The sequence below is a fragment of the Dipteris shenzhenensis genome, chromosome 25 (assembly GCF_047967505.1).
Source record: "Dipteris shenzhenensis isolate YYH24624 ecotype China chromosome 25, Dip_SZ_1.0, whole genome shotgun sequence".
Lineage (NCBI taxonomy): Eukaryota > Viridiplantae > Streptophyta > Polypodiopsida > Gleicheniales > Dipteridaceae > Dipteris > Dipteris shenzhenensis.
In genome coordinates, this window is record NC_141620.1 from 8436296 (window position 1) to 8580474 (window position 144179).

General features: G+C 42.7%; 3 protein-coding genes across 13 annotated transcripts in view; 1 reads left to right on the plus strand and 2 right to left on the minus strand.

Moving 5' to 3' along the window:
* Window positions 1–765: 765 nt before the first annotated feature.
* On the plus strand, window positions 766–3972 carry LOC147885404 (uncharacterized). Its single transcript, XM_087396688.1, has 5 exons — window positions 766–2293; window positions 2412–2518; window positions 2626–2758; window positions 2874–3068; window positions 3273–3972. The coding sequence occupies exons 1-5, from the start codon at window positions 2006–2008 to the stop codon at window positions 3540–3542; spliced, it is 993 nt and encodes a 330-aa protein (XP_087252814.1). The 5' UTR covers window positions 766–2005; the 3' UTR covers window positions 3543–3972.
* Window positions 3973–16350: 12378 nt separating this feature from the next.
* DDL (SMAD/FHA domain-containing protein) lies at window positions 16351–106469 on the minus strand. 9 transcript variants are annotated; one of them, XM_087396379.1, is made up of 12 exons: window positions 106111–106468; window positions 105270–105885; window positions 70881–70909; window positions 44225–44300; window positions 43825–43882; window positions 43652–43744; window positions 18665–18779; window positions 18504–18551; window positions 18351–18397; window positions 17673–17773; window positions 17205–17264; window positions 16351–16667 (listed from the first exon to the last, which is right to left on the minus strand). In XM_087396379.1, exons 1-11 carry the CDS (start codon window positions 106170–106172, stop codon window positions 17226–17228), a joined length of 1284 nt encoding a protein of 427 aa, XP_087252505.1. In that variant the 5' UTR covers window positions 106173–106468; the 3' UTR covers window positions 16351–16667; window positions 17205–17225. The 9 variants fall into 9 exon arrangements, 6 of the variants coding, with proteins under 6 accessions (XP_087252505.1, XP_087252503.1, XP_087252504.1 ...); XM_087396377.1 differs by having other exon boundaries at window positions 17205–17275; window positions 106111–106467; XR_015543422.1 differs by lacking the exon at window positions 16351–16667 and adding an exon at window positions 17976–18046 and having other exon boundaries at window positions 16831–17275; window positions 18352–18397; window positions 106111–106451.
* A 28336-nt stretch (window positions 106470–134805) lies between these two features.
* LOC147885406 (tyrosine sulfotransferase-like protein) overlaps window positions 134806–144179 on the minus strand; it is a 131557-nt gene continuing 122183 nt past the window's right edge. The window contains exons 1-4 of one of the 3 annotated variants that reach the window (XM_087396842.1): window positions 140939–141301; window positions 140607–140701; window positions 140448–140505; window positions 134806–135213 (exon numbers count right to left, since the gene is read on the minus strand). In XM_087396842.1, coding sequence (XP_087252968.1) covers window positions 135166–135213; window positions 140448–140505; window positions 140607–140701; window positions 140939–141043 — 306 coding nt within the window. In that variant the 5' untranslated portion in view covers window positions 141044–141301 and the 3' untranslated portion in view covers window positions 134806–135165. Of the gene's footprint in view, window positions 135214–140447; window positions 140506–140606; window positions 140702–140873; window positions 141302–144179 lie in introns of those variants that run through there. The other 2 variants (XM_087396841.1, XM_087396840.1) reach the window with 2 other exon arrangements.

Genomic DNA, 144179 nt, shown 5'->3' on the forward strand with positions numbered 1-144179 from the left:
ACCTGTTTTGGGAGTGCCCACTAGTGAGGCCAGTTTGGAGAAAGATGGAGCATGCTTTCATTGCTGTAGGGTTGATGGGTGCTGCTGAAAAGGTAGTGAGTTGGCGGTTGGTGTTGCTTGGGGACACTATGTGGAGCCGTTGGTTTTGGCAGATTGTTGGATTTTTTCCCGTGCTACCCTGCTATATGGCGATTTGGTCTACCAGGAACTCCCTTGGCTACTGAATGAGCTAAAAGAGACCCTGAGGGATCTGGGGATGTTGGTTGCCATAAAAGTTCCATCGGCTAGTAAGTGCATCTTGAATGTCTATAAGTGTCTCTAGTTTGGTTACTGCTTCTTCACTGGAGGCCATGGGCGTTTTGCCCAAGAGTGATGGCCTTCATTTTGTATTAGGTGGGGTTGACGTCCCTATGTAATAAAGTAAGAACTTTAATTAATAAAAAGAGAGTAAACATGATACCCAAAATTTTGAATTGTTGGTAGTAAGGAGATTAAAAATTTGATGTGGGAACCGTAAGTGTTTCTTAAACGAATTTAAAGAGCGATGTTACACCAAAAAAAAGGGGGACAAGGCGAAACTGTAGGGTCCATTCAGATTGGTCACGGGTGAATCGCCTTCGTTTTGAGAAGGTAGTTGTTTGTTACCCACATCTACTAAAAATGCTGGTGTTTGGTTGGACGTACGAAGAGGAGTCGAGTGGACAGCCCTCCTGAGTCCTCCGTCAGTCAGTTCTCTCTCTCCTCCCCTCCTGCCTCCTCTGCTTCTTCTTCACTTCATCTTTCTCCTCTCTCTTCTCGTGCGGCTAGCCGCCCTCTCAACATTGTGGTGCCAGCACCACGTTGTTGCTCCATTCCACCGCAGCTTTCCCTTCCCCTATCCTGAGTCCTGCCTACCTGGCGCCAAACCTAGGTTTTTCCATAGATCCTCTTCGTCTATCTATCGTGCAAACGCTTCAAATGAAATCTCCCACGCTTGTCGAGGTCCCAACTTCTCAGCGAGCTCCATCAACGCTTCAGATCAGACTACCGACCGTGTAGTCTTTCGACGCTTCACAGGAAGCTGCATTACGCATCATATTCTACTTCACAAGTTTGAAGTTCAAGGAAATCCTGAACCGCAGCGGCACAGAGAGCTTCAAGCTGTGCTCCTTTTCTTGGAATCGCCGTCGCCCTCCACGCTTCAGAGCAAGCCTGCTTCAACGCTCTCACGCCCTTTGACAGGAAGCAGCTCCGACTTCAACAAAATTCAGGGCGAGCTTCAACTTTCAACGCTCAACCCTGGCTGATTGAAGAGCAGCGGCAGAAGGGAGGTGGAATTCAGGTTTTTGTCCGAGCACGCGATCTCCCCTTCTTTCACCATTGTCGTCTTTTTCGTTTCGTCCTTCACAGCCAGAAGCTGCAGGCTTCCACAAGAAGCTCGACGGACCAAAAATCGCAGGTTCCTCTCTCCTTTCCTTCTGTAGTCCTTCCGGTTTCGTGCGTCCCTCTCTTTCCCTTCGTCTTTGCTCTTTCACCTCCAAGCTCGCGCCGGTCGACCTCGCACGGTCCCTGATCGATCTGCATGTCTTAGCCGCAGTGCAGCGGCTATTGCCTCATCCTCCTCCGCGGCGGGGACTGGTGTGTTCTTCAGATCTCTGTCGCCCTCCTATCGCTGTGTACCGTCTTCGTAGCTCTGTGCATCTCTTCTTCTTTTCTCCTGCATTGCAGCATTTGCGTCCGATCGTCTCCCTACTGTTTGGCAGTGGAAGCTCTCCTCCTCCCTCTTTAGCTTCAGGCGACCCCAGATCTGAAGTAGCGTTCCAAGCCTCTTGATCCCTTCATGGCTTGCCTTTATTATCTCCATCTTGCACCTCATCTCTTATTTCTGAATGCCTTCTCACATCCGCACACATTGTGACTTTGCAACCTGCATCACCCTTGGCATTGGGAATCTCGCTGCTTTGTCTTTTGCTCCGTTGCCTTGAGTCGGATCACATTATCTCTTCAATCTTCATTGCGAGTCTTCATGGCGGAGACTGTTCTGCACAACATTAGCTCTTCCCAGTTTAGAGAGCGGAAAGCCTCGAGGGAAGCGCAGATGAAGGTCCTTCTCGCACCTGCGAGTGATGAGAATTTGGACGCCGGTACAAAGCTCAATCGACAGCAGCAGAAGCAGTTTCCCTTGGCGGCACGGTTTTTAGTCAATGACATGGATGCTGTTGTTAAGCCGGCCGAGCCGGCTTCTCCAGAAACGGAGTACACTCTTTCGGAGGACCTCAAGCCTCTTGAGGACGATGCGAGTCTACTTGTAGATGTGAGTGTTGACTTTCTTTCATTGTCAAATTTCTGGACGCTACCCTTGCTTGGCAAAGACAAGCAATTTGGCTGGCTAGTGTTTCTTATTATATCTCTCACACAGTTGTTGCGTGCAGACATTGTTGGAACGTCTCGATTCCAAGGACTGGATTTCAGTATGTGAAGCTTTGAATCATTCTCGCCAAATTGCCATTTTTCACGCATCTTCCATGCTTCACATTCTGTAAGTGTTGTCATTCGTTTCCTGCAGATGCAAGCGAATGGCTTTGAAAAAGTTCAAAATCCCACATTTTTGGATTAGACAACTGAATCAAGGATCTCTTTACGCAGAGATTCGGTCATTCTTTTGACCATTAAAGCTATGAAAAATCCAAGGAGCGCTCTGTGCAAGACTGCTATCATGGCCTCTGCAGATCTTTTCAAGGCTTACCAAGATCAGATGCTAGATTCTTTGGATCCTCTGGTAGGACAGTTTGTAAATCTTTCCCGGTATTTTGGAAATGTCTACTCGATACGATGTCGTACGGGTTTATGAAATGTCTTGTGAGTACATTCAATTCGTTGCGTACTTTTCGCAGTTGTTGCAGCTGCTGTTGAAGGCATCTCAAGACAAAAGGTTTGTTTGTGAGGAGGCAGAAAAGGCTTTGGTAGGAATGACCACCTCTATTTCTCCCAATCCTCTGCTGCAAAAGTTACAGCCATACATTGGGCACCGCAATCCTCGAGTGAGAGCCAAAGCTTCCATGTGTGTCTGCAGAAGCGTATCAAGGCTGGTAAGTATCCAAATCTCTTTGCTACTGGCCTAGAATAGGTGTGATAAATCACATCGACCTGTGGCACTGATTGTGTTGAAGAAGTTCGATATTTGTAACAATGGGAATTGAAGAAGTTTGGTATCTGTGACTACGGGAATCGATAAGTTCTACGTTATTATGAGGCTTCTGGTTCTATATTGGTTCTGCGCCTGCTCATTACAGGGTGTCAAAGGCATCAAAGATTTCGGTTTGGAGACATTGATTCGAATAGGAGCTTCCCAGCTAAATGATCAGCTTCCAGAGGCGCGAGAAGCTGCCCGTCAGCTAGTCATGGATATTCGAGAGGCCTATCAACAGTGTGCATGTTACGAGAGCTCGATCGACATACCTAATCTTGAATCTGAGCAAGAGAAGTGGGAACAGTTCTGCCAAAGACAACTTCCGCCACGTACTGCCTCAGCTGTTTTGCGTGTTACATGTGTTGCAACTTGAGGCGTGATGTAATTTATGCTTCGAACAAGACATTCTAGCAGCTTATGTTTCGAGAATGTTAAGTATGCCATACACTCCTGTAGGGACATCATGCAGCAGCAAGGTGTTCTATGCCTGGGTTCACCGTTCTTGCAGCTCTTCGTAATTGATCTTAAGCCTCGTCAATAGGGAAGGTTCCTTTGTAGCTCTTAGTCTCTAGGGATTGCTCAATTTATACTAGGCGGTAGTTTGTATGAAATTGCCTTTCAACTTTATGACTCGATTTTCATTACAATTCTTGGTCTATTGGACGTACGCGTGTTCTCCTGTCAAGATGAACGCGTTTTATGTTTCTTGAATAATGTTGTTGCTCCTGTTTGATGATTGCCTCTATGGAAGACACAGAAACAAATTCAAACTTTTGTTGTATTGTTCATATATTTTGGAGGCCCTTAAAATTTATGTTTCTCTCCCTTTCTCTCTCTCTGTGTCTAAAATTTATGTTTCTCTCTCCTTTGCTCACTCGGGGGGTTCTACAATTGATCCGTCTATCTCACAAATCGCCTTTCCCCTTTGAGCTTTGCCTTCGTCCAACCAAAAAACGTCCCGCCTGCTTAAAAACGGTGTCAAATTATCTTTGCGAGTCTTACAGTATCTGCAAATTAATATTTTCACTTCAGCCTATGGCAGGGGGACCGTATGACATTCCATCGTTTTCCTTCAAATATGTGCTTCACATTTCTATAGCATGCACAGAGAGAGAACAGAGATATGGGAAATCGGAAACAGTTTCTTTTGATTAAATTCATTATGGGACGAAAAACTGTTTTAGTTACCTACGCTAGAGACGAGAAGCGTGGATCTCCTACTCTCTGCACGATTATTACTCCATTACTCCAGATGGTGCCAATGACATCCTTCTCTTTTCTATCTCTATATAATAGAGAAGGGGCGAGCAATGGCATCGCTCTTCCTTGCAAGCTGAGGCCCTCCACGTGGCATAAGCACGGGGACAGAACTAGTCCTAAGAATTTGAAGGTGCTTACGTTGTTTATGGGAAGGAACCCCTCAACAAATTGAACTTAAGAGTTTGAAGCCTGGATGTGTGAAGTATGGTCCTATGCGCTGCTGAGTCGTTACACTAGATAGTTGGCAATGTTTCAATCACTATCCGTTCCTCTGCCAATTGTGCTCCAACAATGTTGCTGTCTTCGCTGTTCCGATCAAGAACACTCGGCGAAAGTAACTTCGTGTTACTCAATAAACTTCATTTTCCTGAGGAACTGGAGTGCTTTGGGCATTGTATAAGGAAAAGGAAGGATTTGGGCGTAGGCTGTCCAGGTCTGAAGGAGTAGGAAAAGTGGGGGAGAAGGCATTTCTGGCTCAGAAAATGGTGAGGGGGTGGAGCTCGCTAGCCATTTTGTGAGTGGGAAATGCTTCGTTCCCCACATTTCCTGGTCGTCAATGGAAGAAACGCGATCCCAGTTGTTCTTAAAAATGTTAGCATGTGTACCAAATGTATTCTGGTGTGCCGTGTCTCTTGAAGACAGGATTGTTGAAGCGAGCATGCTCTCGCAGCGAAAAATGTAAGTTAATGACCTTGTGTTCAAATATTGCAAGGTTTGTTTTTTTGGGCATCTTGGTAGTGAAGTTGGTGTGGTCAAATCCCCGCTTGCAATCTGCTCGTAGTCGTTCGACCTCTTGTTGCACCATGGGGTCGACCAACTTTGACGTGTTTGTGTTCTAACTTGGACAAGAGGAAGAGGTTGAAGGGTCACCCACACAAGAAAGAGCAGCGTAAACAAGGTTGGGCGTTTTGATGTTTGACGGATTGAATACCATGGATTCCATTGTTAGGCCTTGGGAATGGTGTACACTACGTCCAGTTGAGGGTTGAATGGGGAATTGCTTGCGCGCAACAGTGTTTAGTTGATTTCTTCCATCTTGGAACTCATGGCGGATGACTAGTAGAATGGGCATTCATTGTAGTGGTGTTTCATCTTTGTACAAGAACCTGTTATTAAAGTGTGCCGTTGCTTTCATGCGAGGGTCATCTCCATTCAAATGATTAGTGAATTCGATTCGTTGTTGGTGCTTTTGAAGATGCCGTTTGCACCGTTCACTATGCCATCACTAATATCAAGGTTTCCAGAACAAACTTCGACAATCATCCTTGGCTTGAGCCGGAGTTCTTTATGTAGTCCAATTGTCATTCTTGGGTTTGTAGGGATGTTTATGGCTTTACTGCATGTTTTGTGTCTAATATCTATGGCTTTCAAAATATGCAGTTATGTGTCGAACATGTCGAAGACGTAGTCATTGTGCTTGTCTTTTGAAGCGTTTGTATAGAAAAGGTGTGGCATAGTATGCTTAATGGGTGGTTCTCATAGGTGGGCTTTGTTTGGAAGTTTGAGTCCAGAATCAGTTTGCGTCCCAACCCTAATTTTATTTAGTAAGGCAAAGAAATCCTTGCTTTACCGCATGGGAGTGTCTAGTTGGTAATACAACACGTTTGATCTCCAGAAGGACTTGAGCAGTGTGGACGCAGTGCATCTCTCAAGGATTATCCAGAAGTCTTTCATAGGGTTGGCTTGGTACAGGTCACCACATAAAAGTACGTCAATGCCGCTAAAGGGTTTGTCATGGTTGTGCTTGATCCCTCACAAGCGCATGTTTGCAGCAATGAACATATTAACTCCCACGAGTGGATCTTGTCAATGACCATGAGCTCCATGTCTTTATGTAAGGTAGAGAGTGTTTGGAGCTTCTCAGTGTGTCCGGATGTCAAGAGTAGAAGATACAATGCCGAGTGTATGGTCATGCCATGGATTGCGTGTGTCGCTCTTTCGGTGTAGGCTAGAAGCAGTACTCTCGGGAGGTCCACATTGGATGTTTCGTTGTGTGAGTAGAATTGAAGTAGCGCTTGTGCAAATAGCATTAGCATGAATGTCTTTCCTATTCCTACATCCCCTGAGTGAAATAGATGGAACCTCCTTTGTGGTTGTAACCTTTTCTTAAGGAGGATATCCTCCAGGATGGCTCTTTGTTGGTTGTCCAAGTCACGGAGCACGGCGTAGAACTTACAGTTGAGAAGGAAACCTACCTTGTATTGTTATCCTTGTGATGTGTCACTGCCGTTTCATTTTGAGGTTCATTTTTATTGCAAGATCGAATTGTTCATTGGGCATAGCACTTACGGTGGAGTTAGATGTGGAGCTCATAGTGGAAACATTGCTCTGGCAAAGAACAATGGGCACGATGATATCTTGTCAAACATTGTGCGGTTTGATTCGATTGTTGTTGCATGTGAGTTGTACATATCATGCCAAGTCAGGATTATCATCAGAGGCTGTGCTTTTCTTACTGGAAAGGCAAGTAGAGCATGTAGAGTTCTGTAGTGGTTTTCGGGGTCTTTGCTTTTGCTATTATTATTGAAGCGTATAATTTTGCCTCGCTTTCTTGGATGTTTTTTAGCATTGGGAATCGTGTGCTCATTGGCATATATGACCAAGGTCGCCCTTGCTTTGGAGATACTTTGTCACAAGGTTGTCAAAGAAAATGTTGGTACTGTGAGGGTCTATTTGCTTTAGTTGTGCTCATCTTTTTAGTAATAGTGTGCATTCACCAAAGGCACTCGTGTTTATGTAGTAGAACTGCCTTGTTGCACTTGTGAGCAGTAGTGATAGGCACGGGTAAGCAGCCTGTTGTGCACTGATGTGTTGCATGTTTAGTATGGTGCTGCCAACCTTTTTGATGCGCTCATTTGTCGGCTCATTGGTTTGCATGCTTGATATGGGAGCGTCTCAGATGGCACTGCTTGTTTCTTTATCGTTCTTGGTGATCTATGATGTGCAAAAATGATGCTGCCCCATGAGGGTTCAAGACAAATTGGATGTCTGTATTTGCTTACCATAGCTTGGAGACTGTAGGGTTGAAGTTGCTGGTGTATAGATCCTTGGGTTCCCTCCTCAAGAACATTACTGGTTGGGTGATCCCACTTTGCAATGCAAGTATGTACTCATCATTTGACATCCCAATTTCTCGCCACAATGCATCAAAGTCGAGTGTCAACGTAGAAGGCTACATGAGAAACCATGATATTTGTTTTAATTTCACCTTGTACGAGGTTAGGTCCTCACTGCTTCGGGGCAGCTCTAGAATTCATGTCCTCATCATGGATGGTCGTGGGAAACCGAATATGCAAGCCGTGCTTCGTTTCTTGCACATCTTTCGATGCCTATGGCTTTGAATGGCTTTCTCTAGAAGATCTAGGAGCAATGAGTTTGTCGTGATGTACTTGTCAATAAACCCATGATCATGTTGGCTCCCTTTATTCTGGAATTCCATAATGAAGAAGAAGTCAATGATCAATTCTAGGATTGTCATCTTTTTTCAACAGAGATTTCGTAGCCTAGAATCTGTGGACATAATATTGTTGTTATGTATCATTTTGTGTCCCTTTGAATGAGTGTTGTCGTTGGGGGTCTCGTAGTTTCGATAGACATTGTAGCAAAGGTTGCCATAATCTCTCGATAGTCAAAAAAAGGACAAAAAAGTGTGGGTGGGCCGATCTGCCGAACCATTGCTAACAACTCCCTCTTTAGACGGTGCTTATAATCCACAAATTTACACAAGCATGTGAAGTCACCAGTAACCAATCCTTGACTACAACAGCCATTCAGTGTTTGTATCAACCAATGCATCTTTTGCTTACAGTGTTGCCCCCCTCAGTTGTCCTTTGCGCATGCGTACCAATGATGATGAAAGCACTTATCGGACAAGAACCTCTATTGTCTTGAAGAACAAGGTCTCTATGGAAGTAGCAAACCACCTATTCTCATTCATTAGCTCCCACTTTGCAAAGAATGTTGTACTAATGTGGCTGGCCAAAGAACAACATTGGGAATGCTAGTTCTTCGTAGTGCTTGTCTTTGAACATGCTCAGTGGTGGCAAGAATCCTTCTGAGGTTCTACAACTATTGGTTTGTGTTGGAAATCGACAACCCATTGGCTTGTGTATAAACCATGCAACAGAGTGTTTGTTTCTATGTCGTCTTCTAGAGAAGGAAGTGTATGTTGCTTCATGGCCGTTTTTGGTCAATTCATGTTTTTCTTGCAATGCAGATATGAATACCAACCAAAGTGGGTTGATTCGAACATTCTTTTGCTGATAAAGTGGTGTTTATAGAAGCTCATGCATTGCGCGCATTGTTGTGGTGGGGTGAAAAAGCCCACTCATGTAGTTGTGGGAGTATTATAGCCTCCATTTGATTGCAACCAGAATTGTTACGTTGTCAAAAAGAAATCGTGGCAACACACACTGTGCTTTATCAGCATCTGCGAAGACATTAACCACACTCCCATGTAGTCCATATTGACCTTCGTATGTCAGTTCTCTAAGTTGTGCGAACGGTATCCTTATTGCCACCAGCCTTTCTTCGATTCGATTCAAAGTGTTTGTGTCAGGCATTTTTGATGCAATAGCTATGTTTTTTGACCAACACTTGTGCATTCTTTGCTTCCGTACTTGGTTTAAGCAATTGGAGCAAATGCAGCACTCGTTTCGCAATGCCTCACTAAATTGGACTCCTACATTTTCAAAAAGAGATTCGGTCAGTGGGCTTATTCTGTGGAGCTTTGCAGAGACTGTTAAAGTGCCGCAACATGCCAGGAGAAGCTTGGAGTGTCCTCCACTTTCTTCTTGTATGAGGCATGAGTAATTGTATTGGTTCTCTTCCTTTTTCGAGCCCGCTTGAGCATCACACATCATCAGGACTTGCTTGTCCCGCTTGTTTTGTCGCATCACCAACCGATATGCCTGCTTCCATCGGTTGTGGTTGAGTGGCTTCATTGTTGCCCACAATCTCTTAAATTGTGTCGCGAATGGCGTGTAAAGAGTACCCGCCCATGAGGATGCTCCTTGTTATAGTGTGAGGCCACCTCCGTTGTAGCAAGGTCAGGAGAGCTACACAGTAGCTCAATGAGCTTTGCTTCGTGTTCCTTTGTCCATGTGTTGTACCTCCTCTTTCTCAGGAGTGGAAAAAATGGTGTGATAGTAGGAGGACATCAACGGTTGTTCACAAATAGCCCATAGCGAGCCTTTGTGTTACGTGGGCCGATCTCCACTGTTTCAACTGGACCTACTTCATTCCAATAAGTAAGTGTAAACGTTGTAGCAAGCTTTTTCGAAAATGCGCATCAGACAGTCGTGCATTAAGGCTCTCGAATTGGAGGATTTCTGAAGTGCCAAAGATACTTCAATCTTCTCCAAAGGCAAGGCCTGTGCGGTTGAACCTGCCCCGAGGAGGTCATGTCGCGGTGTTTTCTAACCTTGTCTTCTTCTACAAGGTGTTCATGGACACTGTCTACAAGTGCTTCTTGTGACTGCCCCAGTAACAAGCGTGCTACATAAAGTAGCACGTCTGTGCAGTTTTTATTCCCTTAATGAACTCGGTGTCCCAAGCGAGGTTGTACGTGGCAACAATAAACTATCTGCCCATTGCATGGAGTTCGATGGGGGTGAGAACTAAGTAACAATGTTGTTGGATCTGTTGTGTACCAATGCCTTGGAACTCAGGGGTGTTTGCTGAGGGGAACTCTCCATTGCTTTGATGTCTTTCTCAAAAACCTCTTCCTTGTTTGGCAACAGGGTTGCACTTTCTAAATATCCCTGCCCAACTTGACAGGTCGGGTAAGCCCAAAGTAGGCCCTAACTCAACCCTGACCATGGATCACATTACCCTCCATGGACCAGCGAGCCTAAAACAGGCAAGGAACAAGTCTGAATTCAACCCTTTACCCTGGCCAATATGCTCAAGTAACTGGCCCCTCTTAGAATGTGTGTTTACTCCTCACTTTGAGTGGGCGCACCTACAAAGATGCCCTCTCTCATTACACATGTGATGCCTCAATCTCTAACACCTCTTTGCAACTCATGATGTACAAATGATGTGAAGAAGAATGTCAATGAAGATATAACCATAGACCCTCTAGCACCACAAATGCTGGATTCACCTTAGAGAGAGCACCTGCTAGCCCGGATCCTCGAAACATAATGCCATCTCAACACAAAAAGACATCTCGACTTTGATTTCCCATACTTGTATGCACTGAATTTCCAAAAGGGAATGATGATCTCAATATCATCCGCTGAACACACCACGTCTAGGAACCTCAAATTATGAATTGTGGAAGACACCGTGTCCATAGTTTGTACGACGTCAAGCACTAAACTTTGAACATGTCTAGTCCACATCTCCACACTCTTGCCTCACCTGCCAGACTTCCAAATGATAGTATCGAAAATCAGCCCTCTCTCTTTTCAACACAATTTCTCTGACTGTGACAAGTGGGGGAAGACCTTCCTTATTGTCGGAAAGCTGGTATAGCCCATAAGAAAGCTGGTAGCAGGCAAGAGACATCCAAGTTGGAAAGGCCCATAGATAGGGGCAATTTAGAGACCCTGGGCAACAATTGCATCAAAAGTCCTAGACTGGTTTATACATGACTCTGACTTTGTGTCCTGGTCCTTAGTTTTGTTCTTGGATTGATAATCCTTGCCCAAATGCCCTCTCTTCTCACATGCATAGCACCTCTGCCTTCCTTTCATTGAAACTACTGTGTATGCCTCAGTTATCTAAGGACTTCTTCAACTTGCCATCTCAAGAATGGATTCCATCTCAAGAAGAAGGGAGCATAGGTCATCAAATCCAAGGGACTTGTCACAACCTGGCATCGCAATGACCATCTCATATTCTGGTGGGAGTTTGGTGAGAATCAAGGTAGCCAACTAAGACGAGGTTAATGAAGCCAAAAACTGGTCAGGGATGACCTTCACTTGCATTAAGACTACCTTTAGGGAATTCTAGACCGTAGAGTTGTCCCTACAGATTGACAACCCTTGTGGATGAAACCCTTGCATAGAGATCCCCAGGTTGGACCACACCTCCGAGATGTCTGTTAAGGTCTGCACCACTAGAGAGACCTCTTTTAAAATGGTACATACCATAGCATAATGCACCTTGGAATCGCTCTCCTCCCGATCTTGTAATTCTTCCAAAAATGCATCCTTGTGGTTTGCATTCCAATGGATGGAGCTCTATGCATGCTCAAGATCTCTCGTGAATCCCTCCGCACTTTCCCAGAGCCCTTTGTGAATGAATCACAACTTCATGTCCAACTTCCAGTGGGCTTAGTTTGTTACTCATACACGGAGTCCCATGGAACTACTTCAATCCTCACACACCTTTGTTAAACCTAGGTGTGGGAAAGACGAAGAGGCTACCTTGCTACCTTCCCCAACAGATGTTGACTCCTATGCTTGTCCACGCCTTGGAACATTACTTTGAACATCCTTGGTCAAACTACTCCGAACAGCCTTCACACTATCTATTGTCCACACCTAGGGTAAACTACTCCGAATAGTCTCTTTATACCTTTTGCCTCACATCGCCTTGAACCAAGCCCTACAAATAAATATCAACATCTTGATTTTCCCATGTACAACCTCAACCTGAGGAGAACATGTGCTGAAAGAGGACTCAAGTGACCTCCAATGTGGGACGCATCTTAGTGGCATTTTTTCGTTCATCCTTGTGCACATGAACATAGGCGTTAGATGCTTGCCAACCCATTTAGTCTTAAACTAACTAACCCATCTAGTATGAAACTAACCATTTAGTGTTAGATTAACCAAAATGACTCTTAGGGTTTTATTTAGGCTTACTCCACTGAATTTCCCGGTACTAGCTTTTGTGCTTTGCATCTTTAGTATCGGTGGTGGAACAAATCTGATATTAGGTTTTTGTCAATACGAGTATTCCCACAAAACTTTCAAGAGTAACTCCAAATTGGGGATGGCTATTTGTTGGTACTGAAGTAGATCCAAAAGGTGATAATCTTTCTTTGGCTCCCAATCCAATGTCGAGGACTTGCAACTGCTTACAAGTTGCTTAGTGCTTTTTGAAAATGGTGACTCTACATTGCTTATGTGCGGTTTTTAAAACTCCTATTCTTCTTTCTAGATTTCTAGCTCTTGGTTAAGAACATGTAATTGATACTTCAAACGTTAGATCTCCTTTAGTTCTAAAGAATTCAAACGCACTGTATAGAGCAGATGAACACTCACACGAAAGAGTAATGGAAAATATTGTATGGAGAGACTAAACCCGTATTGTTGAACTATGTGTTGATAGGAGGGGATTGATGTATAACCCTAATTGTTCCTGTCCAATTACATGAATGAGGGCCAAAGGCTACCTTTTATGGGCGCCTTGGACCCTAGAATGGACCGACTAGGGTTGGTCTTGCATCGACCAGATCCCCGTCCTTGCTCAATTGGATTTGTTGATATTGGAATCTCAAACTTTCATGTGGTAGAGTGCCACATGGCACTACTAACGTGGCATTACTGACATTGCACTTGTTGACATTGGGTGATGTGGCAGATGTAGCTGCAGACGCTACTCTATGTCGATGTAGTTGCGTGCATGGCAATGTAGCTACTGATGTGGCTATCTATGTGGAAACTTGCGTGGAGCTGATGTGGCTGACTACATGGTAGCCTTTATGGACTACTGGCATGGCTGTCTGCTAGTGTAGTAGTTCAACATGCCACTGACTGAGGATGCCTGTAACATCCCCTTCTGTTGAAACGTGAACTAGCATATGGAAAGGACTTCGCAATATGCTAAAGGTGGATGACTGTTGTATACCTTGCTCATGAATCTTGATATGAAGAAACTGAATACCTAGCTCATGAATCCTAATTGGTGGAATTGAATCCCAAACTCCTCCGCTAACTGCTGGTAAGACTACCTAGGAAAATGACCTAGGAAGATGCTCAATGCGGTTCTCCTCTTGTGTATTGGAGATAGGGACGGATGAAGACACGTCATGAGGGAAGCATATGTTCATACTAGTACTATGTCCTGATGGGGGGGCTTGACTTGAATCCTCTCAACTCTTATCAAATCACTTCTAAGCCAAGAAATGAACTTGGATGGTTTTGATAATCAACTCGAATTTCAAACTTGTGCCACCATGATCTCCCTAAGAGGATATTCACTGCTTGAGTAGGTGCAATTCTGATTGGTTGATGGTCTACTCCCCTTAGATTTTCAAAGTGACTGAGGTGACTTCTTTAAACAAAAAATTCCATCATGCTTCTAGCCACGTCACCAATCACCCTATTCTTCCCTTCCACAACAGAGTTTTGTTGGGAAGTAGATCTACAAGAGACCATTCTCCATCATTGTCCATATGAAAGTGCTTTATATAACACCCAAGCTTCTCCTTTATCATTCTCTTAAATAGACATAACACTTGAAATGCATCATTTTTGGCATTTGAGATATAAACCCATGTCATTTAGTTGATAACTTGGGACTAACTTTACCGTTTGATCTTTTCATCAAGACGGTTGGAGTTGAATCTTTCAACAATGGTTAATCATGTGAAGGAAGCATATTCAATGCCTATATGCACATTCACAATATTACCATGTAGATACTAGGCTGGATTTAACGTGCATAAAAAACACTATTCAATTGATTGACAAAGATTTTAGTGATAACATGCATTAAAGTTATGGGGTTCTAATCAACAAGGGTTTCATACAGTTTCTTTTTTTGGACCAACTTTACCAGTCCCTCTTTCCATGAAGAGGGAAGGAATTGAATCTCCCAATAATGGTTAACCACGTAAAGAATCATATCCTTGAGTTGATCCCAATAAGCATAATATAATTTAATCGTGAGGCCATCGCATCTTAGGGATTCCATGGCCCCAAAAATTTTAACATTACTTTATCCAAAAACGCATTTCTAGCAACAATCCCCATGAAGCAGATGGCAACAATGGCACTACAAACAAATCGCAAAACCGCGCTAGCCAATCCCTTTTGAGTTAAAATGTTTCTCTAATCCCATATGACCTTTATGATGCGCAATATATTTTTTCTATCTGGAGGCATGCAAACCTTTGGATGAGCAACCAAAAGATTCTTGTAGTACATGGATTGGCCATTTTTAAAGCTTTTGTGATCGTTATCACTGGTCTTTGCCATGATAAATCAAGCATCTCAATATTTTGCGTACTGGTTTGAGTTAACATAATTGTGAGTAGTCATGCTTTTGTTTTGCAATTACTATAAGTTGTCTTTGTTTTCCCAAATAATGTTGGCCACCAAGATATGAAAGCCCAAATGAAGTAATATAATGTGCAACCATATTCCTTAGAGCTAAAGGAGATATCACGTCTTGAGTATCAACATTACGTACGCAACAAAGAGCTAGAAATGCAAAATGAAGAAAGGGAGCTTTGAAAAAAATGACACAAACACGGGTAGTCACCATTTTGAAAAAGCTCTAGGAATCCTGAAAGCAATCATGAGTCTCAAACATTAGATTGAGAGCTAAAGGAAGAACATCAACGCTTGGAATATGCCCCAAAACCAACAACCAGCCACCCCCTTCAAAGTTGCTCTTTGAACTTTTGAGGGAATTTCCTCTTCGCAAACCTTGCAACTTCATTATTCCTCTAGACATGAACTAAATGAGTTGTTCCACCAAAAGGATCGCTTCTATAAGCGATCCTTTTACATTGAACATCACACAACCATGTTTTAAAGATTGGTAGATGAACCAAGTGGGGTTGTTGGCTTCAAAGCTTCAAGTGCATTAGAAAATGTTTTATGAGGATGGTAATATACATCCAATGCTCTTACGAGCATACAATTTGACAATTTTTAGGTATACATGAGTGATCCAGACATACACATCCGTACCTACGCGTGTGCATCCATACATGTTTAGATCCATACATAGACACATCCATGCATGACATAAGTATTTGGTTTAAAAAGCACACTTACATTAACCAAAGCACACTAGGATAATTCTGCGGGTGTGGCAATAATAAAAAACATCCATGATTGGTAGTTTGATCCTATTTTGTAAGGTTGTGCAATGGTCTTTTGAGTCATGGTCAATAACCACGACTGGTCTTTTGAGTCATGGTCAATGACCATGTACTCAACCTTACATTGATTAATGTGGCTTACAAAGCCAATCAACTAAAGCATGACATGTTGATAACTTTAATATTGAGTTTATAAATTGTATGGGCTAGACAACTAGAGCCCTATAGACTCATGACATTCATAGGTTAATGACGTACAAATGGAGGGCGAATGCACATACAAAAAGCTCGTTTTTATTAAGAATCGCACTTGACCTAACTCTAAGCTCCAAATCCCTCAATTGTGGCACTAGCAACCATTGTAGAATCTAAACTTGCACTTTTTGCCGCTAAAGGAGTCATGAACTAGTAAGCTTTGCTCTAAAAAACAATAAATGCCGTTTAATTTAGGATTTATGCTTTCTTAATCTAGACCAAACTAGTAATATGCCTCTTGCATTTCAGTAAAGGAGGCTAACTAGGATTCATCCTTTACTCATACAAGGCGGTTAGAAAGCTTAGTTTGGGAGATTAGAAGGAAAGAGAGCAAGCTACGCAAACCTCACATATCAAGGCACTACAACTTGTTAAGCTGCAGTACATAGTTAGCTATACATTAGGAACCTTAGTTGGGGAGATGAAAAGGAAACTATGAGAAGCTCGCACATCAAGGCACTACAGCTTGTTAAACTATTGCTAGCACTCAGTCATTGACTCTCATCATAATCACCTTGCAAAAGTGCTACCTCGAGGAATTTTAATAATCTCAAGCCTATTTTGACTACTAAAAAAGCAAGATTCATAACTTCATACTAGTTCAAAATAATTACTAGTTTCCAATAGCTATACCAAATATGACTACATACTTGTTCAAAATAATTACTAGTTTCCAATAGCTAATGTCATGACCATATTGGGTCCTAAGATACCATATTGTGTGTTCCATGGTCTTCATGGTTCCATCCTTCTAACATAAGACCGACTTTTGTAACCACTTTTGTAACCACGATATGCCAAAGGACAATGATTCATACAATCAAATCCATAGTAATCACTGTAGGTCTGAAGATCATACAATGGTTGCATCCACTTCACACAACATTCGGTTGCATTTGCAGACCCCATGCTCATGATTTATAATTATTGTAGTCTAAAACCAATCAACTGAAAAGCCAAATGCCAATCTATCTGCAACATAACAAAACATCAGTCTAGTGAAGGCTCGAGGACAACATCTAAACACTACTGATGATCCACGATTTGATTTGTAACTCAGGACTGCATAAGGCATCTAAAACAAGTACACATTTCACAAAATGAAACCTCAGAATTCTTATATTGAAAGCATGACAAAACATCAGTCTAGTGAAGGCTCGAGGACAACATCTAAACACTACTGATGATCCACGATTTGATTTGTAACTCAGGACTGCATAAGGCATCTAAAACAAGTACACATTTCACAAAATGAAACCTCAGAATTCTTATATTGAAAGCCTCCCTAAGACACCTTTCATTCTAAGAACCTAAACTTATCAGGAGGTCATGGAAGCCTCTCGAAAAAAACCAAACGTGAGGCAAGACCAATTTTGATCTTGAATGTTGCATCCTGATTTTTTCGCAATTCCAACTTAGCACCTTTAACTGTTTTCTCCTGGGCATTCCAATACTCAGCACAAAAAGAAATACACCCAGATCATAATCCTTCATGAAAATTTTATTCACCTTCATCTGTTTGCTCCTGGATCACTTGCTTTGAGCGATGTATACAAGGGTTCCCAACAGCTACTTTGAAGCTAGCAAACACCATACAAAGTTGTCAAGAGTGGGATTAAAACCAAGCTTCTCTCAAAAAATTAACAAAAACATATTGATTTAGAGGCATAAACAGAATGAGTCAATCTACTTGTAGCAAAACGCTGTCACCAAAGCAGCATATCAAAAACCTAGAAGCCTTGCAGATCAACAATTAAACCAAATGTATAAGAGTTGCTTTCATGTAAAGACCACCAAAAGGAGCACGTTACTAGAAAGTATGTCAGGAAATTTGGAGCTGCTATGCAAACAAGCTAGCATGGCCATACAGCTGTCCTGATATTATGAGCCAACTCAAGATGCTGTACACAGCTTTCTATCAGGTACTGTAACCAGTAAATATGAGAGCCAACTTAATGCACAAGAGTGATATCCAACCTCCAAACTAGCATCAAGATCGAAACTTAAAGCTCTGTAGAAAGTTGATCGTATTTGTCCCTCAACCTGCTGAATGCTCATGGAGGAGCACATACTCCCGGCTGGAAAAGAAGACAAATTAGTAAATGAATACTACGGCAACAGCATATTTGAAAGCACCTAATGCATTGTTCAGCTCAAGAAGATTTAGTATGAGTTGACCATGCTTCCCACTTGCCAAAACCCAAGCTATGTGTGAAAGTACGGACTGTCACACGTGGGCACAGGCCTGCATTGTTTGGAATACTTGTCTAATACACATACCTACTGTTGCCAAACTTGATAGTGTCCTGTTCAAACAATTCATAATAACGTTCAAGTTCAATGCGTTCACCCTGCATTCATATGAAGACAATAAAGTCAATTTCACCTGCTTAAACATCATAAGAGTATACAGATCTATGATTATAAATGTGTATGTAGCACCTAAATCAAAACACCTTCTAAAGTTGAAACTGCCAAAAAGCTATGTAGCAATTCTCTCTTGACAAAGAGCATGTTCGTATAATCTACTTCTCACAACCTGGTCCACACTTGCTGTAAAGGCATTATTACAGACTTAACATTTTGGTTAGGCTTGCACAGCCAACCTCTTAAAGATAAGCAATCCCTGATGCATGATGGAGGAAATAAATCTTACATTTATGAATGTGCCATTCGTGCTCCCAAGATCCATGAGATAAGGCCTGTCAGACAGATGTAACATTAAAAGGTTAGTACCTTATCTCCAGTATTGATCCTCTGCCAACCGTGTTTAGCCAAGCAAATCATAACAGCAAAGGATGAGATTACCTAACTTCACTTGAGGCAGTACCATCCAGTCCAGACTTTTCTATAAGTCTGCATTAACCAATGCGACCAGACACAAGAAATAAAAATCTTGGCATGTTCCAAGAAAAGCATTTCCACAATCCAGGCAATTTGAAAAGTTTTCTGCCGCAAATGCTTCATACCTGTATTGAATGACAGCATGTTGCTTGCTACATGAAGGATGATCAGTTGGAACATCAACAACCCTCCTTTCTCGACCAAATAAATAGCAACTTTGCCGATGAATGTACAAAGGTTCTGAAGGTACAGGCAGGCTAAAATCAGAATATGGACCTGTGTATTTTACGCACCATCGAGATTAAAAAATACAAAGCAAAGACCCCTGCTGACATGCAAAAATTATATTGTGCAACTAGGGCACCACGAGCTCATATACAGCAACACTAACATTGCATCCTTTTTTCTAATGGAGTTCCAGACAAAGCGTGCGCGCACATGCGTGTGTGTGTGTGTGCGCGCCCGCTCATTTATTTGCATTCCAGGGATACGCTTCTGGTTGCATTGAGATATACACATGAGATGGCCACCCTGCCAAGGGTTGGTATCTCAATCCAAATCACAAGAATATCTTTCCTCTTGGATAATTTCAACCTTGTTACTTTAAATTGTCATTTTTGTCTATACCTGACCGTTAACAGCCTTTTTCTGGTGGAGTTCCAGACAAAGCGTGCGTGGGTGCGTGTGTGTGTGCGTGCGGCGCGCTCTCTTACGGAAATTATATTTCTGATATATCTTGCTATGGCAAAGTACTCCATAGGAGCGCACCGGATGCGGCGGGGGTCCTAGTGGATACTTAGTGTGGTTAGTTGGGGACACCTGACTAGCTTGTGTTTTGCCATGCTAGATGATCGGTATTGCGGGTGATTCCATGCTAATACTGATGTCACTAGTGTTATTGGTGTTGTGCTTGATTATTGTGCTTTGAGCGCGGTTATGTTGGGATCGGTTGATTCGGTGATTCGTTCGATCGATTGTTAATAACTAATGTAATTGGTCGCTTGAGTACAGGTGATGGAACTCATAGCGACGATTGGAGTTAGTACGAGGGTACCGATCGAGGTGTCGCACAACGCATTACATATGGCCACGGGCCAATTTTGTATTTGTTTTATTATTGCAAGTTTGAGCAATATTTTGTTGAGGACATAATTCATTTTGGCACCTAAGATGGCTATGTAAAGCAAATCCCTCATTTTTGGATGAGAGGGATAATTTTGGCTCCTTGGTGCTTTTATGAAATATCATAAATACTCGGGGGAGATTGTACTCAATCTGCTGTCGTTTTTGTGGTGTGATTGTGTTCTTCTCCAATTGATTAAGTGGTGAATTTGTGTGAAAAGAATTATCAGGACAATGATTATCCGACGATGATTCTGACGATGATACTATTATCAGGACAATCAAAGCCACACTGAGAGCACAAAATTCGAGGAAGAAGAGTAAGATAGTAGAAAAGCTTTCTCATTTCAAAATTTTGATGGAAAGAAAGAAGCACGCACTGTCTTGTCTTGGATCAGTCAACTAGATGATTATTTTTTGGGGGAGAAATTCTCTGAAAAAGATAAGATTAAATGTGCTGCAAATCATTTAGTAGAGAGTGCAACACTTTGGTGGAACATCACTAAGCTGCAAATCATTTAATAGAGAGTGCCGCACTTTGGTGGAACATCACTAAGCACAATAAAAGGCGACCAAAATCTTCGAAGTCTTTTCAAAAGCTCATCAAGAGAGATTTCCTTCCCTCACATTTCAAAGCAAAAGCTAGACAACAATGGGATACTTTCAGGCAATTTTATAAGGAAACGATCTCCACATATACTGACATGTTTCATCCTCGCTCACTGAGCTCAGCAATTTCTCTTGCAATGAATTGTGAAAGAAAGAATGGGATCCCAAAAGAAGAAAAAGATATGGAATGGCATGTACCTTTCCATAAGAGAAAGAGATTTCATAAAAAGCACTTCTTTAAATCTACAAATGGTTTTCTTCCACAGAAGACAGATTCTTCTTCGAAGCCGAACGGTGGGACTTTTTCAAAGAAAGAAATAAGGTGTTTCAAATGCAACAAGCTGGGACACATAGCCACAGTGTGTCCTGAAAGAAAGAAGACCCAGACGGCGAAAGTGCGCATGATTGACGACAAAGCAGCCAATCAAGAGGGAGGTAAGTATAATTGTCATGCTCTTTTAAAGATGAAAGGTTTCATTAATGGCAAAGAGGTTGTTATTCTGCATGACGATGGTAGTACACATGATTTCATTTCGGAAAGAACCTTAGCAAAGCTAAACCTAGAGTCTTTCCCATCTAACTATAAGGTTAAAGCTGCTTTTACCAAAATAAAATACAATTGTAGTACACATGATTTCCTTTCGGAAAGAACCTTACCAAAGCTAAACCTAGAGTCTTTCCCATCTAACTATAAGGTTAAAGCTGCTTTTACCAAAACAAAATACAATTGCACTAGAGAAGTCAAGAATCTTGAAATCTCAATCAAACCCTACAAGGATACACGAGACTTTCTAGTGGCACTCCTACAGGGAGTGGACATCATCTTAGGAATGCCATGGAGACATCAATACAATCCTAAGATAGATTATGATTCACATCAAATGTGGATTGAGAAGGACAGACAAGAAATATGTCTGAAAAGCTCAATGAAACCTGAGATCAGTCCTTTACTCAACCACACACAAGCCAAAAGAGCAATTAGAAAACGTGAGATGACATATCTAATTTTGGTGAATACGGTAACAGCTACTCAGCCAAACACTAAGCCTACACACCAAAAGTTTCTTTCTCAATTTTCTGATTGTTTCTTAGAGGATTTACCGCCTGGACTACCATGTTCTCGACCTGAAGATGATAGGATAGAAATCTTACCGAGCAATACTCCACCTTGCAAAGCTCCTTATAGAGTCAATCAGTTAGAACAAAAGGAAATTCAAAAGCAAGTAGAGGAATTGATAGAGAGAGGATTGATAAGACCCAGCAGTTCTCCTTATGGAGCACCTGTCTTATTAGTCAAAAAGAAAAATGGAACCTATCGAATGTGCACTAAACAAAATCACAGTGAAGAACAAATATCCAATCCCTAGGACTTATAATCTTTTGGATAAATTGAAAGGGGCCAAGGTCTTCAATAAGATAGATCTCAAATCTGCCAAGGTCTTTAATAAGATAGATCTCAAACCTGCCTATCATCAAGTTCGTATGGTTGAAGAGGATATATACAAGACTGCCTTTAGAACTCAAACGGGACATTATGAGTTTCTAGTTATGCCTTTTGGGCTAACTAATGCTCCAGCTACTTTTAGTAGAATGATGAACCGAATCTTTCTTAAACGCCAAGATTGTGTGGTAGTATTTTTCGATGATATTTTGGTGTTTAGCAGAGATGTTGAGGAGCATAAGAAACATCTGAAGCTAGTCTTTTCACTCTTGAAAGAAAATCAATTGTACATAAATCCTGAAAAGAGCAGTTTCTTTCAAGATCAGATAGAGTATTTGGGTCACATTATATCCGTCGATGGGATTCGAGTAGATCCAAAGAAGATCGAGTGCATAGTCACATGGCCTAAACCCTGAGACATACATGAATTAAGATCGTTCTTGGGATTGCGTAGCTTTTATAGAAAGTTCGTCAAAAATTTTGCATACATTGCACACCCATTGACAGACCTTCTTAGAAAAGCTCAGCATTTCTTATGGACTGAGCGTCAAGATAAATCTTTTACAGCTTTGAAAGAAGCTCTCACACAAGCTCCTGTGTTGCAATTACCCGATTTTTCTAGACCATTCTTTATAGTTGTAACCGATGCTAGTGGATATGGAATTGGAGCTGTACTTAATGCAAGATGGACATCCAATAGCATATGAGAGCCGAAAATTAAAACCAACAGAATGCAATTATAGCACATATGATAAAGAATTGACCGCTGTTGTGCATGCTTTACAAATGTGGAAACATTATTTCATGGGAGCTGAGTTTCTTATGAAAACCGATCAGCAAAGTATCAAGCATTAGTTAACTCAGCCACTAATATCCGATAGGCACATTAAGTGAGCATCAGTTATACATATTTTTCAGCCCATGATTCAGTATCAACCTGGAAAGGAAAATGTAGTTGCTGATGCTCTTAGCAGAAAGCTAAGTATTAATCACATCACTGTTGTGGAGACCCAATCTTTTGAAGGTATGAAGAATTCTTATCAAGGGGATCTAGATTTCTCCGATATATGGAACAAATTAGAAAAATAACAATTGGAATCCTATGTTGGACTATTCATGCAATGATGGATACCTCTTTTATCAAAAGAAATTATGCATCACTCGACCCTTTAGACAAATTGTAATGGAGGAAATGCACCAACCACCATATATGGGACATAGGGGAGTGACTGCCACTTTACAAGTGAGCGCAAGAGAATTCCATTGGCCTACTATAAGAAAAGATGTGGCTAAGTTTGTAGCCGAATGCATCACTTGTCAGAAGATCAAGAGTTACAAAGGCAAGACCCAAGGATTTCTTATGCCTTTGCCTATTCCTACACAACCTTGGGAACAAATATCTATGGATTTCATAACACGTTTTCCTACTACAGCAAATCAAAATGATATGATTTGGACAATAATAGACCGCTTTAGTAAGCAAGCTTATTTCATCCCATGCAAGAAGACTTTAACAGCTCAGCAAGCTGCACATTCATTCATCAAGCATATCTTTGTTCATCATGGCTTGCCAAAGACTATAGTGTCTGATCGAGATTCGAAGTTTTGCAGTAATTTCTGAACTGCGTTATTCCATAATCTAGGAACTAAGTTAGATTTCTCATCAGCTTTTCATCCACAATTGAATGGACAAACTGAAGTTACCAACAGTACTATTCTGGATATGATAAGAGCTTATGCGGGAAGTCAACAAAGACTTGGCATTCATCTCTTACAATTTGCTTAAAATAATACTCCTCATTCTGCAACTGGAAGAGCACCCTTTGAGATTATGTATGGGAAAGTCTTACCTATTTCTATCACACGATTGACCCATAGAGTGAAAGCAACAGATGCATTTACCCATGACTATCAAAATATTCTGAAAGAGGTTTAAGAAGCCATTGCAATCGCTCAAGAGAAGTACACGAAACAAGCTAATAAGAAACAGAAACATATGCTTTTTAAAGAAGGCGATTATGTACTTCTTAGGATTGAGAAAAGAAGATTGAAAAGTGTTGAGAAATGGCCAGTAATCAAGATGTCACCACGTTTTTATGGACCATTTAAGGCGATTCAGAAAATCAATGTTCGAGCTTATAGGCTTGAATTACCTGATAATTGAAAAATACATAATGCTTTCCATATCAGCCTCTTAAAGTCCTTCAAAGGACCTTTACCTATTCATCCTATCTATGAAGAGGCCCCATTGATTGTTGATGAAGAAGAAATTCTAGAACCCAAATGCATTGTTAATCATCAACAGACCTCGACCCGAAAAGGCAATGTCTATATTAAATACTTGTTCAAATTTAAGAACCATCCAAGAGACAATGCTCAGTGGATGCCTGAGCGGTTCTTTCGAACTTTTCCAGACCTCCTTAGTTTGGGGACGCCTGACTAGCTTGTGTTTTGCCATGCTAGATGATCGGTATTGTGGGTAATTCCACGTTAATACTGATGTCGCTAGTGTTATTGGTGTTGTGCTTGATTATTGTGCTTTGAGCGCGGTTATGTTGGAATCAATTAATTCGATGATTCGTTCGATCGATTGTTAATAACTAATGTAATTGGCGGCTTAAGTACAGTGATAGAACTCATAGCAAGAATTGGAGTTAGTGCGAGGGTACCGATTGAGGTGTCGCACAACGCATTACATATGGTCATGGGCCAATTTTGTATTTGTTTTATTATTGCAAGTTTCAGCAATATATTTTGTTGAGGACATAATTCATTTTGGGACCTAACATGGCTATGTAAAGCAAATCCCTCATTTTTTGATGAGAGGGATAATTTTGGCTCCTTGGTGCTTTTATGAAATATCATAAATACTCTAGATGAGGAAGCGTGAGCCACTCATCTAGGGGGGGGAGATTATACCCAGTGTGCTGTCGTTTTTGTGGTGGGTTTCACGCTTGCTCGTTTATTTGCATTCAAGGGATACGCTCTTGGTTGCATTGAGATATACATCCTGCCAAGGGTTCGTATCTCAATCCAGATCACATGATAATTTCAACCTTGATACTTTAAATTGTCATTTTTGTCTATACCTGATCAAATACCTCCACCGTTCACAGCCATTGTGTCAAGCACTCTCTCTACTTGTTCTCTACTTCGATCACAGGAGCAGCACCATGAATCACGTCCCAGCCATATCTCGCTAAGGCTAACGAGCAGAGAGAGATCTTCGTTCTAAAATCAACATGAATAATTTCCTTCTCTTCTCTCTCTAGCCTCAACAAGCCCCAATTCCCTAGATAGATCTAGATGCCACATGTCATCCATATAGGGCCTTCCTAATGCAATATTTCACCCCTCTCTTGGGATGCATTAAATCCTTTGTCCCTAGGCACAATCTTTGCACTTGGCCCTTGGCCTTAGATCTACCTAGTCTGGTGCTATCAGCCCTCACCTAGGACCTTGACATTAAATCCCTCCTGATCATTTACATGAAGCGCAAACACATATATTACACAAATAGATCCTTTAAGAGAAATGTCGACTGATTCTTCCGAGGTCATGCTACCTCGGCTAGAGCGTAACATTCCTTCCCTCTTCAGACATCAGCGTCCTCGATGATAAAATCTGGGAACACTCTCCGCAACTGATATATGGATTCCTAGGTAGCTTCGGATAGAGGTTGACCATGCCATGGAACCAACACTGTGGATATCTTTCGATTTCGTATTTGCATTGTTCCTGGGTCCAGGATTCTTGTTGGTTTGCGCCTTGCAATATCCTCTATCTCCTGAAACAAAACCACACCTTCGATTAGTGAGTCACTTGTATGTAAAAATTGCTTTAAGCGCGAAACATGAAAAACCGGGAGCACCTTACACCCTTGTGGCAATTCTAATTTATAGGCTACACTGCCTATTCTCTTTAGAATTAACCACGGCCCACAATATCGAGGTGATAACTTAGCACACTCTCCTGAAGTCAACGACTTCGAGTGCGAAGGAACTCTGAGAAAAACTTTTTCTCCTTTCTTAAATACTCTTATAGACCGGTTTTCATTCGCATACACCTTGGCTCTATCCATAGCCTGGCGGATATTAGCTCTCGCAAATGCTAGCATCTCCCGCATCTGAACCACAAAGTTCGCGGCACTAGGCACTTTCTGAGGTACTCCGAATATAGTTGGATTTGCTGGTCTATAACCATAGTTCAGCTCAAACGGACTGAACCCAGTAGAGGAATGTTTTCTATCATTGTAGGCAAACTCCAACAATGGCAACCACTTGTCCCACGTATGTTGCCTCAATTTTACTGAATATCAAGATATCGTCAATAAAATGTACTACGAACTTTCCGATATACGGACATAGTAAATCGTTCATAAGCATGACAAAGGTCGCTGGAGCATTGGTAAGTCCGAAGGGCATTACCAAAAACTCATAATGACCAAACCTGCTTCTGAAAGCGGTTTTATGCACATCCTCGGCTCTAATCCACATTTGATGGTAGCCACACTTAAGATCAATCTTACTGAAAATCACGGCTTCATGTACTGCATCTAGCAAATCATCAATCCGAGCCATCAGATACCTGTGCTTAACAGTGATATTATTCAATGCTCTGTAATCTATACAGAGGCGAAACGTATCATCCTTTTTCTTCTTTACTATCACTGGCGAAGCAAAACGTGAGAAACTTGGTTGAATCTGCCCCAACTTGAGATATTCTTCCAGTTGTCTACGCACCTCCGCCTCTTTAGTAAAACTCATTCTATAGGGAGGTCTATTTACAGATTCTGCCCCCGAGATCAGCTCAATTTTATGTTGAACTTTTCGCTCTGGAGGTAACCCAAAAGGTAGTTCATCCCTAAAACAGTCAAAGAACTCATATGTTATAAGATTAGCCAGCTTGGCCCTCTCACCACTTTGCGTAACATCAGTGCTAGCCGAAGAATTGTCAACCGGCTCTACTGATGCTGTGCAAAGGAACAAAAACTCTGCTTCAGCTTTTCGGATTTCCATCATGGAAACCAACGGTCCCTGAGGTATATCTTTTTCACCTCGCAAAACATAAAGCACATCATTCATCTTGAATTGATATACGTGCTTTTTCCAATCAATGGCTGGATTCTTCTTAGAATGCCACGCCATACCCAGGGCTATATCTGCATGAGCAAGCTTGGTCATTTCAAAATCAAGCTTCTCAACATAGTCATGAATTCGAAGCTCCAACTGGGTAACCCTTGGTCCCATACTTCAGTTGAACTCCCATCTGCCATCTTGACTGTATACGCATAGTCAGATGGACTTGTCTTTAATTTCAGCCTCTTCACGAGCTTGGAGTTAATCACATTGTGAGTTGACGCCGAGTCAAACAACACAATGACATCATGATTGGCCACTTGCCCTTTCATTTTAATTAACTCCGTATCATTAAAGGCCGTATACCCCGTTGCTGCGAGGTTAGATAGGATGTTATCAGGTGCACTCGTCACTAGCTTAGCAACAGACACACACAACAAACAAGGTACTAACCTCTGAGAAGATCCCGCTAGCTGAATCTGCATCTCTTTCGCTCTGGGACTTCCCTGCATCTCCACGTCGCACTCTGAAATCACCATCTCAGCCATCCGACGATCTTTGTTACGTGGACAATCCTTCCACTGGTGAGACTGAAGGCAACCAAAACATAAGCCTTCTCTCCTCGCTTTTTCCCTTTGTTCTGGGTTCAAGGGAGACTTAGACCAAGCACGGGCTGCCATTGGGGTTACTTTCCTTTTCACTCCAATGGTGGTACTTGGTTTAGGAGTTTCAGCCGGTCTCGCCTACTTGGCTTAACCACTCGGCTGCGAACCACTCCCTCTACTAGCCCACTTCTTAAACCCAGATTTCTTCGGATACCCATACTGGGTTCTGACCTGTGCAAACCCACTTGGCTTGCTGCCCTTGGCATCCTCGTAGTTCAGGGCTATAGCTATTGCATCATCTAACGTGTTCGTGTACTTAGCCCAAACTTTCATTTTTATTCGATCATTCAATCCAAATATGAAATCTTTCAATTGGATTGATTGAGGCAGGGGTTCATCAACCTTCATTTCACTCTCTCGAAACTTATCAGTGTATTCCGCCACTAATAAATTTCTCTGACGAAGGTTCCTATATTAATCCCAAGCTCGGGATGCTTCGTCAGGAGGTAAGAAGTGTTTCCAGAACTCTCTTTTAAACCCCTCCCAGGTAGTGGATGCTATACCATCTTTTTGTTGTTTGATCCACCACCGATCCGCTGCCTCACTAAACATGTGGGTGGCCTCACGAATCTTCTTAATGTCATTTTTGATTTCACAAATGGCGAACGCCTCGTCCCATTTGTGTAACCAGGTCTCAATGACATCGGAGCTACGGTCGTTCATCCGGCCAGAATACTTTTCCGGTCTGTAATTAGCAATATTTGACACTTTAGCCTTCCTAGGCTCAACCGTATGGACACTAGACTCCGGTTCCATTGGAGCCTTTCCCTTCTCCTCCCGAGAAGATCTGGCAGACATACTATGTATCGCTCTCCTAAGTTCGGACTGCCCTGCATTGGCCTGTAACTGTTGCACTAACAACTGTTGCAAGGCATCCTCCAGCAATGCAATCCTGCCAGATAAAGTGTAAGCTACTGGGCGCGACACTTGCTGGGTCGGCCGGACTCCTAATTCACCAGGGTCCCTCCTGGAAGCTCCTTCTTCTGCTTCCATTCCGTTCAATGGGTGTTTTGTTTTGCTTTGATTTTGTTTTGATTTGGGGTTTTTTTAAAAAAAAATAACCACCACTAGCAAATTGTATTTACAAGCTGACACAATTTAATGTACTAACAGTCTGACACAATTCCCTATACTAGGGAATTCCTGCAATCCCACATTCACACTGATCAAGCATTTAATACAGGCATATATCACAGATGGCGCTTTTCCCTATACTACGAAAATTCCTGCAATCTGACTCCGACTGAAGCACACAGGCATATGCACAAACATAATCTGTCCCTGCTACAACATTGAAGCCTCATGCATGCTGATCATTCACATTATCTTGTCTATGGAAGTAGCGCATCACCCTACTAAATCGAGAAGGAAAAAAAAACAACACGAAACTAATGGAGATCAAAGAAAGCTCCCTGGTCAAGTCCTACGCTTCTGCGCCCAATCTGCGTCCCAGAGTGTCGCTGGACCGTAGCCCCAGTCACTGGTTACGAGCAGGGTGCTCGGAGCTGGAGAACTCAGAGCACACGTGTGCCAAATCAGCAAAACACATTTTTTCACACCCACACTTCTTGTGTCTCCCTCTCCTAACGTTCCACCTCCTCTCTTTCCCCACAAGTGGTATCAGAGCCACTCTCTCCCTCTCATTCCGGTCTACCCCTCCCTCTCCCCTTGGGCCTCGTGCCCTCAGCAACGAGCAGGGCAGCAGCACGCAGGAGCAGCCGCGCGCAGCATTTGCGCGGGCAGCCATAGCTGCAGCAGCAGCTAGCTGCTGCTAGCTGCTACCCGCTACCCGGCAGCCACGGCCTACCAGGCGCGCGCAGCCAGCGCGCGCAGCGCGCAGCACCGGCCGCGTGCAGCCAGTCGATCGGCTGCAAGGCAGCAGCCGCGACAGGTACGGCCAGCCGTACCGGCTGTACGGAAGCCGTACAGGCAGCCGTACCGTACCAGCTGTACGGACGCTGCGACAGGCAGGTACAGAAATTTCAAAAAAAATTTTGGGGATCCGTGCCCTCGCAGGTACAAGGTACAACAGGTACCCTGCGCAGGTACAGAAGGTACAGCAGACACACATTTATTTTTGGGGGAAGAAGGAAAAGAGAGAGCACTCTGCTCTGCATTCCCGGAATTTTTCAGTTCTAAAACTGTGTTTGAGGTACAGCAAGTACACTCGTGTCCCTCGTGCTTGAGGTGACTAGTGCCACAGTGTGTGGTGGTTGCACAGTTATTTTGTTTCGGGAAGGTCAGATGCCTTAATTTGCAGAGGGCTTTTATGCTTTTGCTGAGTGCAAATCTCAGTTTTCGGGTGACAATTTCAAAGGGCTTTTGCCTGGAAGTGTATGCAGTGTATGCCTTGAGGCAGTGTGGAGCCAGGGTGCCCACATTGGTCTTGTTTCCGCAGTGTACTCAGTGACATTTCTTGCAGGTCACATTCTGTGTACGACACTTTGAAAATCTCAGTTGAGCCACGCTTGGCCAGGGCGCATCGAGTTTACTCGGTCCCTAACTGTCCATCGTTGACAGTGCTCAAAAGATTTTCTTTTCGGTGTTTGTACGTTGGGATCTGTGTTGCCACTGTGCACACAGACAGTTTATGCATTACTTTGTCAAGTGAAAGTGCCAGGACAGCGCTGTTTTTTTGTATGCTACCTCAGTGTTGAGGTGTTTTTTCACTAGGTACACGTGTCAAATCAAGGGGCTTTTGCCCAGATTTTGCTTGTGAGCACTTGAGTAACTGTTTGAGAACTTCAGATGCCTTATATCCCCTTGGCAGAAGGGTGATTGCTTGGGATTTGTCCCATACTTTGTTGCAGGTTTGTGACAGGCTGAGGTGTTTGGAGCCTTTTCCAGTGGACAAAACAGTGTATGACAAGTGGTTTATGCATATAAAATCAGTGCAATACCTCATCTGAGGTGGGAGAAGTGTCCAGGACAGCAGTGTTTTGTGCTTCGTCAGCTGATGATGCACTGATAAAACACTTGTGGAACAGCTGCAGCATTCTGTAGTTACTGTTTTATGCCTATTTGAGCATGGTACAGTGTGTCAGAAGGTACAGTGACTGGAGGGAAAATTTTCTGTTTTGCTGCAGATTTTTTGACAGTTAAAAAAAAAAAAAAAAACAGCACTATTGTGAGTGCTCCTGGCTCTTGATAGAGCAGGTTTTTCTGAGAAATCAGAATTTTATTTAGTCCTTTTTTTTAACTTACAGGGAGTCAGGCACTTTCCTTGTCTGATATGGCATCAGGGGGAAGTGAATCCTCAATACTGAACATAAAGAAATTGGAAGGGGCACACAATTATGCATTATGGGCAGAACAGTGTTTGAATGTACTTCTGCTAAAGAAGATTTCTAAGCCCGTAAGGGTGAAGGGTGTCAAGCCATCTGGGATGGCAGATGATGAGTGGGAGGAGCTTGATTTGTCCGCAAGGGCTGCTATCATGCTTACTCTCACTGATTCTCTTGTGTTCAATGTTCAGGCTGAAAAGACCTCTTATGGCCTATGGCAAAGGCTAGAAGAGTTGTATGCCCAAAAGAGTTCATCCAGTAAGGTTTATTGGTTGAAGAAGCTTGTCGACCTTCGCATGAAGAAAGGTACAGCTATGACCGCACACTTGAGTGAGTTCAATGCCATCTTTACACAGATTATTGCACAGGGATTGAACCTTGATGAGGAGTTCAAGGCTACTTTCTTGTTGTGTACCCTCCCTGAGAGTTGGGACACTTTCAAGACCACTCTATCAAATTCAAATGTCAGTCTTATGTATGCTGATGTGGAGAGCTCTCTCCTTATGGAGGAGATGAGCAGGAAGAATAATATGGGCAGCAAGTCTTCCAATGCTTTGCAGGTACAGGAAAGAGGAAGGACTCAGCAGAAGGGGAGATCTGCTGGCAAGTCCAAATCCCGCAGCCAGTCCCGTGGCAAAAAGGATATCGAATGCTTTTACTGTGGCAAGAAGGGACATGTGAAGTCTAAGTGCTTCAAGTTTATACGGGATCAGAAAGCCAAGAAGGCTGAGACAAAGGATGCAGGCAGTGGAAGCAAAGGCAAAGGCAAGGCCAAGGCAGATGACTTGGATGCAGTGAATGTTGCAGCAGAGGACAGTGACAGTGACAGACATGATGTATTATGTTCTTCTGCTGTAATTGCACATACATTGGTTGTTGATGGCCATGACATGCACACCTGGCTCTTGGATTCAGGTGCTTCTTTTCATGTTACGCCTCATAGGGAGTGGTTTACTTCCTACACAGGTACTCATGGAGTTGTTCACCTTGGGAACAACTATGCATGTCAGATTGCAGGGATTGGCAGTATACAGATAGTATTCCCTGATGGACGCATATTTATGCTTGATGGTGTTCGCCATGTGCCGCAAATCAAGAAAAATCTGATTAGCACTGGCTTGTTGGATGACAGTGGTTACCACACCACATTTGGGGATTCCAAATGGGTGATTACTGATGGCCAGGTTGTAGTGGCTGAGGGTTATAAGAGTGATACCTTGTACCCTCTTTATGTTTCCAGTGTAGGTAATCATGTTGTTGCCATAACCGAGCTGCCGAAGGTTTCATTGTGGCATAGCCGGTTGGGACACATGTCCGTTAAAGGAATGCAAGAACTGTCACGTTTGGGTTATCTGCCATCTCTTTCATTTTCAGATTTGCCTACTTGTGATCATTGCATTTTTGGAAAGCATTCTATGACTCCTCATAAGAGGAGAACTCCCCAGAATAGAGCACCGCTTGATCTAGTGCACACTGATTTGTGTGAGATGACACAACTATCACTAGGGGGTGCAAAGTATTTCATTACTTTTATTGATGATGCCACACGCAAAGTGTGGGTCTATTTCTTGAAGCATAAGAGCGATGCCTTAGATGCTTTCAAGAAGTTTGTCGCTCAGGTTGAGAATCGGACAGGACGCAGGCTGAAATGCCTCAGATCCGATAATGGGGGTGAGTATGTGTCACATGCTTTTGTACAGTTATGCGAAGCTAAGGGCATTAAACAGGAACTCATAGCCCCTCATAATGCATCTCAAAATGGTGTGAGTGAGCGGATGAATCGAACTATTTAGGAGAAAGTTCGATGTATGTTGTCTTATGCTGCATTGCCCCATGGCTTTTGGGCAGAAGCCCTGCAACCAGCAGTTCACCTAATTAACAGGTCGCCGAACAAGGCTTTGGAGTTGAAAGTGCCAGAGGAGGTGTGGTCTGGCAAGCCACCTTCATATAAGCACTTACGTGTGTTTGGCTGCGAGTGCTTTGCTCATGTACGCAAAGAACTGCGCACCAAACTGGAGCCAAAGTCTTTCAGATGCATCTTCATGGGTTACGGTGACGAAGGTGAAATGGGGTACAGGTTATGGGATCCTATCAAACGGAAGATTATACGCAGCAATGACGTCATCTTTAAAGAGGATAGTGTACACAAAGAACCCATGCAACCTGTGGAATACAGGAGGGTTGTTTATGATGATATCGGACAGCAAAGAATGCCCATTAATATGCAGCAGCAGCCTACTGTAAATAACCCTGTTCAAGAGGGTATACAGGCTGAAAATCAGCCAGACAATTTTGCCAATGATGCACCACTGGATATGCCAGCAAATGGCGCTGTAGAACAGCCAAATATGGTGGTACAGCCACCCGTCATGCATGATGAACAGGCTAGACAGCAGCCTATTACGGAACACTTTGTTAGGAGGAGCACCCGTGTACAACGGCCTCCTGACAGGTTTGTTCCAGGAGCCAATAATGTGGCTGATTTTATCATGCTGATAGATTGTGGTGAGCCTTCCAGCTTCAAGGAAGCTATGGGAAGAACAGAGAAAAGGAAGTGGGAGAAAGCCATGCAGTCAGAAATGGACTCCCTACTTCAAAATGATACATGGGAGTTGGTGCAGCTACCTGCAGGCAGAAAGGTTTTGCCGTGCAAGTGGGTTTACAAAGTCAAAGTGGATTCAAATGCTTTACCGAGGTATAAGGCCAGATTGGTTGCCAAGGGATTTAAGCAGGAGAAGGGCATTGACTTTGATGAGATCTTTTCTCCTGTAGTCAAGATGACTACTTTGAGAGCAGTGTTAGCTCTTGTTGCTCATGAGGACATGGATTTATGTCAGATGGATGTGAAGACTGCTTTTCTTCACGGAGATCTCCATGATGAGATCTACATGAGTCAGCCAGAGGGATATGCTGTTACAGGGAAAGAGCAGCTTGTGTGTAAGCTCAAGAGGAGCTTGTATGGACTCAAGCAGGCGCCAAGAGAATGGTACAAGAAGTTTGATGCCTTCATGCAGTCCCAAGGGTATCATAGGTGTGAGACCGATCACTGCTTGTACACCAAACGGGCAAAGGATGGCAGTTTGATGCTACTCATTCTATATGTGGATGACATGCTGATTGCCAGCAAATCTCAGCAGGAGATTAGTGCTTTGAAGAAGCAACTGCATAAGTCTTTTGACATGAAAGACTTGGGTGATGCAAACCATATTCTTGGTATGCGGATTATTCATGACAGGTCCAAGGGACTTTTGTTTCTGTCACAGAAGGAGTACATTGACAAAGTACCCCTTTGCCTATTAGTACCCCTTTGCCTCCTCATTTAAAACTCAGCAGTAAGGACAGCCCCAGATCAGATGATGATAAGGCTGAGATGGCCAAGGTTCCATATGCATCTGCAGTTGGTTCTTTGATGTATGCCATGGTTGCCACTCGTCCGGATATTACTTTTGCGGTGGGAGTCATCAGCAGGTATATGGCAAATCCAGGTAAGCGGCACTGGGAAGCAGTGAAAGGCGTCTTGAGGTATCTCAAGGGTACCAAAGACTTGTGCATATGCTATGGTAGGCAGGATGCATTGGTGCATGGTTTTACAGATTCAGACTATGCAGGGAATGCAAATAACCGGAAGTCTACTACCGGTTATATTTTTACATTTGCAGGAGGTGCTATATCATGGCTGTCTCGGTTGCAGAAATGCATTGCACTATTAACCACTGAAGCTGAATATGTTGCAGCCACTGAGGCTTGCAAGGAAGCAATATGGCTTACTCGGCTAGTGGGAGATTTGGGCATTACAGGAGATGTGCTTGTTTTGCATTGTGATAGTCAGAGTGCTATCATGTTGGCAAAGAATCCGGTCTTTCATCAGAAGACCAAGCACATAGATGTGAAATACCATTTCATCAGAAAGGTACTGGAAGACAAGTGGCTTGAGCTTGTGAAGGTGCATACTGATGATAATCCTGCAGATTTGCTCACTAAGAGCTTGCCTACAAAGCGGTTTGCACATTGTCGCCACATCATGGGATTAGGATGAGACCATTCTTATTTTATGGTCTTGTATACAGTAACTGTATATTGCTGTAATTGTATACAGTAACTGTATATTGCTATAAAGAACAAATATACAGTAACTGTATATTTGTTCTTTTCTCCCCTTTAGGCACATTGGCCTTTAGGTGGGAGGTTGTTGGGGTAAAGGCACATTGCCACCCTTTAAAAAGTTATGACCCCTATGATTGTCTTAAGACAGTCATAGGGTGAATCCCTAATCCTAATAAAACCTTTGAGTTTGTGGTGTGGCTCAACACATTTTTTTACACACCCACACTTCTTGTGTCTCCCTCTCCTAACGTTCCACCTCCTCTCTTTCCCTCACAGGCCTAGCATTTGAGGTGGACCGAGCTTATGGGCATTAGTGACCCACAAGAGTCCTCTTCAGAGGGACAAGAGAAGGTCACACCTCACCTCAATACCCATTTCTGGAACCAATCAAATGCAGAAATTGCAGACCGACCTAGGAACCATTCAAGAGAATGTCTCAAGGCCTTGGGTGTGAGCCAAGATACATGCCAAGAGGCATGGAGATACAAGATAAGACGACAAACGAATAAGCCTCTTAGATGAGGTCAATCAAACTCAAAAACTACTTTACAATTGGTAAATGTCTAGGACTACCTCCCAGGAACCCATTGGTGAAGTGAGAATTCAATTCTGACCACTTTGGATTTTTAGGGCTTTAGGTGACAAGTGGCAAGCTGCAGACTGAGTTGGTAGGAGGGCCGGCTAGCCTAGCGAGCTAGGCCTATAAAAGAAGGCACTCACGAATTTTGCACCAGCCTCTACCTTTTGGTGTAGCACCCCTCCTCCATCTTGATGCAGCAAGCCTCTCAACCGAGACCTCTTGGTGGTGCAACAGACTTCATCTCTCCTTTGCCAATATTTCTCTATCCTTAGCAATTTGTCAAGTTATTCAAACTCTCACTCATGCAATCTCTATTCAATATGCATCCACGAGCACCTTGTAAAATTCTACATGAAAAGTCTGTAAATTTCTATCTCCAAGTTGTTAAAAACCACAGGGTAGTTTCACTGGTATCAAAGCACTCTATGTTTTCGCTTGTTGAGTGCTTTCTACAATTGAGTCAACTTGCCATCATGGCAACCAATGGTCCTGATCCTCCTCCTAACCTCCATGAGTTGAGTTTTCTCTTGTCCAATATAGCCCAACAAATTCAAGTTGTAAAAAGCAACCAGGTGGGAACTCACGACTCAGGGCCCTAATCCCATGGAAGAGGCCGTGCAGACATCCACAACTCCAACAGGGAGGATAACTCATTCTCCGTTTCCCCTCCTCGAGGTAGAAAGCGGCACCGAAGTGCATCTCCTTCAAGGTGCTCAAGAAGACGAACCTATGCAAAATATAAAGTACTTCTTGGAGACAAGCTCTTCAAATTCAACAAGTACAAGAGAGAGGATCAGCCCAACGTCTTGCTAACCTGGATCCAAGATCTCGAGTACTTCTTCAAACGCTCAACTATGAAGAGAAGGCTAAGCTTTGATTTACGGCCTTATACTTGTAAGACCATGCTTCACTTTGGTGGGCAGCCAAGGAAGTACGGGACAACAAACAACTACCTAGAGCGCTTCAAGAAGCTGCCGCAAGACCACTTCTTCCCCAAAGAATTCAAGAGGGACATGATGGTCCAATGGCACATACTCCGTCAATGACAAGAAGAGAAAGTTATATATACCTTTGTAAGACTAGAATAAGTCACATCATACAAATTTATATTTTTTTGTTGTTCTAAAGATCAAAAATCTACACAGAAAATAAAAGAGAAAGTATGTATGTTACTAGTTTTTGGGATACTTTGCTGAAAGTTCACACATTCAGTATGTAGGCCATTCTATGGGCCATGTGTAACCGGCCTTAGAACACTAAGGGCAGTGTATCTGTCTCTACTAACTCACAATGATGAAAATACAGCCAAATCAATTGATTGACCAAACTGAAAGCATAGAACTTCATTGCACAGCATCATGGAACCATTCAAGACAAGAGAGGCTAGAATGCCCCTACTCAGAAACATAGAGAGTGACACCTCTTGGCCCCAACACTTGGCGCCCCTTGCGGTATTTATTTAAACTGGTTAGCTCAAAGATACAAAGGGACTCCCTTCATGAGCTCGCCCGCAGGTGCAACCTAGTATAACGCCAACCCGTGGCTGTGCTAGTGACCAACTTCCGGTGCTATTACCTTGGTTCCTTTCAGTAAACATGCATAATCACAAGTAGACCAGTCTGACAGCATACCAAGCAATGCATTACCCATTTCCAAACCATTACCGAGCCCAAGGCCAACCACTGCACCCCTGGAAGAGACTATCGGAACCAGTGCCCCAATCCTCTCCCAGGCCAACAGCAAGGCATCCAACCTAGTAGGAACTTAGTAAAGATAGTTGTAGCAAGGAGTAGAAAGGGAAGATGAGCGTTCAGCCAACAGAAAGAGCCTGTTTCAGCCCGAAACAGCAGGTGAGAAGTAGACAGCAAACTCTGGTAAGAGAGAGCTGTCTAGGAGTGTATGCATATGGAGGTAAAAACACTTCCACATGCATGCAACATACAAACATGTGCACATGCACGTGTATATAGACACTTGAACATTGTGCATCTGATATTAGTGTATGCATGTGTGTTTATTTATGTACATGTATTTATGTATGTACATGTGTGCACTTGCACATCTATGTACATGTATTTATGTATATACATGTGTGCACTTGCACATCTATGCCTAACCCCTCCCCTGATTCCTCTCTGCACACAACCTCATCATCATGATCAATGGCATCACTAGGAGGCCTATTGCCTCCCCAATCCTCCTTTTCTCTCCATTGCTTGGCCTCCTTAGTTTTTGAAATTAGGATGGGTTTGAAGGCATTTTTCAATTAACAATAAGGATTCTTAAGCTAATTGGATATCCAAAATTCACTATCACCAATTTCGAACTATCCCTGAAGGCATTTATCAATGAACAATTAAGGATTCTTAAGCTAAGTGGAAAAATAATATTCTCTATCACCCAAACCCTTGATTTTGAACTATGCCTATTAGCAACACCAAGTATTAATGTTTCAAAGTACTAAAATAAAGGGAGCTTTCACACATTTCAAATAATAAGAACAACAATGTAACTCATTTATACTGATTTATTGATTGCTTCTAAGGCACGTTACTATAGCCTTGTCATTTTGGGCCAAATTATTTCAGAGTAGCCTAATTATTTCATTTTGGGCCAAATTATTGACAGCAAACTCTGCTATAAGAGAGCTGTCTAGGAGTGTCTTCCAACACCAGAAAAGATCAGAGAAAAATACATCCAGCAAGCTGTAGCAGATCAGCCAAGAATTCGTCCACCAGAACAGTGTTTTCAGCACACAAACAGCTCCGTTTTCAATGCACCTTGCACCAGGCAGGAGCAGGAAGAGAGGCGCCCATGAATACGACTTCAGATTCAGAAAAAGAGAACTTTTGTTGCGAAGAAAATCAAAAACAGCTTCAAAAGTGGCCCAGAATGAAGGCGTCCAGGTCCCGGAAGCATGCCAGCAAGAGAGGGCACCAAGGGGAGGAGAATTGTAAGTCCAACTATCCAACACCTCCCGTGTGATAGTGACTTCTCAGTGAGCTAGCGATCGGCAAGGGCAAACCATCACTCGGCAAGGGCAAACCCTAATGATAAAGCATCAAGATTACACCTCAAAATGACGCAGGACAGCTCCAAAGTGAAAAGCAGCTCCCTGGTTCCGAATGCTTCAGAGCTCTTGTAGATGTTCGCAGCAGATAGGCAGTGGCTGTAAATGCTCTAAAATACACACGGCAGGGCCCCAAGTCCAAAGGCAGTTGCTGTAGGTGCTCCAAAACGCACACCGCCTTTAGAAAATGCTCTGAAATGCAGAGGCTGATGAATTCACAGCACTTAGAGGGGCTGAAACTGCTCGCACATAACGGCTATGGTTCGAGAAGGTCTGGTATACAGCAGCAAATCAGGAGAACTTCAAAACAGCCCTCAAAAGTTCCACGTTCAAGCACAATGAGCTGACCAGCAAGTAATAGGCTGTCAAGGGCGCCTAAAGCTCCAAATACTCCCGAATGGAGGCAGCAATGAAGGCAGGCTGTGGAGAGGCTCTAGTCGGGTGCAAACATGTAAAACAGGGCGAAATGGAGCAGGGCTAAGGCGGCTGCAGGCTGCAGGAAGGACTGAAGCGAAATTAGGGTTAGGGGAAGGGTGAGGTGGTAGCTATGGAAGGTGGCTCTAATACCATGTTAGAAACATGGTGAAGGGGGAGAGAGAGAGAGAGAGAGAGAGAGAGAGAGAGAGAGAGTTAGGCTGCGAGGAGAGTGTATATGGGATAAGTCCCATGATGACACGTGGCACTCACACAAGACTCACACATAGACTAGTACTAGATCACCTAGTACTACACACCAACACACTCTTTGACTATGATATCTCCAACAAAGGGACCTCCAAAAAAATGCGCGAAAATGAGGGCAGCAAGAAGAAAACGTCACCTCTCCAACCAATGAAACATTGGTCTTCCTTGGGCCCAACTTTTAGACCCCTCTTAGCCTTGCCTTAACCGAGCACTTGGGCCTAGTGGGTGCTCTAGAAATCGAGCTAGGGGGTTTTGGGAAGTTGACGCTTCCTCTAGGCCAGTCCCTACGGCCAGTAGGGAATTCTAGGAAGTAAACACTTTCTCTAGGCCAATCCCTCCTAGCCAAAATATCCACGAGTGTAGCCACGGGTTTAGATGCACATGAAATTCATGTCCCCGTGATAGTGGCGAAAGCTTGCAAACCCAACCAAGGTTTTGAGAAGCAAAGAAAGGAAGTAGAAAGGAGTCTTATACACAAATAGGAAATGAACAATGATAGGATTAGAATCAAAGCAAGGCGAAATTACCCCCACATGAGAGAAAAGATCGTTGATTATCTGCCAACGATGGAAAGCTAGAGCGCATGCACGCGTGCTTACACCCACACACACATACACATGTCACACACAACACACACCGGCGTGCGTGTGTGTGTGTGCGCACACGCGTATCATTCGCCTGTATAAGCACTCTTCAGCGACTATCTTCCCATATTTTCAAGCGTCTGTGCTTCGATCTCTACAAGATACTCATTCCTTTTGAGACCTCCCCACTTGGAAGTTTTTTATCACTGCTTTTAGTTATGAGTAGTAGCTGTCCCACTCTAGGACAGCTATAATGTAAATGCTTTCTTGATGCAAAATTCCTTTCGCCCCAAAAAAATGTGTGTGTGTGTGTGGGGGAGGGTGTGAGGGAGAGAGGAGGAGAGTTCTGTCATACAGTCCCCCCCACCTTCCTGTTGGCCGCCGTACAGCCTTGCACTATCTCCGTACACCTTAACCGAAATCCGTACAAGGCTTGTTATCATGTCCGTGCACTGGCAGACTGTCTGTCTGTATGGATTCCTCGTCGGTACAATTTCCACGATGTTGTCTGTCCCCGTCCGTACAATTTTCACGGCGCTGGTTTCCCTACTGTCATCTTCTCATGTCCCTTTCATGCAGTTTCTCTATTCTATAGACTTTCCCGTACAACCCCGAGTTGTCAACTTTTCTGTCGTGTTCCTTTCCGTACAGCTTCTTTTTCTATTCCGTATTGCTAAGCTTTTCCTTCCCTTACTATCCCGTACAGCTTTTGTTCTTTTTTTAACGTACAGCTTCCGTTTTGTCAAACCTTCCCGTACAGTCTTCTTTCCCTCTGTCTCCTTCAGCTCCAGCTCTCTTTCCTGCTCCTTTCCTTCCTTCTTGCTCTGTAATCCACAGCCTTCCTTTTAGTTTTGGGTTCCTTCTTCTACAGCTCTCTTTCAAGCTGCTTCTTTTCTTGGGCCTTCTTTTCCTCACCTTCAGATGGCAGATTGCCCTTATGAAAAGACTTTTCAGAAAGAGAGATCAGTGCAACACAAAAAACAAAAGCAGGTTATAGGTCAGGATCACCCCCTTCATGACTCTGAAGAGGCTGAGCTTGTCTATGAGGTCATGCATGAGGGTTTCGAAGACACTCGAAAGAGTTACAAGGATCCAGTTCCCACCATGGGCATCATGGTCCATGTGAATTATTATTTTGATCCTATCAAGGAATATGCCAAGCATGCCATCATTTTTTTTTTCCAGGACGTATGCCTGCTCCTGCAGATGCTGGTAACTGGTTGACTAGAATCCTAGGTGGTTGCTATGTTAAAAAGGTTCATTATGCAGCAAGGGGATTTTTTGAAGTGATCATGGCAGATGAAGAGCATAGACAGATTTTATTGGAGCACTCTCCTCTCTTCTATGGGCAGCAGCTATGTCATGGGAAAAAGGACTTGTCAAGCTCCTTCCAAAAAAGCAGCTATGTGATTCGCTCACTGATTGGAGACCAATAATGCTCATGCCAGTCATTTATAAGATCATAGCCAAAATGGTTGTTGATCTTATTAAAGGTTATTTGCATGATGGGCTGCATCCTTCGCAATATGGCTTCGTTTCCCGTAGGCATATCACAGATAATATTGCCAATGCAACATTGGGATTGAATATGCCAAATACACACAACAGGATGTTCTGCTCTTACAGGTGGATATTGCAAAAGCTTTTGATACAGTTCATTGGGAATTCATGCCGCAAACAATGCGAGCTTTGGGGTTTGGAACAAGAATGCAGCAGATTATTTACTGGCTTTACAGGGACAGCAATGCAACTTGCATTCTTTTTGGAGATCTCTCTGATGAGTGGACTCTCCGTTGTTTAGTCCGTCAAGGATGTCCCTTAGTGCTACCCATCCCATACTACAATATATTGCCATTGCTACCCATCCCATACTACAATATATTGATCATCTCATGGCTACAGTCTCCCTTCATGGTTTGAAATTGGATGCAAATCGCAGCATGCCTATGCTGATGATTTTTTCTTTACCCTAAAGAATACATAGAATGATCTTTCTGCTTTGATGCACGCTCTCTTTGTCTCGCAGCTGGTCTTCATGTAAGTTTTCAAAAGTCTAAGCTGCTCCCATTGCATTCCAAAGACTGGCACAGTCTTTTGTGGCCAGGGGAAATCATTCCTCCCACTCAGATTGTTCGCCATCTTCGTTACCCTTTGGGGTAGGGTCTCACTCATTGTCAACAAAACTGATTTGGTAATGGTCAAGCTTCGGAAAAAGCTAGAGTATTAAAATTTGGCAACCTGGCCTTTGCATGTTCGGCTTCGGATAGTGCACTCCATCCTTGTGGCATAAATTCAATTTTATTTTCCTTTGATCATGTTCACCAAGGCACATCTTACTTTTTTCATGTATGCCATTATGGAAATCTTCTGGCGTTCCAAACATGGCAGAAAAAGTCTCAAGCTGCTTTCAGTGAATCAGCTTTGTTCTCCTGGTTTGAACATCACGAATATCCAGGTGCACATCCTTGCTCACAGGGGAAAAATGTTGCTGCAATTTTTGCAAGGAGATCAGCCTTGGGCTCTTATGATTAGATCTCCAGTCACACATATCAGTATTCCAGCCTTTGGTCACTGGCAAATCAATTACTGGGATTTCTTATTTGGTCGCATTGATGGCACTTTGCTTGGCTGCCGTTTGGTCTCCAGTTTGGTTCTTGATTGGAAGCATGTCCTGTCTCATCTGAAATGGCATAGTCGATACTCTTTGCTGGGTAGTTCTTTGCGAGCTAAAAGCATTCACTGATCGACAGTTTTTCAGTCTCCATTGGCTTTATAAGAACCCCGCCATTCCTACTTTGTTTCTTTTAAGGGCATCACTTCCGTTGCTGATGTTATTCATGATGATGGCTTTGTCCCATCTTTTTCTCTGATAGCTACATGGTATGGCTTGGGCTCTCATTATCGTGCTTTGTGGCAACAAATTGCTTATATGCTTTCGCCTTTTGTTCCGATTCTTCCTTTGGAACTTCAGGACAAGTTGGAGGATTCGACTTTGACATCCCCAAGATCCTCTTCTCGCCCTTTGAGGCTATCTCAGATTACGGTGTCTACATTGTACAAAATCCTTTTGCCTCAACCTTAGGTTTCAAAGAATGGCAATTCTATTTGGCGAATACATCACCCAGCCAAGTGGTGGAGAAAGAGATTACAGCAGCTTAGGGCCTACAAAACTCCTCTTTGGCAACAAGTTTTCTTCTGGCGAGTGCTTCTAGGCATTTTTTCATCTGGACAGATATTGGCTCGTAGACACATTGCTCCTGCTCATTGCCACATATGTTTGAGTTCTCAGGAGACTGTGCCTCATTTATTCCATGTTCTCATGAGTTCATTGATCTTCTTCGGCAGCGTCTGCGATCGAGATTCCAGACTGTTCCTTTTGGGAAATCTTTCTGGCTCTTTGGTTTTCATCCACCTATACCGGGGTTTCATCTTTTCTTTGTTTGGCTTCGCTATTGGGCACTTTAGACTTTATGGACACATAGGAACTGGAAAGTCTTTGGTGATCCTATATTTTCCTTGTTTGGCTTTTTTAAGTGTTCTCTTCAACAATCCTTCTTTGATTGCTTGCAGATGCGCTGCATAGATCATGATGTATATCTAGCATACACTGAAATTTTCAGCTGATGTAATCTCGGCTACCTCATTTTGAGGTCGCTACTCTTGTAATATAATCAATCAAAAGTTTCCACTAAAAAAACTGTGTGTGTGTGTGTGTGTGTGTGTGTGTGTACACACACACACATGTATATATCATTATTAAGAAAGAGAATTGAAAATCAACTGACTTTAAAAATGGCAATCCCTTGAATGTTGAGCTTAAGACAAGGCAATACGAGATCAGTACTACAGTGGTTGATGCCTCATATAATCTAACCATCCTTGTAAATTTACCATTCAATGGTTCCCCATCTTTAAAAATATACAGCCGCCACCGTATAGTAGGCTTTCTGGCTTCTGCTGGTTCAGTGAACTTTAAAACGACACCTGCATCATGAGTAGTTGGGTATTCTCAGGACAATAAAAGATAAAACCACAGCAAAGCGGTGAAATGTAACTAATCTCACCTTTCACTTTATTTGTTTCGGCTGCCAATTTCCCAGAGTATTCAAAAGAAGGTTTTTCCTGCCAAAAACCAGCAGAGAGAAGTTATGAGCAGTAGCAGAAACAAAAGATAAGAACAATATGCCCAACATGTCTATAAAAAGCTTTAAAATGGAAGTAGAAAGGCGCATCAATGCTCCTTCTTTCTACTTGTGCAATTTCCATTGTTCGGGAATCCATGCTGCATGGAACTTACAAATGCTGCTTGCTACATGAAGGATGATCAGTTGGAACATCAACAACCCTCCCTTCTCAACCAAATAAATAGCTTTAAAATGGAATTTACTCTTCAAAAGTGACCTAAAACTGATATGCACAATGCCAGTAAAATTCACACTCAAAATATACAGGAGAGCAAAGCACCTTTGACTTTTGCTTATCTTCACAGGCAGCCTCCGCTGCTCTCATCCTTGCCACAGAATCTTCTGGTCCATCTCGTCTGAAAAGACTCCACACATGATAAGAGTGTTCACAAACTCTGAATAATGTCTAGTTCAAGAAAAAAACAGATTGCCTTCTAGTTCAAGCTTAACATGGACAATACACATACAAAAGTACAGGAAAAGTAAAATTTCCTTCTGTTAAAAAAAGAATTCATGAAACAAACCCAGAAATGAGAAAAACTCTCTCCCGAATTTAGGGAAAGGGATGCTTCGTCAACTCCCCTGAGTGAGTCTGCATAGGGAATGTGCAGAGCTGCTCTCTTCACTCAAAAAGATTTCCTTTCTAAATATTTTCCTCTTCATTTTACTCCTCCTTGTGTATCTTAGTACTGAAACAGCAGGTGTATCTTAGTACTGAAACAGCAGGTGTATAATGAAGGCCAAAAGTTGCCAATTTAGTGGTGATTAGGATTATTAGTACTTGCTAGAGAGGTCCAAGGGGATAAGGAGTACTATATAAGTACCCTCCCCTCATCTGCAATGTACTTCTGGATGTGACCTTTATCTATCCACCCTCCTACCTTCCTCCTGCTACTTCCTGCCTATACTCTCTCTCTCTCTCTCTCTCTCGACTAGGGCATCGCCAGCAGCGTCGCCCTCTTTCCTACAACCCTAGGCTGGGCTGAACCCCTAGCCCAGCTTAGGGGTTAGCTTCAACAAGGGGGTTTCTCAGACTTATGCAGGCCAATATGGAGTTTCCAAAGACTAAGTTGTTTGCCTCTACCCCGACCAGTAAGCCTTCATACTCCTCCGTTGCAGCCACACCTAGCCCCTATGCATTGACATTCAAAAGAAAGATTGGATCAGATCCACAGGAAAAAATTTACTACCTACAGCAAGAAGTTAGAGAGCTCAAGCTTATGGTTGCAGCTCTTGGAAGAAAGGAAGGAGATGGAGAGTAAGGACAAGCAGGAGATCATTGTAGAGGTCATGGAAAAATGCAGCACCTCTCCGCCAACAAAAACACTTGTTTCTAAAGTCAAAGAGATGATCAATACTCAGGTTAGCTCAGCCAAGGAGGAAATGGCTATTGTGGCCAGCAATAAAATTAATAGAGCCTCTATGCAGAAGTTGAAGGCAGGAAGCAGTAGTAAATATCAAGAAAATACTATGCATTCGGGGGCTGCTCTAGTGAGGATATAGATTTCACAGAAGATGAGAAGATAATATGCCTCAAGAACAATATACAACAAATTGAATGGGATGAAACCCATATTAGCTACAACACTCGAAAGGGAACACAAGTGCAGGTTTACTTCAATGAAAGGACAGAGAGAGTCAATATCCTCCAAAAGACAAATTAGTTGAAGGGTACAAAGATATGGATATCTGAGGAGCTCACCCCAACTCAACTCAAACAAAGGAATAGTGAACTCACTAAAGTCAAGGATGCACGAAAAGCTGGAAAATGGGCAGTCTACCGAGACGGAATAGCATTAATTCGAGATTTCAAGTCTAAATCTAAAGACCCTCACTCTTAAACTGATGTAATGAAGGCCTTTTTGATATAGGACTACAACTTAGATGTGCGCTAAAATAAGCTCGAGCTGAGTTTCCATGTGCACTCCTCGACCCTCTCTGGTTTATCCAAATGATGTAAGAATTTTGTTTTGTACTTTGTCCCATAAGCCCGTGAGGCTTTCTGCGGACGTCTCTCTCTCTCTCTCTCTCTCTCTCTCTCTCTCTCTCTCTGTCTTGTCGCTCAGCATTCCCCGTTCGTCGTTCATCGCTCAGCCTCAACTTTCTCGTTCCCGTCTGTCGCTCAACCTCCCGCGTTCGTCGCTCAGTTCGTCGTCGTCGTCGTCGCTCAGCCCCTTCGTCGTCTACCGCAACCGCCACCTACCCCGCCTACCTACCTTTCTAACCTATCTACCTAGCTAACCAGCTAGCAAAGCCGCCGCCAGAAGCCAACAGCCGTTAGCTGCCAGCCCCCCCCCTAGCCTGTCATCACCAACAAACCCTCCAGTCCCATTGTCAACAACAAACCCCCCCAACCCTAACCCAAATCCTAACCCCGAGTTAGGATAAACCCTCACCCTAACCTTGAGTTGGGCTAAACCCCTAACCCAACCCGGGGTTTGGGTTCAGCTAGGGGGATCTACAGACAGCCAATTATGGACCGGCCTACCCTCTCCTCCAAGTCCCCCTCAACTCCTTCAATCTCCATTAGGACTCAGTACTCTACAGTTGCAACAATGACACCCTCTCCATATGCACGCAATTATCAACTAGAAGGCTCAAAACGACCGATCCTTGGGCAACAAGATCAGATTTTTTATCTACAGCAAGCAGAGAGAGATCGACGATTGGAACTAGTAGAAGTAAAAGCTCGACTTCACATTTTGGAAGGGCCTGGTAAGCAGGCAGTAATTGATGAGGCTGTAAAATCTTGTAAGGACTCCTCCCCTACCCCACAGCTAGTCTCTACAGTCAAAGATCTTGTTCAAATTGAAGTACAAACTGTTAAGTAGGAAGTGATTGTGGAAGAATACCAAAGCAAGTAAGTCAGATATTCAAGCATAGATTAAAGAACACGAAGCTAGATGTGATTATACGCTGAAGATTAGAATAGGGGGACCTCCAGAAGATTGGTACAAAGAGGAGGACACTTATAGTGAAATATTGACAAAGATCAAAGCAGACTTGCCCAACATTGAACGGACGGATGATGATGAGCACGATGATGACGACTCCAGGCCCGCTTCTATTATGGACTACAAAGGTCAAGCAGTCCTTACACTGAAGTCAAAAGATATGCGAATCAAGCTTCTTCGACAATCTTACAAGCTAAAGGGTACCAAAGTATGGATAACTGAGGAGCTTACACAAGCTCAACTCAAAAATAAGGCAACTGAATTAGCTAAAGTCAGGGCTGCCAGAAAGGATGAATAATGGGCAGTTTACCGTGAAGGCGTAGCCCTAATCAGAGAGTATGGCTGATTACTCTTTCAGACTATTATGTAGGTACTCTAAATAGATGGGGGTTGCTTTTGCGCTCCTTGGGAGCTACCATGCGCCCCCCCTAAAGCAGTTGTACTAGAGGGTCTCTTGCTGTCCCATAGACCTTTTGGTATCCAGTGGGCGTTAATAGACACTTCGCGAGAGGATACTTCGAGCACGGAGACAAAAGCAGACTTTTTCCTCCTCTCAGCGCTCTATCAGAGAGTTTTTTCAGCCAAATCACATGGACCCCACGAGACGAGGCCTCAACATGACAAAACCCAGAGCCAATGACCCGACACTTCAAAAAAAGGGTTGACACACACATTACACTTGGGGATAACACATCCCTGTTTAGAGTCGGAGCTCAACCGACAGGGGTCATGGTAGCCCTGGTTAGGTGTAGAGCTATGACCAAGAGACGTGCCAGGGCCGCACCCATGAGTGGCCGACAACACTCTATCGCCGATTTCATGCCTCCATTGCCTCATCCACCTTGATGCCCTGATGATGAAGTGAGGAGGAGGAGGAGGAGGAGGAGGAGGAGGAGGATAAGATAGATATATAGTCGACCACCGACATGACTATGTGGTACTTGGCACTTAGTACTACCATTCTGCATTTTTTGCGTTTTGCATTGGTGAGGATGGTCGTTTAGTAGCTCCACCACCACAGCTCGTTTGTACCAGGTTTTTCACAGTCTCATAGACCCATCGGTCTTCCGAAGACTTTAATAAACTCTCTCTCTCTCTCTCTCTCTCTCTCTCTCCCCCCTCCCCCCCCCTTCCTATCCGTTCTCTCTCCTTCTCTCCCTCATTCTTTCTCTCTTCCGCTCTTCTATCCTCTTTCTCTAATCTGCCCCTACCCTCTTTTCTACTTTGATCTCAGAGCAGGTGCAATAGTAGAATATTTCTCCATTGCATCATACGCCTTCTCTCGTTCACAATTTCGTACAATGCGATGAAGATGGCTTTGGTTGTTAGGTAGAGAGTTATCTGCGTGACTGCGATAGGCAGCTCTGCACTGCCTGTTTCTAGCATCTTGTCTTCCATTTTTGCTCATGGCTGTAAGTCCTCTTACTTGTGCTACCTCACAATTGCTACCTACTTGGCTATACATCCGGAGCTCCAGTCTTCAAGCCAGCGCATCGTCACATGTCAGCTCACTGGATTGACAATCTATTTCACAGGAGAAAAAGGACAAGTCGTTGGCTCAGTTGATTGATCGGGTAGCCTAACTTCGTTGTGGTCGCTTGGCAATCCAGCCACGTGAAGATCTGAGCATGTGAAGATCTAGCATTCAAGTTATGCCACTGAGTCATGACATACACTTCAAAAGCAGTGGTGAGCCATGCGGTTGAGAATGCCTTTTTGAATTCAACCCATGTAGCAGGTGTTTGGCCGTGAAGGAGAAGGTTAGACCACCAGTGCATGGCATTTCCCTTAAGGAATGTGGCTACCTTCCTGATTTTCGAAGACTCTTCCAAGTACCCTCCAACAAAAGCCAAATCAAATTGCTGCAAGAAAGTAAGAGCCTTCATTCTATTTGCATGACCATTAAAGGTCTTAAACTTCACTACTGCCCCCCCTTCCTTGTAATCCTTCATCTTGAGCCTGGGCTCCAGCTGATCATAGCCAAGGGGCTGCAAATATAGGGGCTGCTGTCCTTGGGGTCCTTCAGGAGCTTGAAGAACACCCCCCACAGCTGGGTTTGTAGGCACAGGTGGTACTGGCTCAGTGTGTGATATCATAGGGCTGCCTCCCTACAATCCAGGCTGTATCCCCACATTAGCATTCAAAGAATTTGGGGCTGGCTGTGACGTCATGGCCTGAAAAATGGATCCTCCTCCAAAGTGTGTAGGCTGAACCACATATTGTGGTTGGGTGTAGAGAAGGGAGTAGGGGACAGATTTGGAGAAAGGCGATAGCGGAGCAGAAGAGAGAGAGAGAGAGAGAGAGAGAGAGAGGGGAAGAGGGACAGGAAGGGTAGGAAATAGAGGGAGATATTGAGAGTGAGTAGGGAAGACATATAGAGAGTGAATGTGTGTAGGTAGGAAGGAGGAAGGGAGAGTAGATAAGATTAGATGTCACATCAAAAAGTACATAGTAGGGGGTGGATGGAGACTTATATATGTTGGAATATGGAAGCAAGAACTAGAAACTAGAAATGAAATAACAAGGTTAAAAGACAGAAATACCTTGAGAAGAGTGTAGACAAGACACAAGCTAGACAGATAGATTGCAATGATGTGACCCATGAATATATGGGCCAAAGTACAAGACATAAAGCAAGAATGCTTATGGGATAATTGTAGAGGTGCCACATGGCACACACTCAAGACACAAAGACTAGACTAGACTTAGACAAATGTAGACTAGGAAATAGTACACTTAGTGTGCACTTATCTCCAACACCCTCCTTAAGTGGACACTAGGAGTAAGACAGAAAGACAAGACTAGAAAACAGACATAAAGACTGATAGACTGAGAGACAAGATAGAAGACATGACAGAAAAAGATATAGAAGACATGACAGACAAAGATCCTGAGACACCCCTCCTCAAGTGATATCCTCATATGGGTCCACAAGGGTAGGGACAAGATGGATCTAAAATAAAACATAGTCAGATTGAAAGACATATAGATTGATAAGACTAGATAGATAGAAGACTGACTGTAGTCAAACAAAAAGACCAAGACACTAGAACCCCTTGACCTACATCATCGGTGGTCAAGGTGGTAGACAAGACATAGAAGTAATCAGAAAGCCCACTTCACATCATATGAGGAAGGAACAGCAGGATCTGTTGATGGAGATGCTGCAGCAACATGGGCTGAGGTAGATGCAAGGGCTGATGTAGAGGGTTTGGAGTAGCAGTCCCTCTCCCGGTGATTATCACGGCCACAAATGGTGCATGGATGAGCCTTGAAACAGTCCTTCTCCATATGATTAGTTTTGCCACAATGGGTGCAAGGCTTTCTTACCTTAGAACTTTCTTTCTTTGCTAAAAATGCAGTGTCAGTTACCTTTTGTTGTTGAGTTCTTTCTTCCTCTTGGAGAGCATTGATGATACCCTCAAGAGAAGGATTATTGTGATACTTGAAGGTAGTGACAAGAGTAGCATAGGTGTCAGGTAAGCTTTTGAGAAGCACAGCAATAGCAATATCTTCGGAGATGGGAGACTTGACTGACGCAAGCTGAACCATAAGACTGCGAAGATAATTGACATGAGAGGCTATAGTAGCTCCTTCCTGCATATGTAGATCAAAGAATGAGATCATAAGTGCAATCTTAGAGTTTTTAGATCGGGGTCCAAAAAGGGTATCCAAAGTGATCCATGCTTGAGGAGCAGACTGTATGTCGGAGATGTGATGAATGCAATCATCTCCAAGGCCGAGCAATATGACAGCATAGGCTTTGTCGTTCTTGGCAGTGACAACTTGCTCAGTGTCCGGACCTTCGGGAGCAGCACGGTGAACAATGTCCCAAAGACCTTCTTTCATAAGATGGCACTTGATTTTGATTTGCTTAGTTATGAAAGTTGGACCCATTGAATTTGTCGATAGATATGAGAGAATGAGAGGAGGATGCCATGTGGGAAGGTCTTACCTCTTGCTAGGATGCAAGGGCAGTGTCTATTCCCTTACAATATTGCAGAAATAAATGAAAGGAGAGATCCAAGAAGCCGGTTCTCTCACCACTTTGTCAAGGCCATAGCATATGAGAGCCCATCGAAGCAGGAGGAACCAGCAAAAAAGAGAGACTGCTCAGCAAACTGAAAGAGGCAAAGCACAGTACCTTAATCCCAGGCAGAGAAATAGGGGTTGTCCTGGACAATGCTCTATGGCTGCCATGAGTTCTCATCCTCAGGGAGTCCTTGCCACTTGATAAGATACTCGGTGTAGAATTTGTTTCAAAGTATGTGATCCCTGAAACCCATGATGCGCTCCGGAACATTGAGTTTGTGGCCCTCCCCATCCATAGATGGTAGCTCAGGAAGGACTTGGACACGCTGTCCGATATGTGGCTTCAGCAAGGACACATGGAAAACATTATGAATCCTGGAGGTCCTGGGTAGCTCCAACTCATACGCCACCTCGCCAACTTTGCGGATGATCCTGTAGGGACCGTAATACCTTTGAGCAAGCTTCGTGTTGGTGTTACCCTTCAGCGAGGCATAACGGTTCTTATGCAAGCGTAAGTGCACATAATCCACTTCTTCAAAAGAGAGATACCTCCTAAGTTCATACGCATACTTCTTCTGCTTGGCTTGGGCATCCTGCATATTCTTTTTAGCCAATTGCAGAAGGGCATCCATACTCTCCAAGTCATTTCTTGCTTGCTGATTTTTCACAGCCATGTCTGCAACTAAAGATGGCATACCCACTGTGCATCCATACACAACCTCGAACGGCGGGCTCATGCCAATAGAGATGTGCTTGGTACTGTTGTAACAAAATTCAGCAAGTGCCAACCACTTATCCCAAGACTTCTGTGTGTCATTAATGGTGCTGCTGCAGATTTCTTCTCAGTCCACTCAGCAAACTTAGGCTTCGACTCAGTGTCATACCCCGTTAGGACTGTTAGTTAGTCTAACCTAACTGTCACAGGGGCGTGAAATTCTAAGTACTTTAATGTACTACAAGACTGTGACAACTTTGGTTTTAAAAGTCCAAGCGTGGGCTTAATAATGTGTAATTAAACGCGGCATGGTGCCTAGCACATAAGCGTGATTAATCCCTAGGCCCAAAGGCATTCCAAGGAATTAAAAGAGTGGTTCTTGGAAAATGATGACGTGGCATTTTTAATGGGCCCCCTAGAGTGACATGTACTTTCAGTGGCCCCCTAGAGTTCCAGGTGGCTCTAGTGCCTTCTACATGCTCCTTTGCCATTCCTGGACCTTCCTGGGCCTTCTAAACTTCACATGTGTGGTTTTCTCTCTCATCTTCTCCCTTTGTTGAGATTTTGGACTGGTTTTTCAGCCTCCTTCAGCTGAATTCCGTTTTTCTTCATAACTCCTTACCTGTTTTGATCCTCGACTTCCGTTTGGCCCAATGGCTTCCCCTCTGCCTCCCCTTCGCAATGATATGCTTTTCCCTCCATGCCTTTGGTAGAACGGGCAGAGCTGAGCACCTCTTTTGCTGGTCGAATTTGCAAAAGTGGCTTTTTTTGGACCTTTTTGCTTTTACAATCTCCTGGGCCTCTCCTCTTGCAAAGCTACAGCTTTCTGTTGAATTTCGAGTGGTCTCACGCGCTGGTTGACTGGTTTTTCTCAGTTTTGGAGGACTTTCTGGCGATGAAACTTCTGCAAAACCTTCTCAATGCATTCCTCTCTAAAGCACGCTTCTTTTGAGCCCAAGAACTCCCACTTCTTCGCAACAGAAGTGCTTATTTTCGCATTTTTCAGTGGAATTCTTGCTAGTCGGCTCTTGTAAATGTTCTTTCTTCATACCTTTCCACTCCTCTTTGGCTAAGAATGCAATTGGGCATTGGCTACTATGTCCTCTTGGCGATTGAGGACTTGGTTCGAGTTTTCACGGCTTGGAGAGAATGCCTTTGGATTGAGCCTATGGGTTAAGTGCACTTATGTGATGGTGTTCTATACTTGAAAGCCTTGCGCAGGCTCAATTAATTAAGGCTGCGTGCTCAGTTGCAGGGAAGGTCTCCTAGATGCAACTTGTAATCATTTCACTGTGAAATATAAAGAAATACCAAAAGGGGCGCCACGGTGTTTCGGGCCAATCGGGTGCACTTGTCTATGTTTGTTGAGCAGGGGCATTCTAGCCTCCATCCCTTTTTCAGTGGTTTTGTTTGTGAAAAAATGGGTAAATGCCAAATGGTGATCATGCGATGGTTAATGGTTGTGATATATGCTTTGTGAGCTGTAAATCAATGCTAAAGTGATTAAAGGTTCAGTTCCACTGCCCTCTGAGTGATTAGAGGCCAGTTTCACTAACCAAACCTAAACTAACCTAATCAACCAACTAACCTAGCTAACTGAACCTTAGGAAACTAAGGTTTTTTTTTGTTGTAGGCGTTGCTTGGTGACAGAGTGGCGCAGCGCGACGGCAACGGAGCAGAACGTGGCGTGGATAGCGTGAGGCAAGCACGAACGACGGGGGTGGGGACTTGCTAGCTAAGGCACGGGATGGCTGCTGAGGCAAGCAAGAACGACGGGTGCGAGACATGGGTTGACTGGCTGAGGGACAGGATGGCTACAGTCACGGTGGTGCATGGCTTACGCGAGGACGACAGACGGTGGCTGGCTCACGGTGGCGCAAGGGCTACGCGGAACGGGAGTCTATCAATGCAAAGAGGATAGCGGTAGATGCAGAGCGTAGATGGCTTTTGGAAGATTTATTTATGTCCATGGCGCACAGCTTTTGAAGATAATTCGTTCATTTCCGTCCATGGCGCACAGCTTTTGTAGGTTGCTTCATTCGTTTATGTCTCGTTCTCTAGGCCAGTCTACTGTGCAGCACTGGTTTCTCCACTTAGGCAACCTGCTAGACCATAGTTGTTCTCTCTCAGACCAGATTCACCCTTCTGACGTTTGCGTAAGTGTTGAAGTGAACAGTGAGGGGAAGCAAGGGTGCCAGAGTCGGTGCTCTGATACCGGGTAGAAACAGATTTGGAGAAAGGCGATAGCGCAACAGAAGGGAGAGAGAGAGAGAGAGAGGGGAAGAGGGAGAGGAAGGGTAGGAGAGAGAGAATGAGGTAAGAAATTGAGGGAGAGATTGAGAGCGAGTAGGGAAGAGAGAGAGAGAAAGAGTGAGTGAGCGTAGGTAGGAAGGAGGAAGGGAGAGTAGATAAGATTAGATGTCACATCAAAAAGTACATAGTAGGGGGGGGATCGAGACTTATATAGTCCCTCCACATTTCCCTCCTAAAGGGCCTCTAACTTGGCCTCTTTTTCCCCTTCATTACATTGGGCTTGCTGCCCTTGCTGCACATTCTAAGCATTGCTACCATGCTCATTCCCATTTGGTACATGCCTCTGTGGCATTGCAAGTGGCTGTACCACTGGTGTAGGTGGCTCTGATAGTGGCTGTACCACTGGTGTCAGTGGCTCTGGTAGTGGCTGTCCCACATGCATCTGTGGACCCTGAATGGGTTGTGCCTCTGCCCTTGGCATCAAAGCTAGATTATGCACAATCTCATGCCCTTGGCATCAAAGCTAGTTTATGCACAATCTCAGCAAAGCTCTGAGTGAGCTGAGTCAAAACTTGCAACACAAAAGCCATCTGTGTTTGCATTACTGCCATAGCATTTGCCTGCACACTTGGGTCAACACCCAATGCAACTGTACCCACAGGATTTTGCATTTGTGGAGCTGGCTGCCCCAATGCATCAGCTTGAACATTCTGCCCTTCATGGGCTGCATTCTGCACTCTTATTCCGGAATGTGCTCCCCTTATCTGTGGCTCTTGGTCAGACTCTAAGTCTGCATCATAACCAAGCCTGATATTATCCATAGCCAAAAAAAAATGGATGGCTGTACCAAAATCAGCAAAGGCTTTCTCTATCCAAGCTGCCCAGGGACTCCTCTGGATGATTTGATAAGGGTCTTGGCAACGGAACCACTGTAACCGGCCTGAGAACACTAAGGGCAGTGTATCTGTCTCTACTAACTCACAATGATGAAAATACAGCCAACTTAATTGATTGCCTTTGTTCACAAACCAAACTCAAAGCATCGAACTTCATTGCACAGCATCATGGAACCATCCAAGACAAGGGAGGCTAGAATGCCCCTACTCAGAAACACACAGAGTGACACCTGTAGGCCCCAACACCCTTCATGACACCTGTATTTATTTAAACTGGTTAGCTCAAAGATACAAAGGGACTCCCTTCATGAGCTCACCCGCAGGTGCAACCCAATACAACGCCAAACCGTGCTGTGCTAGTGACCAACTCCTTGAGCTATCACCTTGGTTCCTTTCAATAAACATGCATAATCACAAGTAGACCAGTCTGACAGCATACCAAGCAATGCATTACCCATTTCCAAACCAGTGCCCCAATTCTCTCCCGGGCCAACAGCACCGCATCCAACCTAGGAGGAACTCAATAAAGATAGCTGTAGCAAAGAGTAGAAAGGGAAGATGAGAGTTCAGCCAACAAAAAGAGCCTGTTTCAGCCCGAAACAGCTCCAGAAGTAGGATGAGAAGCGGACAGCAAACTCTGGTAAGAAAGAGCTGCCTAGGAGTGTCTTCCAACACCAGAAAAGATCAGAGAAAAGTACATCCATCAAGCTGTAGCAGATCAGTCAAGAATTCGTCCACCAGAACAGTGTTTTCAGCCCACAAACAGCTCCGTTTTCAATGCACCTTGCACCAGGCAGGAGCAGGAAGAGAGGCGCCCATGAATATGGCTTCAGATTCAGAAAAAGAGAACTTTTGTTGCGAAGAAAGTCAAAAACAGCTTCAAAAGTGGCCCAGAATGAAGGCGTCCACGTCCCGGGCATGCCAGCAAGAGAGGGCACCAAGGGGAGGAGAATTGTCACGAAGAAAGCTCGAAAATCGACTTCAGCAAGCAGAGGGAGAGCTGCAGAAATCTGCCATGAAGAGAATGAGGCTGCTCTGGTAGGGGTGGAGTCTCAAAACAGAAAGGAGAGCCAAGGAAGGGATCCAGGGGCTTCCAGAGGTGACACAAGGCAAGCAGATAGGCCACCAGCAGACACCTAAGCAAATGAGGTGTGGGATTTTTAATGCCCCTAGGGGATAAGATGGCACACCATGACCCTAGTACAAGGAACCCATGACCCTATTTTGAGGGATCTTTAGGGGGTCAGTTTAAAGGATGACCCCGCTGAACCAAACCAATGACCTTAGAAAGTGAAAACCACTCTAATAGCACTGAGAGTTGCACTTGTTGCACATAAAATCATAGGTACCTTTTTGGGCATTAACTAAGGCCCCTAGCCTAGTACCCTAGGCCAAATTCAGTGATAGTTACTTTAGACACTTCACCATCACCACCACGTCCCCGTGACACCATCCATAGGTGCCACTCATTCCTTGGTATGTGCCTTGTAGGCCTAGTTACAATCCGTTAGGTCGGTTGGTCCAATTAGTACATGTATCACTTAGGACACTTAGTCCAGTTAGGGGACTTTGCCCTAGGGTTTCGTTATATTGGCTCTGTCTTCAGCCTATACTCAGTTTTGCAGCAATTGATTACAAGAGCTCGTTTTTGTCTTCTCTCCATCATGTCTTGAGCTTCCATTGCTTGCCCTAGCCTACACTGGTATCAATGCAGGCTCCCCCACTTGATTTTGAGAGGTTGCCCTCCTCTCATTTGCCTTGCCAGTTGGTGCTTTTGCCTTGGATTTCAGGGCACCGTGACTAGCAACAAGGATGATTTATTTGGGATGCTTGGGGCTGAGGACAAGCTTCATGGCACAAATTAACCCATGTGGGCATACATGATGGGCCATGTTTTGGTTGCCAAGAATTTGTGGACCATTGTTTCAAGCGCTGAGGTCAGGCCTACTGGTAATGCTGCTTTTGGTGCTACAACTACTGCCTCTGGTACTACATGTACTGCTTCAGGCTCATCTGGTGATGGGTCTAATGCTACTTCTGGAGCAGCGGCATCATCTACCACAGGTACTTTGCCTCCTACTCATGAGCAGATTTAGTGGGATGGTCGTGATGCAAAAACACATGCCTTGATTGCTCTTTCACTTAAGAGGTCATTATCCCTTATATCCGGTCTTGCAAGACAGCAAAACAAGCATGGGATCAGTTTGCATCCTTATATCAGGTGCGGAATGAGGCGAGGGTTGCCGATCTCCGCAAGCAATGAAGGACTTGAAGCTTGAAGAGGGTGGTAATATGGATGCCTATCGTAACAATGCGAAGGGTTTGAAAGAGTAGTTAGCTAATATTGATGAGGTGGTGCCCAATTCTCAATACCCTTGATGGGTTGCCTGACTCTTATCGGGGCTTTGCTACTACATTGAGGTTGGTTGCAAGTGGCAATGCCAACCATTATTCCTTTGACTAGCTGGTTTCCCTCTCACTTCGGGAGGAACAAAGCCGTGCAAATTGCAATGCTTCTATGGCTAGTGATCAAGCCTTTGCTACCTAGCATAAAAACAAAGACAAAGGCAGGGTTTCAACTGGTAAACCCCCTCATTCACATGGTGGCTCCCATGATGCTTCTTCAGGGGATAAGAAGCAGAAGAAGAGATGCAACTATTGCAGGAAACCTGGGCATGACATCACTGAGTGCAAGAAGAAAATTGCATCTGAGAAGAAGAAGAAGAAGAAAATCCTCCACATACTCATCTGCCATAAAAAATTTCTCCTTTGTATGCAAGATAGAAGGAACCTTCCTCGCTCCTTCCACTATTTCAAACGGTGCTTTACCCGTGGAAGAGTGTACTGTATTGTTGTATGCATACTCAATCTGCAATCGAAAGGCTCTCTCTTTCTCTACAGATCCTCACAATTTTCAATTTACTGCAGAAATACTCAGTAAATCTCTCTCTCTCTCTCTCTCTCTCTCTCTCTCTACACACTGCTAGGGCCCAGGACAACATGTCGGGCTGGACCCCCCCGAAGGTATTTTATTTCTTGAAGAGAATCTGTTACAAGAGTTCAGTATAGAGCTGTCTAATACATCCCCCAAAATCCAAAACATGAATCCTTCATTACAAGAGCTTCAAGCTCATTTCAAATTGGCAACATGCCACTTGTCTAAAATCTAGACTAAGTCCTATTACATGCCACTAAGGGCCACTCTGGAGTCTTCAAAACACTTGGTCACACGAACCGCCTCCTAGATGCTTATTAGGATCCTGTAGCGTTTAGGAAAAATAACTCTTCCTAGTACCTGCAACAATTAATTAAAGCGCACCACCATGGCACCCATTAATTGTTAGCACTTTGCATGCAAATAACATACTGTGGACTAATTCTAGTCAAAGTGGGCGTCCCCACTAAATACATGTGCACACCTAAACAAATATCAAAATATATATTTATTCTCTGGTTGACCGGAGTCAACACTCTTGATTATAATTACGGAGCTTTGACCAAGGGTCGAGGCGCCTTAATTATAGCCAAGTCTCTCCAACCGAAGTTGGCACATCTTGGTTAACCGGTGTTAACACTCTTGGCGCATGCCAAGTCTTGTTGACCGAAGTCAACACTCTCTGACCGTAGTCAGCTCTGTGGTTCTCTGGTTAACCGCAGTTAACCCTCTTGGTAATAAACCAAGTCTCCCCGACCGAAGTCACGTTTACTTGACTAGAGTCAAGTATCTTTGACCGTAGTCAATCCTTTGACCATTAAAAGAACTCTTTGACGATAATTAACACATATAAAACTCTTTAATTATGATCAAATAAATGGTCAGCTGTACTTTGACTTAGGATATTTACATTGTGGTGACATCTCCTCGGCTTCTATTCAGTTGACCTCAACTGAAAAGCTTCCTTGTAAACATCCAAAAGTTGGGGATGATCGGATAACATGTCTTCGTCCATCCACTTGGCATCTAATGCCGTATAGTTCTAGAATTTTACAAGATACCTGTAAAACTCCTTACCCTGAGTGCCTTTGCGTAAAGCATGGTACACAATTTGCTCTGGCTGAAGGACCTCCTCCAGCTCATCCACTTCTGGTGGATCCTCTGATACTGGTTCTGTAGGCTCTGGTCCCTGGAATTTCTTTAGAAGACTCACATGGAATGCATTGTGAATCCTCCAATGCTCTGGCAATGCTAACATGTATGCAACCTCATTTATTCTTTCTGTAACCCTGAAAGGGCCATAGTATCTAGGAGATAACTTTGCATACACTTTTTGTTTGCCTTTAAACTTGCATAGCCTAGCTTTTTCAAACTTCAAAAGTACCCAATCCCCTTCCTTGAGATCTAACTGTCTCCTATGCTTATCTGCAGCTCTTTTATGTTTCTCTTGAGACCTTTCAATTGCTGTCCGGACTTGGCTGTAAGCTGTCTGGAGATCTCTCACAAACTGATCAGCTAAAAATATTTCATCTTTGGTCCTCAATATAAGTGGCAAAATCACCTTCCCATAAATGACCTCAAAAGGGGCTTTCCCTGTAGAGCTATGTATTGTATTATTGTAAGCAAACTCTACCAATGGTAGGTACTTTTTCCATTCTGAACTTTGGTCACCCACGTAGCATTTCAGCATATCCAAAACTGTAGAATTTGCTACTTCACTTTGACCATCTGTCTAGGGATGGAAAGAAGAAGAAACATTCAGATTCGTCCCCATGTTATCAAATAAAGCTCTCCAAAATAGACTGGTCATTCTGGGATCTCGATCACTAACAACATCAAAAGATTGATAAAGATCCGGGACTACAAGAATAGGCTCTGTAGTCAACTTCTCCTTGAGTGTATTGAATGCTTTCTTCTATGATATTCCCCATGTGAAGGCTGCATTTTTCTTGGTAAGGTCATGTAATGGAGCTGCGATATCAGCAAAATGCCTGATAAACCTTCTGTAGTAAGAACACAGGCCTAAGAAACTTCGAACTTCATGCACAGTTTTCAGCTCTGGCCATTCCTGAATGACACGGATCTTTGCTGCATCCATTTGTATCCCATTCTTGGATATTATATGCCCCAGATAATGGATTTCTTCCAAGAAGAATTCACTTTTCTTGCTGTTTGCGTAGAGCTGATGATTTCTCAGCTCTTGAAACACTATAGCAAGATGTTCCATGTGCTCTTCTTCTGTCTTTGAAAAGACTAGGATATCATCAAAGAAAGTACCCGTGAAATGCCTGTACTTTCGGAAGATGCGAACTATTATTCTATTGAATGTGGCTGGAGCATTTGTCAACCCAAAAGACATCACTAAGTATTCATACAACCCGAATGTAGTGCGGAATGCTGTCTTGCGCACATCCTAAGGCTGTATCCTCACTTGGTGATAGCCACTCTTTAAGTCTATCCTGCTGAAAATTGAAGCTCCATTTAACTGATCAAGCACATCATCAATGCGCGGAATAGGGAATCTATTCTTGATGGTCATTTTGTTCAGTGCGCGGTAATCAACGCACATACGAAATGAACCATCTTTCTTCTGTACTAGCAGTACACGAGAACAAAAAAGGGACGAGCTGGGCTGAATCAACCCTTTGGACAGCAAGTCCTGTACCTGAGCCATAATCTCCTCTCTGAGACGCATTGACTCTATAAGGTGGTCTGTTTGGTGGCTCACTACCAGGCATTAACTCTATCTGATGATCTTCTGGTCTCTCTGGGGGTAACTCCCCAGGCAAAGCATCGGAAAAGCAATCTTTAAAGTTTACAAGAACCTGAAACTTATCTTTGTCTGCATCATTCATTTCAGCATGCATATCATTCTCTTTTTCTTTTACAAAAACCATGTACGCAGAAATTGCAGACTTTATTGCTTTACCACATGTAACATCGGATACAATGGGGATAGTGTCCCCTTTATTCCTGGCAACTAAACGCTGATTTTTCCCCCTATGCACAAACTCCAGCACTCTTTCAGGAAGAGTCAACTTCACTGCCTTGCGATGAAACTAAGGCATTCCCAAGACTACATCATGATGTTTCAGTGGAGAAATGAAGAAGTCTTCCTAATCCACATAACTGTGAACATGAAGACGGAGCTTCCCTATCCACGGAGTGACTGGTACAGGATTCCCTGCCCAACTCCTCCGTCTTTATTCCCAGCCTCAGGGCTAGGTCCTCTGATATGAAATTATCAGTAGCCCTTGGATCAAATAAAATTAGCGCTTGCTGGTCTCTGACTTTGCCCCCTGATAGCAGCAATTCTCGTTCTTCTGGGTTTGAAACATGACCCAGTATGTCAGGAATTCCTCCTGCCATTGGCATTTGCGGTCCTCGTGGCTTCTTTGCCTCTTTTCCCTTCGAAGTTGAAGGCTTTTCTGGGCACTGGGCAGCCACATGCCCCTCTTTACCGCACTTGAAGCATTTCCCATCTCTACGGAATTCAGCTATCTGTTCAGGGGTGAATGGAGATTTGCCTTTATAAGCCTTTGAAAACTGAGTACCCCTCGGCTTCTAAGGCTGAAACCCTTTCTTTTCAACCTTGGGATACTCTTTCTTTTCTGATTTAAAAAAATCAGTTTTTTTTTCTTTCGGCACGTCCTATATGCAAGGATAGTACCATGGATGGATCTTGTAACGGCACAAGACTAGCTACTGAAGCTGAATGCATAAGGTCTTGAATGTTCTTTGCCCCCAAAGCATTCACTACTGCCTAGATTCTTGGAGTGAGACCTGCTCTGTACTTTCTCATTTGGGTCCCTTTGGAGATCTTTTTGAAAGGTGCAACCTGCAAATAAGCATCCCAAAACTTTTGGTTGTACACATCCACTGTATCTCCTGCATCCATATGCAAACTGTCCCAATCTTGAAGAACATGGTCTCTAAACTGTTTAGGCATAAACTGCTGGTAGAAGGCTTTCTTGAAGTCCTTCCACTTCTTTGGGGTTGACCCATCTGTGATCTGTGCACTCCACCATGCACTAGCTGTCGCTGTCAAGTGCAAACTGACCATTCTTAACTTGGAGGATTCTGAAAACTTTTCTGTACCAAATGCAACATCAAATTGCCTGATGAACTGCAATGCTTTGTCTGTATGACCATACTTTCCATTGTAGGTCATAAACTTGATAGATTTACCTCCCTCTTTGCATTCCTTGGTCTCTCTGGAAGACTTTCTCTTCCTAGACTTCTTATGTTTCCTTCTTTTCCTGGATGGTTTATCTCATAAAGAAGAAGAAGATACAGAAGTCAAACTCGAGGTAGACGGTGATGGACTACGAGATCGGTGATGATGCCTCGATCTCTTTCTACTATGAGACCATCCCCTATGAGATCTCTCTTTCTCTGGTTGTACACGAGAGTGTGCCTCTGGCATTGGCACGTCATATACTGCATTAGGCATAGCTTCTACTTGAAACAAATGCTGAGCCCTTGGATCCTTTTTGAGATTTTCCATCTCTTGTATACGAGTGTGTACCATCTGCTCAAGTTCTTGCTAAGTTTGTTGCACACTTCTCTGATTTGGATGCGCATCCCTATCTTGTGAATCCCACTGGATAGGTGATTGAGCCATCTTCTTACAAGTTGTCTGAGATCTGCAGGTTTCTCACACACACTATGTATGCAATTGCTGTACACTGCCTTTGCTTTTCAAAGAGAAAATTTACCTCAACAAGAGGTGTCTTGCATTCACAATCTATGCCAGTACTGGCTGTCAATTCAAGGCATATACCCACACAGTTGCCAAAGCATCAACAACTATATTGCCCCTTTTCAAGTATCTTTGACCGTAGTCAATCCTTTGACCATTAAAAGAATTCTTTGACCATATTTAACACATATAAAAATCTTTAATTATGATCAAATAAATGGTCAACTGTACTTTGACTTAGGATACTTACATTGTGGTGACACAATCAGTGGCAAGTACTGTTCCCACTTTGTTTGGTGCTCAGACACACAGCATCGGAGCGAATCCAAAGCTGTAGGACTTGCCTGTTCTAACTGACCATCAGACTGTGGATGATAAGAAGATGAAAACAGCAGTGAGGTTCCCATGTCTTCAAACAAACCTCTCCAGAATGTGCTGGTCATCCGTGGATCTCTATCGCTCACGATAGACTTAGGCATCCCATCATACTTGAAAACAGATTTTAAGAACTCCTTTGCCATCTGCTCTGAAGTAATCTTCTTCCTTACTGGAATGAAATGAGCCATCTTGCTGAATCTGCAAATTATGGTCCAAATGCCATCATGACCAAAAGGAGTGCGAGGAAGATCAAAAACAAAATCCATGGCGATACTTTGCCATGGTCTATCCGTGGATCTCTATCGTTCACGATAGACTTAGGCATCCCATCATACTTGAAAACAGATTTTAAGAACTCCTTTGCCATCTGCTCTGAAGTAATCTTCTTCCTTACTGGAATGAAATGAGCGATCTTGCTGAATCTGCAAATTATGGTCCAAATGCCATCATGACCAAAAGGAGTGCGAGGAAGATCAAAAACAAAATCCATGGCGATACTTTGCCATGGTCTATCTGGTATAGGCAAAGGCTGAAGTAAACCAGGCTGTTTCTGCCTGTCATACTTCACCTTTTGACAAGTGATGCATGTCCTAACATAAGCCTCAACATCCTTCCATAGTGAAGGCCACTAAAAGTAGTGCTCCACTGCTTCAACTGTAGCCTCAATACCCCTATGCCCTGCATACGGTGGGGCATGACTTTCAATGAGCACCTTATGCCTCAATGGCTGCGTTAAACACAGCTTTCCATGCATCATCATAAATCCCTCCTTAAGTGTGTAATGATCATGCATGTTGCCCTCCATAAGCTGATCATAAATACGTGCAAAAGCATCATCTGTAGCATACTACTCTTTCATGGCATCTAGCTCATTGTGATAAGCAATGGTAACTGCAGATACCTGTGGTTTCTTTGACATAGCTTCCGTACGTGGCCTTCTCGAAAGTGCATCAGCCACTACATTTTTCTTTCCAGCCACATGTACAATATGAAAATGAAAAATGGAAAGGAAGTTTGCCCATCTCATGTGCTTTTCTGATAACTTTCTCTGAGTGGGAAAGTATTGCAGCGATTGATGATCAGTTTGCACATAAAAATCAGAACCTAAAAGATAGTGCTTCCACACAGTAAGAGCATGAATTACAGATACCAACTCTTGCTCATATACATTCATGTTGTGTTCAGCGTCTCGGAGCAGCCTGCTCTCATATGCAAACACTCTACCTTCCTGCATGAGTGCTCCTCCAACACTACTGCCGCTTGTATCACATTGAAGAACAGAAGGCTTTCGCAAGTCTGCCAAAATGATGACGGGATCTGAGCATAGCTTTTCTTTCAGCTCATTAAATGCTGCAATTTCTTTCTTTCCCCAACAGAAAGGCACTCTCTTCTTCTGCAAAGCATGTAAGGGTGAAGCTATCTCAGCAAAATAGCGAATGAAGTGCATGTAGTATGGACACAAGCCAAGAAAACTACGAACTTCACTCAAATGCAACATAGAGCCCTTGTACTTTGTGCTTCGATTGTTTGACCACGAGGGTCGTACTATGGGCCTGCTTAATGAGTTCATGTTGAAGCTTCGAAAAGCCAAGGAGGATTGTCCTATCCTCGAGCAAAGGAGGTAAATACTAAAAGTACAAGTCTTATAACTTACCCTTAATACTAACTTCGAAATCATATTTCTCTAATCTCTAGCTCTAAGTTCTAACTTGATTTCTTTTAGCAAACACCGATTTTTCAGAAAAGATGATACATTAGAGATTTGGCGGAAGAGATGATATTAGTTTCATAGGCCAATTCACACTGTCGCACATATGCTCCATCCCTTGTGGAAGGAGCCTGCTAAATGGAATGATCGTGTGCTTGTGAGCGAATGGACCCGTACTTGGACAAATTATGCGAGCCATCGGTCCAAAATAGGTAAGCGTTGAGATGATTTCAGAATCTAGATTCAAGATTGGCAGTTTAGCTACTAGCTACTAACATGCCACATGGCTTGCAAGTCTGTATGATGATTTATCTATTTTGTATTGCAAATTGCAATAGAATTGAAAGAGGATATAGTGGAGTTCAGCAATGGCATGGGTCATTTCTCCCGTGTAAAGAAAAGAGACAACACGCTTTTGGTTGTTGCTTGGTGGGAGAAATTTGGGATTCTAAATCCCTCATTGCAAACTCTAGCTATTCGCATCCTCTTACAAGATTGCACATCAGGTCCAGTTGAGAGGATATGGAGTATATGTGCAGACATACACACCAAGAAGAGAAACAAGTAAGTTCTTAAGTGTTTAGTAGATTCTAAGTTATAACTTATATTTTCAAAAATAGCTTCAACCTTCAATTAACTTCTCTGTCCTTTATAAATTATTTCAAGTTGAGCGTGGAGCAGCTCAACAGAGTGATGAATGTAAATGCCAATCTATGTGTGCTTGAGATGTACAGATCTGCAGATGATCTTGGTAGCCTTAAGTGGAAGCCGAAGCAAGTTCGTCCCAACAAGATAAAGCTGAAACTCGTCAATATGACTATCATCCAGCGAAGTCAAGAGAATGACGATGTCTACGACTTTCTCCAACAGGATACACTTCGATTCTGACGTCCGACACGCTCACAGGCTCGAGCTTGTGCACCACGAGTACTAGCTGCAGCCACTGGAGAGGATATAGAGACACATGCCACTGCCTCAAGATCACAGGCTCCTCAGATTCGCGGTTATCAACGTCCATCACGAGCCTCACGCAGGGGATCACATATACTTGTTAATGCATCCTCATCTCGAGGACGTCAAGGTAGAGATGAGGCACAGGAGAAGGAGGAGGCATTGGCAAACACCACAGACTCAAAGGACTCAAATGAATTGCGAGCCACAAGTTGGTTCAAAGTAATACTTCCCCTTTCTCTCCAGAGGATACAGATTCATCTTGAGAGGATAATGAGGCGGCAACACATCTTGGAATAGTAGAGTGTAGGATGTTACTTGGAGGCTGTATAGCTAGCTTGTAGCCTACCGCATGTAGGCCTTCGAGGCTTCGACCATGGTTTCATGGATGATGGATTATGTATACAGTTATCTGGATTTTGTTTATCATTTGACATTATGACATCAGACATGTTACATGTATTACAAATTTTTATCTTTTGTATCGATTGACGATAATTGACACTTGAGTCTTGACTCTTGAGCAATGTTGAATGAAATGATAAATCCGATCCATGTGGCCAGTGCCACTGGCATGGACCATCTTTCACAATGCTTCTTCAAAGTTTAAACTTTAAATAGGCATTAAATTTTAAATTTTAAAATTTAAAAATTTTTAAGTTGAACGAATAATGATTAAATATGAAGTCTATACTTACAAGTTACTACTTATGTAGGGTGTAGGCTGTAGGCTTGTGACCACTATCATTACTAATTTGTCCCCTGTAGGCTTGTGACTTGTCACTTGGGTCCTGTAGGCTGTATGCTTGCAGCTCCTGGCTGTTAGCCTGTTCTCTCTTGAATTTTCAGAGTGCCCACTGTGAGAGTTGGAAAGGTCACCTCCCCATCTGTAAGCCCCCATATGAGGAGAGCGTGGGGGAGATGGACCTAGGGTCAGGGTTGCCAAACGGGCATGTGATTGGATGCCATGTGGGCAACACACCCAAAGACAAAAACAAAGAGAGGGAGCTGCCAAGGACAGTACCAGGCAGTTATCAGCCTCCATGGAGGGCAGAAGGACTGCGGGTATGCCACGTGGCCAGCGGGGATTGGCTGCAGCAAGACTGCATAGAGATGCAGACCAGGGACAGGTGGCACTGACATCAGCAAGTGTACGGAGCATGTTACAAAGCTGTATGGGGCTGGATAGGGCCTGGCAGGAAGCAGATCTAGTGCAGAATCAAGGGAGGTTAAAGAGGCAGGTAAAAGGCTGAAGGGGGCAAGCCCCTTGCCCTTTTAAAGGGGCCTAGTTGGGCTGGTTGGAGCCAGCCAACCAGGTCGGCTGCTACATACCAGAAAATCGGCCTGTTTGGTCAGCTGAATGGCAGGGCCCTTTGGGCCTATAAAAGGGGGCTCTTGGGGCCCCATTCAAACATCTTCTGGAGCAGCACTTCAGGGAGCAGCAGGAGCAGCAGACCAGCAGCCTATGAGCCTACATCCAGGAGGACATAGAGGCTGGAGAGTGCAGACCTAGCTCAGCAAGGTGCTGCCCACCTAGGCTGATTCACAGTCAGTAAGGTGGAGAAGAACACTCTGAACAGAGAGTCTACATACACTGGAGGTGAAGCACGCGGGCTCAGAGATCTAAAACTGCTTGACATCTAGTAGGAGAACCTTTTGGTATTGTATCCTGTCCTACTTTGTGGACGGACGGAAATATAAAGAGTTTCTTCTATATTTGTCTCTGAGCATTGTCTATTTACTGGCTTGCACATCTATGCACATTAAGTTAAGATATTTGTGACTCCACACCCCATACCACACTGTGTGAGCTCCTAGGCAATACTATCAGTCTTCCGCTATGCGTACCCTCTGTTGGGTAATTTCTAATAGTGAGTGTGCATACGAGCTTGCTCAAATTTTGAGCTAATGCACGAGGGTCAAGGATCCAAGCAGGTCAACAGTAAGAAGTCCCAGGATTCCACACCAAGTGATGGTGGGAATGGGCAGCAGAAGAAAAGCTGGATAGCGAAGGACAGCAGCGGCTATGGCGGGTACTTGGATACAGCGACATGTGCCGGGCCATAATAAGAAAGATTGCCCATATTACCAGAAGCTTCTGACAGCAGGAGCCGCGTCAAGTGGTTCAGGAACAGCTTCAACAACCTCAGTAGTCATTGAGGTGCTTGATGAACAGCTGACTACAGGGACAACCTCAGTAGTCATCCAAGAGCTCGAAGCTTGGCAGAAGGGGGAGCCTTGTCAGTTTCTCGATATTTTCAATTTTATGGACAGATCAGTGGTAAGAAGGCCCTTATCCTGGCAGACTCGGGCAGTTCCGAGGACAACATCTCCACCAAAGCGGCTCAGAAGGCTCAATTGCCTCTTACGCCCACGGAACCAATGACCTTGAATGGTGCATTTCCAGGGCAGCAGGTGGAGAGCAACATGCAGTATGTGTGTATCGAGGTATGTGAGCACTGTGTTTATGTAATATATGTATATATAGTAATATATTTTATATAAAATACATATTTACAAGCGTTTCTACACAAAACGTTTGTTGAATTCTAAAAATTTTTCTTGCAACATTGCCTACGTTGTGGTGGCAGAGGGGGATGTGGTCTCCTCAATCTCTGAACCTCCTAAGCAATGTTTAGAGTGAACCCTCATCTCGGGTGGTCTCCTGTGAGGAAAGCTGTGATGAGCCGGACCTCGATAGAATATGCTCTAGCGCTCTCTGTACCGCGGGTGGACTCTGCATCCCTCTCTTGGTAATCCAGACTGGCCGCATATCAACTAGCTCCTCCTCCTCCACCCCGCTTTGTCATGGAGCTGACTCAAATGCATAAAAATATGTGACGCCGCTGTGTCTGATCAGCCTCTGTATCCTGTGATCTAGTCGCATCCTACTGCTCTCTAATTTGTGGTAGCAAAGTCTCCCTGTGTCGCCGCACCTCAAGCAGATAGAGCCCAATGCAAACCTGGTCATGGAAGTGGATCAATCGTGATAGTGAGCCGAAGCCACTCTCATCCTGATAAAGACAGTGGTATAAACACAGAAAATGCTCCTCTATCTCAATCACTGATGCCAGTATGCATAGCATACAAATCCGTTCCTCTCTGGGTATACGTGTTGCTCTCCTTGTCTCTATCCTCAGCTGATGGGATGAAACCCACATCTGTCCAATGGCGATCCTCAATGCATGTGAGACTCCTCTATCTTCGAGATACTGGGGTCTGATGATGAATCCCTCCTACGATACTCTCAAAAAGTGGTCGCAGTAGAACTGGGTCTTGGTGGGGATCTCCCGATCTCCCTCCCCAAGTCCGAGATATGTGGAGCTGGAGAAGATTTAACCATATGATATTGTTAATCTCGTCTCGTGGGATCGACTCAGAGGGTGCATCCATGTTGTACTAAAGGGGAGAAGCATGTCCATCCAAATCCCGTGTCTGACAAACCATGTGGATATACAGGCATACCATGTGTCTGCTCCACTCTCAGCTAGTTGTCCGACTTCAGGTCCAGCCTCAGTAGTTTGCTAGAAGATGGCATCAACATATAGTGGTGTCATGGCGAACTTTGCCTTTACTATCTCAAGTGGGACTGAGGGCTTAGTCCGAATCATCCTAGACCCCATAGTCACCTGTAGCCGCTCAAATCTCCTCCACTGTGCCATCAGTAGGTCACATGCCCAAAAGGGTACTGCATACATGGCAATCGATCGCACTAGCGTATCGAAAAGCCAGAACTTCGTCGATGGATCCTAAAAGTGTGCCTAGAAGCACTATTTCTACAGCCGGGCCAGTCCCCGTGTGAGTCGTGCCTAGACTGCATAAGTCATAGTGAAAAAGGTTCCTGTAAAGATCGCTCCCAAAAATGTGTAGGACTACACTATCTCCACTAGCTCGTCACGATAAGTGAAGCTGAATCGCTGGAGTACTACGTGTAAGGTGTTGAAGACCATAACCTTGGTCTTCCCAACGTTGATAGTCAGGTCTCTCTCTCTACAGAACACGTGTAGGGCCTCCAAATGTCTCTACAACCCCTCCGCTGAAGATGAGATAAGGACTATGTCATCAAAATATGTATCATGAGATCGGCCAATAATGATTTCTCGCCTCCTAGGCGGTCTATGAAGGAAGTGTTCTCATCGATGTAAAGCCCGAAAAAGAGTCGAAGAGAGGGAGCACCCTGCTTCAGTCGAATCGTACTCTTGACCCAATCCGAGAGGAGTCGGGCCTCGATCTCAATCAGAGAGGAGGCTCTACATAGAATCTAGACTACCTCAAATGCCACATGCCCAATACACACATGAGTGTGCAGGCCGTGTGGGCAATTGATGTTGCCTTGTCAAATCAGCACCATGCCCACACCTGGTTGAAGATGACGATTTCATCTTGGAAGCCCTACAAAGACCTCGCCGGTGTTATGGCTAAAAGGAAATTACGGCGGTTCAGCTGAGGGTTGAAGGCCTTACATGTGAGGACGGAAGTTTCTTGGAATGTTTAGGAAGCACAAGAACTTATGGAGCTATTTGAGCCTAAATATAGCATCTATAATGAGAATGATTTTCAGTTTATTGCATTTGGGTAACACAACATAGCCAACGATGCATGTATATATGGAAAAGCAATGAATGCTCCCAATGTAGGCAAAAGGGAACAGCAAGGCATAAAGAGATATTCATAGTATAGTCCAATGGCTATGTGATTGTGGAGCTTCTTGATGATGAGCATGCGAGGTGGGGTCAACGCTTACATGACCCACGAGGAGCCACAACATCTAGGGCAAAGAACTATTCTATTTTTCGTTTTGACCCAGATGGCTTGTATATTTGGAGCATGTTTAATCTACAGTAGAGAGTTTCAGAGTTTAACCACCATAACGTGCAATTTTGAGGACAAAATTACACTTGAATGGGGATGGTTGTAATAAAGGCCAAAAGTTGGCCAAGTTGGTGGTTAGGATTATTAGTACTTGGGGGTTTTTGCAAGAGAGAGAGATCAAAGAACTTAAAGAGTACAATATAATGCCCTCCCCTCATGTGCAATGTACTTTTGGCTGTGACCTCTATCTATCTACTCTCCTACTTTCCTCCTACTACTTGCTGCCAACACTCTCCCTCCTATCTCTTCATCTCTCTCTCTCCTAACCGTTCTCCTTGCTTCTCTCCCGTCTGCTCTTCTATCATCTTTCTCTAATCTGCCCCTACCCCCTTTTCTACAAGGTGATCAAAATTTGAACTATCAGTGTTTGTGCATCCCCCGACGACTGCTGCAGCCATTGTGAACTTCCAATTCAAACCTTATATACCTTTGTAGGACTAGAATAAGTCAAATCATACAAATTTCGAATTTTTGCTGTTCCAATTAAAACCATCAACAATAGAGCGTTGTTAAGAAATACTAAACCATGAATCCACTCACCTAAGCTCTTCATCATGCCGATCTACAACCTGCAACAAACAATTTGAAATAACTCATCAGAAAGGCAAGAACTAAACAGCAACAAATAAGAAGACAACGAATAGTTCAACTGTTTCAAGAAATAACAACAAAGACCAAACAATACAGAAATCCTCCTGCAAGCCCCTGTATAGCAGAACATACTCACTCATTCCAACTGTGCAGCTAAGCTGATGCTCACTGTGCATCTTAACTGACGCCAACGTGCATATGAGATGACTCTTACCATGCACACTAACTGAGCAAATTAGTTACTATCACTCTGCGAAAATAATCCACAATTCAAACACAAGATCTGCTTCCAAATGACTAAAACTTAGGCTCCAATAACCATCTGAAACTGGCTGTAAAGTTGAGCTGTATCTGAGCTAAAAACTGGGCCTGAACTGAACTGAAACTGGGCTTGACAACTAAGCTCTATCTCAGCTGAGATGAGCTGGTTATGAAACCGGCCTTAAGACCAACAAAAGGGCGGCAAAACACAAATAACCAATCACTTTACTTATTCAGCAAATAAAACCCAACTACTTGGGAGCTAGAATGCTCCTGCTCAAAACAGAAGACACAGATTGGCCCCAAACCTTGGCGCCCCATTCGGAATTCCTTTGTTAGTATGGAGGTCCCTGGATCCAGATTACACATGGGCTACAATTACTCTTGCAATTAGAGTATTCCACATCCCATTGGGCAACATTGCCCCCATGCATAGTCTCTATTGTTCACTGCTCTCACCAAGCATATCCTATGCTGGACTCGTGCTTTCACCAATCCCTGGAAGAAGGCATTTATTTCTGTCCTACAGTAGGCACACAGCACAAAAACTGTTACTAGCAGCCACACCTGGCCACACAGTCCTCCACAGCTGTACCAGAGGCCCACAAGGCCATTTATCTGCTCAGAGCCGAGTGAGAAAGCACATATACACAACAAACATTAATGCAAGCTTGCACCGGGAATAAAACCATCAATTGTGCATCACTCTGCACAATAAAGGCCCTCCATTCAGTTCGCAAAAGGGGCATGGCATCCTGTGAGTCCAGCCTGGCTCCCAATGGCAGAAGGCTACACGTGGGGAGGCTTCAACGATCACCCAGGACCACTTGCAATGCAAAACCAGACTTCTATGGCCAGCCATGCCCGTCAAACAAGCTGGTGACCAAGAGGTAGGCCTAGATGACCAGCCAGCCCCCTCCTAAATAACTCGCAAGCGACGGATGAGCTCTTGACAGCGCGAATCACAACCAGAAGAATGACCAACGTACGTGCCAGCGGTTGACTCCATTGCCCAGCCCAAGAGGCCTCTCCAGACAAGTGCGCCGCCAGCCCACAAGCTTCTATACGGGTGGTATTCCGACCAGCCCACAAGCAGCCTCTATCTCCGAACGGGATTCGTGCACCAGCCCACGATCTTCCAAACGGAGTTACGACCCTGCTCTTGGCTATATCCTCCCCAGCCCGAGGTCAATTCGTCATACGTAATTCTCATCAGCGCCCACGCAACCTGTTCCAAGTGCTTCTAACAGCCCCTATGCCACGAACGTAGCGTTTGGGATTTTTAGAAGGAGCCACATGGCACCTACGTTTTATTTTGCCCCCATGCCCTCTCTATGGAGCTCTCTTGGAAACATACTAATGGCCCAACATTAAATCCTAGGGGCCCTTTGCCCCCTTTTTGGACCCAACAATAAATTCATCCCCAAGGCCATTAATCCCTACTACGGGGCCCTTGCACACCAAACAAGCTATGGCCTTGCCCACATGCAGGCTAAAGGTATTCACTAGTAAATCTCATAATCAGAAGTTCATACCCAAGTGACATACTACTCTTGAAAAATGGCAAGCGACCTCGATTGCATCTTAGTGTGACAAAGTCATGCATAATTTATAGTCAAGTACAAGCAAGTGTGCAAAGAGGACAAGGGGCATCTTGTAGTCCAGAGATGGGGAGAGCAGGCGGGGTGAGGGAAGGGGGAGGTGGATAGAATCACTCACACCTCACTTCCTCTCTAGCTCATACAACACTCAGAAAACTGAAAGAGAGATAGGACAAAACTCAGATATATTCCTCCACAATCGTGGGCAACAAAAGCTCAAGAGAGAGCGTGTACAAACAGCCCGAGTGCTGTCAATGATGCTGAGTCTCTTCCTCTACCTGTGCGCTTGCCTGTGTGCAAGCCTGTAAGTGCAGGTGATGAGGAATGAGGGGGGAAGGGGGGGGGCTTTTTATAGGAGGGGCTAGAAACCCTCATTTTCGGCTCCCTGCCCAAGGCACCGACCTGCCAGCCCACCAACCAACCTGATTGGTCAGCCTTTGCTGGCTGGTTGGGCCGGCTTAGGTAAAACCAGACTGACCGGTGAAAAACAGCTATGGCTTCACTTCAACGACGGAATTTCACTCTCAAAAGCTCCCCTCACTCCCTCTCTCTGAAGATACACTAGGGCCCAGGACAAATCGTCGGGCTGGACCCCCCCGAAGGTCTTTATTCATTCAAGAAAATCTGTTACAGAAGTTCAGCGTAGAGCTGTCTCGTAAGTCTCTCTCACAAAACGTGAAAAAACATCCCTTCTTTTACAAGAGCTTCAAGCTCCATTCAAATTGGCACCTGCCACTTGTCTAAAATCTAGACTAGATCCTATTACAAGCCACTAAGGGCCATTCTGGAGTCTTCAAAGCTCTCGGTCACACGAACCGCCTCCTAGATGCTTGTCAGGCTCCCATTTCGCCTACGAAAAAATAATCCTTCCTAGTACCTGCAACAATTAATTAAAGCGCACCACCATGGTACCCATTAATTGTTAGCGCTTTGCATGCAAATAACACACTGTGGACTAATCCTAGTCACGGTGGGCGTCCCCACTGAACACATGTGCACATCTAAACAAATATATATATATATACAAATAAATATATATATTTTCTCTGGTTGACCGGGGTCAACACTCTTGATTATAATTAAAGAGCTTTGACCAAGGGTCAAGGCGCCTTAATTATAGCCAAGTCTCTCCAACCGAAGTTGGCACATCTTGGTTAACCGGGGTTAACCTGTTGGGGTAAAGGCACATTGCCAACCCTTCTTTAAAGATAGGACACCTATGACTGTCTTAAGACAGTCATAGGGCAAACCTAATCCTAATAAAACAAATGAGTTTGTGGTGTGGCTCATTACTTCACACCCACACACCTTGAGTCTACTCTCTCTCACTCTCTCCCTCTTGCTCTTCTTCTCCCCTCAGGCCCCTTCAACTGGTATCAGAGCCTTCTACCCTTGACCAGCCTACCCACCCCCCTCCGTACAACGCAGTACCACAGGGCCGTACAGACGTACGTCGTCCGCACATCCGGACGTACGGACATCGCGGGCGCGGGCTGTGTCGTGGGCACGGGAGCGGCGCGGGCGCGGGCTGTGGCGTGGGCACGGGAGCAGCTCAATCGCGGGCACGGGCTGCGGCGCGGGTCGCGGGCCGTACAGCAGCTGCTGACAACAGCAGGGCGTCGCCGCATCAAGTCAGCAGCCAGCAGCTGCATAGCAGCTGCTACTAGCTGCTAAGCCCTTCGAGCGTCGCGCAGTCCACACAGGGGAGACCGTACGGACTGCCGTACAGTCGTACGAACTGCCGTACAGCTGTATGGACGACGCCACCACACCTTTCGACAGTTTTCCCTCTTCTGGGATTCCGTACAGGAGCCGTACATCTGTACGGATCTCCACAGCGCAGGTACAGGGAGCTGTTTCCTCTTTTTGCAGCAGGGAGTACATTTTCTTTGTTTGGGGAAGAAAGAGAGGTGAAAGCGCATTCTGCTCTTCATTCGTCTTGATTCAGGGTCTTTTTTCAGTTCACAAAACTGTGTTATCTTGACAGTACAGCAAGTACTTTCATTCATCTCGTGCTTGAGGTGAAGAAAACCACAGTGTGTGGTTGATTGCACAGCTATTTTGTTCTGGGAAGGTAATGCCTTGATTTTGCAAGAGGACATATGCTTTTACTGGGTTTGAATCTCAGCTTACAGGTGAGCAGATCATAGGGCTTTTGCCCGAAAGGTGATGCATTGTATGCCTTGAGGCAGTGTGGTGCCAGAGAGCACACATTTGTCTTGATTTCCGCAGTGTCGAGGTGACATTTTCTTGCAGGTCACATTTCTTGTGCCACACTCCGAGAACCTCAGTTGAGCCACGCTTGGCCAGGGCGCATCGAGTTTACTCGGTCCCTAACTATCCATCGTTGACAGTGCTCAAAAGGTTCCCCATTGAGTGTTTGTACGTTGGGCTCTGTGTATGTCATTTCTACACAGGGCAGTATATGCATTACACTGGTGGATGATTTTGTCAGAGAGATTTTCACTTTGCATGCTACCTCAGTGTTGAGGTGTTCTCCACTTGATTCAGGTGTCAGATCAAGGGGCTTTTGCCCAGACTTTGTTTGATAGCACTTGGGTTACCGACAGAGATCTTCAGATGCATTTTCTCCCCTTGGTATAAGGGTGATTGCTTGGGATTTATCCCATTTTCTGTTGCAGGCTGTGACAGGCTGAAGTGTCATTTTTTTTTGGGTGTTTGCCAAGTGGTTTATGCATATTAACTCAGTGCAATACCTCATCTGAGGTGGGAGAAGTGATCAGTACAGTCAGTACATCAGGGTTTACAGCAGTGTTTGTGCTTTGTCAGATGATTATGCACTGTTAAGCACTTGTTGCGCATCTGCAGCAATCTGAAATTACTGTTTTTATGCCTCTTTGAGCAAGGTACAGTGTGTCAGAAGGTACAGTATTTGCAGGGTCATTTACTGTTTTGCTGCAGATTTTCCTGACAGTAAAAAACAGCACCATTGAGAGTGCTTCTGGCTCTTGAATAGAGCAGGTTTTTTCTGAGAAATCAGAATTTTTATTCAGTCTTTTTTACTTCCAGGGAGTCAGGTACTCTCCTTATCTGATATGGCATCAGGGGGAAGTGATTCTTCAATTCTGAACATAAAGAAACTGGAAGGAGCACACAACTATGCATTATGGGCAGAACAGTGCTTGAATGTACTTCTGTTAAAGAAGATTGCTAAGCCCATAAGGGTGAAGGGTGTCAAGCCATCTGACATGGCAGCTGATGACTGGGAAGAGCTTGATTTGTCCGCAAGGGCAGCTATCATGCTCACTATTTCAGACACTCTTGTGTTCAATGTTCAGGCTGAAAAGACCTCTTATGGTCTATGGCAAAGACTAGAAGAATTGTATGCCCAAAAGAGCTCAGCCAGTAAGGTTTATTGGCTGAAGAAGCTGGTTGATCTTCGCATGAAGGAAGGTACAGCCATGACCTCACACTTGAGTGAGTTCAATGCCATCTTTACACAGCTGATTGCACAGGGGTTGAATCTTGATGAGGAGTTCAAGGCTACTTTCTTGTTGTGTACCCTCCCTGAGAGTTGGGACACTTTCAAGACCACCCTGTCTAATTCAAATGTCACTCTTATATATGCTGATGTAGAGAGCTCTCTCCTTATGGAGGAGATGAGCAGGAAGAATAATGCGGGCAGCAAGTCTTCAAATGCTTTGCAGGTACAGGATAGAGGCAGGACTCAGCAGAAGGGGAAATCTGCTAGTAAGTCCAAATCCCGAAGTCAGTCCCGTGGTAAAAAGGATATTGAATGCTTTTATTGTGGCAAGAAGGGACATGTGAAGTCTAAGTGCTTCAAGTTCATACGGGATCAGAAAGCCAAGAAGGCTGAAACAAAGGATGCAGGAAATGCAAGCAAAGGCAAAGGCAAGGCCAAGGCAGATGACTTGGATGCAGTGAATGTTGCAGTAGAGGACAGTGACAGTGACATACATTATGTTTTATGCTCTTCTGCTGTAATAGCACATGCCTTGGTTATTGATGGTCACGACATGCACACCTGGCTCTTGGATTCAGGTGCCTCTTTTCATGTTACTCCTCATAGGGAGTGGTTTACTTCCTACACAGGTACTCATGGAGTTGTTCATCTTGGGAACAACTATGCATGTCAGATTGCAGGAATTGGCAGTATACAGATAGTATTTCCCGATGGACGCATATTCATGCTTGATGGTGTCCGCCATGTGCCGCAAATCAAGAAAAATCTGATTAGCACTGGCTTATTGGATGACAGTGGTTACCACACCACATTTGGGGATTCCAAATGGGTGATTACTAGTGGCCGGACTGTAGTGGCTGAGGGTTTTAAGAGTGATACCTTGTACCCTCTTTATGTTTCCAGTGTGGGTAATCATGTTGTTGCCATAACCGAGCTGCCAAAGGTTTCATTGTGGCATAGCCGGTTGGGACACATGTCTGTTAAAGGAATGCAAGAACTGTCACGTTTGGGTTATCTGCCGCCTCTTTCTTTTTCAGATTTGCCTACTTGTGATCATTGTATATTTGGCAAGCATTCTGTGACTCCTCATAAGAGGAGAACTCCCCGGAATAGAGCACCACTTGATCTAGTGCACACTGATTTGTGTGAGATGCCACAGTTATCACTAGGGGGTGCAAAATATTTTATTACTTTCATTGATGATGCCAAACGCAAAGTGTGGGTCTATTTCTTGAAGCATAAGGGAGATGCCTTAGATGCTTTCAAGAAGTTTGTTGCTCAGGTTGAGAATCGGACAGGTCACAGGCTGAAATGCCTCAGATCCGATAATAGGGGTGAGTATGTGTCACATGCTTTTGTGCAGTTTTGCCAAGCTAAGGGCATCAAACAGGAACTCACAGCTCCTCATAATGCATCTCAAAATGGTGCAAGTGAGCGTATGAATCGAACTATTCAAGAGAAGGTTCGATGTATGTTGTCTTATGCTGCATTACCCCATGGCTTTTGGGCAGAAGCCGTGCAAACAGCAGTTCACATTATTAACAGGTCGCCAAACAAGGCTTTGGAGTTGAAAGTGCCAGAAGAGGTGTGGTCTGGCAAGCCACCTTCATATAAGCACTTACGTGTATTTGGCTGCGAGTGCTTTGCTCATGTACGCAAAGAACTACGCACCAAACTTGATCCAAAGTCTATCAGATGCATCTTTATGGGTTATGGTGACGAAGGTGAAATGGGGTACAGGTTATGGGATCCCGTTAAACGGAAGATTATACGCAGCAATGATGTCATCTTTAAAGAGGATAGTGTACACAAGGAACCCGTGCAACCTGTGGAATACAGGAGGGTTATTGTTGGAATACTGAAAAGAAAGAGTAGAGTGGACACAAACTCAGAATACTTGCTTATAGAATGAAGAAGAAAGAGGTCCTTAAGTAGGCACCTCATACAAGGTCACTGACATCACTGATGACCTCAAAGCTCCTCAATCATCTCCTCAATCTGCTCCTAGATTCACTCAATCATCCTATGTGGCTTTTCACCACCTAACTGTGCTTGTGGGCACCTAACTGTGCCTCTAGCACTCACACATAGAAACATAAGGTGTGCCTGAGGCATACACCTTGAGATATCAACAAACCCCCCCTCAAGGAAATGCCTCAGGCTATGTCAAGGATACATCTAGTCTCATAGTTTCTCATGCCATCTCATGGTGGTCAAGGATAAATCTATGGCTAGGTTCTCATGCTAGCAAGGGTTCCCTTGGGTGTAAGGTTAACAGAAAGGGATACATAAAGACCTTCCAATGGTTATCTCCCCTGCATGTACATGCACACAATGTCTGCAGGAGGTACCATGGAACAAAACATACACATGGCCTACATCATAAGGTGACCAGAGGTGTTTACAAAACACACAAAACACAATAGTTTATTTGCATTCATTTTGGAGGACTATCCAGGCTGAGTACCTTGACATAAAAGAGAGATCTGGAGCATACATAGAGATGATTTAAAATGCATAATCTTCATGGGATGCCTCATCTTGTGGAGGCAAATTCACTGTAAGTAGATTTGCATTTTCTGTCTTTGCTTTGTCTCTGCAAAACTTCTCACTATGGTTGTTTTTGCCACAGTGCTTGCATGGATTAACTTTGAAGCAGTCCTTTGAAAGGTGATTTGTCTTTCCACAGTGATTGCAAGGAGAATACTTGCCCTTCTGGAATTTCATAACATAAGCAGTGTCATTGCCTTTCCTTAACTCCATGTGTCTTTCTTCTTCTTGGAGAGCTGAGATAATGCCTTCAAGGTTTGGATTGGGAAGATTCTTCAAAGTGCTAACAATGTGATCAAAACTTTCAGGCATACTCTTAAGTAGCACTGCCATAGCATCATCAGGGGTGATAGGAGAGTTGATAGAAGCTAACTGAGTCATAAGACTCCGCATATAGTTGACATGAGTAGCTAAAGTAGTATCACTTGCCATCTTTAATTCAAAGAAAGAGATTTTAAGTGATATTTTAGATATGTGAGAGCTTGCACCAAAAATCAAATCTAGCTTCTGCCATGCTTCCGATGGAGACTCCAAGTCGGATATATGATGTATGTAATCATCACCCAAAGCTAAAGCAATTATACCATATGCTTTTTCTTCTCTTGCTGGATCCCTTGCCGGTCGTGTCGGAGCTGAAGATTCTCCAGCATTTGAGGCCGTAGAAGAAGCGGTAGGAGTAGGTTTGACAATTCCCCATAAGTTCTCCCGCATCAATGCAAATTTTACCTTCATTTGCCATGTATGGAAACCCTTTCCATTGAACTTCTCAAGATTATATAAAGTAGCCATGAGAGGGTCTAACCCAGATATTGGGCAGTGTCTATCTCTCTTACAAGGCAAAAAGAACTGAAATACTTCCAAAGTATAGGCACTTGATGTAGCAAATAGTAGTGACTAGTTTTCAAACAATGATGCTACTTTTTGCATGCTTCATAGAAGTGAATGAAATAAACATTTTCCAATCACAACCAGGTCTAGCAAGTCAAAACAAAACTGAAGCAACACTTGTAATGAAGTTATTGAAAACTTCAAAAGACCAGAAATGCTAGAGTAGCATTTTATGTAGCATCATCTACAAAACTTGTCCAAAACTGTCAAAAATGAAAAGCTGAACTTGGAGGGCTTGTAGCTCACTCTTCAAAGCAAGGAAAAGAGGGCTTTCTGAAGCAAAAGAAAGCTCATATACCAGAGAAGGTCCAGCACAGAGGTTGGACGAAATGGTGCGCACTTTTGCCCGGGAGAGTTGCTACAGGCTGAAACTGAGTTTTGACGATTTCTCCCTCGTTACTGAACCAAATGACTTGAAAAGTGGCTCAAAATCTTCGTCTTGAGGTCGCCCATCTACTCCTAAGAGGGCTCAGGCAATGGCGGAGTAGGCAGGGAGTATTGAGCAACAGAAGAAATTCGCTGTTTGGAGAATGGCAGCCACCACAGACGTTTTTTCTTCAATTGCTTGCAGGTGGAAGTTCGCCCATACTAGAGGAGTTTCCAGCTCAGAGGGTTTGGGCAATGGCCGTTTGTAGATGGAGAACCAAGCTCTCAAAGATTTTGGGAAGAAAGAGGAAAATGGAGAAGAAGAAGATGAAGAAGAAGATGATGATGTGGCAGAAATGGGCTCAAGGGGGATCAAAGGGCTCTGATACCATGTTGGAATACTGAAAAGAAAGAGTAGAGTGGACACAAACTCAGAATACTTGCTTATAGAATGAAGAAGAAAGAGGTCCTTAAGTAGGCACCTCATACAAGGTCACTGACATCACTGATGACCTCAAAGCTCCTCAATCATCTCCTCAATCTGCTCCTAGATTCACTCAATCATCCTATGTGGCTTTTCACCACCTAACTGTGCTTGTGGGCACCTAACTGTGCCTCTAGCACTCACACATAGAAACATAAGGTGTGCCTGAGGCATACACCTTGAGATATCGCAACAGTTATTTATGATGATGTTGGACAGCAAAGAATGCCCATTTATATGCAGCAGCAGCCTGCTGCAGATAACCCTGTTCAAGAGGGTATACAGGCTGAAAATCAGCCATATAATTTTGCCAATGATGCACCACTGGATGTGCCAGCAGATGGGGCTGTAGAACAGCCAGATATGGTGGTACAGCCACCCGTCATGCATGAAGAACAGGCTGGACAGCAGCCTAATCCGGAACATTTTGTTAGGAGGAGCATCCGTGCACAACGGCCTCCTGCCAAGTTTGTTCCAGGAGCCAATAATGTGGCTGATTTTATCATGCTGACAGATTGTGGTGAGCCTTCCAGCTTCAAGGAAGCTATGGGAAGAACGGAGAAAAAGAAGTGGGAGAAAGCCATGCAGTCAGAAATGGACTCCCTACTTCAGAATGATACATGGGACTTGGTGCAGTTACCTGCAGGCAGAAAGGTTCTGCCATGCAAGTGGGTTTACAAAGTCAAAGTGGATTCAAATGCTTTACCTAGGTATAAGGCCAGATTGGTTGCCAAGGGATTTAAGCAGGAGAAGGGCATTGACTTTGATGAGATCTTTTCCCCTGTAGTCAAGATGACTACTTTGAGAGCAGTGTTAGCTCTTGTTGCTCATGACGACATGGATTTATGTCAGATGGATGTGAAGACAGCTTTTCTTCACGGAGATCTCCATGATGAGATCTATATGAGTCAGCCAGAGGGATATGCTGTTAAAGGGAAAGAGCAGCTTGTGTGTAAGCTCAAGAGGAGCTTGTATGGACTCAAGCAGGCGCCAAGAGAATGGTACAAGAAGTTTGATGCCTTCATGCAGTCCCAAGGGTATCATAGGTGTGAGACCGATCATTGCTTGTACACCAAACGGGCAAAGGATGGCAGTTTGATGCTACTCATTCTATATGTGGATGACATGCTTATTGCCAGTAAATCTCAGCAGGAGATTAGTGCTCTGAAGAAACAACTGCATAAGTCTTTTGACATGAAAGACTTGGGTGATGCAAATCATATTCTTGGCATGCGGATTACTCGTGACAGGTCCAAGGGACTTTTGTTTCTGTCACAATAGGAGTACATTGACAAAGTACTGCAGAGGTTTAAAATGGAAGGGGGGAAGTCTATTAGTACCCCGTTGCCTCCACATTTAAAACTCAGCAGTAAGGACAGCCCCAGATCAGATGATGATAAGGCTGAGATGGCCAAGGTTCCGTATGCATCTGCAGTTGGTTCTTTGATGTATGCCATGGTTGCCACTCGTCCGGATATTGCTTTTGCGGTGGGAGTCATCAGCAGGTATATGGCAAATCCAGGCAAGCGGCACTGGGAAGCAGTGAAAGGTGTCTTGAGGTATCTCAAGGGTACCAAAGACTTGTGCATATGCTATGGTAGGCAGGATGCATTGGTGCATGGTTTTACAGATTCAGACTATGCAGGGAATGCAGATAACCGGAAGTCTACTACCGGTTATATTTTCACATTTGCAGGAGGTGCTATATCATGGGTGTCTCGGTTGCAGAAATGCGTTGCACTGTCAACCACTGAAGCTGAATATGTTGCAGCCACTGAGGCCTGCAAGGAAGCAATATGGCTTACTCGGCTGGTGGGAGATTTGGGCATTACAGGAGATATGCCAGTTTTGCATTGTGATAGTCAGAGTGCTATCATGTTGGCAAAGAATCCGGTCTTTCATCAGAAGACCAAGCACATAGAAGTGAAATATCATTTCATCAGGGAGGTACTCGAAGACAAGCGACTTGAGCTTGTGAAAGTGCATACTGATGATAATCCTGCAAATTTGCTCACTAAGAGCTTGCCTACAGAGCGGTTTGCACATTGCCGCCACATCATGGGATTAGGATGAGACCATTCTTATTTTATGGTCTTGTATACAGTAACTGTATATTGCTGTAATTTTTATTCTTTACTCCCCTTTAGGCACATTGGCCTTTAGGTGGGAGGTTGTTGGGGTAAAGGCACATTGCCAACCCTTCTTTAAAGATAGGACACCTATGACTGTCCTTGAGTCTACTCTCTCTCACTCTCTCCCTCTTGCTCTTCTTCTCCCCTCAGGCCCCTTCATAACCCTCTTGGCGCATGCCAAGTCTTGTTGACCGAAGTCAACACTCTCTGACCGCAGTCAGGTTTACTTGACTAGAGTCAAGTATCTTTGACCGTAGTCAATCCTTTGACCATTAAAATAACTCTTTGACCGTAATTAACACATATAAAACTCTTTAATTATGATCAAATAAATGGTCAACTGTACTTTGACTTAGGATATTTACATTGTGGTGACATTAGGTCAGCCCTATATAAGGGCCCATAAGCCCTGCTTATGGGCTACTGTTGCAGCTGCCAACTCTGCCCATGCGCAGGTCTAGGAGTGCCTAGAATATCGCGCCATCTTCATGCTGCTGCGCGGGTTGCTTGACAGGTAGATCTTCTGCCCTTTTCATCTCCCCTACCCCCTATGGTCTCCTGCCCCCTTGTCCCCTCAAATCGGGGGCTCATAGGTGGGGCAGTGACCTTCTAACACCCCCTCTCAATGTCACAACTGTGGGCTGATCCCCATGCGTCGAATGAGCTCCAACTGCTCCCTGGGAAGCGCCTTCGTGAAGACAACTGAGATGTTGTCATTGGTTGGGCAGTATATCAACTCTATGACTTCTTCATCGATGAGTTCTCGAACAAAGTGAAAGTGGACCTCGATGAGTTTCGTCCATGCGTGAAGCACGGGGTTGTTGGCGATCATTATGCAACTCTGGTTGTCGCACATAACTGCACTCGCATCTTCTTGGGCCACATTCAAGTCCTCCAAGATCCACTTGAGCCACAATGCTTCACATGCCGTTGTATAGGCAGTCCTATACTCCGTCTCTGTAGATGAAAGAGCAACAGTAGGTTGTTTCTTACTCAGCCATGGCACGGCTCCTGATGAGAGTAAGATATCCAAAGGTCGATCTCCTGGTATCAATGTCACCTGGCCAATCACTGTCTCCAGAACTCGATGCCTCTGGTATAAGTGATGCCGTAGGTGCAGGTACCCTTCAAGTACCTTAGCATCCTCTTTCCTGCGTCCCAATGAGCCTTCTTGGGTGTGGCGGAGAACTGACAGAGCAATCCAACTGCGAAGGAAATGTTTGGTCGAGTATTGGTGAGATAAAGCAAACTACCCATCAAGCGTCGATATAGTGATGAATCAACTGGCTGAGATGGATCACGCACACTTAGCGTCAAACCAGTTTCCATGGAAGTCACTGCAGCTTTGCAATTTTCCATCTCAAAGCGTTTGAGCAGTTCCCTACAAACCTTCTCCAGTGAAATAAAGATATTGCTCTTTCCCTGTTTCACCTCAATCCCAAGAAAGTAGTGAAGTATGCCTAAGTCAGTCATCTCGCACTCCTCCATAAGAAGTCTCTTGACCTGAGCAACCTTCTTCATATGATCCCCAGTGATGATGAGGTCATCCACATATAGAATCAATACCAACAGCAAATCCCCCTCTGTGTCAAGATAGAGATTTGCCTCTGATGGACTCTGTTCAAGCCCGATCTTCTGAAAGAAAACATCTATTCGCTGGTACCAAGCTTTGGGGACCTGTTTCAGCCGGTATAAGGCCTTCTTCAGCTTGTAGACTTTTGATGGGGATCCTGGAATCTGAACTCCTAGTGGCTGTGCCACATATACCTCCTCCTCCAGGTTACCATTCAAAAATGCAGAATTGACGTCCATCTGGAAAAATAAGCCAACTGTGATGAGCAACCAAGGCAATGACTGTCCGAATAGTCACCATCCTAGCTGTGGGGGCAAAGGTCTCGTCGAAGTCAAATCCTTCTGACTCTGCATAGCCTTTCCCCACCAATCTTACTTTGTACTTGTCCAAGCTCCCATCTGCCTTGAACTTAAGCTTGTACACCCATTAAGTCCCCATGACCTTCCGCCTGGTTGGTTTGGGCACTAAATCCCAGGTGTCATTTTTCAAAATGGCTTCCATCTCAGCCTTCATGGCTTCCTGCCATTTTGGTATATCCTTCGCTTCCTGGAAGGAATGGGGCTCAACAAGTTGAGCTACCAAAGCTAGTATCTTCATGTTTCTTTGAGACCGCCGTGCTCCGAAACTACTCTCGGATATGACCATGACCCGTGAGTATGCTAATGTCTTCAATTACCATTGAGGTAGCTTCTTCTCAGATGGAGGTAACTTGGGAGCTGGCTCTATAATAGCATGCTCCTCCTTCTCCTCCTCCTCCTCGAGATCTTCAGTTGGCTCCACCTCGCGGATGGTGACTTTGGATGGGGGTAATGCTAGAAGTTCTGGTACCTCCTCGGCAAGCTGTGGCTCGGTCTCTTCAAAGATCACATCCCTACTCATAAGGATCGTCTTCTTATCCGGGTCGAATAGGCAGTAGGCCTTGGACTCTTCGCTATATCCCACAAAGATACGGCAAACTCAGCCATGAGACAAAGGCTAGCACTAAAGGAGAAGGCTAATCAAAAAGTAGTCCAAAATCTCTTCTCATTCAAGCTACAACTACTTGTGAAGTCTAAACGATTTCATTTTAGTCTCTCCCAAATGAGTATCTAAATCTAGCTGATAGGGCAACGCACCATTTAAGATAGAAAGAATTATCGCAAATCCAGACAAAAACTTCACAACGTGAAATTTGCATGTCCGCTAATACGGCAGAAGCATTTACCTAGATGAATCTAGGAACATTCCCAAACTCATCCTCTAAAAACAACATAGTGCAGTTTCAATCTCACGATAGTCACTCATAAGATTGAAAACCATAAACTCCATCACGCATAGCAAGGACTAGCTACTATGACACGGCAGCCTTCACCGCTACAGTAGAGAGAGTCTCGCTTCGACAGTTACTTGCAGAAACATCCTAGTATCTGCCAAAAATCCTCCACTATGGTCTACACTGATAGCCAGAGTGCTTTGGCTATTGCGCGTAATCCAATGTTTCATGCGCGTACCAAGCACATTGAGGTTCACTATCATGTTCGAGAGCGGTTGTCAGCAGGAGACATAGAGTTGATAGAGGACAACATAGCAAGAAGCTCTCCACAACCCAGAGAGTGACCAACATGCGTACCAGCAGTTGAACCCGTTGGCCCTCTATGGACAAGTGTGCCACCAGCCAAAAAGCTTCCTGTACAGGTGGTATTCCGACTAGCCCACAAGCAGCATCTATCTCCATATGAGATCCATGCACCAGCCCATGAGTTCTTGGCCCTACACCATCTTCAAAACGGGATTGTGACCCTATTCTTGGCTATGTCCCATATGGAAATTCGTTGGTCCTCCCAGCCCGAGGCCAATTCGCCATCAGTAATCGCCGTCAGCACCCACACAACCTATTCCAAGTGCTTCCGACAGCCCTTGTGCCATGCTACTTAAGTAGCCTTAGGAAATATTAGAAGGTGCCACAAGGCACCCATGTTTCATTTTGTCCCCATGTCCCCTATATGGGGCTCAATGTGATTTTATAACAGCGGCAAAGCTTGCGCCCAGCTAGTCAGCTAAACTCAAGGTTTTTTTTCCTGTAGATGCTCATTCGGGAGAGCCCAGCTAGTCAGCTATTCCAAGTGCTTCCAACAGCCCTTATGCCATGCTGCTTATGTAAGCTTACGAAATTTTAGAAGGTGCCACGAGGCACCCATGTTTCATTTTGTCCCCATGTCCCCTATATGGGGCTCAATGTGATTTTATAACAACGGCAACGCTTGAGCCCAGCTAATGAGCTAAACTCAAGGTTTTTTTTCCCGTAGATGCTCATTCGGGAGAGACAAAAATGAAATCGTATAGTCCTCATAAGCGATTGTAGCTTGAATGAAGAGAAACTTGTACCTAGATGAATTCAGGAACATTCCCAAACTCATCCTCTAAAAACACAACATAGTGCAATTTCAATCTCACGATAGTCACTCATAAGATTGAAAACCATAAACTCCATCACGCATAGCAGGGACTAGCTACTATGACATCCCCACTATATCAACGCCCAACAGTGGGTGTAGACCATAGTATAAAAGTTCTTTGGTTTAGTTATGGTTTCAAAATGTTTATACTATGGTCTACACCCATTGTTGGGCTCTGATGATGTCAGTGTGGATGTCATAGTAGCTAGCCCTTGCTATGCGTGATAATTTTATGGTTTTCAACCTTCTGAGTGACTACCATGAGTTTAAAACTGTTGGGTGTAAAGGCCTTTCGCTTTACTTCCCGTGTATATATTTTACTTGTACATGTGACCGCACTGTGTAAGTGTACCGTACCCTAAAACATAAATACATTCTTTCATTCTTTGTGTGTGCCACATTGGTACACACCCAACTCAAGTCTCTACTCTCTCTCTGCACTCTCTACTGCTGAACACACTCCATTCTCGCTATGCACACCACCTCGGCATTTTCGCTCCCCTTCAAACTGGTATCAGAGCTGCGGCTAAGGTGCGCGCTCTTCTCGGAGCCTGTGCGAGACATCGCCAGCTCTTCGCTCGCGAGAAATCAGGAAATCGTCATCTCTGTTGGTCAGGCGGCAGCATGCGCAAGACAGGTGACAGCTTCCAGGTCTCGTCTTGTGCAGGCGACAGTGTTCCAGGTTCGTTTCTTGCTTAGACAATCACCAGACAGGCCAAGTCGTCATTTTTCATATCAGCGTATGCAGGCGACACGTCTTCCACGTCACGTTTCAGCACAGGCGGACACGTTCCCAGCAGCGCAGTCACGTTTTGTGACGTCGGCGGGTCACGGCAGAAGCACAGTTCTCAGATTTGTGCAGATTTATGCACAGAAATTTGGGGCTTTTCCAGATTTAGTGCTGTTCATGCATAATACAGACATCTGCATCAAAAATTGCAGACATTGTGCGCGTCTAAATTGGGGATTTCGCCAAATTTGGTGAAATTTTGCTCTTTTGGGTAAAATTTCTCGACATTGGACCCATAAAATTTGGGGCTTTTGCTGTATTGGTGAAACTCTGCTCAGCTAAGTCAGATTGGCTGACATTCGTGCACACTTGGACCCGGAAAATTTGGGGCTTTTGCAAAATTTTATGAAATTTTGCTGATTTGCCTGTTTAATGTTCTCGGGAACATGTATTAATGCAATTGGGGCAGATTTATTGCAGAAAATTTGGGGCTTTTCACATTGGTGATGTATTTAGAAGATGGGAAATGCTTCAGGTGCGGTAAAGAGGGGCATGTGGCTGCCCAGTGCCCAGAAAAGCCTTCAACTTCGAAGGGAAAAGAGGCAGAGAAGCCACGAGGACCGCAAAAGCCAATGGCGGGGGGAATTCCTGATATACTGGGTCATGCTTTGAACCCAGAAGAACGAGAATTGCTGCTATCATGGGGCAAAGTTAGAGACCAGCAAGCGCTTATTTTATTTGATCCAGGGGCTACTGATAATTTCATATCAAAGGATCTAGCCCTGAGGCTGGGAATAAAGACAGAAGAGTTAGGCAGGGCTTTGGATGCCGATCAAATGTTTTGTGGGAATCCTGTGCCAGTTACTCCCTTGATAGGGAAGCTCCGTCTTCATGTTCAGAGTTATGTGGATCAGGAAGACTTCTTCATTTCTCCACTGAAACATTATGATGTAGTTTTGGGGATGCCTTGGTTTCACCGCAAGGCGGAGTTTGTGCATAGGGGGAAAAATCAGCGTTTAATTGCCAGGAATAAAGGGGGCACTATCCCCATTGTATCCGATGTTTCATGCGGTAAAGCAATAAAGTCTGCAATTTCTGCGTACATGGTTTTTGTAAAAGAAAAAGAGAATGATATGCATGCTGAAATGAATGATGCAGACAAAGATAAGTTTCAGTTTCTTGTAAACTTTAAAGATTGCTTTTCTGATGTTTTGCCAGGGGAGTTACCCCCACAGAGACCAGAAGATCATCAGATAGAGTTAATGCCTGGTAGTGAGCCACCAAACAAACCCCCTTATAGAGTCAGTGCGACTCAGAGAGAGGAGATTATGGCTCAGGTACAGGACTTGCCTTTTTGTTCCCCTATACTATTAGTACAGAAGAAAGATGGTTCATTCCGTATGTGCATCGATTATCGCGCACTGAACAAAATGACCATCAAGAATAGATTCCCTATTCCGCGCATTGATGATGTCCTGGATCAGTTAAATGGAGCTTCAGTTTTCAGCACGATAGACTTAAAGAATGGCTACCACCAAGTGAGGATACAGCCTCAGGATGTGCACAAGACAGCATTCCGCACTACATTCGGGTTGTATGAATACTTAGTGATGCCTTTTGGGTTGACAAATGCTCCAGCCACATTCAATAGAATGATGGATCGCATCTTCAAGAAGTATAGACATTTTACGGGTACTTTCTTTGATGATATCTTAGTTTTTTCTAAGACAGAAGAAGAGCATAGAGAACATCTTGCTATAGTGTTTCAAGAGCTGAGAAATCATCAGCTCTACGCAAACAGCAAGAAAAGTGAATTCTTCTTGGAAGAAATCCACTATCTGGGGCATATAATATCCAAGAATGGGATACAAATGGATCCAGCGAAGATCCGTGTCATTCAGGAATGGCCAGAGCTGAAAACTGTGCATGAAGTTCGAAGCTTCTTAGGCCTGTGTTCTTACTACAGAAGGTTTATCAGACATTTTGATGATATCGCAGCTTCATTACATGACCTTACTAAGAAAAATGCAGCCTTCACATGGGGATTATCACTGAAGAAAGCATTCAATACACTCAAGGAGAAGTTGACTACAGAGCCTATTCTGGTAGTCCCGGATCTTTATCAATCTTTTGATGTTGATTGCGATGCTTGTGGAGAATGTGTTGGGGCTGCATTGCATCAGAATGGTCATGTAGTAGCCTATGAAAGCAGGCGACTTTGGGATGCAGAAAGATCTACGAGAAAGAGTTATTGGCTGTAATTCATGCCATCCATACATGGAAGCACTATCTTTTGGGTGCAGATTTTGCTGTCAAGACAGATCACCAAAGTCTGAGATACTTTTTGACTCAGACCGAGCTTTCCGAGAAGCATATGAAATGGGCAAACATGCTGTCAATGTATCATTTTCAGATTGTCCATACTCCAGGAATTCGGAACAGAGTGGCACATGCCTTGTCCCGAAGACCCCAGGTCAATAATGTAACTATTGCTTATCATCAGGACCTGGAAGGCATGAGGGAGCAATATGCTCATGATTCTGATTTTGGTGAAATTTTACAGCAAATGCAAGAGGGGCAATCCACCAGTCACTATTCCCTGAAAGATGGGTATTTAATGAAAGATGATTGCCTATGCATCACCCAGGAGATGAGGAAAAAGATTTTGGGGGAATGCCATGCACCTCCCTATGCTGGACATAGAGGAATTACAGCAACAACTCTAGCACTAGAGAGGTATTTCTTTTGGCCAGGAATGCAGAAAGATATACATCAGTTTGTTACTCAATGCCTTACATGTCAGAAAATGAAGTATGATAGACGGAAGGCACCTGGCCTACTTATGCCTCTTCCCGTACCTCAGGCACCATGGGAAAGTATTACAATGGACTTTATTTTTGATTTGCCGAGATCAAAGTCAGGGAATGATGGGATTTGGACTATCATTGATAGATTCAGCAAGCAAGCTCATTTCATTCCGGTTCGCAAAAACATAAAGGCAGATCATATGGCTAAGCTTTTCATGGCACAAATTTTTAAACATCACGGTATGCCTAAGTCCATTGTTAGTGATCGAGATCCCAAAATGACCAGTCTATTCTGGAGAGCTTTATTTGATAACATGGGGACGAATCTGAATTTTTCTTCCATCCCCAGACAGATGGTCAAAGTGAAGTAGCAAATTCTACAATTTTGGATATGCTGAAATGCTAAATGGGTGACCAAAGTTCAGACTGGGAAAAGTACCTACCGTTAGTAGAGTTTGCTTACAATAATACAGTACATAGCTCTACAGGGAAAGCCCCTTTTGAAGTCATATATGGCAAGGTGATTTTGCCCCCTATATTGAGGACCAAAGATGAAATATTTGCAGCTGATCAGTTTGTGAGAGACCTCCAGACAGGTTACAGCCAAGTCCGGACAGCAATTGAAAGGTCTCAAGAGAAACATAAAAGAGCTGCAGATAAGCATAGGAGACAATTAGATCTCAAGGAAGGGGATTGGGTACTTTTGAGGTTTGAAAAAGCTAGGCTCCGCAAGTTTAAAGGCAAACAGAAAGTGTATGCAAAGTTATCTCCCAGATACTATGGCCCTTTCAGAATTACAGAAAGAATAAATGAGGTTGCATACAGATTAGCATTGCCAGAGCATTGGAGGATTCACAATGCATTCCATGTGAGTCTTCTAAAGAAATTTCAGGGACCAGAGCCTACAGAACCAGTATCAGAAGATCCACCAGAAGTGGATGAGCTGGAGGAAGTTCTTCAGCCAGAGCAAATTGTGTACCATATTGTACGTAAAGGCCCTCAGGGTAAGGAGTTTTACAGGTATCTTGTAAAATTCAAGAATTATACAGCATTAGATGCCAAGTGGATGGACGAAGACATGTTATCTGATCATCCACAGCTTTTGGATGTTTACAAGGAAGCTTTTCAGTTGAGGTCAACTGAATAGAAGCCGAGGGGATGTCACCACAATGTAAATATCCTAAGTCAAAGTACACTTGACCATTTATTTGATCATAATTAAAGAGTTTTATATGTGTTAAATATGGTCAAAGAGTTATTTTAATGGTCAAAGGATTGACTATGGTCAAAGATACTTGACTCTAGTCAAGTAAACCTGACTTCGGTCAAGGAGACTTGGTTTATTACCAAGAGGGTTAACTGCGGTTAACCAGAGAACCATAGAGCTGACTACGGTCAGAGAGTGTTGACTTCGGTCAACAAGACTTGGCATGCGCCAAGAGGGTTAACCCCGGTTAACCAAGATGTGCCAACTTCGGTTGGAGAGACTTGGCTATAATTAAGGCGCCTTGACCCTTGGTCAAAGCTCTTTAATTATAATCAAGAGTGTTGACTCCGGTCAACCAGAGAATATATATATTTATATATATTTGTTTAGATGTGCACATATGTTCAGTGGGGACGCCCACCGTGACTAGGATTACTCCACAGTGTGTTATTTGCATGCAAAGCGCTAACAATTAATGGGTGCCATGGTGGTGCGCTTTAATTAATTGTTGCAGGTACTAGGAAGGATTATTTTTCCTAAGCGTAAAGGGAGAGCCTGACAAGCATCTAGGAGGCGGTTCGTGTCACCGAGAGCTTTGAAGACTCCAAAATGGCCCTTAGTGGCATGTAATAGGATTTAGTCTAGATTTTAGACAAGTGGCATGTTGCCAATTTGAATTGAGCTTGAAGCTCTTGTAATAAAGGGATTTTTCACGTTTTGTATGTGGAGAGGTTTTCCAGACAGCGTGCTGAATTTCTGTAACAGATTTTCTCTCATGAATAAAGACCTTTGGGGGGGTCCAGCCCGACGATTTGTCCTAGGCCCTAGTGCATCTTCAGAGAGAGGGAGTGAGGGAGAGCTTTTGAAAGCATAAATTCCGTCGTTTATGAGTGGTAATAGCTGTCTTACACCCACGATCCGGTTTCATAGCAACAACCCCAACTTGACATTTGATGGTGTGCGAGGTTCTATCCTCAATGAGGAGATTAGACGCAAGTCTAGTGGGGAAAACAGTGGATCAGCCTATAATGTTAGAGGACGGACTGAAAAGAAGTCAAATGCTGCAAATAAGCATAAAAATCGCAGCAAAAGCAAGGAAAAACAGCAAGATGTCACTTGCTATCAGTGTGGACGCAAAGGACATAAAAAGCCCGATTGCAGGTACTATAAAAAGGAGCAAGAACGCAAGAAGCAGGCTAATGCAGAAGGCAAAAAGAATGAGAAGGATGTCAACTCTACCCCTAAAGAAACAGAGAAGGCAAATATGGTATTTAGTGTTGTCATTGAGGAGATAGAAGAAGATAAAGATGCCGATTTGCTGATTGCATCTGCAGATCCACATGCTATGGCAGTGGAAGACATGTATATCACTAAAAGGGATGTGATAGATGCCTTGTTGTCTGCTCATGATGGTCTGTCACAATCGTGGATTGTTGACAGTGGTGCTTCATTTCATGTAACTCCATCTTTGGAGTGTTTTTCTTCTTATGCAGCAGGTAACCTTGGGAAAGTTTACCTAGGGAATAACCATGCATGTGATATTGAAGGAGTGGGCACCATACACTTGGCTCTTGAAAATGGCCAAGAATTGATTCTTCATGATGTTAGGTATGTACTTGGCATTAAGAAGAGCTTGCTTTCTGTTGGGCAGTTAGACAGCAGGGGCTACTTTACTACTTTTGGTGGTGGAATGTGGAAAATACAGAAAGGATCCATGCTGGTCACTAGAGGTGGTAAAAAGGGAACTCTGTATTATCTTCACTGCAAGGCACTTCCTGGAAAGTTTGTTGCAGTTGCAGAAGTGCAGTCACACATGGAGCTATGGCACAAGCGTCTTGGACACATGAGCCAAAAGGGTTTGGATGCACTTTCTTCGCTTGGAAGAGTTGATGTAAAAAACTCAAAGCTTGACTTTTGTGATGACTGTGTCTTTGGAAAACATGTAAAGAGTTCATACTCTCATGGAGCCTCTAGGAAGGCATGTATCTTGGACTTAGTCCATTCCGATGTATGTACCATGCCAATAAAAACTCGTAGTGGTTTTCGTTATTTTGCGTCTTTTATTGATGACCACTCTAGAAAGCTATGGGTTTATTTGCTTAAGCAGAAAAGTGAGGCATTGGATGCTTTTAAAAGGTTTTATGCATTTGTTAGCACTCAAAAGGGCTTAAAACTGAAATGCATAAGAACAGACAATGGGGGAGAGTATGTATCTAAACAATTTAATAGTTTTTGTGATGAAAATGGGATTAAACGGGAGCTTACAGCCCCTTATAATCCGTCATCTAATGGTGTGGCTGAGCGAATGAATCGCACTCTATGTGAGAAGATTCGGTGCATGCTGTCCACAGCTAATCTCCCGCAATTGTTTTGGGGAGAGGCACTTAAAACCGCGGTGCATATTTGTAACCGATCTCCACATCGTGCACTTGATAGTGGCATCCCTGAAGAGGTTTGGTCTGGCAAACCTGCTTCATATGACCACTTAAGGGTCTTTGGCTGCGAATGCTACGTACATGTGCCTGTTATAGCAGAACCAAACTTGACATGAAATCCCTCAGAGGCATCTTCATGGGTTATGGAGATGATGGTGAAATGGGTTATAGAGTTTGGGTTCCAAGCATGAAAAAGGTGCTACGCAACCGAGATGTGGTATTTACTGAATCAAAGCTGCTGAAAAATGCCACATGTAGTGATGTAGACAAAAGGAAAGTGAAATTTCAGCATGACCAGTCACATGAACAGCCATCAGCCACTGAAAATTCAGCTCCATTTGATGCTGGTTATGATAATCAGCATGTCATTATTGAGCCAGATGCAAATGGGCAGCAAAGGGATGCTGAAAATCAGTTTGAACAACAAAATCAGCATGCTGAAAATGAATTACAGCAGCCTGAAAATGTATTACAGCAACCTGAAAATGCAGTTCAACAGCCATGAGGTCATTGACATTCCTTTGGATGTAGATCCATTGCCTGATAACATAGATCATTGGGTGATGGATGTTAGAACTGCATTCCTGCATGGTGATTTAGAAGAAGAGCTGTATATGCAACAGCCAGAGGGCTTTGTTATGCCAGGAAAGGAGCATTTGGTGTGCAAGCTTAAGAGAAGCTTGTATGGTTTAAAACAGGCTCCTAGACAGTGGTATAAGAAATTTGATGCCTTCATGCTCTCACATGGGTTTGAAAGAAGCAATGCAGATCACTGCTTATACACAAAGAAGGCTAATGATGGAAGCCTTATTATCCTTGTGCTTTATGTGGATGATATGCTTATTGCTGGTAAGCATAAGAGCCAGGTTAATGTTGGAACACTGAAGGGAAAGAGTAGAGTGAACACAAAATCAGAATACTTGCATATAGAATGAAGAAGAAAGAGGTCCTTAAGTAGGCACCTCATACAAGGTCACTGACATCACTGATGACTTCAAAGCTCCACAATCATCTCCTCAATCTGCTCCTAGATTCACTCAATCATCCTATGTGGCTTTTCCACCACCTAACTGTGCTTGTGGGCACCTAACTGTGCCTCTAGCACTCACACATAGAAACATAAGGTGTGCCTGAGGCATACACCTTGAGATATCCCAACAGTTAATGCATTAAAAAGACAGCTGAATTCAGCCTTTTCCATGAAGGACTTGGGTGCAGCTGAACATATTTTGGGCATGCGTGTGACGAGAGATAGAGAGCAGAAGCTCTTATTTCTCTCACAAGAAAAGTACATCAGCAAAGTACTTGATCGTTTCTCTATGGCTGATGCTAAGCCACTTGGTGTTCCATTACCACCATACCTTAAGCTCAGCAAAGCAGATTGCCCAAAAGATGACGAGGCAGCCAGCTCTATGAAGGGTGTTCCTTATGCTTCAGCTTGTGGGTCACTCATGTATGCTATGGTTGCCACTAGACCTGACATTGCTCATGCAGTGGGAGTTGTAAGCAGGTTTATGTCAAATCCTGGCAAAGCACATTGGGAGGCAGTGAAATGTATCTTCCGGTACCTTAAAGGCACACATAGAAAATGTATTTGTTATGGAAAGGGTACATTAGATCTGCAGGGATATTGTGATGCAGACATGGCAGGTGACTTGGATACTCGCAAGTCTACTAGCGGGTACATATTTACCTTGACTGGTGGGGCAGTGTCTTGGTGCTCTAGATTGCAAAAGATAGTAGCACTTTCTACCACTGAAGCTGAATATATTTCAGCCACTGAAGCTTCGAAAGAAGCTGTTTGGCTTGGTCGCTTGGTCAAGGATTTTGGGCTGCCCACCAAAACACCTATACTTGGATGTGATAGCCAGAGTGCTATATGCTTGGCTAAGAATGCCATGTTTCATGCACGTACCAAACATATTGATGTACGGTACCACTTTATCAGACAGGTTCTCGATGATGGTCTAGTCACACTGACTAAGATCAAAACACAAGATAACCCTCCAGATGCTCTCACAAAGAGTCTTGCAAAGGCTCAGCATGAGCATTGCATTCGACTAGTGGGAGTTGGTTAAAGGTTCGCCCATGACCTTTAAGTGGGAGGTTGTTGGGTGTAAAGGCCTTTCGCTTTACTTCCCATGTATATATTTTACTTGTACATGTGACCGCACCCGTGTGGGTGTAAGTGTACCGTACCCTAAAACATAAATACATTCTTTCATTCTTTGTGTGTGCCACATTGGTACACACCCAACTCAAGTCTCTACTCTCTCTCTGCACTCTCTACTGCTGAACACACTCCATCTCGCTGCGCACACCACCTGGGCATTTTCGCTCCCCTTCAAAAACTGCACTATGTGTTGTGTATATGGAAGATGAATTTGGGCATGTTCCTGGATTAACCTAGATATATAAATATTCTAGCTCAGTCCAGCCCATAAAGAGCTCAAACTAACCTGTCACCAGGGCGAGAATTTCTGATTGTGAGATTTACTAGTTAATACCTTAAGCCTGCATGTGGGCAAGGCCATAGGTTGTTGGGTGTCCTAGGAATTAATGGCCTTGGGGGTGAATTTATTGTTTGGTTTAAAAAGGGGCAAAGAGCCCTCAGGATTTAATGTTGGGCCACTAGTATAGTCCCATGCAGTTTAATACTGTGAAAAGTGCGTGCATCGAAAAGTTGCACATCTTTCACTATGCCTTTCTACAACGTTAGCACTCAGTTCACCCAGTTTCTCAAAGACAACACCTATTTTATCAACTCAACTATCTCTGAGCTCCATGAGGGGCATAGGATATGTCTGTGGCAGATATGGCATCATCACTTGCAGGTCTGAATTTTTCAAAATCAAGCAATCCTAACAGTATGAACTATCCATTGTGGAAGTTCAACATAAAGACAGCTCTCATAGCCAACAAACTATGTAAGGTGGTGATCGGTGACGAGGAGCCCCAGCCTCTACTTCCATTTCTGCAAAAAACAAGATCCTGAACTTACCATAGAAGACGAGGACGAGATTACCAACTAAAAGGAGAAGGACGACGATAGTAGACAACGTGATTCCACTTATTCAAACAGCTACAACCAAACTATGATGACATCATCCTTGGCTATTTCAAGATTTTGATGCCAAATATAAAGTCACAAGCACTTGAATACACAGACATATATGATGTCTTGAACCACTTGCAGCGTCAATAATGAATGAAATCACCCAAAGTTTGAGTTTTAAAAAGAAGTCAGAGCTTTTCAACTTAATAGCAAGGACTTTTAAAAGACATGGACATCATAGGCAAGTCTACCAAATTGGATGGTACCATGGAAAGAGGCCGTACTATGAGAAGACAAAAGCTAGCCTAGCTAGAGGGTGACGCTAGCAAGCGTGTGGTGTGGTCTCTAGTCACATAGTTAGTCATCCTACTCATGGCAAAGATTGAGTCTTCGTAATCAAAGAGTTTCGAAACGACAAGTTTTGAAACAGGTTTCGGGGTTTCGGAAACGTTTCAAGGCCATCTCGAAACATTTGTGAAAATGTTTTGTGCGTAATAGGGTATTTAAATATATTTTTTTCCCCAAATTTTAGACATTTTAGATTGTTACCACCAAAACTCCAATACTTGAAAAAAACTCATGAAACATAGTGCATAGCATTTGTCTTGTCACTTAGAACTTTAATTTGAAACATATTACTAATTTCTGAATCAAAAAATTAACCACAGATCGTTGAAGATTCAAGAGTCAATGGTCGTATTTAAGAATTGGAAAAGATATATGAATCATGATTCATGTCACATGACAAGAGGTTCAATCTTCAAAGCTGAAACGATGCTTGGTACTCCGATTTGGGGATTTTTTAGGGGCTCCGAAGTGTATGTTTTGGATTCCAAGGATGTAGGGGTTTTTGAAATGCAAGTTTCAGTTTCGAAACGTCTCCGAAATGTTTCGTACGTTTCGGGGCTTCTTAAACGTGCTTTGGAAGGCTTCCTTGGACAGCTTGGCTAAGGTTGTAGCATAGGACTTCCACTTGGAGACCTCCTAATCCTTGGCCTTCCAGTTTGCAGCTTGTTGATGGCCTCTTTCAAGAGGGCATGGTGAGGTGTGTGAAGTACTCAGACGCGTATGTCTTCACCAACATCCAAGGGTTGGTTAGGAACATCATATAGTGTACCTTCATAGGCTTTCCAAAGACTACAGTCTTGGATGAGACACGGTGATCTCCTTCACCAAAATTCTTTGGAGTTACTACTATATAATATACTCAAGTTTTGTTTGTGATGGATAAGAAACAGCTGCTTCTTACATCGCACTAAACACCAATACTCTTTTTTTGTAAGATCCTTGTCCGAGCATCCTTGTTTGTCTCAATGTGCTGACGGTGCCCAAGCGCTTTGCACTCATCATCATACTAACCAATCTAGGGTACAAACCCTTCAAGTGGCTTTCCCATGTTTTAGGGAAAGTGCAACCAACTTCAAATAAAAATAAGTGTTTAACAAGTATTTCTCCACTGGCAAAACATCCACAGCAAACAACACATGGGACCTAGACCGAGCCGGCTCAACGCACAGTACATTGATTGGCCCCAAATTAGCTAGCACCCCTTGCGGTATTTCTTTATCATTTATTCACTAAAAACATATTACAAGAAAGACCGAACGCTTCAAATAGCCATCCAATTTACAATATAATCTATGCTCTCATCAATCGAAACCAATCATGGCTTCACAAGCATCCAATTCCAAGACATAACCCATCTGACAGACTGCCCCAACTCCCATAGTAAAATCGTCCAACAATCTCAACTTAGCCGAGCTGTTACGGCATCAATCCTTTGTCATGCAAGGCCAGCACTCAAGCCCCTAGCTGTTACGGTGCCGCTCGATTGACACCTGCGAATTGCAATGCATAGCAAGGCAAAGTAGCCGACCAATTGCAAGAGACCTCACTGCTAAACTAGGAGCCCCAGTCTTGGAAAACCCCACAAAGAAGGGTGTCCAGCCTTATCTTGCCTGGAATCAGCCCAAAAACATGACAACCAGTAAAATCACAACCCATAAAGTCCTAGATGCAGTTCAACCAGCCTGTAGGAGTCCCAAAACAAACGAAGCAGCTCCCAATCGAATCACCTCTGCTTTAGAACACCCAGGACAGCCTGCACAAGCCCAGTATCAAATCCCCTGCTCCTCTCACCCCAAATTCAGTGGGATTCAGCTGCAGCTCAACTCGCCCTGCCTCTTAGAACACAAAACAGCCTATTGGACGACTAGAAACCGAGTCGCCAAGCTCCACCAGCCTAGACTCAGCCTATAGGCAGCAAAAATCAGTTCGCCTCTCCTCTTGGCAGCCTCCTGCACACACGAAACTGGGTGATTCTCTCTCTCGGACGCCTACAAGCATATTTGAGACTTCAAATCTTCCAAGTCCATCTTAGTAGAGCTGTGCACTGTATTATTGTAAGCAAACTCTACCAATGATAGGTACTTTTCCCAGTCTGAACCTTGGTCACCTACGTAGCATTTCAGCATATCTAATGCTGTAAAATTTGCTACTTCACTTTGACCATCTGTCTGGGGATGGAAAGAAGAAGAAAAATTCAGATTCGTCCCCATGTTATCAAATAAAGCTCTCCAAAATAGACTGGTCATTATGCGATCTCGATCACTAACAATGGACTTAGGCATACCATGATGCTTAAAGATCTGTGCCATGAAAAGCTTAGCCATATGATCTGCCTTTATGGTTTTGCGAACCGGAATGAAATGAGCTTGCTTGCTGAATCTATCAATGATAGTCCAAATCCCATCATTCCCTGACTTTGATCTTGGCAAATTGGTTTCTGTGAGGGCTGTCTGGTATTGCCCTTGTCCGCTCCAGCCTCCCTTTGCTCTTTGGGTGCACCCTCCTTTTCCCGTTGCTCGCGTTCACTGCCTTCTGTCCCCTTAGCAGACTCTTGTGGTACCTGTCCCTCGGAGGTGCCCTTCGCGCTGTGGTTCTCTGGTTAACCGCAGCCAACCCTCTTGGTAATAAACCAAGTCTTCTTGTTTACTTGACCAGAGTCAAGTATCTTTGACCGTAGTCAATTCTTTGACCATTAAAAGAACTCTTTGACCATAATTAACACATATAAAACTCTTTAATTATGATCAAATAAATGGTCAACTGTACTTTGACTTAGGATATTTACATTGTGGTGACAAAGAGCACTCATAATTTGAGGTGACTTCAATATGGAACTTAAACCTTTTGAATGTCAAATTATTGACATACAAGCACAACGAATGCTTTGGGATCGGGATGAGATCATCCCAAAGTTTATTCTTCGTAATCATATTACATTTTCAACCTTTATCATTGCAAAAGACTCTGCTGTCCCAAGGTGTACCTGTTGCAAGAAAAAATCCCCAAAAGGCAACAAGAGGCCTTCCAAGGCAACATGGGGCCTTTCCAAAATGCAAATGAAGCAGAAATTGGAAAGAACCAATGCAACAATGGCTTACTCTAAGATGTAGCCCGAAAAGACAGCAGTGAAAAGGCTCTGAATGCGAGCAAGGGGATTCACCCTTGAAGGAGAGGTGAAAATGAGAGCAAATGTCAATGAGAGGTGCCAAGAGAAGGCTGGAAAGTGGAATCCTGCAAGAGAAAGTGCTCCCACAAGGAGGAGAGCACCTCCAAATGAGTATAACAGGATCCAATGGAGATAATCTGGCAGTCCGAGGCAAGAGATGGCAAATGGGCTCAAGGAGAGATTCAATGCATCTGTACAGGCTGTACAGCTCGCACATGTGAGAAAACCTGCCCATATTGCTTTGTGCCCATGCAAAGCAATAAATGCTTCTATCTGCTGTCCATACAGTCCATAGACTGTACAGCTGTCCGTACAGAAACCAAAGTCTGCGCAAGGTCACGTTGAGGTGCGTGCAGGTTGCAGGGTGTTTGTAGGACGAGGGTAGGTTGCAAGTACTTAATATTCCAAGATTTGATGGGCAAGAGGTGAAAATTCAAAATTCATGGGAGTAGCAAAATTTTCAGTCGTCGGCTTCCCCCCCTCCGACGATACACGTTAGTAGAATTAGATATCCCAAACAAGTGCAATGTGGCCTAAAATGCTTCAAAACACAAGTAGGCCAAAGACTGCGCTATCGGGTTTAATGCCATGTATTATGAAATGCGATGACCTTTGTTATGGAATGAGCTATATAGCAAGCAAGTGCATGGAAAAAGAAACAATTCAAAATTGTAAACAATGTTGGATTTATTAAAAGAGGCTTTACACATGCACAAATTGCACATTTTCAACTTCTTCTATTTTAGAATGAATTTAGATACCAATATGAACAACTATCAATGTTTTACTCTCAAATAGGTGTGCATCACTTTAGCACAATATTAGAGGTCCGTTAACCCATGCCTAATGTCCTCACTTAGGTGTGTCCTTGGGTTGAGAGAAGCTCACGTAGTGTACTTTTGAATGATTACTTGGTTGCATGTACTTATAGAATAAAATTTTGATGTTTTTTAATAAATTGCTATATCCTATAGTCTTTAGGATGCATGCTTCACATGCAACATAGCACTTGTAATACTTTAACGATCTCATTCCAAAGCCTTATTCCATAATTTTTTGGTCTCATGTTCGCACACGTGTGGGGGATGAACCACAGCAGGCTGGAAGTACACCGAATGTTGAAGAAAACACTGAAAAACAGCCTCCTTTGCAGCAGGTGCTCCCAAAACGTGCTTTCAAAAATGCATGTAGAAGCCCTGAATGCTCACACGTGTGGAGAACACTTGGAGAAAATGGACCAACCAGCAGGTAGATGAGCAGAAATGGCTGCCAAACAGCTCCAAATGCAAGCAAAGATGCTCCAAAAGGCAGCCAATGGCCGAGGGAACCTGCTCTGATACCACTATAGGCTAGGTAGGGCAAGCAAATGGAAGCTCAAAAGTGAGTGAGAGAGGAGTAAAACGAGCTGCTGTAATATAAATGCTGCTACGGCTCAAGAGAGAGCCAATATGACAAAACCCTAGGGCTAAGCGCCCTAACTAGAAAAGGTTGATATTTTGTCTTGGTCAGGAGAAGTACTAGGAGTTGGCACATTTATGGGCTATACTCACAATTTACTTTGCATGATCAATATATACCTAGATGAATCCAGGAACATTCCCAAACTCATCCTCTAAAAACACAACATAGTGCAGTTTCAATCTCACGATAGTCACTCATAAGATTGAAAACCATAAATCACGCATTGCAGGGACTAGCTATCACAGGGACGTGAATTTATGAGCCGTGACTAACTTTGGCTTAGAGGACTAGCCCAAGGGAAGCGACACTTCCTAGAAGTCCCTAGGTGCACACACTAGGCCTACATGCTAGGGGCTAGGCAAGGTTTAGAGGGGTCATAAAGTTAGGCCCAAGGAAACCAATGTTTCATTGGTTAGAAGGGTTAGAACTTTATCGTGGGGGCAAACCAATGTTCCATTGGTTTTGTGAGGTTAGAGCGTTAATGAGGGGGCCACGTGGCAGCCCGTCATGCACACCTACCCCCTTCCTCTACTCCCATGCTTGGTTTTTGAAGAAGGTATGGGATTCTTTGACGCTTCTTCTTGCTTGCATTACTCACTTATCCCGAGGTCCTCTCTCTCTCTCTCTCTCTCTCTCTCTCTCTCTCTCTCTCTCTCTGGTTCATTCTCCAAGGCTTCCGTACAGTTGCACGGAAGCATTAATTACTACTGTACGGGCTGTTGCACAGAATCCAAGGTGAACTGTATGAAATCCTTTTTGCTGGCTGTACGGAAGAGGCATGCATCCCTAAGCTGCTTATACGAACAATGGCACACCTCTCGAGGTATATTGGCACTGATTTCGAGGCTGATGTATTCTCTCTCTGATTCCAGCCCGTTTTCTCTCTTCCTTCCCCTCTCCAAGCTGCCATTTCCTCCTGCTACCTCTTGCTTGCTGGGTCTACTGCCCATGGAGGTTGAGAATGTTTGTCCTTATCATCGTAATCCAACTCAAATGTGGTAGCCAAAAGTGATTCGTGAATGATGATATTAGAAATGTTGCATCTACTGCTAGATGGATGCATCATGCTTCTTGTGATTCCCCAATAGAAACACTACATCTACTTCTAGACTGATAGATCGAATCATTTTTATGAGCTTTCCTAGCTTCCCTAACATGCTCATGAAAATAGACGAAATCAGTAGGATAAGTTTGACCTACATAAAGCACACTACTACTATGAATATTGTAGATAGTATAGATTACTTAATAGGACTAAGAGGTTTAGGGCTGCAAAGATGTCTCATCTTACTTTACTGAGAATCCTTAAATTGTTATTTGTATAATGTGTACTAACCAATATTGACTTAAAACTAGACCATCTTCTCCAAAATCCTGAAATTATTCAAATTCGATCAAGCTAGGAAATCAAATCTATCTCTATACGAATTTCTCACATGTCTAGAAGCAAAACAATGGGTGGAAGAGCCAAAGACCGTAGCTCATGAGAGTCAAAATTTGTAGAAGGTATGTTTAAATTTTCAGTAGTCAAGACGGTGTTTAAGACCAGGCCTGCAATGATCCGAGGTCAGAGAGGGTGGTACTGACCCCACCCCCACGTTTTTTAGCGGGGTATGTTTAAATTTGCAGGAGTCAGGGCAGTGTTTAAGACCATAATATCTAGTTCCTAAATGGAGAGGCTGGATCTAAATGTACAAGCTAGGGTTTGCTGCTCATGGCTGAATCTTGCTATGACTGATGGCTGAGCAGGACTGTTTAAGACCATAATATCTAGTTCCTAAATGGAGAGGCTGGATCTCAATGTACAAGCTAGGGTTTGCTGCTCATGGCTGAATCTTGCTATGACTGATGGCTGAGCACTTCTCCCACAGGTCCATTCTGGATGCAAGTGAAGAGCTTAAAGTAGAAAGAAGTTGGGAGGGTATTTTATAAAATATTTTTTTATTTAAAGTGTGCAAAGTTCAATAAAATGTATTGCTTAGCTAACCTTGTATCTGAAGGATCGGGCTCGGTCACAGCCTTGGTCATAGTTCAATATGCCGTTGGCCTCTAGATCTGTGTTATATGTATTAGCTTGTGGTAGAAACTCAGCAGACAAAAGATTCTCCAGGATGTTCTCATGTGTTATGGATAGGTAGCAGGGTGTAAGATCATTATTCTTTCTGATGGTGGCAGTTGGAGGATGCCAAGCTCAGTCTCTCAACAGAACACTTAGCAAGGTTCACAGTGCGTCTAAGCATAGAGCAGTATCAGAACAGGTTGAGTTCCGCATCAATGGGATGGTAGAGACGAGGGCCTCCATTGTCACCCAATTAGGCCTGGCAAATTCCAGGAATGCTACGCTGGCAGGAAATACTGGCCAGCATCCTTTTATAGGCTCAGATGCTGTCTGTAAACTCACATACCAAGTTGGGTCTGTGGACAGACTGATTCAGTCTGTGGAAATAGCAGTTATAGATCAGTCTGTGAATGGCAGTTAGACCAGTCTGTGAAATGGCAGTTACAAGAGCCTTCTTCCCAGAATTATAGCTACTTAAAAACACCCCATTCATTTTATTCACAATTCCAATCTCTATTAGGATGCTGAATGTAATAGATTTGTAAGGACTTCCAAACTCTCTTTAGAAGCACCCTTGAATCTCTAGCTGTCAAACATGTAATTAGCAGCCCTGCAAATATATCCAGGGGCAATGCATGTTGTAATAGCCACTTATGCAGGTCACTGGATGAACAGCTTCACCGTCCAGAAGTGTAGATAAAGTGCAGCACCTCTTGAGAGAACCATGTCCACAATCAATGACCACATTCAAGAAATCAATCCTCTTGAATAGCTAGCATCAAACTTAAAACATGAACCGCTAACAACTAAGTTTATTTGACAAATTACTGCTTAAGCCTTTCAAAGGGCTTTAAGGCCAAGTCAGGGGTAGCAAGCAGCTTTACGATCTTGTTATGCTTTTAGAAAATAAAATTAAAAGCTAGCCTACACTCCAGACACATTCGACATCCGTTAAAGGTTATCTACCAAACAAAGTATGTCTGAACAGTATGCACATCCTTTCCATGTACACAGCACAACGCTAAAGTTCTCAAAGGGCCTGTAAGGCTCAACTACAGTGTCACCTAAAGTCTACCAAACAAAGCTTGCTCTGCTTTCATAAAATAGGAATAAATGCCATATTCTTCCCCTTGACTAAATTAACCCCCAATTCTCAAAGGACAGTACACAGGCTTATATAAGCGAATCCAAAAAACGATTGAAAATTGTGTCATCCAGCTAACCGAATATGAATAGAGCAGCATAGATTCACCAACACACACATCCAAATGCATTCCTGTTGATTGAACCAAGAAGTAAGTAAATACGCAATAGGGAGTGGATTTCACCAGACACCTCGTCGCGCATTGTCCTGGGCTTTGACTTGGCTTTATCACGATCTGAACTTCGGTGAGGTGGCGAAGAAGAAAATTTCATCTTTCTTGGAGAAGAGTGGCTCTGTTTCTGATGAGCATTTGTAGGAGATGAAGACCCTGGAAAATGGGACTTACTGGGGGAGTGCTTTTGCCTTCCCCTCCTATCGGGTGATCTTTCCCTGCTCAGGGCTTGTTCCTTTTCTCTACCTCTCTCTCCATCCCTCGTCCTCTCTCTGTCCTTCTCTCTATCTCTGCGTCGATCAGAATCCCTATCTCTGCCTAAATCTCTCTCTCTGCCTCGATCAGAATCCCTATCTCTGAGAGAATCTCTGTCTCTGACTCTATCTGAATCTCTGCCGGAATCTCTGTCTCTTCCTCGGTCAAAATCTCGATCTCTGCCTCGGGATTCATGTCTCGAATCATGATCTCTTTCTCGGAGTCTACCTGAGTCTCTTTCTCTCCGAAAATGGTCCCTCTCTCTCTTCTCGTCCCCGCCTCTGGTATTAAAGTCCTGAGCTCTTCGTATTCGCTTTGAACGGGGAGAGGGTGAGCGGGAGGCGAGCTGCACAGGAGACCTTGAAGAGCTGGATGCAGACCTGAAGGCAGAAACAAGTTTTTCAGGAAGAATACTCGTAGGCTCACAATAAGTTATTACAGACTCGTCAGGAAAAGGGCACGGCATAACAGGAGACAATATGCATATAAGGTGAGCACTCAACCACCAACCAGAACGAAAGAAAGAGTACACTCCCGCCAAAACGAGCCCTCACATTCATCAAACGTCCCGAAACAACAAATACAGCAGGATTTAATCACAAAACCTGCGGGAGCCAGCCTTTCGAGACGGAGGAGAGGCCGAGTCACCAGTTCTACGTCCCGCCATGCTATGTGACAGCGTTGGGCGGCGATCCTGGACCAAAATCCACGCTGGTGCTAGTCCAGTTGCCGGAATTTAGCCGACAAACCTCATCGCGGAAGAGGAAACCCGGGAAAATCTGAGAGGCGAGGGTGCAGCGCTAAGCAAGAAATTGAGACTACGACACCCAACGGCATAGTCACCCGATGAATTAGGTTAGATGAAGGGAAACTAGATTTGCCATATGCAGGGAAGGAGTTTAGATGTTTAACAATTCCATGTACCAGCCGTGCTGATTGCTAGGTTCTTAGTACAAATTGGCATTTTTTTTAATAGTGGATACATGTTGATTCGTCTCTTTGCTGAAGTTTCACTTGAAAAAAAATGATAGGTGCAAATTCCTATGTAGTCATTGAACTTGAAGTTAAAAAATTAGATGAGAGACGATTGGTTTTGATAAGATAAGATAAGATGGCATGGATGGGGTAAGAGAGAATTGTGTGACGTAAGGAATATACGAGTAGCATGACCCGTCTACAACAAGTTAGAGACCCGCTCCGATGGGTCTCAACATGGGATCTCAAAAGCGACCTTGCTAATTTGAGAATGGACCGCCTTTTCGATATCCAAAGTTGTGTGTTGCCACATGCTTTCAAGATGGCAACAAAGGTAGAGCTATTTGGTGACAAACCTTGCTCTTGCATTTGCACATGAAATTTAAAAGCTTCCTAGCTTTCTTCTTGTTTGACATACCCCAAGATCATTGTACTCTATGTAACCACATTACGATGAGGCAATTCATTAAAGACACTCAATGCTCCCACATGTCTACCAAAGTGGTTCCCACAAAGAAATCAAACTCAAAGCCAATATTAAAAACATTGGAGCTGTTTATTAAAACTCCTATTAACTTGCTTCTCCTTTTCTAGTGCTCCAAGTCTATTGCAAGCCTTCAATGCGCAAATGAATGTTTGGGCATCAGTTCGATGCTTCCGCGCTACATCCTAGCATACAAATCCAAAGCCAACGCATCCTCATTCTCTTGTTACAACCCATAATCCTGCTAGACCAAGAAGACACATTAAGATATGGAAATTGGTCAAAAATCCTCCGTATGTCTTCCACACCCCCACATCTTGTATGGAAATAAAAGTAAAGCCACTTGGCAACAGACCTTGCTCTTGCATTTGCACATTAAAGCTAAAAGATTCCTCACTTTTTGTTACCTCAAGATCATTGTACTCCATGTAACCACATTAGGATGAGGCAATTCATTAAAGACACTCAAATCTCCCACATATTGCATACATGTCTACCAGATAATCAAACTCAAAGCCAATCTTAAAAACTTTCGAGTTCAGGGTTCTACCTTCCACCAAACTGATCTTGTTTTCTCAAACTTCTTGTCACCTCTCTTCCCCTCTCTAGTGTTGCAAGGCTATTGCAAGCCTTCAATATGCAAATGGGTGTTCAAGCATTCAGTTAGATGCTTTTCCATTGAATCCAAACATGCAAATCCAATGCAAGCACACCCTCATCCTACTTGCTATAACCCGTCATCATGGTAGGTCAAGAATACACATTAGTATAGGGAAATTGTTCAAAAACCCTTCATACATCCTCCATGTCCCCACATCAAAATATTCCCATGATAAACTTGAGAGTAAGCCACTCTTTACTACACGAGCATGGATGACTCTACCTTTCTCTAAGCATCCTAATAATGTTACACTAGCAATTCCGAGAAGGTAGTGCCAGGCTAGTGTAGGCCTTCAATGCTAACAATGTTACACTAGCAATTTTGGGATGGTAAGTTCTGCCAACCCCCAAGAGCATAGTACTCATTACTCACATCGCATCGTTTGGCAGGCCTAAGTGCCCACGATAACAGTATGTCCCTGCCTGTAACCAAGCATCCTTTTAGATCTGAATGTTCATTTTCTTTTTCTGGCCCCTATAGTTTTCATCGGTACTTTTGTCTCCTGCTCCAAGCTCTGGCAATAATGATGATTGCATCTTCTATTCCCATTTTTGCAATAATTTCTATAGCCACAAAAACTTTTTCCATAGCCATGATCCACATCTTTATCCTCTCTCCAAGCTAGGTAAGCCATTTGTGTTTCACTTCATGGTAGTTTTAATGAGATGGCTTTCCAATATACAGCCCAAGCCAAGAGGAGAAGGCAAAAACCCATTAGAGAGAGACGGGGGGGGGGAGGGGGGGGGCTGCTGGATTTGTTATGCTAAAGTGAAATCTACCAGATTGTAAGGGGTGTTTACTCTGGGTGTGTTTCTACATTACACACATACACATATGCACCCCCTTGTGCATTTGCATGTATGTATCTCTCTCTGTATGTTTTTGTGTGTGTGCACTTGCATGCACGAGTGTGGCCCCCCACATCCCACTCTACTCCCAACCTTGAGCTTTCCTCCCTTTTGCATGTGAAAAACCTCTAGTGCCCCTCAGGAATGTTTGCATGTGTGTATTTTCGTGTGTTCCCCCTCCTTGCCCATTGCCTCTAGGGTTGTGCATGTGTGTGTCAGTGTTCACAAAAAACCTGCAAAATATATACAACGAACCTGCAACATTCTCATTTTCACCCGTAAAAATTATTGTAAAATATGCAAAATTTTAGGCAATTTAGTTATATTTTACCAAAAAAATCAGCAAATTCTGAGGGAAAACCTTCAAATTTTGAAACCCCAAGTTTTGTGATTTATTGAGAAAAATGTTTTCTGTGAACACTGGTGTGTGTGCATGAACATGCGCATATTAGGTTAAAAACATTAGTCAAAATAAAAATGTGTGTATGTATGTGTGTGGAAGACTTGACAACACCCCTTTGCATAGTGAAAAGACAAAAGAGCGAAGCTAGACAATGGAATAGGACTAATAGCATTTAGGAAAAAGTTTGTACAAGTCGGTGAATCCCTGTTTATAAAGGAGGTTGACCAGTAGTGGGCCATTTTGTAGAAATGACTTTGTTAAAACTGTATAGAAGCTGAGCTTGGATAAGTCTTGGCAAGCATCACATTTATTGAAGAGGGGAGTTTACCAACGAGAAAACATGGTAAGAACCAGCTTAACTTTAATTGGGAAGACAGGTGTCATAAACACCCCTCCCTTGTTATTCGGGTCACAATAAAATAGTGACTTAAAACACAGACTTAAACAGCTTGATGTGGAATTTACAGGAGTAAAAAGGTGGGAATTATAGCTTGTGGAGTGGGGTGAGTCAACTGCATTGAAAATTAGAAGAGTGAATTAAACTTGAGGTAAATAAGGAGGGGAGGGGAAAAGTACAAGAAAATTCTATCAAAGTACCGAGAACCTAGAAGGTGGGAAAATTTACTTGTGGGAAATTGTAAAGGGAAAATTTTAAAGGGAAGATAAGGGGGAATCATGAAGGGAGATAATGAGAGGAAATTAAATAAATAGATAGGAGGGAGGAAAAAAGGAAGGGCAATTTTATAATAGAGAGAAGGGGGAGGGGGAGGGGGAGTGTGTGTGTGTAAAGGTGATTAATAAAGGTATTATTGAAATTAAGGAAAAAAGGGGGGGGGGGATTGAGGGTAAAACTAAAGGTAATTTATAAAGCAATTTTTGAAATTAACAAAAAGGGGGGCAGAGGGGAGGGGGGTTGAGGGGTAAAATAAAGGTAATTTATAAAGGGATTTTTTTGAAATTGATGAAAAAAAGGAAAGGGGAGGGGGGGGGGGGCGAGAGAGAGAGAGAGATGTAGCATATTAAATATAAAAAATAGGGACAGGGGGGGTTGTGTGTGCATGTATTTCATGATCTAGTGAAGTACACAGGAGGGTCATGAGAGTCTATGGTCTTCGGATAGACTTCGGATAGAGGACGCAGAGTTTGAGGAGAAAGTCGAAGGTCCGTGGAATGAATCTTTACATCAGTTTCTGATCGCACCAAATTTGGAAGCGCGCCAACTAATAATATTTTCTAACACGTGTAGGGTTTCCTTTTATATTGTTGTATCCCTTTGAAGTCGATGTAGTTTGTAGTATCTACGTTCTACAGAATTTGCTTCCTTTTTATTTGGGGTCGACGCTAGTATTTCTATAGTTTGGCCAACGTATTTCTTTCCATTTTGTAGACAATTGATGCACTAAATAAAGTTCATTACCGAATGGATGTTACATGAGGCGTCGGTATTTGCATTTGTTTCAACTGTGCAAATAGTGAAGAAAAGTATGAAAGACAGTCGACGTGAATGGTTGCAATATGTTATCGGATGTTCGCTTGTCTACTTCTTTGAGGTCCTCAATGCCGACATTGATTCTAAAATGTAGATAATTATGCAAACGATGGGTATGCCATTTGTACTTGTTAAGAATAGCTTGTGTTGTTGTGCAACTCAAGGAGTCGTCTATCTTCTCCTCTCCTTTGGATAGTTTTTGTATAATATGTTTTACGAGGCCATTCGCAAGATCAGTGTTTCCTCTTGGCCGTCCTTCTAAGAATTTGCTTATCTTATCCACCATAAGGAGATGGTACTGGTCTTGTGAATCGAATCCATAGACGTATTGACTTGGTAGCACTCCCGCTACATCATCTCTTTTCATTTGTTTATCAATGAAGGAAACTCTCTTTGCTTTTGTTTGCTTCTTTGGAGCATGGTCTTCTTCGTTTATTTTCGCAATCACCTTTCGTTTGAATTGTTGAAAGAGCTACAAATAAAAACATTTTTATGAGGAATACTATAGAATGAGATTAAATAGATAGAAATGAAGTTTGACACATGCGGAGGTACCTCTTTTGTGCTAGCCATTTGCGTGAAGGAAGATATCTCTTTTGTACCTACAACAAAATTCCAAATGAGTTATAGCGTGGATTGTGTCGAGTTTGTGCAATGAATGGATTTACGATTATGAATTTATTTTAGAACGTAATTTTACATTTGTTAGGTGAAATGCTTAAGTAATTATCTACTCACCAAAACAATGACGTCAAGTGCATTTATTTCTTATTATCGAGTGGTAGTGAGGGGATGTGAAGTATAGCTAATAACAACTTTATGAGTATTACCATTTTTTAATTTTACTCTCATGGTGGTATGTAAGGCATGTGCATGAAGTCGGTTGGTTTTATGTTGTGCAAGATGCGAAGATTTTATCAACTCGTGACTCGAGAGAGCATGATGTACGTTAATCCTCGAGCAAATGATCGATGTATGACAATCAATGCCTTGCCTTGTAGTGTTGAGCCTTGTGACTTGTGTCTAGTGATGGCATATGCAAGTATGATCGAAAATGTCATCTTGTGGTACCACATCCCATTCAATACTTTTTGGGTGTGCTTGGAGCACCTGAGTGCAATTGGCTCGCCTGTCGATGAGATGATAACATGAATCTTTGTCAATATATATGTTCTTTTATGACATTCCATGCTATGAATGGTTATCAACGCTCCATTGGCAGCTCCTATTGCCAAGTTGATGTTCTCCGTTAGCATGATCTTACTCCCAACTACCACATGTTGAACTTCATGAAAATATAAGTCCATGATCCAATCTCGTAATTCTAGAATATTCTTAGCATTCAATACGACTTGGACTGGCACGGTGTTGGAGCTTGCATATTGTGATCTTAATAGATCGTTGTTGTTTGTATCATTGCAAGTCCTCCTTGTGTGTGCATAGAATAGTGGTGTTTGTAGCAATGAATTCCAGTGTGTCCTCATCTGTGATCATCAAGCTGGCAATATATATTTTTATATGGTCTTCCATTGGTGGTGTTTAAGAAGCTATTAGCTTCTTCAATTATGGATCTTGTAGGTGTCGAATCGAGGTCTACATGTAGTGGAATTTGCCCATTTGCCATAAGGGTCAGTACTTGATGTGGCATTTGTGACAATAGTCTTCTAGAGCAACACCACACTTGCATATTGGTGGGAGTTGTCGCATGTCACAAAAAAGAATCACCTTCTTGGAATGGAATGGATGCAAGGTACTACTATCATAGATCTCGCATAGCTATCAGACCAGTAGATTCATCATTTGGCAGGTCATCATAGATATCTTGTTGATGATGATCATGTTTGCAGCAAGTAACTTTGAGTATCGGTCATCTGATTTCGTAACTAAACTACAAAACATGTCGTTACTCTTTGGAAGGAGAACAGATGATGCACCATTGTCACAATGCGACTCAAGCATATCGCTGCAACATCAATCGTCACTGATAGAATTCTAGACTTTCTGTGCAAAACGTGATTATATGTAATGTACTTGATCACAAATGTCTTTCCTATACCGCAAACAATGTGCAGCCCTATAGTTGTCTCGAAAAGGTTATTATATCTCTTTAATCTGTGATTAAGGTGGAGTTCTCCATGCCCTTGAATTCATATAGTAGTTGCAAAATCCTTATTCGGCTCCTCTCGAGTGTGTTGTCACTTGCATCTTCACAAATGCTGAGTGAAGTATCATCGAGAGCACATAAAGGGCTCTTTTGCAAGATCATGTTTGTTAGTTGTCGCTTCTCATCGACAAGCATATGAATCTTTCAATAAGTTGAAATGAGTGTCTCGATGCCCTCCTCTATTTGAATTTATTCATGCATGTGGCATTTGAAGAAGTAAGATCCCATTTGATTGCTTGTTGAGATCAGCTCACATTCATCTATAAAAGGGATTCTCTTTAGCAGCTCATTGAAGAAGCTCACAAAGTGGTGGGCCACGGATGGTAAAGCACATGAGTCATGTGCTTGGATATGTGTAGTTACCAAGTGAGTCATTCATTGTGCCATGGTTTGTGCCTGATTTGTGTCATGCTTTTGTTTTTTTTGTGGTGTGAACTTTTTCCAATACTCTTAAAATGTGAGCTACTCTAGTGCACTTAGAGGACCATGGTATGTGTCAATAGGATGCATTGTTGTGACACAGTAGCTTCACAAGTACCTTTGATGAAGGTTAGGTGGTGAGGAGTCCATCAAGTGCACAGCCTCGCTATGATGGATAATCGGTACTTGCAAACACGTCAGTGACGGTTTTGATAACACATGCTGAAATCATCTTTAACTTCAACGGATCAAGTGTGTCAGGCCCAAGCATTTTGCATCTTCCATATTCAAGTTTAACCTCCCAACAAGTTTAGTTTTCATGGCATACTTCAATAAGTATTATGAGAGACCGGTGTTTGTGATCCCTTGGATTTTCATATGTCCTTGCTATAATAGTAGGGCTTTAGCATGGTATAGTATGACATTTTGGTGTTGTTGGTTTGGGTGGTAATATAGCCACCTATGTGTCTTCGAATCAAGCAATGGCTTCGTATCCGGGTGGTTGTCGAAGGGAAAACCATATTTGCATTCGCTAGAAATTTGTCGATCAGCCAGGCAAGCATTGTTGCATCTATACATTTATTTTTTTGCACAAGCTTCTGTAACTTCATCTCCAAGGAAAGATCTGAAAGTTGTAAAGCCTGATCTTCTTCGTATGGGACATGAGCATCTATCTCGTTCATAACTTTATCAACATCATCATCATGTATCCCTAGCATAATGTGTGCATATCTAACCAAGTAATGCTTCACCTTGTCCACTAGGCCACTGTCACTCGAGAGGGATTGTTGTAGGAACTTTAGAAGCTTGAGCTGGAAAATCATGGCACACTTGACAGGGCAATCTTGCCAAGTGAACTGTGGGCTGTATTATGTCACAAGCTATTCGAGGTCATCAAACTCCATCCATCGAGTCTCCTCATCAGCCTCGCCATCAATGTCAAGAATATGTGCAGCAAGCCCCATTCATTGACCATCGTCATTAGATCCTTTAGGTTTCTTCGATACTAGGAGGGAGACCCTAGGATTGATACTGGGATCTCAAACTTTAATATGTCCCTCATCAATCCCTCGCTTGTGGCATTTGCTTCTGATCAATGTCTCTTTGTAGAATAGTGGTTTGTGTTCCATTGGCTATTGCAAATGCTTAGCAGACTTGATACATGAGTAGTAGGTACGGCTTGTATAATGTAAACAGTGAGAAGAATGTCGATATCCTCATTTTAAAATATCGTGAAGAACAACCGACCATGGTGTGCACCATGTCCGAAAGGGAAAAGAAATGGGAAAATTCGATCGTCAACTCCTCGCTTTCTATCATGCCATTTTGTGTGGCAACCACTTGTTGTTCAATTAAATTTCCTTCTGCATGTATCATGATTGTCCCAACCCTCTTGTCAATGGCCTGGAGAATGGTGTCTTATTGGGGACGTGGTCAATGCACTCCAATAGTGACAAATAGTTTCTCTTGTGTGCACTACCCATTGCCTCGAGAACGCAGATAATTTTGTACAAGTTCGGAGAATGCAACTTATTGTATTGCAAACACGTGAAGCGTATGGTGATGAAGTATTAGAAAGCGGAGACCTAGCAGTACGCATACACAATGAATTCCTTGGAGATGAAAAAGAAGCACCTACAAAAATAACCAATGCTCATAGACTGGTAGACAATCTTACCTCAGAATCTTTGCACAATTGGTTGAAGACACTGCAAGCAAACATACCTCTCCACCATTGCTTGAAGACAATCATGTGCTTCTAACAATTATATATAGATTTGTGAGAATAGCACTTCTATGCCTTTCTCCCATCCTTTTGGTAATGTAATTAACTATGCTTTTGCACTTAAATCATAAAATAAATCTAAAATAAAATAAAATAAATTTATACCGTTAGATTTGTGTGAAATCAATGCCCACGATTATGACAAGTGGGGCTGAAGGAGAGCTCAAAAACCCAAACTTCCCCTTAGGCTGGAAATGGGAAGCCAACTATGCCATCTTTGTAGAAGCCATGACCTATACCAATGTGAAGGAATGGGCTAGGACTATTCATCCGACGGCACCTTGTTAGAAATAGCGTGGCTACAAGCCGTGCACCTTTAGTAATTACGACGCACCAATTTGGCACAAGCTGGACGTTGTTACAGAAGACATGAAGAGATTGAGCGGCAGGATTGGCTAAGGATGAGGGGGCAGCCAATGGGAGGGGGCAAGGGGATCTCCTACCGGGGAAGGCAAGGGTGAAGAGGGGATATGAGGGGGATGGGGATTCATTCATCATTGTATGGAGATTGAGAGGGGGAGAAGGTGTGGCTAGAGCTATGAGCTCGCCTATTGCATACTATTCCCCTCGTGGCATTAATATTTATTTATTGTACCTATATGACAAGCAAAATCTAGCAATCTTTGTATAATTTATGATAATTTAAAGGCTATGTGGTTAATTATTTATTATTACTAAAAAAAATTTGGCCCAATTAAGTGTCTTTGGGATGTTGTTGGTTTTTTGTGCTAATTCAGCCAGTGGGTGGAAATCTAGTGTTGTTGGGGTTTTGTTCCTAAGTTCAATAAATTTCCCAATTTGAAAAGGAAGGGGAACTTTAAGAAGGAGGTTCCTCAAGCACCACTTAAGAAACCTCAAACAAAAAATTATCCTCTCTTGAAGAAAGAGGATTATGAAAGTGCTAGACAAGAAAATATTTGCTTCAAATGTTTGGGCAAAGACCATGCTGCTTGGAACTACCCTATAAATAAACAAGCAGGAGCTAAAGCCCCAAATAGACCTCCACAAAAACAAGTACATGTGGTGCAAGCGTTGCCAATTAATAGTACTAAAAAGTACATTGAAGTAGAGGTTTATCATGAGGATAGCACCCACATGTGATGTCTATCATTGGCAATGTGGCAACCCACCTTTGGTCCTCATGACTTAATGAGGATGCATCGAAAAACAAAGGGGCAAAGGGTAAGAGTGATGGTCGATGATAGTAAAACACATAATTTATTGAACTACTCATTAGTTAAGAAATTAAAATTGCTTAGAGTCCAAGTGCCCATAAATATGTGGTCTCTTTGGCAAAGGGCAGTGAGAAAAAGGTTTGGGACACCATGATACATGGTGTAGAGGTAGATATTCAAGGCTATCAAGATGCCTTGGATTTCCAACTTATAGCTTACAGTGGAGTTATCTTAATAACTCCATTATCTTTGAAAAGGATGGTAGAGTCTTCCAGATTTAGGGAGAACATGATATGCCCAACTCTCCTCTTATTTGTTTGATGGAATTGGAATGACTACTACACCAAGAAGAATGTGAGGTATATCTCTGTGAACCTACTTTTATTGGTGATTTTATGTCTTCTACATTGGAAAGAAGTAATATTGTTTTTGATAATGTTAAAAAGTACAAATCTTCTTTCAATGATTTAATGTTTGAATTTAAAGATGTTTTTCCATCTAATTTGCCTAATGGTTTACCCCCTGAGAGAAGTAGATCATAAAATAGATTTGATTCCTAGATGTACCCTTGTTTGTAAACCCCCATATAGGCTTAGTCAAATGGAGGAATGTGAGGTCGAAAGATAGTTAATTGAATACCTTAGGAAGGGCCAAATTCAACCAAGTAGCTCACCTTGGTTTGCACCAGTTTTACTGGTAAAGAAAAAGAATGGTTTTATGCGTTTATGCATAGATTAATGAGCACTAAATAAAATCACCATAAAAGATAAGTATCTTATGCCTCGCATTGATGAGCTCTTTGATCAATTGCAAGGGCAAAATATTTTACTGAAATTGATTTAAGGTCAGGATATCATCAAGTATGAATTAGGGAAGAGGATGTCCCTAAGACATCACTTTGTACTAGGTATGGGCATTATCAATTTAAAGTAATGCCATTTGGATTAACAAATGCTTTAGCAACTTTCATGACACTTATGAAGAGTGTCTTAAGGCCATATTTAGGGGAATTTGCTGTAGTATTTTTAGATAATATCATTATATATATAAATCCAAATGTGAATTCTTTACAAAAGAAGTGAAATACTTGGGACATATAATATCCCAAGAAGGGGTTTGTATGGACCCTAAAAAGGTAAGGGCCATATTGGAATGGCCACATCCTACAAACCTACAAGAATTACTGATATTCTTAAATTTATCTAGATTCTATAGGAGATCCAAGATTATGCTAAGATTGTTGTTTCGATGACGGACCAACTTAAGGGGAAGGGAAGCACCTTCATATGGGATGAACCTCAAAAGAGAAGTTTTCAAAAATTAAAAGTAGCTATAGCAACAACTCCTATCTAAAAGGTAGTGGATCCCAATGAACCATTCGTGGTTAAGACAGATGCAAGTGATGTTGCTATTGGGGTGGTACTTTTACAAAAAGGTTGACCAATGGCTTTTGAAAGCAAAAAGTTAGATAGCACCTTCAAATGGGATGAACCTCAGAAGAGAAGTTTTGAAAAATTAAAAGTACTTATAGCAGCAGCTCCTATCTTACAGGTAGTGGATCCCAATGAACCACTCATGGTTGAGATAGATGCAAGTGATTTTTGGGGTGGTACTTTTACAAAAAGTTCAACCAGTGGCTTTTGAAAGCAAAAAGTTAGATTCTGCCCAATAGAATTACTTAGCATATGAGAAGGATTTGTATGCTATAGTTTATGCTTTGAAGAAGTGGAGGCACTATTTATATGGTGCCAAGTTCAAGATCATCTTTAATCAAGAGAGTATTAACTGGATTTGCAATCAGCCAGATCTTAAAGGCAGAAAAACTGGATGGGATGAATAAATGCAAGAGTTTGATATATAATTGACATATCAGAAATGGAAGCTCAATGTGGTAGTAGACTCCCTTAGCCTAATGCCGATTGTTGTTAATGAATTGAGTTTCACTCAATTTAGAATGATTTCCTATAGTCCTTAAAGGGGAAATGTGAGTTTGATCCTCACTTCTCTAAAATATGGAAAGCAATTGGGAAATAGGGATCCAACTAATTGAGAGGCTTTCACTGAGCAGTCACATGGAAATGGTGACACACCACATGTTGGTGATAAAGGACTCGAGTGGAAAAAATATACTATTGAGGATGGCTACTTGCTCTACAAGGGTAGAGTATGTGTCCCATATAATAATGACATTAGGTACCTAATTCTTTTTGAATGTCATGATAGTTCAAGTGCTAGACACTCGAGAATTTAGAAGACATATGCGCTTCTAAAAAGGCAATTCTTTTGGCCTAGAAGAGGTAAGGACTTCCAAGATTATGTATTGAATTATGCAAACCCCCAATGTAGAGCTCAGGATAGAGCATGAAATTATGCAAACCCCCAATGTAGAGGGTTGGAGTTTGAAGTAAATGAGAAAGCCTACCTCAAAGTACCTGAATCTTCAAAATCTCTAAAGATAGGTAAATGTCCAAAGTTGTCTCCTAGGTATTGTGGACCATTCACAATACTTAAGAGGATTGGAGAACTTGCTTACAAATTAGCCTTTCCCGAGGGATGTAGAGTACATCACCTTTTTCATGTTAGTAGGCTAAAAAGAAAATTAGGAGATGATGATAATCTCATTGGAAAGGAAGTCCTAGTTGAGCTCATTGAATCTGCATCTTGACCATGTCAACAAGAAAGAATTTTAGATAGACAAGAAAAAAGAACACGATAGACAATATGGCAAGAATGTCTGGTTAAGTGGAAAGATAGACCTAAAGAGTTCAACATGGGAAAAGGCAAGCAATCTCCAAAGGAGGTTTCCCAATTTTGTTTTCGAGGATGTAAACCATTCTTAAGGGAATAAGGGAAAGGGAATGTTACATCAGCCATAATCCCAAAACTATGTGGTGTGATTATGGTTAAGCGGGAAACTAGAGGGCTCAATGATGCTTGCATACTATGAGGCCTAGAGGGTTTGGGTCTAGGGTTATGCCTAGGTCTAAACATTAATGAAGAGGTGCAAATGGGTTCTATGAGAGGGCTCAAATGGTAAGGTCTCTTATGGGACACATAGCACCAAGGCACGAGGCCACTTAACAACAAGCATTGGGTTTAGGGGGGTTTCTAGAGTGGTCCTTGTCAAGCAAGAAGGTCGAAAGGATGCTAGAAGCCATGGCTAGGTGGTGAACAGAGAAGAGAGCCCTCTTGTTGAGAAAACTGTTACAAGATCCTATCACGATTTGAGTAATCTAGCTATTTAATGCTTCACATTCCTTTGTTATTCTTGTCTTTCATTGCTTTAGTTGTCGTTTATTTGAAGGGTCAAATGCTTATATTACCTGTTCATTGAGAACCATCATTGTGAAAGGCTTGGAACTACTTGCAATGAGGTATGTGTTTTCATTGGTATAGGTAGTCCTCACTGTAGTTAGTTGCTTTGCTTGCAAGTCACATGTTGGTTTCTTTTGAGTTGCCTTTTCATTGGCCATTGTTAAGCCTTGACTGTAATTATTCATGTCTGACCTGAATTCTATAATCAGTCTACTTGTTGTGTTGTTTGATGTTTGGCTGTATTGAATGCTTCTTGATTTTCTTGCCTATAGCTTCATTGCCATCAGTTGTTGTTGCTATCTACTTTCGTGGATGTGTTGTTGTAGCTGCGTGTAGTTGGTCCTTAACATAGTACATTGTGTTTTGATTACAATAGAATTGTGTTTTGATGTTTGTATCCACAATTTGTAATGACTACCCTCCACATTTCCACAAAGTAGTGTATCTATTATTATTTTTGCTTTTTTTTCAATATACTAAAGTCTAAAATGATAAGATGTTTTGCTTTTGATTTGAATGCTACTATTGCTTTAATACAATAGAATATTTCAAATAGTAGCTTGTATTCTCAAAATTCTAGTAGTAGAATATTTTTTTGTAGCTACTAAACTCAAAGCTGGATTTGTGTTTAGTATTTCAATGGTTTAGATCTAATCACAAGTTCGGAAAGATAGTAAATAGTAGAATCTTATTTCTTTTATTCCAGCTGTTGTCTCATTTATATAACTGCTTCCACTTGTTTTCTTAAAGACATTCCAACTTTGAAAGATATTACATTTTTATGTTGCTAAAAAATTGTTTGAACTTTCAAAGTTACTACTTATGACATGATGAATTCTCCTTTTTAGTTTTGAAGATATATGTGTTATTAACCCTTAGATTTTGGTCTATTATAAAAATAAAATTCCTTTATTTAAGTAAAAGGAATATTTTGCATGTCTTTTGTGGTTGTTATGCCATTTTATTTACGAGAGCTTATTTAATGTGAATGGCATTAATTATATTTTAATGTATGTTAAGGAAAAATCATTTGAAACTAATGACAATTTTGAATTGCAGTATCTATTCTGACATTGTTTTTAGGCAAATGAAATATTCAACATTCTTAATATTCTACAATGCTTTGAGGAAGTTTTAATTTTCATTTTTCTTGTAGTGTGTGGGAAATTTGGCTTTGTTTTCTTCATTCACCACATCTTCTAGCACTAGCAAGCTAGCATTTGCGTCTTGCCCCAAAATCCCCCATCCTTGCGTTCTGTTTTTCTCTTTTTCTTGAAAATCTTAACAAGGAGTAGGGCGGGTCATCAACACTATTCGGGAGCCTAGGCTATACCAACATACAAGAATTTTGGTTTTGCTTACTTTGTTATGGCATCTTCTGGCACTAGCTATAGCATCTACGTCCAGAATGAATTAATGAATTATCCAACCTTTCTGTAGCTGAATTAAAAGTAGCTTAAATGAATATCTTTCTAATGACATCAGTGGCTATAACTAGGGCATGGGATTAGCAAAAAATACTCACCACTATGAATCATGAGGTGGCAGCCTGCTCCTAACAAAAGAATGTTAGGAGCCTTTGTTGTGCTTAGTTGTAGCTAAAATGTAAACATCGCCAATTGGTCACGTCTACTTCTAGAGAGTTGAGAGAGTTGTTTGAAGTAGAAAAAGTTGTTTTGAGAGCTTTGAGAAGAAAAACATAGTGCAAGTCGCTCCTAATTTGCTCTAAATAATGGCAATTTCAATGGGAATTGATAAGCAATGTAAATAGGATTGCAATCAATCTAATGTGCTTTTGTTGTTCCAAAATAATTGCTTGTTATGGACGCATTTGTCCAAATATGGTCAAGTTGGGATGCATAAATTATTGTTGGTGTTTTATTCACTAAATACAATTTATTTTGCTCTATAAGTCTTTGCCAATTGCTCTTGCTTCAAGGATTTGGCAAGTATGTCAATGTTTAAATCTCCTAGCGTAAACGTTAGTATTTGTGTCAAGTGTTGCAAGAAGATGCCAAGGGCACATGATTTAGTTTGATGCAATGCTATTACAAACATTGGATTGGCTAAAAACGTGCCATAATTATATCAAGCCCAATTGCTATGATTGTTCTACTCGACGTTAGCAAAAGGTTGTGCTTATATAGGAGCGATGTGATCATCTTATCAAATGTTGTGTTAAACCTCTTTGTATTGATGTATTTTGATGGGTTTGATGTCTGATTTTAAGGCAGAGTAAATCGAATGCTTGGAGATTGTAATATGTATTCACATCTAGATAATTCAATCGTGGAGAGTGTGTGTTCAGTGATTGGATGATGATATGTGTTCGAGCTGCCCATTTTTGCAAGCATGGCACATCAAATTCCCCATATATCATAATAAGGAGTGTATCCATTTTTGTTGCCACAATTGGATCTACATGAAAATGTCTATTCTTAATGGTTTTAAAAGGTAAAGGTTTTCTTTATTTGGTACTCTTGAAACCATTGTGCATGTCATGCCATGCTGTGGTCAACTAGTATGGTCAAAACATAGTGCCTCTAGCATTAAGCCTTGAGCACAGTGTACTATTCTTATTGATGCTAGTTGGACTAGGTATTTTGCTGAAGAGATTGTATAGTTGGCATTGCTCTCTATTCGTATTTCCTTAGTATTAGAAGTATTGCAATCCAGTGCTGTTTGATATGATTTCCATATAGATGCCTCATTTGTTGACGTGTGTGAGTCCTTGTGCAATGGTTGGAAAACTACACCCACATAATCGTGAGTGATCACACCTTGGTGTAGCCTTGAAGTGACCATCTTCTCTAGTCACAAGACCATCCATTGTATCATAATTTCATACACACAACTCAATGACCATGTCATGTTTTGCTTTTACCTCTCTATGAAGCCCAGTAAGTTTATTAGGGTCACTTAACATTGTTAGCGTGACATGGCAACCGTGATGGCTTTTTGTGTAAAGAGTAGAAAACGTAAATCTCACCTTTTATTCATTGGGCCCTTCCTTAGCATTTAGCATTTGTATTTGCAAGTAGCATTCACATAACGATAGTAGCTCTTCAATTGGTTGCAAAAGCTGGAAAGTCCACGACCATGTTTTTTCCTTGGTCATTTCTTGTTCGAGGGAATGGAATGTCTACTAGGGCTAATCCTCTGAGCAATCATAGTGTGATAGACCTATTATATTAGATGGCTCCATCAATATGGCACTATTAAATGCCTTAGCCTAGACATTGTTATTTGCATCCATATCCATTTGGTTAACTTGTTGCTCTAAGCGTGAACGTTTTGGTCATTTGACCTTATGCTAAAGTTGATTTTTTTGTGCACTCTGGCTAATTGCTATGTCTCAGTTGCTTGTTTCAAGCTCTCCTCTATTTCTCAAAAGGGGACATAAAGCATTAGCTACTCTTTGTTATAGTTTTTTGGGTTGCAATGCTGATCAAATTGTGAACCCAGTTTATAAATACATCACCCCTCTAGCAACGCACACTAATATGGAATCCTGACAAGATATTGCAAATGCTGTCAGGTAACTCAATTGATATTATGGATGGTTCAAGTACTAATCATTACATGGCGTGACCAGAGATCCTTGACTTGATATCCCTTACAAAGTTTATATTTGAGTATAACAAGAAGACTTAAAATTTAAAAAAAACCCACAAGTAATCTGATTCTATCCTAGAGGCATGGTGCAACAACAATGGAAGTATTGTGTGAGCTGCTTGTTGTGTTGGCATCTATTGCAAGTTTAAAATTGTAGCCCCCATCTTTTTTATGTGAGCAATTGCATCGCTGTTTCCATCATTGGATTTTTTGATTATGTAATGGAATGCCTTTATTATTGTATTGTCCATCTTTGTGAGATATGATGTGCAATATGTAGCTGCAGCATATGGATTTGATATGAATTGAGCACCAATGTTTGTATCCCACAATGGTGCCAATGATTTACTAATAGAGTCTATAAGGTATAAAATTTTTTACATGAGTCATTCAAATTAGATATTGCTTCTTACGAATTCTAGGGTGAAGAATCCCTCCAGGTAAATGTTGGACCCTATTTTTTTTATTGAATGGAGACATATTTTCTCCGCAAGTGTGTATGTGTGTGTATTATTTGGGGGTTGTTGTCACTGTGTCTCCCATTTCGAGGTTCCAAGGGTGTTGCTCACCTACAATCTTGTTGTTGCTCATTGTAGCATAGGTGTTCACAAGTGTAACATAGGTACTTGGGTCATATTCCAGTGAGAGGTGTAGGCTAAAGCATGAAAAGCATATCTCATGTATGTGTGGGTGAGAAAGAGGGCTTGCTCACAATGATGGATGGAGGCTCTTACCTCCATGGAAGTTCAAGGTTTTAGAAGGGGGTTGTAGGGTTTAGAAGGGAGATAGGGTTGAGAAAGCTATCTAGGAGTTCCAGGGTTCAAAGAGGGTTACAAGGTTTAGGAGGAGTCAAGGGTTGAGGAGTAGAGAGATAGTCCCCTTAGTGACTTTGATGGGTAAGGGTTGAGGAGTAAGGACAAGGGAGGGTTCCAGGGTTCAAAGAGGCTTGCAGGGTTGAGGAGTGGAGAGCTAGTCCCCTTAGTGACTTTGATGGGTAAGGGTTAAGGAGGAGGGACAAGGGAGGAGAAGGAGAGAGGAGGGAGGAGGAAGGAGGAAGAAGGAGGAGTGAGGAGGACGAGAAGGGAGGAGGAGGTGGGAGTACAAGGCTAGGGAGTGCAAGGGTAAGGGCATGCTTGTGATAGTGTAAGAGAGCATGGATGCAATGGAGATCAATCATATGAACACAATAATGAGCTTGAGAGAGATTTATACATGTTGGTCTCTACACAATTCATATAGGTACCTCCAGGGTGGGACCTCTTTTATAGGGGACCTTTTGGACAAGAGTCCCTCCACTTTTTGGGGGAACCTCTTAGCTCATGGGACTTATAAATTTGGATTTTTTTTACAGAGGGGGTGTAAGGAAATGCAAAAAATAGGTTACATAGGGATTTAGAAAAGAATCCTTGAACGCATCTGATATAGACATATTACACTAAGTGACCCCCCCGAGTTTTTGGCATGGCCACAGCTTCACAAGAGAGTTTATAGGGAGGAGGGGGGGGAGAGAGAGAGACAGAGAGAGAGAGAGAGAGAGAGAGAGAGAGAGAGAGAGAGAGAGAGAGAGAGAGAGAGAGAGAGAGAGAGAGAGATGGGAATGAAAGGTGAGAGGGGAGGCAGAGCCTGCGGCCATAGTCGCAGCTATGCGAGAGGAAGGGGAAGATCATGAGTCCCTACAAAAGTGGGGGGACCTTTTGAGTCTCTACACAAAGTGGGGGGACCTCAAAAAGTGTAGGATTTTAGTCTTTCTCTCTGTAGATCATGATTTTGCAAGTATGATTGGATCTTTTCTAGAGAGAAATTTGGCTATCTTCATCCTTTAAGATTCATCATACCATCTTTTAGGCTCAAGATATTACAAGTAAAGGTTTGTCGCTACTCAATACACACAATGATATCATCATTGTTGCTATATACTTCACTTCTGGATTCTTGTTACCATAGGGTTAACAACTCCCTCGGGCCAAGTTGATTACCTATCCTCGGGTTATGGTTGATTCTGCAGACTATGTTGTGCTGTTGTAGTTTCTACCTAATAAGTATGGTAAAGATGGCATCAGTGATATATGGATCAAGCTTGTTGTTGTTCTTTTCCTTCTAATCCACAAACACCGTAGATTGTTTGCTCAATTTTTAAGAAGCCAGTGTCAACCATTCCTTCAAACAAACACACATACTGCCCTTGAAGAGATATGGGTCTTTGAAAGACGCGACTAGTTGTTTGAGCATCTATATGTTGATTTTGGTTGAAATTGAGCTTGGGTAAATGGTCATCAATGGTGAGGCACACCTCTAGGATTACTGCTAAAGCTTCACTATATTTGGTGCTCTCCATGAGTGTTTGTCATAACTACCTTGCATATGTGATGCATGTCTGCCAAGGCTCTGATGAGTGTTTCTTGGCTTTTCCATTTGACCTTGGAGTTTCTATTGGCCGCCAATTGCAAGGAGCATCTTCCTTTTCTTGATAATGATGATTGGCATCCCACTAGTAGCGATGGGGCACCGCATCAAATGTGGGTTGCATTCAAAAGGAAGATGGAGCTTGTAAATACTCAAGGAGGTACTTGACTTTGAGTAGTTTTTGTCTATGCTAAGTAGGCTGTGGCCCCAATTTGTTGCTTATGTCTAGAGTAGTTTGTGCTTGGCGCATGTGCATTGAAATCTTGGAGAGATATCCTCCTCCTTTTGACTGCATATCTGGGTATTGCTTCCAAAAATCACCAATGGGATTACCAGGCATGGGAATCCTTTTTGTATCCTTATTCAACTCCTGTGTGGGTGTGCAATTTGGATTATCCAATTCATGAATCTCATTGATGGAATCATTACTGGTGCCTTCCATTGGAAACTCAATTGAGATCTAAGGAATATGTCATCTTAGGGGAGAGGAACAGGTTATAGGGGACAAAAGATGAGGTGGAAGCCAATAGTGAATTTGAGAAGGTAGAAGTAGGGGTGTTGGTGGAAAGAGGAGGGCAAATGGATTTAGTGACTTGATAGTCCTTAAGGAAAATTTGGACGAAGCATCCTTGCCTCTTCTTAGCCTCAACAGTATTTGCATGTCCTTCCAATATATGGTCGCAAGATGAGATTCATCAGATAGTTCTCAGTAGCTATTGTTAGTGCTAGCAAGGCCTCGAGCATTATCCTCCAAGGGGATTCTATGAGTTCGAGTAAAAAATAGTGATTCATGACATTGAGATTGAACTCTTGCAGGACCTTGCATACCACACTTGCAAAGTTAGCCTTTGGGACAGGAAGGTTCACATACTATTTATACGTTCAGATCTCCCTCAAAGCCACTATGCCTAGCTTGAACTCTTTCCTTGTTTGACTTGGGGGATGTATTAGAACATGCTAGTAGGCCACACAATTGCAAAGTGATTGTACGGGGGTAGCTATTGTGGCCAACATGGTGCTGATGGGATTGGTTGCCTTCTTGTTCCCTTTTCTTGAGGAGCTACTCTTGTTTTCTTTGTTGCTCTAGAACATGATCCCTCCCATCAAGCTTCTCCTATGTGGTAGGCCATCTCTAGATGGTCCGTTCTTCTCATGCCACCTTGGTGGTAGAGGGCCATGTTGTTAATGATCTCCTTAATTGAAGTCTCTGCCTAGTCACACACTCTGATTGAGCAATCCTCTACCTTTTGCTTTGTGTTGTTAATGATCTCCTCAATTGAAGTCTCTGCCTATTCACACACTCTGATTGAGCACTCCTCTACCATTTGCTTTCTGCATGCCACCTTGAGTGGCAAGTGCAAAGAGTGAGGATGGGATGTGAAGGATGAGCATTTGTAGAGAAGGTGGGAAGATGGGATGAGAAGGATGGACATGTGGGGAAATGAGGGAAGAGGGTAGAAGGGAGGATGGGATGTGAAGGATGAGCATGTGAGGAGAGGGTCAAGAGGAAGGATGGGATGAGAAGGATGAGTGGGTGGGAAAATTTGAGAATTGGGTAGAGAGGGAGGTTGGGATGTGAAGAACAAGTGTATGAGGAGGTGAGGGGGAGACTAAAAGAGTTAAAGGGGGTGCCTACGACTAGAGAAAACCCAAAATGAAGATGATGCAGATGGTTTAACTCATTCATTACAAAACATTTGGACTAAAAAAGGGGCCCTTTGGAAAATTACTAAAATATTAGAGGCTTGGATAAGGGAAGATGGTATCCATGTATGCCATGTGGACTTCTTCGAAACAGAGGCTCCTCAAATCTAGGGAAAATTCCACTTTTTTTTTCAAAATATCCCTAAAAACTTCATTGGTGATTCACAATAAAAATTGCCTTTAGCAGGCCTGCCCTGACCATGTCATGCCTCCTTGTTTTCCTCCCATGGCAAACTATCCCCTGGCTAGAACTATGGTCACGTTTTTCATTTGGTTTAACCATTTGGCCCAAACTTTGACTTTCTAACCAACTCTCTCACTATTCTCTCTTCCAAAGCATTTCAAACATCCATTCCCACCACTTTCTACCAGTTGGTTTCAAACTATCTTCATTCCACTCTTGATTAGTCATTCTCTCTCCTCTTTGCTCATGTTTTTCTTTCACACTTGAAAATCTCTCAGAGAAACTTCTGCCCAAGCTCTGTTTGTCCCTCTTCTCTTCCATTCATTCTCTACTTATTGTACTCTCTCTTAGAAACCAAAGTTGTGGCCTGCCTCTACTTGGAAGGATTGAGAAAAACAGGCATTCTATCATTTTCGACTCTTTCTCTAACTTTTTAGAGTATAGAGAGTCAACTCCAAAAGAAGTAACACATACTTTCTAGGTAATGAAGTGATTTTGCTTTGAAATTTTACTTCGTATTAAGTAGATACATTTTCGTCTCATACTTTGTCTATATATTTGTTACAAAAGGCAAGGAGGAGGAAGAGATTGAGGTAGATGATATTTAAAACTATAAGACTATTTTCGACATTTGTTTCTTCACTGGTATAGGAGGGATATTTTCGACATTTGTTTCTTCACTGGTATAGAGGAAGGGAAAAGGAGAGAGAGAGAGAGAGAGAGAGAGAGAGAGAGAGAGAGAGAGAGAGAGAGAGAGTATATTTCAAAATGCTATGTATTTTTTTTGTTTGAGGGGATGAGTGAGGGAGAGAGACAGATTGTATTTCAAACTGCTACGTTTTAGAAGTATTTGAGAAGGAAGAAATCGAGATCCTAAACTAATCAAAGAGTTTGGGAGGGGGGGGGAGAGAGAGATATGATCTTAATAAAGTTTTTTTGTTTGTGTGAGGGGGTAGGGAGAAATAGAGCAGGAAGAGAGCATATCTTAAACTAAGTATTTCAAAATTATTTGCTGTTTGTTTGTGTGAGGGGTATCTTGAAAGAGAGACAGAGAGAGAAGTAATCTATGTTTCTGTGAGAGGTTTAGTTAAAGGAGAGAGGGAAGGAGGGGGGGGGAGAGAGAGAGAGAGAGGGGGGGGAGGAAGGGAGGGAGAGCTGTAGAAAAAGAGAAAGAGAGGAACTAAGAAAGAGAGAAGAAAAGACATAAATTTTGAGGGTTTATGGAAGTAGAAAGAGGTAGAAAGAGCTAATTTTAATCATATAGCATAGAGGCAGAAACTATGGAAGTAGAAAATGATAAAAATCAAAGTAGTTTATAGTCTGTTATATTGAAGAATGTTAAGGATGAGCATGGGGAGTGGATTCCTCAGCTCTATAGGAAATATTATTGGATCACAATGCAACCCACTAATTGTGGGTGCTATAAAGTGGGTCGGAAGGATGCAATGGACATCTCCAAACATTGGAAGGGAAGGATCTTAGCTTTTGAAATTTAGACTGGCAGTAACACAGTGATGCAGGTATATATTCGGCATGTCTTTACCCATGCAGACATATACATGTATCCAAATGCAGGCCTTCCATGCCTTCCATATCGTAGGCCCAATTGTAACTTTTTCAAAGTAAACTTTTATTTCATTTGCATTTTGGAGTATTTGCATTTATTTTCATATGTAATGGGACTCACAGTCCCATCGTTGAGGTATTAATTTCTCGGCAAGGACAACCTAATCTAATGTTGGAATTGGAAGAGAAGTGGACCATGCAATTCATCAGGGAAGAATTGTAGTCAACAGCAAGCCCTGCCCAGGACTATTATTCAGACTTGATAATCACAAATTTAGGTATAGGATTGAGACAAGTATCCTTTGTGAGAATTGTTACCCCTCCCATACTCTAGAGATAGTAGAGACATGATGGCAGGGATTTGATAATATCCAATTGCTTGGATTCTTAGTGCTTCAATAATGCACTTGGCCATGAGGCATTGTTACATGTATGAACATAAATAATAAATAATACAAAGTGTTGTTTAATTCATTGTTAAGATTGCATTTATTAAGTTTGCACCTCTAGATTGATGGCTCTCTATGTTCTATAAATGATAAAGTGATATATATTCGTAATTTTAAATCTGTGTGGATATTTGTATATCTGTATTATGAAGAGAGAGAATAAGAGAGGGAGAGAGACATAGGGTTTAGGGTAAGAGAGCAATTAGAATGTGCAAGAGAGAGAGAGAGGGGGGGGGTTGAGAGTGCAATAAGGGACATAAATAATGCACTTGGCCATTAGACATGTTAGATGTATGAATACACATTAAGAGAGAGAGAGAGAGAGAGAGAGAGAGATAAATAGATAGATAGATAGAGAGAGAGAGAGAGAGAGAGAGAGAGAGAGAGAGAGAGAGCAGTCAAACAAATAGAGGGAAAGAGACAGAGGGAGGGGGAGGGAAAGATGAAAATGGAGAGGAGGAGAGAGAGAGAGAGAGAGAGAGAGAGAGAGAAGGTTGCATTTATTCATTTGTACCACTAAATTGAGAAAGAGAAAAAAAAGAAAGTTTATTGAGGTCTTTGAGAGACTGAGATTGAAAAAACCCGAGATACAACTGATCCAACGGTGGAGCCGCTAACAAAATACAAAAATTGTATATGTAAAATCCAATGTCCAATGTCCATGACATAGATAGCTAAGGGCAACGATGCAACGAGATGATCATCGAGTGCGCATGCGAGAGAGAGAGAGAGAGAGAGAGAGAGAGAGAGAGAGAGAGAGAGAGAGAGAGAGAGAGAGAGAGAGAGAGAGAGAGAGAGGGAGAGGGAGAGAGGGAGCAATGAGGGACACAAAGAGAGAGATAGGAATAAAGGAAGAAAGATATATTAACATCCTTGGAAGACCTCATGGGTCTATGGGACAAAGTACAATCATAGATAAGAATGCATGCAAGCCATTGTGGGATGAGGCAGAGGGAGGGGAGAGACAAAGGGAGGGAAAGACAAAGATGGAGAGGGGGGGAGGGAGACAAAGAGATGGAGATAGCTAAGGGCAGCGAGCGAGAGAGAGAGAGAGAGAGAGAGAGAGAGAGAGAGAGAGAGAGAGAGAGAGAGAGATAGAGATATTTTTCAAAGTAAAAATAATAAATATAAAAATATTTTAATTAAAAACATTTTTAAGAACAATGTCCGTTTTATAAAGTACAATTCAAAGGTCATTTTCACATTGTCATTTTTCCACTCTTGAGTAACCTTGCTTTCCATAGCCTCCTCTTTTGTCTTACACTTATGGCTTCCCCTATAGAGGCTTTTGACCAGTGGATTTCATCCACTGATTCCCATGCCTCTGCAGATCCAATGGGAGTTGTTGGCGAACAGCCTGAGGGTCCTTCTGCATCCACAAGTGGTGGAGGAGATGACATAAACCTAGACATAGAACTTGAGGAGTGTACTATTAACCTAGCTTAGGAGCAAGTTGAGAGTGAGATCATCTTATCATCATATCCGACTTGTGCATATCCATCCTCCATCTATAATCCAAATGAGGTAGCAACCAAGCCACACCTCGCTTCGGTTGATCTAATCATGATTAAGGGTGAGGAATGTCTTACCCTATTGGAAGTGACGGAAGAAAGCGGTCTTCGAGAGGATGAGGTGTTATGTCAGCTCTTGAATGCAACCTTTGATGATGTCATTGACTTTGATGCTCCGATTGATCTAGCAATCGATGAGATTACATGCTTCTATGACTCGAGCCTCACCGAGAGGCAATCCAATGAACACAGAATGCAATCAAGGATGCCGCGCCAGAGTACGACATGTCCGATAAGCAGTTTATGAATTTGTAAAGAACGTTGTTTGGGGAGAGAGATTAAAAAGCTGGCACCTCAAGCCAGCATGAAGTTCAAGACCCACCACAAAAGGCAGTCCAGTTGGACACTGTAGCTGACATCGTTCGTGATGAGGCTAGAAAAAGTATGTAGCTTTGCCATCTTCATCATGTGATTCAATATCATCTATATAATTATGGGTTCCATTTTAACAAGGAAAATCCATGTTCTGTCATAAAAAATAGAGTTTAGGATCTAGGAAGCAAAACCCCGCAAATTTTTTCTTTTTTAAAATTAGGATATCTTGCAGGTATACCAGGTATGTGTATGCATTATCAGCCCAAAATATGCCGTGTAAGCCCTACATCTGACATTGTGCAACGAGGACCTACTTTTTGCACCCTGGTCGCAAAATGTCAGATTTAGGGCTTACAAGATTTTTTTTTCTCTGAAAATCATGCACATGGACCATAAGCCCTCAATGTCTTGGTAGGGATGATATTTTTAAGATTTGATTCTTCTCATATGAGAAAACCCTAACTCTTGTTTATTCATGAAAAAATGATGTTTTCATAATTTATATAATCACAAATCATGGTTTAGGGTTTGATGTAATATGTTGGTTGCAGGATATCTTGTGGATTGATGAATATCCTATGCGCAAGGGTGGAGCTAGAGAATCTTCTAGTAGGGGGAGGCTTCAATTGGTCACTACATCAATAAAGTGGCTCATCACATTTTGATCTTTCATAGACAATTATTGCCATATGGAAAGTTAAATATTATGAAGCTTAGGGTCCTTAGTCGGATGGTGAAGATAAGTGTTGTTTTGATTATGCATAATGTAGCTTTATTTTTGTTCTCAGACACATAATTCAGACCTCTCCATAGCATCATAGCTATTGCATGGCTAGCTGGTGTTACAGATTCCCAAGCCATAGAAAATGAAATTGTGCAATGCTCGCTTCTTCAACAAGCAAAAAAGGGATTTGAACCAAGCAAAAAGAGGCGTAGGCTAAAGTAACATGTGTTCTAAAGGGGATGTTCTTTGTAATACCACTCTGAATCAATAAAGAATACAAATTTTAATTTATTTTCTTGTTTGTTACTGCATATTGTTTTCTTTTGCATATAAGTGAAATTAAGTAGTATTCATTTTGCATGTAAGTAAATTGAGATTGCAAACACAAAGGAAAAATATTTTTTATTGTTTCAAATTGCATGTAAGTAAATTGTAGATTACAAATACAATGAAAATAAATCGGAGATTGCAGATACAAAGATGATGCGAAAAAAGACACTTTATTATATTAAAAAAAGGATGATTCAAAAGTAATGCCCAAATGTAGAGTACACCAACTGAACCTTAACTATCGCCCAAGGCATATATACAAAAAATCTAAGTCCCCTTGATCTTCCTAAGACGCACAATGAACTGCATATCCTTTGTAGTCACAGTGACTCTTTTCCTATGGATTGCAGCCAGCTGGGTGTCATCCATGAGGTCTACCAGGTAGGCCTTAGCTGCATGCTACAAGGCATCTTTGAAAATACGCCATGGAGCCTCCACAATTTCGTGCCTATAATACCGAGACATTAGACTGTTGTTGAGGTCCTACATGACCTCGCGTACCACCCTCGTGAAGCTTGCTCCCTCCTTCACTCTTGCTCTTCCAAATTCTCCTCCTCTGTGCTCTCTAAGTCCTCAATCTCTATGTCTTGATCCTCCTAGGCCTTTCTCTCTCCCCCTGGTTGTGGCCCTGTCCCTTGCTCCCTCTGTGGTTGCCTCTCTGACCTCCAAAATTGCAGTTTCTCCCTTCAAGGGTGGTCATCGCGGGGAGGGTCGTGGGGGCTCTCGCTCTCTATGTCTAGGTCTAAATGTGGGTTTTACTCTGCCAGTCTCCTTGGTGCCTTCATCTTGGGCCTGGCCATAGAGGATGGAGAGAGTGTGTGAGAGAAATGGTGAGGGTGCGAGAGAAAGGGTGGAGTGTCAGGGGCAAGTCGGAGGGTGTGTGGAAGTGGAGAGCTCTTCAAACAATGAAATAAAAATGAGGGCCGATTCTTTTATATAGGGTCTAAAACCCTAATTTTTAAAAATACTTGTTTTTAATATAAACTCTAGAAAAAGTAAAATTGGTACAACCTTGAGCTAAAAACTTATAATCAACATCCAAAAACTCAAATGTGAATGATAATGTTTATTCTAACTTTTTGATCACATCCTGCAGAGATGTGTTTTACATCTATAATTGAATTGCATTTATAGTGCTCTTTCAACTAAGCATCTAATGTTTGAATCTTTATTTGTATTTTTTAATTTTTATTCACTATGCCAACATATGCAGACATCTGACACTTGTAGCTTGCATAGATGATATCAAATATTGGTTCGAAGGCTCCAACGTTGCAATCCTTTTGTCTCTTCCACTAAGTAAAGATCGATATTCACTCAGCCATGAGCAATCAACCTTCGACGATATCCTAACAACTCTTACATAGAAACTTTATTAAGCTGGTCAATCCATGGAATTGAGAAGTTTGACAAGTTTGTGGATCTACTAAATTCATGTGTTTTTCCTTGATTTCGAAGAGCAACTAAATCACTTTCACTTGCTAGAGAGGATTCATTCCTCTTTAAAAATAGTGCATTCTTTGCATCAATTTGAAAACGGTACATTCTTTGCATCAATTTGAAAAATGGATATCCACCTTTTTGTTATTCCTAAGGGCCTGCATGATTTCATACACTTCCCACCTAATATAATATAACATTGATATCAACAAACAATATACAAACATAACATGTATCAAACCAAGCAAAAATAAAAAATCGATTGCATACAAAATCTAACGATTAAAATCATCAAACCTTTTGTTAAAAACCTCAATAGTAAGAATATCTTTTAAAACAAACAAATCTTTCTTCCTTTTCAAACTATGTATTAAAAGAAAAAAACACAATTACTAAAACAAACTACAAATTAATTAATTCTTCAAAGTTACATCATAAAATCCCATTATTTTAATTGTCTTACATTATTCTAAAGATTTTCTCACCTCAATCTCCATGCAAGTTGCTATGATAGACCGTGTATTGTGTTGAAAACCAAAAACATTGTTAAACTGCATGAATGAACAATACCTGATTCTTGGAGCAAGGTTCTTTGAAAGAAAAATGCGATCAAACTTATCCCTCCCAGTGGTCTCTCTTGTATTCTAGAAATGATGAAGTTGACGGTTCTTCCTTCAAAACAAACTAACCTTCCTCATTCATTTCATATGACCATAAGAAAAATACTGAAGAAACTCATGGAATTGAATAACAATGCCACTCAAATTTCTAGCAATTGTTTGACCGAGGCTTTTGAAAACCTAGTTAAACACATACAATACATTATCGTACTTCAGCCAACTTGTCAAAGCAAGGAAAGCGAAATCCAGCCTTTAAATCCACGTGCCAACCTTTAAGCTTAGGAGGCATTCAATGAGCACAATATTCTTGTGAATGCAATGCATCAATAAAAGGCAGATGATTATGTTTCAATAGATTTCTATGTTGACACCAGACACGCATTAAAATTGTGCCAAGGCTCACAACTCAAGGGAACCAAATGTTAAAGAAATAAGTTGCAATAGTTGCATCTTCCATAAAATGCCTAAAAAGCAATCAAGAATGAATCAGGGCCTTGCAATACATGTCCTATGGAATATCAGAGACAAACGGCAAACTTTCCTTAGTCAACACATATTGTGTAAAAGACATGAGTACTTCCATGAAAAACATGCGTTTTTTAAATTAATAAATGAAAAGAACCCTTTTTTAAAAAGACAGGTCTAAAATTTATGAACTTCATATGAGGTAAACCCTTTGGTATAACTGTGGACAAAATGTTAAGAACTTTCGCCTAATATAACCAATTGTAACCTTGAAAATTTGCAAACCTTGAGGCAATACTTTAATGCTCACCAAAGCCCAAGCTGATGCCTTCAATTCAAGATAATGTGATATATAAATTAGTTCCAATCATTCACAATCAAAATGAACCTGCCCAGACTGCATTCCCAAAAGGAGCTTTGCGGAGAAGACTTTTGTACTATAACCTTTGTACTAAAAGTACAGTAATGTACTGAAAATGTCATATTTCTTACATTGCAGCAATACCAAGAAACCATTAACATCAAGGCCATGTAGTAGAAGACTTCACTGCAACTCATTTGTCTGCTAGTTTGGCCTTGAGCCTCCTTTCCCATGTTCTTTTCTGCAGATGGACAAAACAATGGCTTTATAAATCAATCAAGAAACCCTATAATTAAGCAGAACATTAAATGTCTGTGCTTCACTGCCTTTATTGCACCTTCACGACTTGAAGAGATCAGCTTCCACTATGCACGCTATGAATACAAACAGTCCTAAACGGATCAACACCCCAAAAAAAAAAAGGGCAGGCACCTCATATTGTCAACAATACATGCTGCCTATATAACCTACCCAATTTTGAAGCGAGCCAATCCCTGATGTACACTACTTATCAAGAGGAAGCTCTGGGAGATAAAATAACTCATTGGACAAAAACACCAATACAATCCCGATAATTCGGGTAATTGATATGAAGTCCCAACAATCAAGAAAATAAAGAAGAACTAGCTCGCACCCATGTGAAAAGAATTACACATGAGATCTCAGAATTAATATGCCTAATTTGTACTCAAAAGTTGCCCACACGAATCCACTCTTCAAATCGCTGCATTTCATCTCCCACAAACAAACAGCATTAACAGGCCACACCTTGTACACAATTTTCACAGAATGCAATCTGCCTGTCAGGTAATACAACTGAAACATATATCTCGATAAATGTATAACATACCAGATCCATAAAGGAAAAAGAAAAACCACCAGTGCAATTCATAAATATTTGCAGGAAAAAGGTTAGTGATGAGCAATAACACAGGACTTTGAAATTGGAGAACCATGCAAGGTACCAAATATTGCACCCAAAGAAAGAAGAGGAGGAGAAGAAGAAACCACAAGTTGGTCAAGCTTTGTGCTCCCTCCAACCAAAAGAAACAAACTAAAACAGTTGCTCCTCAATTAGATCTAGCTCCTGAAGACGACAAGACGACTTTCAGGAACTCTTTACATACCTAGTGGGCATCCATGGAAAGTAGCAGTGAAACTTGAACAAAAACTTGTATATTGAGGTGTTTGTTAGGCTTCACCCCAATACGCTTTGGCAAGATTCTTGCCTTGCAACATAGACAATCCCATCTCAACTGAGGTCCTGTGAACACCACTTTGTAGAGAAGTCCTGGCTGTAGTCAATTGTCACTTGATTCCATGTGTTTTGCAGAAGCTGTTGAATGCTGCTGATGTAAACTCGCCTCCCCGATTGGTACGGAAAGCCTCGACCTTCCTCCCTGTTTCTTTCTCCACCTTTGCCTTCCATTCCTTAAACTTTTCAAAGGACTAAGATTTCTTGGCAATACAATAAACCCAAGTCATCCTGCTGAAGTCGTCGACAAATAAAAGAGAATACCTTGGACCTGCGAAGGAGTTTGTCGACATCGGTTCACATAAGTCGAAATGGATCAACTCTAGAGGGGCCTTAGACCTAGATGAAGCCTCCTGAGGGAACTTGTCTCGATGTTGCTTGCCCTTCAAGCAAGCTCGACAGACACCATCTTTGCCTGTGATTGGTGGAAGTCCATCCACCATTTTAGTCTTCTGCATGTCGGTCAAAGTGCCATAATTCACATGCTTGAACTGTTCGTGCTAGAGTTTGGACTTGCCCTGTTCTCCATGAACAAGTAGGGCATTGAGTCGATACAACCCATGGTCCTGTACTCCTCTAGCAACCACCTTTCCGTCCTTGGTCTTTACTGTGACTTGACCTTTGCTGAAGAGAACCGACATTTGATGCTGGTCCATTTGACTCACAAACAGAAGGTTTTTGCATAAGTCAGGAACATAAAGTACACCATATATTACCTTCTCTTTGCCGGAGCTCGTGACGAAAGGAATACTTCCAACACCTTTGATCGGGCACGTTTTGCTGTCCCCCACTGTTACTTCTGAGCCTGAATGAGTAGACTCCATGGTGGTGAACCAATCCTTTTTCAAGGGCGTGTGTTTCGAGGCACCGCTGTGCATGAACCAGCCATTGTCGTTCTCTCCTGCCAAGAGAGCAGAGCATGTTTCTGAGATCATGAAGAGCTTCTCTGTGGTAACATTTGCCACCTCCCCGCTTGACTACTCCTTGCCTTTGTTATGCTTCTTTCGCTTTAGGTCTGCCTTCTTCTTGCGGCATTCCTTCGCCATATGACCAGGCTTCTCGCAATAGAAGCATTTCATGTTCTTCTTGTGCTCTTGATCGTCAGTCTTCTTGTGGAAGTCCTTAGACTTGGACTTGCCCTTGCCGGACCTGTCCTTTACAGTTAGGGCTCTCTCGTCTGCCTGGGAGTACAAATCCTCTCTAGCCTCCTCCTGGATGAGAAGAGGACAAAGCTCTTCAAAAATCATGGGCTTTGTTCTTTGACTTGCTGTGACTGTCGTCATGAAAGCTTTGAAGCTACTGGGCAGCTTATGTAGCACCATCAGTGCCAACTGGCTTGAATCCACCTTTTGACCAACTGCCACAAGTTAGTCTCTCACAACCTTCACCTTCGTCAAGTGGTCGTGTACTTTGTCTCCCTCACTCATATCCATGTTGAGAAGTTGATGCTGGAGAGTAAGGATGCGGGCCATGTTGTCCATTTCGTAGAGGTCTTTCAAAATGGCCCATGCCTATATGGAAGTCTCTGCCATCTGGATATGTGGGATGACCGTGTCTACCGTCGTCCCAATAAGCATGGCAAGAGCTTGAGCATCTCTGTCTTCCCAATACTCGAGATCATCCGGATCTGCCGGGGTAACTATGTTTCCTTTAAGGTGTCTACCGGCCTTGGATCACCTCTCGTGACGAGCCTCCATAGTTCCCGGGCCACGAGGTGACTCCGGATCTTCACCTTCCATATCGGGTAGTTGGTACCATCGAGCTTCCCGCTTTCTCCAGTGTGGGGAATAAGGAAGAAGGAAGATGAGAAGAAGAGGGAGAGGGGGCTGTCGTGGATGAGGCTTTTGTCTCGACATGTCTGGAAACAGAAATCTTCTTCCTTACTGTTTGGACAGCAAGGGCAGCAAGTAATACTTGAACCGGGACCGTCTTCGGCGAAGATTCTCGTGTGGAAGTCCCTTCCTTCAAGCTCCTAGGTGAGCCCTAGAGCATGGGCTCTGATACCATGTTAGAAATCACAGTATAGTGGAAGCAAAAGAGATGAATACTTGCTGGAAAACAACTCAACAAAAGTGCAGCAACAAAGTAACAAAGGAGATGGCAAAACTAAACAAGTTCTTCCTTCTAGAATGAAGGGCAAAGGTTGCAAGAGGAGCAGCTACAAAGGGCAGCAGTTGCTGCAATCTTCTTCTTCCACCAACGGTGGGCTAGACAAATCGCCTTCTCCCTACTAAGTGCGCGCTGCTAGATCAGCTTCAGTGTTGAGAGGCTGAAGGCTTGAGTGCTATATAATAGTGAGGGGGAAGGGGGCTTTATATAATAGAGGGGAGAGGCCACAAAGGGGTGGTGGATTGACCACTGACCATTGACCTTGGCCACCGACCATTGACCTTGACCACTAGCCATTGACCTTGACCACTGGCCATTGACTTTGACCGGTCGGCGACCCCCTCTCAATCACTCCTCCTTCTAACCGCCTAAGCCCCTTGCCCTTCTCCTCATAAATAGGGGGGCAAAACATTTGGGGCATTAACCACGAATTCTAACACTAGTGTCCTACCAATGGTGTGGTCCTTTGATCTTACCAAAAAGTGCTTCTACTATCTGTCAAATATCTCTAGACTCGAGCCCGCGTGCTCCACCTCGATGTAGACTTTCTGTCCAGAATGTTCTTCTCCACCTTGCTGTCTGCAAACCAGCCTAGGTGACCAGCACTTACTAGCTCCGTCTGCAGTTCTCTTTAGGTCTCCTTCACCTCCTGGGAATAGGCCCAAGGAAGCCCTAACTGCTGCTCCTGTCTGCTGTACATCTGCTGCTCCAGAAGATGATGAATGAGGGCCTGGAGGCCCTCCTTTTATAGCCCCCAGACCTGCCCAAAATAACTGACCAAGAGAGGGGCATAGCCGACTCAGTCAGCCCCTCCTTGGCCGACTTGGTCTATCAAAAATCGCCCCCTTGGCACCCTTAAAACCGGGGCTTTTGCCCTTATTTCTATGCAGGGGCCCAGCCCCTTATGCAGGCCGACTTGGTCAGTCCGACCAGCCCTAACCAGCCAACGACCTGGTCGGCCTGGTTGACTGGTTTCTGCCTCTTGTGTGCCTTTATCAGGGGCCTGTTCCAGCACGCATATCCACGCCATGCTGCGCCTCTGCCAGGCTGCTGTGCGCTGGCCATGTGGCAGCCCCTTTGGCTGTCCTGTCCTTGTGAGGCGCTGCCCATGTGGCAGCCCCCTCTCACCTCCTCTTCGGCACATGCCTTAGGTCTCCCTCCCCCATGCTCTCCTTGTATGGGGGCTTACAGATGGGGAGGTGACCTTTCCAACACCCCTTTAAATAATCCTGGTCTTTCCCAATGTGGTTTGATTGTAGAACTCTTATTAAATTGACAATCAAGAACCGATGCCTGATCCCACGAGTGGATGATCTACTTGATGTGTCAAAAGGAGCCACGATATTCAGCATGTTAGATCTCAAATTGGGCTACCACCAAGTGTGGGTGACACAAGAGCAGCTTATCTTCACAAGCGATGAAGATTACACTGAAATATATCAGAAACTGAACGAGGTGTTGATGAAGACTCGAAGGATGTGTTGATGAAGACTTGAAGGATATTCTTTGAAATGTTGGGTACTTTTGTTAGAAAAAAGCTATATGTGTACCTAGATCCTATCGAGAACTTATCATGAGTGAACTACACTAATCGTTGTGCAGGTCATAGAGGTATTAGGGGAACCATTGACAATATAGAAAAATATTTCCATTGGCCTTGCATGAGAAAGAATATCACTACCTTTGTTCAACAATGTGTCGACTTCCTTACAAGGATTAAGGTTTTACGCAACAAGACTTCAGCCAAACTTGTTTTTACAAGTTCTCTTTTTTCAAAAAAAAAACATGTGGAAAATCACACAAATCACCATCCAACTCACTCGTGAGCATTCCTCTATTGGGGGAATGCCAAAAAAGGTAAGTGATACAACTCTCTTAGACCAGTGGATCCAAGATCATCTGTTATGATGGGGGACAACTCTAAGTGCCCAATTAGTGTATCATTCAGCACAGGCACAAAGTGCCGAAGGTATTATCCAAGGTTCTTCTTGTGCAGATTTCTTAAAATGTTTTGGAGAACTGCGAAGTAGCTGGTAATCTACAAGGCATTTTACCATCTAAGTCTTCGGATTAAAGGCAGTTATTGATTCTAAGAATCCAGAGAAATTTACCTTTAAATCAAAAAGCATCTGTGGCATCTTCTTCATGAGCTCTTCCGTCCTTGCACGCCTGCACCAGCATACAACCCGCTCAAAGACTAGGAAATATTTCCATTAAAAATTTCCTTTCTTTTACTGACTATAAATACAACAGGCATTCTTGAGGCATACTTCTCAGCAGCAATACGATCACACTTGTGGCCCTTCATTTTCGGTTTCATCTCTTTCCTCGGACGATCGTAAGGCCATTCACTGCACATGGACAGCTTCGCGAACTTGACAGTTTAGCTGGAATTGGTAGATTTCCCGTCTCCAAATGAGCTAAAACGATAATGCACTTATAATCCGTTCTCATCAGAAGTATCAGGACAGACATTGACACAAATATAACATGCATTTTATAAACGTGATTTGTAACTATAGCAGAAAACGACAGACCCTCCAGCAAGCAGTGTTTCCTTGCGAAGACGAGCACGATAACGAGCACTTATAGCAGCACGAACCCATTTGCGATCCTTCCAATGTCCATAGAAACCATTCGCCAGCTCTTCAAGGCTCTTTCCGACTTTCGTGACCATATTGGATGCAATAGCTTTTGTTGAAGCCATGGCTCAAAAGCTTTGTGAAGACATCTGTATTTCACCACTCGGACATGGTCGGTAGGGGTTTGGGTTTGGCTACTACCATTGCCCCATCAAAAGCGCTATCATCATCATCATCATCATCATCATCATCATCATCACCTATTAACCATGGACAAAGGAAAAAAAAAGCAAGGGCACGTGGCAGCTTGGAAGAGAAGAGCTTACCACGTGTACAAAGGAGGAGCTATTGGATAGAGGTTGGGAGAGGGGAGGAGGTGGAAAGACAAGAGGCAACTTTGGGAGGAAGGAGGAGATAGAAGCTCAATGGAATGGAGGAGATGAAAGTTCACCTTTGGGAGGGAGGAGGAGATGGAAGGTCAATGGAATTAAAGGAGGAGATAAAGCCATGGGTAAGACTTAGCCAAAATTTCAAAAGCCAATCCAAGCATGCAAGGTTAATTGATTAGCAATTTAAAAACCGATCAATGCATGTGCCAAAAGGAGCTCTCTCTCTCTCTCTCTCTCTCTCTCTCTCTCTCTCCCGTAGCAACACGCGAGTTGCATACTAGTAGTTCTTATCTACCTATTCTCAAGGCCCTTAATCTCAACAAATTATTCCATAGATATGACTTGACTTAAGGAGAAATGTAACTTTATTTTTCAATAGAGAAACACAATTGATTTCTTGTGTGAGACCCTGCTTGCTCCATCTTTTGAATATCATGTATGAAACTAATTAGAATTGGAAACCAAAACATATTGATATCAAGTCTTACAAGAATTAGGTCTAGAAATCAAATTCCAAGTGTTACAATGCTTCTAAACCCTAGCCTAGGATGCTTATTGCAAGGGCATTTACTTACATATCCCATAAAATAGTTAAAGGAAACATAAACCTCCTATTCGACCACCTTGCATACAATTGTTCTCTTTAAGACAGCTTCCTCATTTGGGTTCTCTTATAGATGCTCCCCCATGCCCAATACATTTGAAAATGATTATGCCCTTGAAACAAAATTGGACGACCTCTTTTAGAGATCATTAACCAGTCTATTAACATGAAGAAGTATTGGATGTACTAACATTCTTTTGGTAAAGCCAATTTCATAAATGTATTAAAACTACTTGCAAAATGTTTAGCACTATTAGATATAACTCATATGGGTGGACCTATTCTTCCAAATTAGTTTGGCTTTTAATTACATCTGCTCATAGCATGCCCTATATTATGTGATTTGCCCTTTCAACCTGACCATCATGCTATGGATGATCCATACAAATTTAATTTAGAGTAATATCCAAGCTCTTTAAAATTGTCCTCCAAAAATGATCGTTAAATGTACTATGGTGATCAATAATACAATCTTCTCATGAAAGTCAGCATAATTTTGAATTTTTCCTTTGGTTGGAATAAACCGACTCATTTCATACCATTAATTACCAAATGGAGTCATGCTGCGACTATGCCTATGTAGTCCCATATAAACTCAACTACCAAATAGAGTTATGTTGCCTCTATGTCCTAAGTAATCCCATAATAAAATCCATAAAGGGTATTTTACAATTGTTAGAATGCTTTTATAAGGGATGTATTGAACCGCCTACCTTTAAATGCTCAACTTTATTGACCTATAATTTTCTATAGGTTAATACATAGTCTTGGATGTCCCTATTCATTCTAGGCTAGAAACTAGCTTTTAAAGATTGCATAAGTTGCCAAAATTCCTAGGTGTCCAACTCTTATAGTATCTTTAATTTCATTATTCTAAAGTATTCCCAAGAATTCAACATTAGGCGATCCAAGTTTCCCAAGTGTCCAATCGTTATACTACCATGAATTTGGTAAAATTGGGACCTAATGTCATTATTATTCATGCACACATGCTAGCCTTGTAGAGCATATAATCTTCTTTCATGCTATAATTCTTGTTGTTGTGAAGGTAAAGAGAGAGGGAGAGCATACACCTTACGAATGTCACCATAGTATTACATTGTCAATCTAGAGGATTGTCCATTAAAAGTGATTTAAAAAGAAAATATGGTGAAAATTCTTATATTTTGGTACTTGAAAATTCTTTGATGCATCCAAGGGCTTGTCTGCTAACTTTGTTTGATTGAAACTCTATGTCAAAGTTAATCTGATGTTGAATTTGGTTTTTATAGCTTTTATCCATTCTTGACAGCATGTGCATAGGTCGAGCAATTGATGATAATGATAAACGATTATATATTGCTTAATCTAAACATAAAATGTCAATGCATTATGCCTTTAAGATTGACTGAAAAATAAGTTGCATGTGGAAGTACTGACTGATGTTGATTTTCTTTGACATTGTCATGAGGTTCGCTTCTTGATATGTTGATTCTTAGCATATTTCACTAATGGCCTTTCTTTAATCCTGATCTTCTAAACTATCTATGATGTCTTTCTAAAAAGTTCTAGATATGCCTGCTAATGTTTTCAAAACATTTGTTGAAATTTGAAGATAAGTTTGGTTGTTTGATGTTCAAGACCATTGATTGACTTGTATCTTTATGATGCACTTTGCTGTGCATTTCTTGCAAGTTTTTATCTTTTGCATAGAGTTTACAGTCATAAATTAATGTGAAATTGCCGACTAATTGGAAAAATGCATAATTAAATGATGATGTGCTCCAAATCTATATCGTGCTGTGAAAATGTGAAAATGTGTTAGTTACATGGTTACTTTTTTAAAGAATGTACATCAAGCCTAAAGCAAATGTGTATATTAAGATAAAAGATGAAATCAACTAATAGGGAACTTCAGGTGTGAGGCCCACTATTCAAAAAATGCAAGAGTGAATAAAGTAGTAATTCGTCTGAGTTCTTCTCCATTCGGAGGTGCCCACATAGGAGAGCCCTCCTTTAGGACTTGGTGAAAGTATATAATCAGTGAAAAAGTGTATACCAATGTACACAAGAGAACTTGGTGTCATTGTGAGGGATGAGGACCTTTTGCAAGTTCTCTTTTGAGCAACATCAAGGGGTACATCCCTACAAAAGAAAAACAAGAGATGAGTGATGACAAGGGATAGCAATGTAACAAACATTATAAATAGTTGAAATAACTAACACCAAGCAAAACACACTATCCATTTTCCTAATGAAATGGAAGTGGGTGATTGTGTGTTTGTGAGG

Coding starts and splice junctions, on each gene's coding strand:
- LOC147885404 (XM_087396688.1), top strand. CDS start 2,006: ATGGCGGAGACTGTTCTGCACAACATTAGCTCTTCCCAGTTTAGAGAG. Junction 2,294..2,411: donor ATGCGAGTCTACTTGTAGAT/GTGAGTGTTGAC, acceptor TGTTGCGTGCAG/ACATTGTTGGAACGTCTCGA. Junction 2,759..2,873: donor TAGATTCTTTGGATCCTCTG/GTAGGACAGTTT, acceptor TACTTTTCGCAG/TTGTTGCAGCTGCTGTTGAA.
- DDL (XM_087396375.1), bottom strand. CDS start 106,172: ATGGCGGGACGTAGAACTGGTGACTCGGCCTCTCCTCCGTCTCGAAAG. Junction 70,910..105,269: donor CCAGGACAATGCGCGACGAG/GTGTCTGGTGAA, acceptor TGTTTGTTGCAG/GTTGTAGATCGGCATGATGA. Junction 18,552..18,664: donor CATGCTGTCATTCAATACAG/GTATGAAGCATT, acceptor TGGTTAATGCAG/ACTTATAGAAAAGTCTGGAC.